The 144,179-nt window shown below is 43.2% G+C and overlaps 6 protein-coding genes across 6 annotated transcripts in view; all 6 read left to right on the forward strand.

The window, feature by feature from the left end:
* The first annotated feature begins 18,038 nt into the window (after positions 1–18,038).
* Positions 18,039–21,579, forward strand: LOC132887549 (extracellular calcium-sensing receptor-like). The gene is made up of 6 exons (XM_060923015.1): positions 18,039–18,250; positions 18,411–18,702; positions 18,868–19,659; positions 19,867–20,094; positions 20,333–20,456; positions 20,672–21,579. Exons 1-6 carry the CDS (start codon positions 18,039–18,041, stop codon positions 21,577–21,579), a joined length of 2,556 nt encoding a protein of 851 aa, XP_060778998.1.
* A 10,458-nt stretch (positions 21,580–32,037) lies between these two features.
* On the forward strand, positions 32,038–35,549 carry LOC132888373 (extracellular calcium-sensing receptor-like). The gene is made up of 6 exons (XM_060924428.1): positions 32,038–32,249; positions 32,372–32,663; positions 32,825–33,616; positions 33,843–34,070; positions 34,315–34,438; positions 34,642–35,549. The coding sequence occupies exons 1-6, from the start codon at positions 32,038–32,040 to the stop codon at positions 35,547–35,549; spliced, it is 2,556 nt and encodes an 851-aa protein (XP_060780411.1).
* Positions 35,550–59,805: 24,256 nt separating this feature from the next.
* On the forward strand, positions 59,806–63,320 carry LOC132888374 (extracellular calcium-sensing receptor-like). The gene is made up of 6 exons (XM_060924429.1): positions 59,806–60,017; positions 60,149–60,440; positions 60,603–61,394; positions 61,624–61,851; positions 62,091–62,214; positions 62,413–63,320. Exons 1-6 carry the CDS (start codon positions 59,806–59,808, stop codon positions 63,318–63,320), a joined length of 2,556 nt encoding a protein of 851 aa, XP_060780412.1.
* Positions 63,321–90,551: 27,231 nt separating this feature from the next.
* LOC132888375 (extracellular calcium-sensing receptor-like) lies at positions 90,552–94,065 on the forward strand. The gene is made up of 6 exons (XM_060924430.1): positions 90,552–90,763; positions 90,895–91,186; positions 91,349–92,140; positions 92,370–92,597; positions 92,837–92,960; positions 93,158–94,065. The coding sequence occupies exons 1-6, from the start codon at positions 90,552–90,554 to the stop codon at positions 94,063–94,065; spliced, it is 2,556 nt and encodes an 851-aa protein (XP_060780413.1).
* Positions 94,066–117,947: 23,882 nt separating this feature from the next.
* LOC132888376 (extracellular calcium-sensing receptor-like) lies at positions 117,948–121,463 on the forward strand. Its single transcript, XM_060924431.1, has 6 exons — positions 117,948–118,159; positions 118,291–118,582; positions 118,745–119,536; positions 119,766–119,993; positions 120,233–120,356; positions 120,556–121,463. The coding sequence occupies exons 1-6, from the start codon at positions 117,948–117,950 to the stop codon at positions 121,461–121,463; spliced, it is 2,556 nt and encodes an 851-aa protein (XP_060780414.1).
* A 19,283-nt stretch (positions 121,464–140,746) lies between these two features.
* Positions 140,747–144,179, forward strand: part of LOC132887550 (extracellular calcium-sensing receptor-like) — a 4,981-nt gene continuing 1,548 nt past the window's right edge. Inside the window, exons 1-4 of the mRNA XM_060923017.1 lie at positions 140,747–140,958; positions 141,077–141,368; positions 141,533–142,324; positions 142,555–142,782. Of these exons, the coding sequence (XP_060779000.1) occupies positions 140,747–140,958; positions 141,077–141,368; positions 141,533–142,324; positions 142,555–142,782 (1,524 nt within the window). The remainder of the gene's footprint in view (positions 140,959–141,076; positions 141,369–141,532; positions 142,325–142,554; positions 142,783–144,179) is intronic.

Here is a 144,179-nt window from a genome sequence, read left to right on the forward strand (position 1 = left end):
AGTATACACATCCCCAGGTAAACATGCCCATTACATGTTAAGTACACTTGGTAACAAAGTAAGAAAAGGCCCCAATGAAAAAAAAAAATACCAGAACCTGAGACAGAGAGAAAAAGAAAAAAAATGGTTTTGGCATGACCAAAATATCCCAGAGCACAAACCTAAATAATTCTAGACCCATACAGCTATCTTCTTAAACTCATCACCCCAGACTCTCTGTGTCTGCATTGTCTCAATGAGTCTCCTAACAGGCTTTATGTACCACCCAGCCCTTGATATGATGTGTGTACCAGTCTCTACTGTCTGACAGTCAGAAACAGGAGCCAGGGCAGCAGTTAGTCCCAAGCCGTGGTCAGAGTCAGAGTGTCGGGAGTGTGCCGGGTCACAAGTCAGAGTTGGAGGGTCAGCAGCATTTGACACACAGGAGTCAGAGTCCACATGTCTAGAATCAGAGTCTGTATGTCTGGAGTCAGAGTTGGGGGCCATCAGGTCACCATCCACAGCATCTCCCTCAAGTAACAGGTCAGATGCAGGCATCAACCCATCCTCCTTACTTGACATGCATTTTTCCCCCACAGAATCTGACCTCTCATCTTCTCACACATCACTAGTCAGCTCTGACACCCAGACACTTGTTCTCTCTTCAGCATTCATGTCATCTGCTGGTGAATTACTTGCTGCAGAACAGCTGACCCTCTCAATAGTCTCCTCTGGCATGTCACACAATGGCAGGAAGTTGACAGGCATAATAAGATTGCCGTGCACAGTTTTCTCTTGTCCAGTGGAGGGGTTGTGGATCTTGTACATGTGAATATCACTATTCTTTTCAGTGACAACATAAAGTGCACTCTCCCACTGCCAGCAAGTTTCCTTTTGCCATGCTCCCCCTTATTCGCCAGCAGTATGTGATCCCCAACCTCCACAGGGGCCGCTCTGACTTTTCTGTTATACAAGTCTGCATGCCTCCTCAACTGTCTATCTGCAGATGACTGCACAACCTTTATGGCCTCCTGCAGGTCCTGCCTGAGGCACTGGACATACTCATCATAATCCACCATATCTGGATCCTGCAAGACCTCCCCAAACAGCATATCTATGGGTAAGCAAGGTGTTCTCCCAAACATTAGATGGAATGGGGCATATCCAGTGGTCTCATTAATAGTGCAATTATAAGCAAAGGTCAGGGATTTGAGCATCTGAGGCAACCTGTGTTTTGCCCTAGATGGCAGTGCCCAGATCATATTCCCCAGGGTCCTATTAAATCTTTCAACTCCACCATTGCCCATTGGGTGGTAAGGTGTTGTATGGGACTTCTCCACCCCAGCCACACTGAGAAGCTCTGCAATGAGATTACTCTCAAAGTTGGCTCCTTGGTCTGAATGAATGCGGCATGGGAACCCATAGACACAGAAAATGTTCCACAGCTGATGGGCAACAGCTTTTGCAGGCTGATTGGGGCACAAAAAGGCATGGGCCAATTTGGTAAAATGGTCCATGACAACAAGGACATCAAGGGACTTGTTAGAAGTATCCTCAGTGCACCAAAAATCCACACAGATGAGGTCAAGTGGTTCTGTGCTGACAATGTTTCCCAGAGGAGCTCTGGCCTCAGGCTCCAGAGCTTTGCTGAAGATACATCTGCGGCAACACTTCACATACTCTTTAGCATCAGCCTCCAGTCCTTGCCAGAAGAACCTCTGCCGTGTCAACCACAGTGTCCGTTGTTGGCCTTGATGCCCATCATGGACACCTTTGAGGACTGTCTGCTTCAGTGAGGTAGGTACAATAAAGCAGTAGGACTTTCTCTTGGACACTGGATCCTTTGACACACAATACAGCACTCCCATTTGCAGAGACAGGTTCTCCCACCCCCTAAGCAGCTTAACAGCCTCCAGTGGCTCATGGCTACATTCTTGTCTTGAGGGTCTCCTACCCCGCTCCACATAGAACACCACCCTGGCCAGTATCCCATCCTGACATTGCTTTGACATAAGATCCTCCTTTGATAATGCTCCAATAGCAGTTACTTCAGCTGGCACTAAAGACTGAGGGAACTGTGGCAGCAAAAGTGCTCAGCATTGTAACTCTGCCTCTTCCCGAGTGTGAGAAGTTAAGATAACAGACACCTCATCACTAGACAAAGGTCGAGCAGAGGGAGGGGCTGTGGACTGACCATTCACAGCTAAGCCAGTCTTTCTGGTCTCAGTTCTGGGCACCGAAGTCAAAACGTGGCTTTCCAGATCTGCCTCATATGGATGGTTGGACCAGTGGAAAAAGTTCTGCACTCTCCAGGCTTGAACTCCAGCTGCCTCATCCAACAGCTCCCTGTAGGGTACTCGGGTGAGTCTGTGTAGTGCACTGGGCTTTGCAAAGGGTTGTCTGCTTAACGCATCAGCCACGATATTCTTAGGCCCTGGAATATATCTGATGTCAAATTCATATGGTGAATTTGACATGGCAACCCATGGCAACCTAGCTTGGCAACCCACCTTTGCTCACATGCATCCAGTTTAGGCTTGGACAGGATGTAAGTGAGGGCGGCATGGCGGTGTAGTGGTTAGCGCTGTTGCCTCATAGCAAGAAGGTCCAGGTTTGAGCCCCGTGGCCGGGGAGGGCCTTTTAGTGCAGAGTTTGCATGTTCTCCCTGTGTCCACGTGGGTTTCCTCCAGGTGCTCTGGTTTCCCCCGCAGTCCAAAGACATGTAGGTTAGGTTAACTGGTGACTCTAAATTGACCATAGGTGTGAATGTGAATGGTTGTCTGTGTCTATGTGTCAGCCCTGTGATGACCTGGTGACTTGTCCAGGGTGTATCCCACCTTTTGCCTATAGTCAGCTGGGATAGGCTCCAGCTTGCCTGCGACCCTGTAGAACAGGATAAAGTGGCTAGAGATAATGAGATGAGATGAGGATGCAAGTGAGTGGGTTATTATCTGTCCAAACTGTAAACAGGCGCCCTTTTAGCCAATGGCTAAACTTATCACAAACCACTCAACGCAGAGCAAAGAACTCAAGTCTGTGAGCAGGATGCTTTGACTGTGCATCGGTAAGTGATTTGCTTGCAAAAGCCACAGGTCTAGCTTTATCTGTAGTCTCAGGGACCTGGGAGAGAACGGCACCTAAGCCATCACTTGATGCATCCACAGACAACAGGAATGGCTTATTAAAGTCTGGGTGGGCCAGAAGGACCTGATCAAGGAGTGCTTGCTTTAACTGCATGAAGGCCTGCCTGCATTCATCAGTCCAATCTGATGCTGTTAGCTTCCTTGTGACTTTCCTCTTGGCTCTCCCTTTCCCATGATGTGGCACTTTAGATCCAGTAGTCAACCCAAACAAGGGCTTGGCAATGGCTGAGTAGCCCTCTATAAACTGTTGGTGATAGACAACCATGCACAGAAATGACCTGACCTTGGACTGCGAGGGAACAACTGAATTGTCCTCCATGAGGTCTTTTTCTGTCATCCCAGTAATAACTTGAACCTTCTCCAGGTCTGTGGCAATACCAGCTTCACTAACAAACAACATGGCCCAAAAATCTCACAGACTTCTCCATGAAATGACATTTCTTCTGTGCCAGTTTAAGATTGTGCTGCTGCAGGCAACCAAAAACCATCTCTAATTGCTGCAGCCCCACCTCTTCAGTGGGCGCAAAGATGAGCAAATCATCCAGGTAGCAGAGAAGACTTAAAAAGTTCTGGTCTCCAAAAATACTCAGCATCATTCTCATAAACGTGGCTGGGCTATTACACAGGCCCTGGGGAAGCCTATTGTACTCATAGACTCCAAATGGTGAGGTAAAAGCTGTAAACTTCCGATTGTCCTCATGGACTTCCACATTATAATAACCAGACATCAAGTCCATCATTGAGAAATAGGCATTCCTGCCCAAAAGCCGCAAGAGCATTGGCTTGGTGTGGCAAGGGGTGAGCATCTTTTATCGTGCGGGCATTGAGCCACCTGAAATCAGTGCACAGACGTAAATCACCTGACTTTTTCCAGACAAGCACAAGTGGGGAGGCACTGCTGCTCTTACATATTAGCTCACACTCCTCCATCTCATCCAAAGCCTGCTTAAGCTTGTCATACTGTTTAGGTGACAAACATCGATAAGGCAATAGAAAAGGTCTGTCATTGCTCAGCCTGATCCTGTGCACAAATCCCATAGCTTTCCCACAATCCAGCTTGTGCCTTGAGAAGATGGACTCATAGCGAGTTATAAGTTGTATCAGCTTGGCTCTACCCTCAGGTGTCAATTGGGGGGAGTCAATGTCTATGTCTGCAAGTCCCAGTTCCTGCAGCACATTGCTACCTGCTCCACTGCACTCTGGATCACTGTTTATGGTCAAGCTGTCAGTGCTATTCTTGCCATCCACTGAATCACCATCCACCTTTAGCACCTGAAGCTGTAGCATGGGAGTTGGCACAGCTGACACCATCTGCTCAGCATAATCAAAATCCTCCAATGCTGCACAAAGGAAAACATCCACCACCTTGACATTGCATCTCAGTGTTGCCGGTTGGGCCAGCGGGTTGATGATCTTCACTGGGACCCAGCCATCATTTCTTAAGATTGCCACAATTCTCCCTATGAGAATGTTCCTTGGTCTTGGGCGGGCACATGTGGGTTCGATGACCACAGCACTGCCAGCTGAAATGTTCTGACAGTCCTTGTGCAGTGCACAAACTAAATGCTCTTGCAAAGGCTGTAAAGTGATTGCCTGCTTCAGCCTCAGCGTTCCCACCTTATCTGGCACATTGCTCCCCTGCCACCTCTCCACATTAGCCAAGAGCAAGAAAAGCCATTCCTCTTTGTCAGTACACACTGCTGGTCATGTTTCAAAGACATCATTCTTCATAACATGTATGAGGTGTTTAATAAAGTTGCTACCAATGATCAGATCATCGACTTGGCCATCCACTACCAAAACAGGAACAGAATCTTTATGGCCAAACACTGTTAGAACCAAGTCACATGCCCCTGCTGCTCTGGTCTTCATACTGCCACATCCAACAAACACTACATCCACTGGGTGGAGTGAGTCACTCGACAGAACACCAGCTTCACACAGGCATGGCACAGCTGTCGAGGTCAGTGTACAAGCTATTGAACCACTGTCAATCATCGCCTGCAGTTCTATTATGTCATTCACACAAACAGAAGTATAAAATAAATCATTGTTTGGAGCCACCTTGTGTATATTTTGATAGATCACTTTTACATCAGATCCTTCAGAGGCACATGCACATGAATACACAGACACTACATCATCACAGTCATTCAGGGGGACATTATTAGGCCCATCACTCGTCCCCTCCCCACGTGGGCAATCTAGTTTCCCTGCAGGTTGGTTGGGCCCCGCTGTGCAATTCCTGCCATTGGGGGAACCTGCTCTTGGTCTGAGGCCTGTGGGCATAATGCCCGAGTATGACCAGGGGCGTGACAGAGGAAGCATAGATGGTCTTCACGACAGTGTTGTACTGTGCTGTGGTTTGCCTCCCCACACACTGAGCAAGGCAAAGATGGGTTCAACCTTCTCCTAAACCATTGTTGTGGATGAGAGCCAGGACTGCTCACCATCTGTTGTGGCCTCTGTTCAAGAACTCGCTCCAGCAACGCAATGACCTGGGCAAAAGGCTCAGACAGATTGTGAGAGGAAGCTGCCACTGGAGTGGGCTTTTGTTCAATGGCTGGCTCAGGTTGGGTCACTGGTACAGGCTTGACTTTAAGCGACACCACCGGAGATGACACTTCCTGCTCCAGTGTGGAGATGGTCACCAATGAACATGAAAGATGTTTGGCTCTGCTCTCCCTTTGATGCTCCTCTAGTCTCTCATGCACCTTACCAGCAGTCCATTGATGCAAGGGTTTGCACTTGAAAATCAGACACAATCCAGGATCAGGGCAATGTTGGATAAACATAGCAGTCACTTCACGAGCAGGATCTTCTAGCTTCTTGCCCTGTCCCCTGACACAGTCCTCTGCTACGTCAATTGCCCTGTTCAGTCTGATCCAATAGTCAAATGGTTTCTCGCCAGTCAGGGGTAAGTTTGTGTAAAAGTCTGCTAATGGAATGTCTGAGTAAACTGCATCACTGAAATGTTGTTTCAGAATGTCAAAAACCGGGCCTGGGCCTTGGCTTAGATCTATTTTAGAGTCACTGCATAACCCAACTCTGACAACATCCTGTGCCCATCCCATGATCTTACTCATCACTTCCTCAGACTGCTCTTGGGCACTAAAACCCTTCTTGTGCATATAACTCATCATAAGCTCCTCCCACTCTTGCACTGTATACTTCTCTGAACCATCTCCCTTGAAAAACCCAGGTGCCTTCACATCAGATTTCAGCACTAGGCCCATGCTTGAAACATCCCCAGCCCTACTATTATATTGAGGACCTGATGTGTCATCCATCACTTTGGTTGCTCCTAGACAGGCCACAATGATTTCACCAATAGACTGTCCCACCTGCTCAACAATATCTGCCAGTATGTCAACTGAAACCTCCCTGTTCCCCAAAGGCAAGACTGGCTCAGAACCAACAGGATGTACTTTCATTGGCGCTGCGTGTCTGTCATGAGATGGAGTTTTGAATTGGTGTAGAGGTAAAAGGCTGTGCTGCAGCAGCATAGTCTGCTAACCCAGGAAGCCTAGGCAGTAGGCCTAACCCCCTACCCCTACTGACACCCCCACCAATACCCCTACCAATATCACCCAATCCATTAGGACTATCCATTATGGGTCAGTGCACTAAGTGAAATGAAAAGAAAACAATATCTCATCTCATTATCTCTAGCTGCTTTATCCTGTTCTACAGGGTCACAGGCAAGCTGGAGCCCATCCCAGCTGACTATGGGCAAAAGGCGGGGTACACCCTGGACAAGCTGCCAGGTCATCACAGGGCTGACACATACAACCATTCACACCTACGGTGAATTTAGAGTCACCAGTTGACCTAACCTGCATGTCTTTGGGGGAAACCCATGTGGACAGGGGAAGAACATGCAAACTCCGCACAGAAAGGCTCTCGCCGGCCACGGGGCTCAAACCCGGACCTTCTTGCTGTGAGGCGACAGCTCTAACCACTACACCACCATGCTGCCAGAAAACAATATAAATAAAAAAATATTATGCAACAATCAGTGAACAAGGGAAATATTCTTTAAACTAAAAATAAACACTTCAGATGAAACATAAAAGTTGGCAAAGTATTGTACAGTTAGCTCAATCAACTTGATCTGCTAAATAACTGTTTCATTTGTTATTTGTCAGGACCAAAAAACAGCAATTGCAAGTCACACGACAATGTACAATAAACCACTTAGTGAGAAAATACCATAAAATAGTTCCATTCACAGTACAATGGATACGTTGTATTCACAGTACAACGTCTAAGATGGCAGATAAACAAATATCACGTGACCTCGTGACGTCACGTGCATGCTCTCTATACCATATGGAAGCAAGCAACCCCGGTGATTCTTGTCAGCTTCAACAACGTCAGTAGCCCTCCACATTGACTTCCAGCATGCACAAGAAGACCGTCAAGGCACCAGTGTAACAGATGTGATGTGTGTTGTGTTGTAAGTACCACACACGAACTTCCAGTTGAGGGTTTTATTATTCACTTGTATGGGCAAGACAAACTGGGGGCAATTACATGTATATTAATGAAAACAAACATGTACCTGACAATAGACACAGAAGTTGCATCACTCAACTGTCCAAACTGGCAATGCTGCCACTAAAAATATAGAAACACTTATTTTAGCATACACAGAATATAGGCTTTACAAGCTAACAGTCTATACTTACTGGACAGATGCAATAAACATGCAATTCTGTTCTCACGTAAAGGTCTATCAAAGTCTAGGTACATATACATTGAAATAAGGAAAGAGTATGCAAATAAAATAATCAAAATATCAAGATATTATTCAGTGTGCCAAACTCATGACCTACCACTTGTGCAGGCAAGACAAACTGGGAAGAGCAGAACGCATCATTCCCATAACTACTGGTTTCTTAAAGGTGCAGAACACAATTTCACCATACTCAACTTAACGGCAAGTGGAATCACCAGTCCTGTTACACTTTCAAGCTAGCAGAAGGCACAGCACCCCACCAGAGGTATTTTCACAGGTAAATACACATGCTTTAAACATTCATTTCAGTATCTATATTCTGATGGGTCACCAGCAATCCATCAGGATTGCAGGTGACCCCACCCACCCATCTCACAGCCTCTTCAGCCTGCTGCCATCGGGGAGGAGACTGCGGAGTCTCTGGGCCAAAACCAGCAGGCTCAAGGACAGTTTCTTTCACCAGGCGGTCAGGAGGCTTAACTCCCTCCCTGTTCTGCCCCTCCTTCCCCCTCTGCCCCTGCCGCAAATTCTGCCCATACATCCCCCTGCCCCCCCTTCAGCATCTGACATCATGTCACCCTCACAGTTTCCCTCTCCCCCAACACACACACACACACACACACACACACACACACATACTCTCAGCATTCATTTGCACACTGAACTCAGGGACTGCATATTTCATTTTACCTCGCTCATTTGCACTATTCTGCACTACCTCACCTTAACAGCTATTAGTTTATTGTTTATACTGCTTATTTCATGTTTACCTGCTATACCTCAAGTGCCCTTGACTGTTTATTTTATGTCCTTTTGCTCCAATTTATATGTATGTGTATATGTGTGTGTGTGTGTGTATAGATAGATAGATAGATAGATAGATAGATAGATAGATATGTGTGTATGTATATGTATGTGTGTGTGTGTGTATATATATACTGGGTGCGATTTGCTGGGGGGGGATGGTGGGGATCATCCCCCCCTCTGGTTTTTATCTCTGCTGAAAAAAATCCTCGGGGACAACCCCGTCAATAAAACAAACAAACCAAAAAAAAAGTTGACATGACAGGCATGTTCTGACATAGTTTTCTATGGTCTACATTGCACTCACTTTCAAAATGACCCGAAGTGGCAGCTTTGATGTTCACGAACGTCCCCAGCAAATAGATACATTATAGATAATAACAATATCTTTGCGTTCTATGCAGGGATGCAAACAGCGCGCCTTTTGGCGGATGCTGCCTTTTTCACGGCCGATTTTTTTTTTTAGGGGGGGTGTTGGAGTGTTTGATTATAATTTCAAAGTAAATTCTGTATTAAAATTACTAAATAAGCAAATCTGTTACAGTCCATGAAACAGGAAGTATAAGGATGAGAAAAAAAAACAGTTTAAATCGGAAAGCTGGGCACAATGTGAACTGCGCCATCAGAGCAAACTGTTCATTTAGTATTCATGTATTTTAGTGATTTTCGAGTCACTGTCCATTTAATACGGAGGGAGAGAAACATCACAGCAACGCGACAAGCAATGCGAACTTTGTTGTGTTAGTGTTCGTGTATTTAGTCAGAGAGATAGGAAGATGAATTTACTATCTCTGGTTTAGTGTTTGTTTTCATTTAGTGTTATTCATTTGATATCATCGGATGTTATTTGTTACCTTAATTTTGTGACGTTTCATGATTAAAAAAAAAAACATCCCCCCTTCTGGTTTTTTGACAAATCGCACCCTGTATATATATATATATATATATATATATATATATATGTGTGTACAACCCCGATTCCAAAAAAGTTAGGACAAAGTACAAATTGTAAATAAAAACAGGATGCAATGATGTGGAAGTTTGAAAATTCCATATTTTATTCAGAATAGAACATAGATGACATATCAAATGTGTAAACTGAGAAAATGTATCATTTAACCCTTTGGTGACTGACCCCTTGAAAATGGTTCCTCCAGGAACCATGACGTTTCAGTTGTCAAGACAACGGAAAAACTCATCTCATCTCATTATCTCTAGCCGCTTTATCCTTCTACGGGGTCGCAGGCAAGCTGGAGCCTATCCCAGCTGACTACGGGCGAAAGGCGGGGTACACCCTGGACAAGTCGCCAGATCATCACAGGGCTGACACATAGACACAGACAACCATTCACACTCACATTCACACCTACAGTCAATTTAGAGTCACCAGTTAACCTAACCTGCATGTCTTTGGACTGTGGGGGAAACCGGAGCACCCGGAGGAAACCCACGCGGACACGGGGAGAACATGCAAACTCCACACAGAAAGGCCCTCGCCGGACCCGGGGTTCGAACCCAGGACCTTCTTGCTGTGAGGCGACAGTGCTAACCACTACACCACCGTGCCGCCCCAACGGAAAAACTAAAATACAAATACAAGAGCATTTTGTTTTGTGCACAAGAGCATTGTGACGCATCTTTCTGTTTTTGTATTTTAGTTTTTCCGTTGTCTTGACAACTGAAATGTCATCGTTCATGGAGGAACCATTTTCAAGGGGTCAGTCACCAAAGGGTTAAAGAGAAAAATTAGGTGATTTTAAATTTCATGACAACAACACATCTCAAAAAAGTTGGGACAAGGCCATGTTTACCACTGTGAGACATCCCCTTTTCTCTTTACAACAGTCTGTAAACATCTGGGGACTGAGGAGACAAGTTGCTCAAGTTTAGGAATAGGAATGTTAACCCATTCTTGTCTAATGTAGGATTCTAGTTGCTCAACTGTCTTAGGTCTTTTTTGTCGTATCTTCCGTTTTATGATGCGCCAAATGTTTTCTATGGGTGAAAGATTTGGACTGCAGGCTGGCCAGTTCAGTACCCGGACCCTTCTTCTATGCAGCCATGATGCTGTAATTGATGCAGTATGTGGTTTGGCATTGTCATGTTGGGAAATGCAAGGTCTTCCCTGAAAGAGACGTCGTCTGGATGGGAGCATATGTTGCTCTAGAACCTGGATATACCTTTCAGCATTGATGGTGTCTTTCCAGATGTGTAAGCTGCCCATGCCACACGCACTAATGCAACCCCATACCATCAGAGATGTAGGCTTCTGAACTGAGCGCTGATAACAACTTGGGTCATCCTCTTTAGTCCGAATGACACGACCTCCCTGATTTCCATAAAGAACCTCAAATTTTGATTCGTCTGACCACAGAACAGTTTTCTACTTTGCCACAGTCCATTTTAAATGAGCCTTGGCCCAGAGAAAACGTCTGCGCTTCTGGATCATGTTTAGATACGGCTTCTTCTTTGAACTATAGAGTTTTAGCTGGCAACGACAGATGGCACGGTGAATTGGGTTCACAGATAATGTTCTCTGGAAATATTCCTGAGCCCATTTTATGATTTCCAATACAGAAGCATGCCTGTATGTGATGCAGTGCCGTCTAAGGGCCCGAAGATCACAGGCACCCAGTATGGTTTTCCGGCCTTGACCCTTATGCACAGAGATTCTTCCAGATTCTCTGAATCTTTTGATGATGATATGCACTGTAGATGATGATATGTTCAAACTCTTTGCAATTTTACTCCTTTCTGATATTGCTCCACTATTTGTCAGCACAGAATTAGGGGGATTGGTGATCCTCTTTCCATCTTTACTTCTGAGAGCCGCTGCCACTCCAAGATGCTCTTTTTATACCCAGTCATGTTAATGACCTATTGCCAATTGACCTAATGAGTTGCAATTTGGTCCTCCAGCTGTTCCTTTTTTGTATCTTTAACTTTTCCAGCCTCTTCTTGCCTCTGTCCCAACTTTTTTGAGATGTGTTGCTGTCATGAAATTTCACATGATCCAGTATTTGGTATGAAATTTCAAAATGTCTCACTTTCGACATTTAATATTGTTGTCTATGTTCTATTGTGAATACAATATCAGTTTTTGAGATTTGTAAATTACTGCATTCCATTTTTATTTACAATTTGTACTTTGTACCAACTTTTTTGGAATCGGGGTTGTGTGTGTATATATATATATATATATATATATATATATATATACACACCTGTGAGTGTTCGGTCTATGTCTATTTCTTATCTAGAGTATTTATACTGTTTATATTGTTTATTTCAGTAATTCTATTTTTATTTATTGCATTGCCTGTTTGCACCGTGGGTCAGAGAGGACTGAAATTTCATCTGTCCTGTATGTCGAGCATGTATAGCATATTTGACAATAAAGTTGACTTGACTTGACTTGACTTATGTTATTAATATTATATATGCTCATTTTCATGTATGTTTCAGCTAACGATGCCCAGAAGTGAGGACATTGCAATCCCATCATCGCTGTCAGGCCATTGTGCCATGCTCAGTGATGAGGACAAGGACATCCTGACACCCCGTCCCACCACTCAGCAGGAGTAGGAGCAGGACAATAGCTTGGAGTCAGAGTCAAAGTATGTTTCAGTGCTCAAACTGTTGGGCTATTTAGTTGGGATTTTTTACAATGTAATAAAATGCATTATTCCCTTATACTCATGTTTTATTATTTGACGTTTGCATGGTAAATTAACAAATACTCAAATAAAAACAGCAAATGAGGTGGTCTTCTTCCCTTCTACGGTGCTACATGATTGGTTCCTTGGTTCCTCCCCAATATATATACCCAGAGTCTTGCCCCTCGTGTTGCATGCAGGTCACGTGCGTTGCATGCACACCACACATAGGGGTAGAAAGTGAGATGTACTTCTGTCTTGCAGGCCGCATAAATAGCAAGTGTGGAATACTTGTGTAGTATTTCTGAGGCACATCAATCATGCAATGACCATGTGTCACTCATGCGTCTTACTGTCATCACAAAAAGCCCCTACTAGCCGCGCTGCTGACTTGGTTCAGGTGTACAAAAGGAGTACGGATCCCGTACATAGTGTATGCATTCTTGATTTGTTGCAAGACCCGTAGAATTTGCATGTGCAGGACCAAAAGTCTCCACGGGCAGTCTGCGACCTTCTATGGCACTGAACACATGCAAGTGTCGTGCAAGTCTCAAGCACGGGTTTGCCGATTTTTTTTTACTGTAGACCGCCCATAGCAGCACGTACGGCGGGTTGTGAGTGAGGCCTAACTTCAACACGTTAAAACTATAATGAATTTCCTAGTTTCACAGTTATACTTTGTGACTATATAGGACACAGTTATAAAAGCTAGTTATTTATAATCATGTTATCTGTTATCACCCAAATGAGGATAGGTTCCCTTTTGAGTCTGGTTCCTCTCAAAGTTTCTTCCTCATGTCGTCCAAAGGAGATTTTCCTTGCCACTGTTGGCACAGGCTTGTTCACTGGGGATAAATTAGGTGTCAGTCCTGTGTGCTGTGGCACATGCACCTAAAGATGCACACCAGGCTGTGCATGCGTCGAGTGGACTCCAGCACACGTGCTGTTAACGACACACACTTGAACTTAATTAGGGAGCTATATATGCACCTATTTAAGGACTGTGCTGATGCATGAACAGTACAAAGCATTACACTACGTCAGTACACATTACCGAGCCTTACTACCCATGTTTCTGATTTCCTGTTTCTCATTCTCATTCTTGCTTTACCTCTGATATCCTGTTTGCACCTTGCCCAACCCTTTGCTTGTTTAACTTTTTGGATTTAGCCTGCCAATTTGGAATGTTTGCCTTTATGTGTGTTAGCACTTTATTAAACCTATAGTTCTGCACTTACAGTGGTGCTTGAAAGTTTGTGAACCCTTTAGAATTTTTTATATTTCTGCATAAATATGATCTAAAACATCATCAGATTTTCACACAAGTCCTAAAAGTAGATAAAGAGAACCCAGTTAAACGAATGAGAGAAAAATATTATACTTGGTCATTTATTTATCGAGAAAAATGATCCAATATTACATATCTGAGAGTGGCAAAAGTATGTGAACCTTTGCTTTCAGTATCTGGTGTGACCCCCTTGTGCAGCAATAACTGCAACTAAACGTTTGCGGTAACTGTTGATCAGTCCTGCACACCGGCTTGGAGGAATTTTAGCCCATTCCTCCATACAGAACAGCTTCAACTCTGGGATGTTGGTGGGTTTCCTCACATGAACTGCTCGCTTCAGGTCCTTCCATAACATTTCCATTGGATTAAGGTCAGGACTTTGACTTGGCCATTCCAAAACATTAACTTTATTCTTCTTTAACCATTTTTTGGTAGAACGACTTGTGTGCTTAGGCTCGTTGTCTTGCTGCATGACCAACCTTCTCTTGAGATTCAGTTCATGGACAGATGTCCTGACATTTTCCTTTAGAATTCGCTGGTATAATTCAGAATTCATTGTTCCATCAATGATGGCAAGCCGTCCTGGCCCAGATGCAGCAAAACAGGCCCAAACCATGATACTACCACCACCATGTTTCACAGATGGGACAAAGTTCTTATGCTGGAATGCAGTGTTTTCCTTTCTTCAAACATAACACTTCTCATTGAAACCAAAAAGTTCTATTTTGGTCTCATCCGTCCACAAAACATTTTTCCAATAGCCTTCTGGCTTGTCCACGTGATCTTTAGCAAACTGCAGATGAGCAGCAATGTTCTTTTTGGAGAGCAGTGGCTTTCTCCTTGTAACCCTGCCATGCACACCATTGTTGTTCAGTGTTCTCCTGATGGTGGACTCATGAACACTAACATTAGCCAATGTGAGAGAGGCCTTCAGTTGCTTATAAGTTACCCTGGGGTCCTTTGTGACCGCGCCAACTATTACATCCCTTGCTCTTGGAGTGATCTTTGCTGGTCGACCACTCCTGGGGAGGGTAACAATGGTCTTGAATTTCCTCCATTTGTACACAATCTGTCTGACTGTGGATTGGTGGAGTCTAAACTCTTTAGAGATGGTTTTGTAACCTTTTCCAGCCTGATGAGCATCAACAATGCTTTTTCTGAGGTCCTCAGAAATCTCCTTCGTTCATGCCATGATACACTTCCGCAAACATGTGTTGTGAAGATCAGACTTTGATAGATCCCTGTTCTTTAAATAAAACAGGGTGCCCACTCACACCTGATTTTCATCCCATTGATTGAAAACACCTGACTCTAATTTCACCTTCAAATTAACTGCTAATCCTTGAGGTTCACATACTTTTGCCACTCACAGACATGTAATATTGGATCATTTTCCTCAATAAATAAATGACCAAGTATAATATTTTTGTCTCATTTGTTTAACTGGGTTCTCTTTATCTATGTTTAGGACTTGTGTGAAAATCTGATGATGTTTTGGGTCATATTTATGCAGAAATATAGAAAATTCTAAAGGGTTCACAAACTTTCAAGCACTACTGTACATCCACCTACCTCATACCTGACAGAATATTTTGCCATACAATGGACATAGCAGAAATTTTCCAGTATGCCATTCCATGCTGCTTCCAGGTTTCTCTGTCTAAGCCACTCGCCTCATACGAGTATTTCTGACTGAGTTCTGACTGGATTCCCCTGGCAACCTACCATAGAATATATCATCCTATGGGATTCATCATGCAGTGTGACTTTTTCTATAAGGACCTGCAAGAGCCCAAGCCACCAGAACCCATCTGGGTAAGCTTTATCCTAACATTTATTTCTGGATGAGCATGCCAATGGGTGGATTACCAGATCAGAGTAGAGCACCCATGCCTCCAGAGCTGTCATTCCAGAACTGGTTTCTCAGCCAGAGCCAGCACCTGAATCAATGCCTGAACCAGAGCCTGCATCACAGCCAGCACCTGAACCTAAGACAGTGCCAGCATCTATTCCAGTGCCAGAGCCAGCACCAGCATCTGTTCCAGTACCAGACCCAGCACCACCATCTGTTCCAGTGCCAGAGCCAATGGCAGTGTCAGAGCCACCGCCAGCATCTGTTCCTGTGCCAGAGCCTATGACAGCACCTGTGCCAGCATCAGAGCCAGTATCTGCTCCAGAACCAGTGCCAATGCCAGACTCAGAGTCAGCACCAGTATCAGCTCCAGAACCAGTGCTAGAGCCAGCATCAGAGCCTGTGCCAGTGTCTACTCCAGAATCCATGCCAGCACCAGTGTCTGAGTCAGCTCCAGTGCCAGAGCCAGTGTCAGAGCCTGCATCAGTGTCTACTCCAGAGCCAGTGCCCATGTCAGCTAGAGCATCAGAGCCAACACCAGAGTTAGTGTCCAGCCAGCTCCAGTGCCTATGCCAGAGTCAAGGCCAGTACCAGAACCTGAGCCTGTTCCAGAACCTGTGTTAGAGGATGAAGGAGTGACTTCTGCCTCAGCTGGCTATGAAGATGTCTGCGTCATCCCACTGCCGCCCAGCTATGAAGACATCTGCATCGTCCTGCCACCTCCCAGCTATGAAGATGTCTGCATCATCGTCCCGCCACCAGGTCCTAACCAGGACCGAAGTAATGCGCTGACAGAGCTCAAGCCCATGCCTGAGTCCAGCTCCGAGTCCAAGTCAAGTCCACAGTCCAAGTCAAGTCCAGGGTCCAAGTCATCTCCAGAGCTTGAATCCTCTACTGAGCCCAAGTACAGCCTGGAGCCCAAGTAAAAGCTTGCTTCCTGCCTTGAGCCCAAGTCATCTCCAGAGCTCAAGTCCAGTCCAAAGCCCAAGTTAAGTCCAGAGCTTGAGCATACTTCCAGCCCTGTGTCCAAGCCAGTTCCAGAACTCCAGCCTGAGTCATGCCCAGAGCTCGAGTCCAGCCCTGAGCTTGAGCACACTACCAGTCCTGAGTCCGAGCCCAATCCTTAGCTCAAGCCCGAGTCATCTCCTGAGCTGGAGCCAGAGTCCAGCCCTAAGCTCAAGTCCTGTCCAGAGCTCGAATCCAGCCCAGAGCTTGAGTCCACTTTAAGTCCTGGATCCAAGCCAAGTCCAGGATCCAAGTCAAGTCCAGAGTCTGAGCATGCTTCATGCATAGACCCAGAGCTATTTCCAGAGCCCATGTCCAATCCAGAGCCCGAATCATCTCCAGAGCCCGTGTCCAATCCAGAACCCAAGTCATCTCCAGAGCTCAAGCCTGGGTCATCTCCAGAGCCTGAAACCAGTGCAAGTCAGGAGTCCAAGTTTTGTCCTGAGCCTGAACCCGAGCCCCCACAGGAACCAAGTAGGATGGATTTTTGCTCCCAGAGGGAGCTCTTTTTTTTTGGGGGGGGGGGAGTTCTGTCAATCCTGTGCGCTGTGGCGCATGCACCTACTGTAAATGTGCCTTGGGCTTCGGGCACGTCAAGCGGATGCTGTTAATGACGTGCACCTGAATTTAATTAGAGAGATATATGTGCACCTATATAAGGACAGTGCTGATGCATGATCATTGCAAAGTATTATGCTACATCAGTATGCATTACCAAGCCTTACTACCCGTGTTTCTGATTTCCTGTTTCCTGATTCCTGCTCCTGTTTCTCATTCTTGCTTTGCCTCTGATATCCTGTTTGCACCTTGCCTGACCCTTTGCTTTTTTAACATTTTGGATTTTGCCTGCCAATTTGGACTGTTTGCCTTTGTGTGTGTTAACACTTTATTAAACTTATACTTCTGCACTTGCATCTGCCTACCTCGTGCCTGACCTTGCAGATAAAATTAGCTCATGTTTAAAGCCTTTAATTCTCTGTAAAACTGCTTTGTGACAATGTCTTTTGCTAAAAGCACTATAAAAATAAACTTGACTTGACCTCAGTCTCTGCCTTATCACCTGAGGTAAAAGTTAGTCATGGCATTTGATCAAAGACTCATTTCTTCATCTTATGGTCTTTCCAGCCTATTCTACTCAATAGAAATACTTTACCGACAACAATTAATTTAAAAACAGTTGTTTAATATTAACAAATATGTTTTGAGCAATACTTAAAAGAAAACAGAAGACACAAGAAACAACCAATATATGTACTCATTACCTGAGGTTAAAAGAAAAAATAGATAGATAGATAGATAGATAGATAGATAGATAGATAGATAGATAGATAGATAGATAGATAGATAGATAGATAGATAGATATGACAGCAAGGCACACTTCCTTCTGGTTAGAAACATGTCACACCTCTTTGGCTGTGACCCACATGAATAACTTTCCTATAGAGAATTTGCATTTCCTTCTGCATAAATACCATAGACTATTTCTGTACACTCAGCTGACACATCAGACCAAGGTCACATTCATTATTTCTTTCACTCTACATTTCTTCTAGAGACCTGCAGAGATAGATGGAGTCAATCTTTACTCTCTTGCATATAATAATAGCCATGATCAATTCCTGCAGTGCCCAAGAGAATACTTGCAGCTTGCGTGGAGAACCTGCATACCCACAACTATGGAAGGATGGTGATTTTATAGTTGGAGGAATTTTCCCCTTCCATAATAAATGGGAGTTCACTGACTCTTCCTATTCAGTCATACCTGCAATAAATTGCATGGGGTAAGCAAAGTAAACATTGACTGAAAAATTTAACCAAAAATTGCCAATCATCTAAGTAGTAATTTTGTCAGATACAGAATGTACATGTTGATATAGACATCTTCTGTCTGATTTTATTTTATTTATTTTTATTTGTTATTTTATTTTATTTTTTACCAAGCGTGGAGTTCAGAGCCTTCCAGTATTCACAGACATTGATCTTTGCAATTGAGGAGATCAACAACAGTTCTTCATTACTGCCTGGTGTCTCACTAGGTTACAAAATCTTTGACACTTGTAATTCAGCAGCAATGGGTGTGAAAGGAGCAATGATGCTTTTGAATGGAAATGATAACTTGAACTCAGATCAGATCTGCAGAAAACCAGCCCAGGTGCAAACCATAATAGGAGAGACATATTCATCAGTGTCCATGGCTATAGCAAAGAGTATTGGACCTTTCAGCATACCCTTAGTAAGAAACTATTTACTTAAGTATTTATATTTCAATAATAAAATAATATGTACAGAAATCTTATGAAGGGTATTTTGCAGCTCATTTATAGCTAACATTTGTGATGTAGCAGTAGAAAAAATACTGATTGTTATGTCTGATACAACTATGTGAATCTAATTTTAGATCAGTTACTATTCTACCTGTGAGTGTCTGAGTGATAAAAGGAAATATCCTTCATTTCTGCGCACTATTCCCAGTGATTATTACCAGACCTTAGCACTTGCAGAGATGGTCAGGCACTTTGGTTGGACCTGGGTGGGAGCAATAAGAAGAGACGATGATTATGGTAATACTGGGATGGCCACATTTTCAAAAATTGCAGCACAACTGGGCATATGTTTAGAATATTCACTTCCATTTTTTAGAACCTATTCACAAGAAAAAGTGTTGAGAATTATTGAGCAAATTAAAAGTTCCACTTCTCGAGTGATTGTGGGTTTTGTCACTCCCTGGGACCTGGAGATATTGCTTCATGTACTTTCTGAACACAATATCACTGGCTTCCAGTGGGTGGGAAGTGAGGCATGGATCGCTGATCTAAAAGCAGCTACATTGGACAAGGACAATATACTACAAGGAGCCATCGGGCTAGCGATTCCTAAAACAACAGTAACAGGTCTGAAGGACTTCATTCTAGATATAAAACCACTGAAAGTTGTCGGGAAAGCCATTTTTAGGAAATTCTGGGAAGCTCTGTTTACTTGTACACATACAGTGCACAATAATTCAGAGAACATACCAGTATGCACAGGAGAAGAGGAAGTCTCTGAGATAGCAAACACATTCACTGACATGTCCTTGATGCCTATTTTCAGTAATGTGTATAAAGGAGTCTATGCAGTTGCCCATGCACTACATGATTTCCTTGGCTGCAAACAAGCATGTTCTATCAAGAAGCAACCTGATCATTTCACAGTGAGTTAACAGTATTTTCAAGGCACATCTACACAAGCTGTAGTAATATAAACCCAGTCAAAATTTAGCATAGATGGAAATGCATTATTTTTCTGAAGTCAATTAAATATAATTTGTTTATCAGTGTGATAAAGCAGATTTGCAGACAGCTGTATGTATATTCATATTTAGGTAGCATGGAATACTGATTTCTAATTTTCCCATCAGTTTCTAGAACACCTCAAAAAAGTGCGTTTCACGACCAAGGAAGGTGAAGAGGTTTATTTTGATAAGAATGGTGATCCTCCAGCAAGATATGAAATAATAAATTGGCAAAAGAATACTGAGCATCAATATAAATTTGTCAAAGTTGGTCTGTATGACTCCACTCTGTCTGCTCAGGATCGATTAGCAGTAAATATGGCCTCCATTGTCTGGGCACAAAATATAAATCAGGTGCATATTTGGACAAATATGTGACTTGGTGTCAAATGTTGTGTATGTTGGGAGATTTTTATGTTGTTATGTGCATGACAGGGTGTTTTTATGCTGTTTGCTTCTAGTAGATAATTCAATTAAATTCATTTTAGTGCTTTTTATTGGACCTTGGTTTATGTATTGCAGTGATTAGTTTATGTATGCTGAATGAATTTTTGATAAAAGCAGCATCTTTTGACTTTTGCCTTGGTCATAGGTGCCAAAGTCTGTATGTAGTGAGAATTGCCCCCCTGGCACAAGAAAGGCTGTGCAGAAAGGAAAACCGATCTGCTGTTTTGACTGCATACCATGTGGTGATGGAGAGATCAGCAATATGACAGGTACAAAAATCCAAAAATTTCCTGAAGCAAACACAAACAAAAAACACAACACATATTCTTAAGATCATGTATAAATATATAGTAATAAAATAATGACAGAGTTAACAATTTTTGCAATGGTAAAAAATACATTACATGTAAATAAATTCAGTGTTATTTTCTTCTTTTCCCTCTCTCTCTCTCTCTCTCTCTCTCTCAATGTCTGTTTGGGACAGATTCTATTAAATGTAAACAATGCCAGCAAGATTACTGGTCAAATTCAGACAAAGATAAATGTGTAAAGAAGGAAACTGAATATTTGTCCTTTGAAGAAACTATGGGAATTTTATTAACAGCAGTGTCAATTGCTGGTGCATTTATGACAGTGGTAATTGCAAGCATATTCTTTAAACATAAAAACACACCAATAGTCAAAGCCAACAACTCCGAGCTCAGCTTCCTGCTGCTCTTTTCCCTGACTCTGTGTTTCCTTTGTTCATTGACTTTCATTGGACGACCCTCTGAGTGGTCTTGTATGCTGCGCCACACAATGTTTGGGATCACCTTCGTCCTTTGCATCTCTTGTGTACTGGGGAAAACAATTGTGGTGTTGGTGGCTTTCAGAGCTACACTTCCTGGCAGTAATGTCATGAAATGGTTTGGTCCTCCACAACAAAGACTCACTGTCCTTGCCTTCACTCTCATCCAGGTTCTTATTTGTGTGCTTTGGTTGACAATATCCCCTCCTTTCCCCTTCAAAAATCTAATGCACTATAAGGAAAAGATCATTCTTGAATGCAGTTTGGGCTCAAACATAGGTTTCTGGGCTGTTTTGGGTTACATAGGATTTTTAGCACTTTTGTGTTTCATTTTAGCTTTTCTGGCTAGGAAGCTTCCAGATAATTTTAATGAAGCCAAATTCATCACATTCAGCATGCTAATGTTTTGTGCAGTTTGGATTACTTTTATACCAGCTTATGTCAGCTCTCCTGGGAAATTCACTGTAGCTGTAGAGATATTTGCTATTTTAGCATCAAGCTTTGGTTTACTATTCTGTATATTTCTTCCAAAGTGTTACATAATCATCCTGAAATCAGAGAGGAACACTAAAAAGCAAATTATGGGAAAAGCGGCTGCTCATTAAGTTAATCGTCTAATATGCATGATAATTATGGACATACATTAAATGTGTCATCCAGTGAATACAAAACTTTACTCATGAAGTCATTTATTCATTCATATTTACATATTTTAATTGAAATGCAATAGAATAATATAACAATGACTGCCAATGTTAAGGCTTATATTATACATTTCTGTCTATTACTGTTAAACTTTCAATGGAAGTGACAATTATGATAGCATGCATACACTCAAAATTATCAACAAAGCAAGACATGCAAAGAACTTACCATGATAAAAAAAGGAGCGGAGATTTATCGCATGTAATTTTAATCAGTTTATTAAACAATTGCATGAGGCACATCTTGATTGCATTCAATACTACTTTATGTGTATAATTTTCTAATTTCGCACAACGTAGGAACATACTCTCTCTCTCTCTCTCTCTCTCTCTTTCTCAACTCTCTATTTTTCTCTTTTGTATACACCATACTGTTTTTTTAAACAACAGGCAACAAGACACATACACATTCACTAGGCTCTTTTGCTGTGTTGTCCTACTGCTTATATCTAGACTGCAGTCTCACTATAACAAACTCTTTGGAGGCATCCAAAGAATTCCTTAAGCAAAAAATTATGTAATAATGAAATGCTCCTACTTGTCACACTAAGCACTCCCTCTTTTCTAAAAGAAGGCCAACTGTGTTTAATTTAATTAAAGCTGCGCACATTTGCACAACGCTGTGCAAATGTGCACAGCTTTCCGATTTAAACTGTTTTTTTTTCTCATCCTTATACTTCCTGTTTCATGGACTGTAACAGATTTGCTTATTTAGTAATTTTAATACAGAATTTACTTTGAAATTATAATCAGACACTCCAACGCCCCCCCCCCCCCAAAAAAAAAAAATCGGATCTGCGCGATTCAGCCATGAAAAAGGCGGCATCCACCAAAAGGCGCGCTGTTTGCATCCCTGGTTGATTAAACACAAATCAAATCATACAGAATAGACCGAAAATATTTTTCAAAAATGACCCTCGCGGGAGTGAAGTGACAAGTGTCAAATAGAAACGTGACAAACAAGCAATATTAAGTGTACCTTACAATGTAAATGTACACTCAGCGGTTCCAGTTAGGCATTCTCAAGACATTGTTTACATGATGTTTTGGTTTCCAAAAACAAACTTAAACACAATTGATTGTTTATTTAAACAACTTACCACTTATAAAATGATCGGAGCAGACTTTCCTGTGTTTGGAAGACTGATAATCCTTGCGGTTGATTCTCGCAAGCCATAGATTTCTCCTTTGTATGCTGAGTTTCTTTGTTTGCTCACCCTCGTGCTCCCATACAGTGGGAATTCCATAAAAGCTCCGCTTGACGTCATCATCTGACCTATTACGACAGCCGTGAATACAACAGATGTGCACCATTGCTAGCTTTAAATAGCCTGCTTGGGTTCTTTTGAAGACTTTGTACTCGCGCATTACAATGTGTGCTCAGTGACCCATACAGTAAGCTTGACCCACAAGATGGCCGCCACTAGGGAATCCCCGACTCTGTGACGTCATGTGAAAACTATGTATTGTAAACTATCTGTATATGCGTCAGCATCAGCTGTGAATGGCAAGAAGTCAAGTTGAACCAGTGGGTAACATGTGATGAGTTACAACCGTGATGGCCTGTAATGAGAGAGAGTTGTGTTCCCCAAAGCTCATGTGTGTGTATACATGCAAGCCAAACCTAAAGTCATTGAAAAGTGAAAGTAAAGATAATTAATAAAACACACCTTGATCTGTCACACCTATCTCCCAGTTCCACATTGCCCTAGCATACAAGCTGTTACAGTATAATCATAGTGTCCTAACAATTTTACTTTCCCAAGAAACTTGGAATCCTGGACTGCTTTAATTTTAGGCACATTCTCCTTATCACTAATTTCTCCTTCTGAGTCACTATCACAGTTCATTGACTGAGATTAATGATCAAAAATGGAGGCAATGATTTCTTCATCTGTTATGGAAATGATGGAGGTTACTGGTCACGGGCGATTGCTCTAAGACAACGAGGGAGGCTCAGCCTCCTCTAAAAATAACGAACATCATGTAGGATGAATTGCGCTAGGCTTATGTTATAGCCGACCTTATAACATTGCTATTTCAGATCCAGAATCATAGAAATATATGTGCTCAACCCAACTACAGTGCGAAATCATTCCGTTATAACTTTCCCCAGTTCGCCTAATGTGTGCATGAGTTTTTCCCCCTCGTGACAGCGCGATGCAGCCCAGCCTCAGTGGATTGGGAGCTATGTGCTTGTCAATCTCAAAATGCAAGACGATTATTGGACAAATACTGCGAAAATGCCCGCCCACGGAGTCTCACGGACTCCCAGCCTCAATGGACTTCAACGGCATTTGGGAGCTATGCGCTTTTCAATCTCAAAATGCAAGATGGTTATTGGACAAATACTGTGAAAATGCCCGCCCATGGACTCCGAGCCTCACATGGGAAGGATATGGCAGTTTCCGCGAGGAGACTGATGATTGGTGAAAGCGGCCGGATATTTTCTTTGATTGACAGCTCATTTCAACTATAGACAGGCAGCGGACAGTGTTGCCAGATTGGGCAATTTCCCGCCCAATTGGGCAGTGTTAAGTGCATTTTGGCTGGTTTTGAACATATTTTGGGCTGGATAACATCAGCAGTATCTGGCAACATCAGTTCAGTCCCATGCGGATTCCTAAGTGCTGTGGTGTATTGTAAGAGATTGGCTTACATTTCGATTTCATTCATTACATATGGTTTCTACCAGCTTTTTTAGTTTGTATATATTTTCATTGTAAATAAAGTGTAAATATAGTGTTGTCAAGTTTGCTATCTAAGTTCCAGAAATTTTGTTTATTTTAGTGACTGAACTTGAGGGGGCTAGTCAGCTAGCAAGAAAGCTGCACACGGATGCCAAGCATTGCTGATTTAATTTTGGAGAAGCCATTTGCCAGTCTTCCTTTCGAGGATAAAATTAAAGAGCAGGGTAGACCAACGCCTCAAATTGACTTGGTGAAAAAGGTAGGGAATAATACTCGTTCCTTTCAGCTCTCCTGGTACGAGAAAGTGAATTGGCTAACAGCAAGTGACCCACATCAACAACAGTAAATAGGCTACTTTAGTAATATGTCATGGAGGGACCAAAAATATAGAAGCTATTTAAAATGTTTATGCTGAGTATATTATATTGGAATATATGTTTTTCTGGATATGAATTAAACACCACTACAATTTGGAAAACATTTTTAAACAAAAACACAGCCGAGGTCAATTTTTAAACAACATGCCACAATTTTAAAATATAAAATGTTAAAATATACCCCCCCCAACACCACCATCATGTATATTGGACAGTAGGCTAATGGGCCAAAAGAACCTGTTATTTCACAGTTTGTGACCCTGCCAACAATCACCCAGATCAGAGGCAAGAGTATGGGCAAAATTGATGTGTTTTTTCTTTTAAAATCTGGAAATATCGTAACCGACCAGCCTCCCCTGTTTGAAAGACTACCAGCCGCCACTGTTACTGGTGTATCGTTGTATGCCCACTCACAATGTATTCTAAATCTTCACCATTCAGTTCATTCAAGTGTTACAAATAACCAATGATGTTTGCAGTCATTTTGTTCTTTTTTCGATTCCTTGATCACCATTCTCAATAATGGTTAGTGATTTGAAACCTAAGGTAGTTGAGTTAAAACTTTGTTTTATTGCATTAACAGCTATTGTTAACTTGACTGCAGGCTTGATTACTTATTGTTTGTCCCTGGTGGGAATGGGGGCACATGGCTCAGTGACAGGTTTTTTTTTTTTCCCCCTGAAGACTCCAAATCATTGTCACTAAAGGTGTGGAACACAAAGTTTGTTAGTTTGTTGTCTGCAAAAGTTCAGAGTAAAAGAGTTTGTTATAGTGTGGTTGCAGTGTACTTATATTATTGCTAACTTTATTTGCAGAATTTTCTCTGGTAGATTTTACTGATTGACACAGTACATTTGAATGCTCTACCCTGTTAATATGTGAAGAGAAAGTAAAAGTAAAAAGGTAGTCAGTGAATCAATTTCATCAAAAGCATGGGTGGCAAGAACGCGTGAATGTGCCTGTTGTAGATATTTTTGCCAGTACCATTCAGCTCCAGCTATTGAGAAAATAGTCTATTCTTTTCCATGAAAATCAGCTTGATAGAGGGTTGGTCTCATATTGAATATAAAAATATAATTCCAACAATCTACTGTAAATAGGCATGAGTCTACATTTTTATTTGATAATTCAATTGATAATGGTAATAATACATAATGTATTCATTAGAGTTTTAACACTAAACACAAGACATGTTTTCCACAACTGGCAGAAAGTATGTCAGAAATGTTGTGAGAAGGGATCACAACATTACAAAGTTGTAAATGCTTTACTGTCCCAACTTTTTTTTGAAAAGTTTTTGATTTGCAAGAATAAAGCAAGCATGATGGATGTTGGGGCTCTGGCTCTCTTCAGTTTCCAGAGGAAATAGAGGCACTGCTGGGATTTCTTGGCCAGTGATGCAATCTTGGTCTTCCAGCAGAGGTCCTCTGTGATATGCACCCCCAGTAATTTGGTGCTGCTGACCTATTCCACAGCAGTTGCACTGATGGTCAGTGGGGAATGCTTGGTGTGGACCTTCCAGAAGTGAATAGCAATCTCTTTTATTATTATTATTATTATTAGATTTAGGGAGAGATTGATATTCATGCACCATGTAGTCAGTTAATTTAACTCAATTCTGTAATTTGCTTCATCCTTGTTGCTGATGAGATGCACCACAGTCGTGTCTTCGGCAAATTTGAAGAAATGGTTGGAGCTGTATGTTGGAACACAGCCATAGGTCAGCAAGGTGAACAGCAGGGGACTGAGCGCACACCCTTGGGGGACCTCCGTGCTGAGTGTGATGCTGCCCGATGCCTTGTTGTTGGTGCTTACTGATTGCAGTCTCTCAGAGAGAAAGTCCAGCAACGAGTTCCACAGTGAAGTGTTCGGGCCTAGCAGTCCAGTTTCCTGATCACCTGTTGAGGGATGATGGTAATAAATGCTGAACTAAAGTCTACAAACAGCATTCTCAAATGTGCATCTTTTCTGTCCAGATGGGAGAGGGCAAACTGGAATGCAGAGGAGATTGCATCATTAGTGGATCAGTTGGCCTGATATGCAAAATGAAAGGGGTCCAGGGTGGGATGAAGTATGAAACACCTGCGGTGTCTCCTCTCCCCATAGGAAATGGCACTTGAGATCAGCGATGTTGTGATCTGGCAGAGTTGGCTGAGACTCTGAAGTTTCTGCTCTTGTGCTTCCGTCAAGCTGTTTTCACTTCTTCTGTTCATATTCAACAGAAACTGGCGACTGTACTTGTGCCATAATACAGTGTCTTGCAAAAGTATTTATCCCCCTTTCTGTTTGTCCTGTTTTATTGCATTACACAATGGAATTTAAATGGATTTTTGGAGGGTCAGCAGCATTTGATTTGCACAACATGCCTACAACTTTAAAGATGAAAATTGTTGTTTTTTGTGACATAAACAATAATTAAGATGAAAAACAGAAATCTGCAGTGAGCATTGGTATTCACCCTCTTTTGTATGAAACCCCTAAATAAGAGCTGATTCAACCAATTCACTTCATAAGTCACATAATTAGTTGATTAAGATCCATCTGTGTGCAATCAAAGTGTCATATGATCTGTCATACAATGTCTGTATCAATCAACCTGTTCTGGAAGGACCCTAACTCTGCAACACGACTATGCAAGCAACATGAAAACCAAGGAGCACTCCAAACAGGTCTGAGACAAAGTTGTGAAGAAGTATGGATCAGGGTTGGTGTAGTATCTGACCAGGTGAGTGGAGCACAGAAGCATGGCAGGCCAGAACTGAGTTCTCAAAAACTCTTTTTACTTTTAGCTTTTCAGAACTGGAGCAGGACCCCGGGGCTGGTAACTCTAGCAGTATACCATGTAACCATCTGTTTGTTCCCTGTTCTGTGTGAACCCAGGTACTGCAGTGGGGTCATGGGTCCAAGTTGGCTTGTCACTTGGGAGCTGCTCGAACCCTGGCACTCGTTCAACAATGCTTCTGGTGGCCATCGATCAAGGGAGATGTCCAGGAATTTGTGGCAGCCTGCGACATGTGTGCCCAGAACAAGATAGCCAATCGACCCCCTGCTGGCCTGCTGAGACCCCTTCCAGCTCCTTGTCGACCCTGGTCACACATCGCCCTGGACTTCGTCACAGGACTCCCCAACTCAGGTGGCAACACATGCATTCTCACAGTCATTGACCATTTCTCTAAGTCAGTCCACTTCATCCCTCTGCCCATGCTTCCCACAGCTAAATAAACTGCCGAACTACTCATCCTCCACATCTTCCGCATACACAGCAGACTCCCCTCTGACATCATCTCTGACCGGGGTCCTCAATTCACTGCGCAGTTCTGGAGGGCCTTCTGCAAACTCACTGGGGCCTCCTGTAGTCTCTCATCAGGATTCCACCCTCAAACCAACGGCCATGCAGAATGGGCAAATCAAGACTTGGAAGTGGCACTCAGGTGCATGGCGTCCAGGGATGCCGGTTCTTGGAGTAAGTACATACCTTGGGTTGAATATGTTCACAATACTCTGCCTTCATCTGCCACAGGTCTCTCACCCTTCCAGTGCTCCCTAGGCTACCAACCACCACTCTTCCCCAACCAAGAGGAGGAGGTCACCATACCCTCAGCCCAGACCTTCATACACTGCTGCAGGAGGACATGGGTGTTGGCCCGGAGAAGACTCCTACGCTCCACTCTAGCATCAAAGAGGCAGGCTGACAAACGCTGCTCTAAGGTCCCCACCTACCAGGTGGGGCAGTGAGTCTTGCTCTCCATGCACCATTTGCCTCTCAGAACTGTCTCCCATAAGCTGGCTCCCAGATACGTAGGACCCTTCCTCATCGGTAAGGTGATCAATCCATGTTCTGTCAAACTGGCATTACCACTCACCATGCATAGCATTCACCCCACGTTCCATGTATCACCGTTGAAACCTCTTGTCTCCAGTTCTTTGTCCCCACCCTCCAAACCCCCTTCTCCTCCCAGGCTCATAGATGGCGGCGAAGCCTACACTATCAAAAAGCTGCTGAAGGTACAGCAGCGAGGCAGAGGACTTCAGTACCTGGTGGACTGGGAAGGTTACAGTCCCGAGAAGAGAAGTTGGGTCCCTGCCAGGTTTATCTTAGACCCAACCCTCATCACTGACTTTCACCAGCAACACCCTGACGCTCTTCCTAAAGCACCTGGAGGCACTTGTTGGGGGGGGGGGGGGGGGGGGGGTACTGTCATGCTCTGCCACAGACATCCGCTCCTGAGCTTGTGGATCTTCCATATCAGCTCCGATCTGGATCCAGGATGGGAATTTCATCCTGCCTGCTTCCCTGTTCAGCAAGTGCTCAACTGCATTCACTTCCTGATTACCACTGCTGCCTTTTTAAACGCCGTTCTCAGCTACAGACAGTGCCAGAACATATGTAGATTCTAGCCGTTTTTTGCCTCTAGAGTTTTTCATGTTTTTTTCCTCCAAGTGTTTTTTCCTGTCTTTGCCTGCCTCGTTTTTACAAGTCAAGTTTCACATTTTTTTTTATACCTGGACTATTTCCATTATTGTTTTCTAAATCAAGTTTGTTTATATTTTTGCCACACCTCTTTCTGGATGAAACCTACTACGCTTCTTGGATTACTGTGTGTGTGCATGTTCTGCTTTTGGGTCCTAATTCACCACACCTCCAGCAACCCTAACAATCATGGGAAATGCCATGTGTGGCACAAACAGACCCTGACAACACCATTCCTACAGTGAATCATGGTGGTGGCAGCATCATGCTGTGGGGATATTTTTCATCTGCAATGACAGGAAAGCTGGCTAGGACTGAAGGAAAGATGGATGGCACTAAATACAGAGCAATTCTGGAGGAAAACCTGCTTGAGTCAGCCAGGGGTTTGAAACTGGGATGAAGTTTCACCTTCCAGCAGGACAATGACCCTAAAATACTGCTAAACGTACACTGGAGTGCTTTAAAGGGAAACATTTAAATGTCTTGGAATGGTCTAATCAAAGCCCAGACCTCATTCCAATTGAGAGTCTGTGGCATAAATTGAAGATTGCTGTACACCAACACAACTCATCTAACTTGAAGGAACTAGAGCCTTGAGGAATGGACAAAAATCCCAGGAGAAAAATGTGCTAAGCTAATAGAGACTTACCCCAAGAGACTTGCAGCTGTAATTGCAGCAAAAGCTGGCTCTACAAAGTATAGACTTTGGGGGATGAATACCTACGCACACTCCAGATTTCTTTTTTTTCATCTTAATTATTGTTGGTGTCACAATAAACCAACAGTTTTCATCTTTAATGTTGTAGGCATGTTGTGTAAATTAAATGCTGCTAACCCTCCAAAAATCCATTTAAATTCCATCTTGTAATGTGACAAAACAGGACAAACACAAAGGGGGATGAATACTTTTGCAAGACACTGTATTGATGAACATGTAGACATAGACAAAGAAATATTTAAAAACACCATGCTATTGGGTCTGCAACAGGCTGCTGCATCCATGTGCGCCACCAACTTGAGTAACAACCCATTTCTGTCTACAAAATGATTGAGCATATTGGTTACCTTCTAAGTAAAAATGAATTTTGCTTAATTATTATTGTATCTGTCGCCCGAATCCACTGCATCTATAGATGAAGGAAAAGTTTATCCAAGCTGGCAGTGTAAGAGTTGCATCTACAAATGTGCAGACTTCACGCAGGCAAATAAGTAACAGACTGATATAGACATGAAGTATACTGAATGGCCTAAATCTCCTCAATGGAGTTGATTGTGAGAATGTGTGAGAAGAAATGTGAATTCAGATCAGAGTTGTCTGCTGTCTGCTTATCCAATGCTGTCCTGAAGTCACACCACAGGAGTGAAATTCCAGCAACTTTCATGCAGATTTTCTGTCTATGAGTCTGCATGAGTTTATATTCATTAACCTAATTTGCACTGGAGCCAGTCCACATCTCCTAAATGGAGGTGACTGTTACCTGAATCTGCCAGAAGAAATGCAGACACAGATTAGTCAGCAATTTGTGGTTTTTCTACTGACCCTCTTTTTACCAGAGAGTGAAAAAAATTAATTTACACCTGTCCTGGGGGTGCCTGTGTTCAGCACTGAATTTATTTGCTATGTCACACTGCACAGTCATGATTCATGGCTCATGTGAAAGGCACATTCCACACTACACTCAGTGGCAATTTTTTGGAGCACCTGCTCATTCATGCAATATACCAATCAAATTTCAGACTTTGACCATATGGTTGTTGGTGCCAGAAGGTTGGTTTGAGTATTTCAGAAACTGTTGATCTTCTGGGACTTTAATGTAGAATAGAGTTTACACAGAATGGTCATTACATGGTCAAACTTTTACATGTTCTACTTTATATAGTTCTGAATATGACACATTTTGCTTCATTGAAATTCTATCAGACATAAACTTATGCTCTTACTTCTATATTTATAACTGAAACCACTTATGGTAAATAGCATTACATCCAAATTGTCAAGAAAACTAAGTTTCAAATATGAAATGCTGATCACTTTGATTATCAGCACCATCCACCTCAATCTTTGCATTATCACCATAGGTAAAAGTCACTCATGGCATTTGACTGATCGAAGATTCAATTTTTCACCCTATGGTCTCTCCAGCCTATTGTACTTCATAGAACATTTTACCATTAACAATTAATTAAAAAGATATTTAATATTAATAAATATGTTTTGAACAGGGCGGCACGGTGGTGTAGTGGTTAGCACTGTTGCTTCACAGAAAGAAGTTCCTGGGTTCGAGCCCAGCAGCTGGCAAGTGTCTTTCTGTGTGGACTTTTCATGTTCTCGCCATGTCTGCGTGGGTTTCCTCCATGTGCTCCAGTTTCCCCACAGTCCAAAGACATGCAAGTTAGGCTAATTGGTAGCTCTAAAGTAAGTGTGAATGGTTGTCTCTGTGTCAGCCCTGTGATAACCAGGCAACTTGTCCAAGGTTTACCCCACCTCTTGCCCATAGTCAGCTGGGATAGGCTCCAGCTTGCCTGCGACCCTGTAGAACAGGATAAGCAGCTACAAATAATGGATGGATATTTTGAACAACAGTTGAAAGAAAAGAGGTGAAAAAAATGCAAGGCACAATTCTTTCATATTAGAAACATGTCACACCTCCTTTGGCTCTGAGCCACATGAATAACTTTCCTATAGAGAATTTGCATTTCCTACTGCATATATACCCAAGATTATTTTTGTTCACTGAGCTATCAAATAAGACCAAGGTCACATTCATTATCTCGTTTGCTCTACATTTCTTCTCGATAGCTTCCAGAGCTGCAGAAATAGATGGAGTCAATCTTTACTGTCTTGCATATAATAATAGCCATGATCAATTCCTCCAGTTCCCATGAGACTACTTGCAGCTTGCTTGGAGAACCTGCATACCCACAACTATGGAAGGATGGTGATTTGATAGTTGGAGGAATTTTCCCCTTCCATAATAAATGGGAGACCACTGACTCTTCCTATTCAGTCATACCTGCAATAAATTGCATGGGGTAAGCAAAATAAACATGAACTGAAAAAATGTAACTGACAATTGCCAATCAAGTCAATAGTAATTTTGTGACCTATAGTGTAACATAAATGTATATTATCTATATGATTTTTTTTTAACAAGTGTGGATTTCAGAGCCTTCCAGTATTCACAGACATTGATCTTTGCAATCGAGGAGATTAACAACAGTTCTTCATTACTGCCTGGTGTTTCACTGGGTTACAAAATCTTTGACACTTGTAATTCAGCGGCACTGGGTGTGAAAGGAGCCATGACACTATTGAATGGAAATGATAGCTCAGATTCAGATCAAGTCTGCACAAATCCAGACCAGGTTCAAGCCATAATAGGAGAGACATATTCATCAGTATCCACTGCGATATCAAATAGTATTGGACCTTTCAGCGTGCCCTTAGTAAGAAATTATTTTTCATATATTTATTTTTTAATTATAAAATATTTACAACAATCTTTTGAAAGGCATTTTAGAGCTCATTTATAGCTAATAAAAGTATGTGGCAGGAGGAAAAAATACTGATTGTCATGTTTGATACAACTATGTGAATCTAATTTTAGATCAGTTACTATTCTACCTGTGAGTGTCTAAGTGACAAAAGAAAATATCCGTCATTTCTGCGCACTATTCCCAGTGATTATTACCAGACCTTAGCACTTGCAGAGATGATCAAACACTTTGGTTGGACCTGGGTGGGAGCAATAAGAAGAGATGATGATTATGGTAATAATGGCATGGCTGCATTTACAAAAATTGCAGAGCAACTGGGCATATGCTTAGAATATTCACTTCCATTTTATAGAACTTATTCACAAGAAAAAGTGTTGAGAATTATTGAGCAAATTAAAAGTTCCACTTCCCGAGTGATCGTGGGTTTTGTCACTCCCTGGGACCTAGACATTTTGCTTCATATATTTTCTGAACACAACATCATTGGTTACCAGTGGGTGGGAAGTGAGGCATGGATTGCTGATCGAGAAGCAGCTACATGGGATAAGTATAACATACTGCAAGGAGCCATCGGGTTGGCTATACCCCAAACAACAGTAACGGGTCTGAAGGACTTTATACTCGATATAAAACCACTGAAATTTGTAGGCAGAGCCATTTTTACAAAATTCTGGGAAGCTCTGTTTACTTGTACACATACAGTGCACGATAAGTTAGAAAACATAACAGTATGCACAGGAGAAGAGGAAGTCTCTGAGGTAGTAAACACATTCACTGACATGTCTTTGATGCCTATTTTCAGTAATGTGTATAAAGGAGTATATGCAGTTGCCCATGCACTACATGATTTTCTTGGCTGCACACAAACATGTTCTATAAAGAAGCAGCCTGATCCTTTCACAGTGAGTTAACAGTATTTTCATGGCACATTTTTGTACTTTAAGCTTTTATACACACAAGCTTTAGTAATATCAACCCAGTCAAAATTTAGCATAGATGGAAATGCATTATTTTCTGAAGTCAATTAAATATTTTGTTGAGCAGTGTGATGAAGCAGATTTGTAGACAGCTGTATGTATATTCATATTTAGACAGAATGGAAGACTGATTTCTAATTTTCCCCATCAGTTTCTAGAACACCTCAAAAATGTGCGTTTCACAACCAAGGAAGGTGAAGAGGTTTATTTTGATAAGAATGGTGATCCCCCAGCAAGATATGAAATAATAAATTGGCAAAAGAATACTGAAAACCAATATAAATTTGTAACAGTTGGAATTTATGACTCCACTCTGCCTGCTCAGGACCGATTAGCAGTAAATATGCCCTCCATTGTCTGGGCACAAAATATAAATCAAGTGAGTATTTGGGCAAATATGTGACTTGGTCTCATATGTTGTGGATGTTGGGTGTTTTTATGTTGTTATGTGTATGATAGGGTGTTCTTATGCTGTGTACTTCAAGTGGTTGGTTCAAGTCAATACATTTTTATTGCTTTTTATTGGTTCTTTCTTTATGTAGTTTCCCTGATTAGTGTTTGTACTTTATGCTGAACTGATGTTTGATGAAAGTAGCATCTTTTGACTTTTGCCTTGGTCATAGGTGCCAAAGTCCATATGTAGTGAGAGTTGCCCCCCTGGCACAAGAAAGGCTGTGCAAAAAGGAAAGCCTATCTGCTGTTTTGACTGCATACCATGTGCTGATGGAGAGATCAGTAATATGACAGGTAAAAAGAAAAACAAAACTTTGGATGCAAACAAACAAAAACACAAAACATATCATTAATATCACATATATATAAATACTAATAAAATAATAATAGAGTCAACAATTTTTTCAATGGTAAAAAAAAATAGATATTGTATGTAAATTAATTCTACTCAGTGCTGTTTCTTTTCCTTTCTTATACTCTCTTTCTCTCTCGGACAGATTCTATTAAATGTGAACAATGCCACCAAGAATACTGGTCAAATCCAGATAAAGATAAATGTGTAAAGAAGGAAACTGAATATTTGTCCTTTGAAGAAACAATGGGAATTTTGTTAACAGCACTGTCAATTGCTGGTGCTTTTATGACAATAGTAATAGCAATCATATTCTTTAAATATAAAAACACACCAATTGTCAAAGCCAATAACTCTGAGCTGAGCTTCCTGCTGCTCTTTTCTCTGACTCTGTGCTTCCTTTGTTCACTGACTTTCATTGGTCGGCCCTCTGAGTGGTCTTGTATGCTGCGCCACACAGTGTTCGGGATCACCTTCGTCCTTTGCATCTCTTGTGTACTGGGCAAAACAATTGTGGTGTTAATGGCTTTCAGGGCTACACTTCCAGGCAGTGATGTCATGAAATGGTTTGGGCCTCCACAGCAAAGACTCAGTGTCCTTGCCTTCACTCTCATCCAGGTTCTTATTTGTGTGCTTTGGTTGACAATATCCCCTCCTTTCCCCTTCAAAAATCTAATGCACTATAAGGAAAAGATCATTCTTGAATGCAGTTTGGGCTCAAACATAGGTTTCTGGGCTGTTTTGGGTTACATAGGATTTTTAGCACTTTTGTGTTTCATTTTAGCTTTTCTGGCTAGGAAGCTTCCAGATAATTTTAATGAAGCCAAATTCATCACATTCAGCATGCTAATGTTTTGTGCAGTTTGGATTACTTTTATACCAGCTTATGTCAGCTCTCCTGGGAAATTCACTGTAGCTGTAGAGATATTTGCTATTTTAGCATCAAGTTTTGGTTTACTATTCTGTATATTTCTTCCAAAGTGTTACATAATCATCCTGAAATCAGAGAGGAACACTAAAAAGCAAATTATGGGAAAAGCGGCTGCTCAGTAAGTTAATGGTCTAATATGCATGATTATTATGGACATGCATGAAAAGTGCCATTCAGTGAATACAAAACTTTACTCATGAAGTCATTTATTCATTCATATTTATGTATTTTAATTGAAATGCAATAGAATAATATAACAATGACTGCCAATGTTAAGGCTTATATTATACATTTCTGTCTATTGCTGTTAAACTTTCAATGGAAGTGACAATTATGATATCATGCATATACTCAAGAAATGATCAACAAAGCAAGACATGCAAAGAACTTACCATGATAAAAAAGGAGTGGAGATTTTTCACATGTAATTTTAATCGCTTTATTAAACAGTTGCATGAGCCATATCTTGATTGCATTCAATACTACTTTGGTTATGTGTCTCATTTTCTAATTTCACACAACACAGGCACATGTACTCTCTCTCTCTCTTCTCTCAACTCTATATTTTTTCTCTTTTATATACACCATACTGTTTTTTTTAAACAATAGGCAACAAAACACATACACGTTCAATATGTTCTTTTGCTGTGTGTTCCTACTGCTTATATATGCACTGCAGTCTCGCGATAACAAACTCTTTGGAGGCATACAAAGAATTCCTTATACAAAAAAATATGTAATACTCAAATGCACCCACTTGTCACACTAAGCACTTACTCTTTTGTAAAAGCAGCCCAACTGCATTTAATTCATATCCAGACTTAATTCACTTGCATATGTAAGAAGTAATGGAAATAAGTCACTTTTTTCAAAGTCATAAAAATCATGCGAATATTATAAACTATCGGTACGTGTGGCAGCATCGGCTGTGAACGGCAAGAAGTCAGGTTGAACCAGTGGGTAACATGTGATGAGTTACACCCATGTCTTAAGATGGCCTGTAATGAGAGAGAGTTGTGTTCCCCAACGCTCATGTGTGCGTATACATGCAAGCCAAACCTAAAGTCATTGAAAAGTGAAAGTAAAGATAATTAATAAAACACACCTTGATCTGTCACACCTATCTCCCAGGTCCTCATTGCCCCAGCATACAAGCTGTTACAGTATGATCATAGTGTCCCAACAGTTTTACTTTCCCAAAAACTTGGAATCCTGGACTGCTTTAATTTTAGGCACATTCTCCTTATCACTAATTTCTCCTTCTGAGTCACTATCGCAGTTCACTGACTGAGATTAATGATCAAAAATGGAGGCAATGCTTTCTTCATCTGTTATAGAAATGATGGCAGTTACTGGTGTATCGTTGTATGCCCACTCAGTATGCTGTCTAAATTTTCACCATTTAGTTAATTCAAGTGTTGCAATTAACCAGTGATGTTCACAGTCAGTTTGTTCTTTTGTCATTCCCAATAATGGTTAGTGATCGAAACCTAAGGTAGTTGAGTTAAGCCTTTGTTTTATTGCATTAACAGCTATTGTTAACTTGACTGCAGGCTTGATTCCTTCTTGTTTGTCACTGGTGGGAATGGGCTCAGTGATTTTTTTTTTTATCATTTTTTTTTTCCCTGAAGACTCCAACTCATTGTTCAATCAACTCAGTCAATGGTATCAAATGCTTGGTTGGCCAGAAGGAGTGAATGTGCCTGTCATAGACATTTTTGCTAATACCATTCAGCTCCAGCAACTGAGAAAATAACCTGTTCTTTTCCATGAAAATCAGCTTGATGGAGGCCTGGTCTCATGTTGAATATAAAATTATAATTCCAACAAACTATTGTAAATAGGGATGAGTCTCCATTTTTGAAAATTTGATTATTCAGAAGAGGGGTGGCATGGTGGTGTAGTGGTTAGCACCGTCACCTCACAGCAAGAAGGTCCTGGGTTTGAGCCCAGCGGACGGCAAGGGCCTTTCTGTGTGGAGTTTGCATTTTCTCCCCGTGTCTGTGTGGGCTTCTCCGAGGGCTCTGTTTTCCCCCCAGTTCAAAGACATGCAGATTAGGCTAATTGGTGGCTCTAAATTGACCATTGGTGTGAATGTGAGTGTGATTGATTGTGTGTCTCTAAGGCCAAGTTTACATTAGACCGTATCAGCGGATCATCAGATTAACGTTTTTAAAACGATTAGTGTGCACACAGCAACACCAATACACGATTTGCCTGCACACAGCAACACCAATACACGGATACGCTCGGCTCCGCAGGCATCCTGCGCTCCAAATCACTCCGCCCTGAACAGCGAGTGCCCTCTGGAGGGTGCGCACTCCGGCCCTGCGCAGCTCACAGAGCGCGCGAGTGAAGTGCACAAGCAATGATTCGGGACTGAGCCGCTGTGTGTGTGATCCCAGCGCATATCACTTACCACTTGCAAGTGGAAGGATGGCAAGCCTAAAGACAATCATAACTACACAATGGGCAGTATTTGCATCAGTATTTGCAGTATTTTCATACTTTTATACTCTTTAATAAAAGGTGATACAAGGCGGAAGTCCGCGCCGTTTTTCAGCAGTCGCGTCACATGACCAACGCCAGCGAATCAGGAAGGTGGATGTCACAGTGACGTTGTCCAATGACGACGCCAGCTAGAGCTCAGCACAGCGTATCCGCGTATTCTCAATGTTTACACAGCACCGGACCAGACACGATCTAGATTGAATACGTGGACCCTGGCGGATTCCCATTTCCCGGCGTTTCCAGGCGGTTTAATGTAAACGGACAGTGCATCCGCGAAGAAAACGAGACAGATACGGTCTAATGTAAACTTGGCCTATGTGTCAGCCCTGCCATGACCTGGCAACTTTTCCAGGGTGTACCCCGCCTCTCGCCCATAATAATAATAAATAATAAGTCAGCAGGGATAGGCTCCAGCTTGCATGCGACCCTGTATAACAGGATAAGTGGTGTCAGATAATGGATGGATGGATGGATGGATAGATAGAGTTTTAACATAAGACACATGTTTTCCATAACTGGCAGAAATTATGTCAGAAGTGTTGTGAGAAGGGATCACAACATTACGAAGTTGTAAATGATTTACTGTCCCAAATTTTTTTGATTTTTTTTTTTATTAGCAAGAATAAAGCAAGCATGATGGATGATGGGGCTCTGGCTCTCTTCAGTTTCCAGAGGAAATAGAGGCACTCCTGGGCTTTCTTGGCCAGTGATGCAATATTAGTCTTCCAGCAGAGGTCCTCTGTGATATGCACCCCCAGTAATTTGGTGCTGCTGATCCATTCCACAGCAATTGCACTGATGGTCAGTGGGGAATGCTGGGTGTGGACCTTCCAGAAGTGAATAACAATCTCTTTTATTATTATTATTATAATCAGATTTAGGGAGAGATTGCTATTCATGCACCATGTGGCCAGTTAATTTAACTCACTTCTGTAATTTGCTTCATCCTTGTTGCTGATGAGATGCACCACAGTCGTGTCTTTGGCAAATTTGAAGAAGTGGTTGGAGCTGTATGTTGTAACACAGCCATAGGTCAGCAAGGTGAACAGCAGGGGACTGAGCACACACCCTTGGGGGGGCCCCATGCTGAGTGTGATGCTGTCCGATGCCTTGTTGTTGATGCTTACTGATTGTAGTCTCTCAGAGATAAAGTCCAGCAACCAGTTGCACAGTGAAGTGTTCGGGCATAGCAGTCCAGTTTCCTGATCACCTGTTGAGGGATGATGGTAAATGCTGAACTAAAGTCTATGAACAGTATTCTTAAATGTGAGTCTTTTCTGTCCAGATGGGAGAGGGCAAACTGGAATGCAGAGGAGATTGCATCATTAGTAGACCAGCTGGCCTGATATGCAAAATGAAAGGGGTCCAGGGTGGGAGGAAGGATGAAACACCTGCAGCGTCTCCTCTCCCCATAGGAAATGGCATTCGAGGTCAGCAATGTGATCTGGCGGAGTTGGCGGAGGCTCTGAAGTTTCTGCTCTTGTGCTTCCGTCAAGCTGTTTTCACTTGTTCTGTTCATATTCAACAGAAACTGAAGACTGCCATAATGCAGTGTCTTGCAAAAGTATTTATCCCCATTTGTGTTTGTCCTGTTTTGTCGCATAACAAGATGGAATTTAAATGGATTTTTGGAGGGTTAGCATCATTTGATTTACACAACATGCCTACAACTTTAAAGGTGAAAATTGTTGTTTCTTGTGACACAAACAATCATTAAAATTGTTATTTATTGAAATATTAAGATTTCTGTTTCAATAATTAGCAATAATTAGGATTGTTAATTATTGAAACAGAAATCTGCAGTGTACATAGGTATTTACCCTTTTTTTTAATGAAACCCCTGAATAAGAGCTGGTCCAACCAATTCACCTCATAAGTCACATAATTAATTGATTAAGATCCATCTGTGTGCAATCAAAGTGTCACATGATCTGTCACACGATGTCTGTATCAATCAACCTGCTCTGGAAGGACCCTAACTCTGCAACACTACTAAGCAAGCAACATGAAAACCAAGGAGCACTCCAAACAGGTCTAAGACAAAGTTGTGAAGAAGTATGGATCAGGGTTGGTGTAGTATCTGACCAGGTGGGTGGAGCACCTGAAGCACAGCAGGCCAGAACTGAGTTCTCAAAAACTCTTTTTACTTTTAGCTTTTCATCTTTTCACACTCTCCCAGCCCCACACGCGCACACACAAGTGTTCTGGTTGGGGAGAGAGCTCCCTTTCTCTGCTCTCTCTCTCCTTTTAAAGGGTGTGGTCACTGGGGAAGACACACAAACACAGGTTAATTCCCATCAGGTGCAATGATTCCACCACTTACATTCCCTGACTTCGCCCTCCATTCACAGACTGATGCTTGGCCACGCCCCCCCGCCACATACCCCCACCGCCCGACTCAGGCCGGGGAGCTGTCCGAACTGTAGCCGACTCCCCCCCCCCCCCCCGACAGGAGAGGAAATCCACCACGGCCATTTGCGCCACCAGCTTGTGGACCACCTCGAACTTAAACGGCTGGAGTGCCAGATACCAACGGATGATCCATGCATTGGCATCCTTCATGTGGTGGAGCCATTGCAGGGGTGCATGGTCTGAACAAAGGGTGAAAGGGCGCCCCAGCAGATAGTAGCAGAGGGCGAGGACCACCCACTTGATGGCGAGGCACTCCTTTTCTATTGTGCTGTACCTGCCCTCAAGCACCGACAGCTTCCAGCTGATGTGCAGCACTGGATGGTCTTCCCCCTCCACCTCCTGGGACAGAACAGCCCCCAGCCCTCTGTCCAATGCATCTGTCTGCAAAATAAAGGGGAGAGAAATGTCAGGGGAGTGTAACAGTGGCCCCCAACACAGTGCAGTCTTTACCTCCAAAAAAGCCTGCTGGTATTGCTCTATCCACTGGACTGGATCTGGTGCTCCCTTGTTAGTGAGATCAGTCAGCGGGCTGGTGACGTTTGAATAATTAGGTATAAACCTACGATAGTAGCCAGACAGCCCCAGGAACTGTCTCACCCCCTTTTTGGTCTTGGGCCTTGGGCAGGCCGCAATTGCTGTTGTCTTATTAATTTGGGGACGCACCTGCCCATTGCCCAAGTGGAAACCCAGATTCTGTACTTCCACTCACCCAATCGCACACTTCTTCGGGCTGGCTGTTAGACCCGCTCACCTCAGCGACTGAAGGACAGCCCTTAGGTGTTCCAAGTGCCGCTCCCAGTCATTACTGTAAATAATAATGTCATCCAAGTAGGCAGATGTGTAGGTGGCATGAGGGCGGAGGATCCTATCCATAAGCCGCTGGAACATAGCAGGTGTCCCAAGCAGCCCAAAAGGAAGTATGACGAACTGGTGTAAGCCAAATGATGTGGAAAAGGCCGTTTTCTCTCAGGATAGTGGAGTCAAGGGGATCTGCCAATATCTCTTTGTCAAATCCAGTGTCGAATAAAAACGAGCCGTGCCTCGTCAATCGAGCAACTTGTCAATACGAGGCATTGGGTACGCATCAAATTTAGACACTGCGTTGACTTTTCTATAGTCCACACAGAACCGGACCGACCCGTCGGCCTTGGGAAACAAGACCACCTGGCTGCTCCAGTAGCTGTGGGACTCCTTGACGATGCCCATTTCGAGCATGGCCTTGAGTTCTTTCCGAACCCCCTTTTTTTGTGTTTGGGCAGTCTGTAAGGGTGGCTGCGCACTACTACCCCCGGTGGCGTCGCAATGTGGTGTTCTATGAGGTGGGTGTGGCTGGGCAGTGGTGAGAACACGTCAGAAAACTCTGGTTGCAACTGGGCGACCTCCATGAGCTGGGTTGGGTAGTGGTGGTCTCCAAATGGGACCGGAGCAGTGGGCAATGTCAATTTTCTTTTTTGAACCTCCAGCCCCAGCTCCACCTTCTCCGGAACGACCGACACCAATGCCACGGGGACCTCCTCATTCAAAGTTTTAGTAGATCGAGGTGGTAAATCTGTAACGCCCCACCCCTGTCCATTCGCCTCACCTCATAGTCGACGTCCCCGACTCGCTGTGTGACATCAAAGGGTCCTTGCCACCTGGTGATCAATTTGGAGCTCGACGTGGGCAACAACATGAGTACTTTATCTCCCGGTGTGAATTCCCTAAGGCGCGTGACCCTGTCGTACAGACAGACTTGACGTTCTTGGGTCTGCTGCAAATTCTCCTGGGTTAAGTGCGTGAGTGTGTGGAGTTTGGTGCACAGGTCAATAACATATTGAATTTTGTTTTTACTGGTTGAAGGTCCCTCCTCCCAATTTTCCTGTAGCACACCCAGAATGCCACGCGGCTTGCGCCGGTAGAATAATTCAAATGGGGAGAACCCCATAGAGGCTTGCAGGACCTCTCACACTGCGAATAACAGGGGCTTGAGCCATTTATCCCAGGTGCGTGTGTCTTTGCTTACAAATTTTCCAATTACAACCCTAATTCCAAAAAAGTTGGGACAAAGTACAAATTGTAAATAAAAACGGAATGCAATGTTGTGGAAGTTTGAAAATTCCATATTTTATTCAGAATAGAACATAGATGACATATCAAATCTGAAAACTGACAAAATGTATCATTTAAAGAGAAAAATTAGGTGATTTTAAATTTAATGACAACAACACATCTCAACAAAGTTGGGACAAGGCCATGTTTACCACTGTGAGACATCCCCTTTTCTCTTTACAAGAGTCTGTAAACGTCTTGGGACTGAGGAGACAAGTTGCTCAAGTTTAGGGATAGGAATGTTAACCCATTCTTGTCTAATGTAGGATTCTAGTTGCTCAACTGTCTTAGGTCTTTTTTGTCGTATCTTCCGTTTTATGATGCGCCAAATGTTTTCTATGGGTGAAAGATCTGGACTGCAGGCTGGCCAGTTCAGTACCCGGACCCTTCTTCTACGCAGCCATGATGCTGTAATTGATGCAGTATGTGGTTTGGCATTGTCATGTTGGAAAATGCAAGGTCTTCCCTGAAAGAGACGTCATCTGGATGGGAGCATATGTTGCTCTAGAACCTGGATATACCTTTCAGCATTGATGGTGTCTTTCCAGATGTGTAAGCTGCCCATGCCACACGCACTAATGCAACCCCATACCATCAGAGATGCAGGCTTCTGAACTGAGCACTGATAACAACTTGGGCCGTCCTTCTCCTCTTTAGTCCGAATGACACAGCATCCCTGATTTCCATAAAGAAATTCAAATTTTGATTCGTCTGACCACAAAACAGTTTTCCACTTTGCCACAGTCCATTTTAAATGAGCCTTGGCCCAGAGAAGACCTCTGCGCTTCTGGATCATATTTATATATGGCTTCTTCTTTGAACTATAGAGTTTTAGCTGACAACAGCGGATGGCATGGTGAATTGTGTTCACAGATAATGTTCTCTGGAAATATTTCTGAGCCCATTTTGTGATTTCCAATACAGAAGCATGCCTGTATGTGATGCAGTGCAGTCTAAGGGCCCGAAGATCACGGGCACCCAGTATGGTTTTCCGGCCTTGACCCTTACACACAGAGATTCTTCCAGATTCTCTGAATCTTTTGATGATATTATGCACTGTATATGATGATATGTTCAAACTCTTTGCAATTTTAAACTGTCGAACTCCTTTCTGATATTGCTCCACTATTTGTGGGCGCAGAATTAGGGGGATTGGTGATCCTCTTCCCATCTTTCCTTCTGAGAGCTGCTGCCACTCCAAGATGCTCTTTTTATACCCAGTCATGTTAATGACCTATTGCCAATTGACCTCATGAGTTGCAATTTGGTCCTCCAGCTGTTCCTTTTTTGTACCTTTAACTTTTCCAGTCTCTGATTGCCCCTGTCCCAACTTTTTTGAGATGTGTTGCTTTCATCAAATTTCAGATGAGCCAATATTTGGCATGAAATTTCAAGATGTCTCACTTTCGACATTTGATATGTTGTCTATGTTCTATTGTGAATACAAAATCAGTTTTTGAGATTTGTAAATTTTTGCATTCTGTTTTTATTTACAATTTGTACTTTGTCCAACCTTTTTGGGAATTGGGGTTGTATGTTTTTGAGGGTGCAATTTAAACCGTTCGACTAAGCCATCTGTTTGTGGGTGATAAAGGCTGGTGCGGATAGGCTCAATTCCCAGTAACCCATACAGTTCACGCAGTGTTGGGTTCGCCCAGAAAGAGACCCTGGATTCCTTCGTGAATGCCTATCCCTCGGGCCCGAGGTGGACGAATCAACAGCTCGAACACAGACAAGGGAACACGTGAGAGTTGTTCACATGCCAGTTTATTCGCTCAGTCACTTCGTCCAAATGAAAACATTTTTGGAAGCATCTTATAGTGTTTCTGTGTTTATGTTTTGTCTTCATGTGTGTGTGTGTGTGTGTGTGTAATGGGTGTGTGTCTATGTGTAAGTGTGTAATGATCTTGAATCAATCATAATATAAAAACATATTTGCTGACAGTAAGGTACAGATAGATATCAGAGTTTTGGCTTATAATCAATATTATGTCTGATTCTTCGTGGAATAGTTTGGAATGTTAAACATAGATAATGTCTTGCCTATGAAGAAGGTCAAAAAACACTAGTTTGCACAGAAAGGATCTTACTAATTAACAGGAATAATTCTTAACATATGAATGTGTGTTAAGTCAGTAAATTACATCTTGATTCCATCATCATAAGTAAAATAACAAATAACAGTATGTCTTTCATAATGCTAAAACAAGGAATGTTATAAGAGAATAAACATAAAAGAAACATGAACAACTTAACCACAAGAACAATGAGAATATGTCTGAAAGAGAGAGAACAATTAAACAACTAACAGGATTAAACTCATAACTAAATTAGGTTAATGCTTTTAAACTAAAAATCCTTAGAATCATAAGATCTTAATTATAATTATAATGTCATTATGGAACTAATCTAGAACTATAAAACTAACATTAATCACAGAATGCATTCATTAATTACGGGACCTATAAAACTAACATTAATCATTACCATAGTATATTTCAATATATTTCAGTATATTTCATAGCTTTTATGAAGCTATGACCTAAGGTTCAACTGAATGAATTAACATGATCATGAACTTTAATTCTACCATTTCAGAGTGTGCATGGGTCGATCTGACACTGAAACAGACCTTCAGACACTTCTCTGTTCAAAATACACATTCATAAACAAAATGTTCCCAAACAATGTCCAGCCGGACCTAAGGTCATTTCAAACTAAATTTTGACACAGAATAAGCTAAGAATTACTATTTCACTAAACTTACATATACCTACATATATCCTGATTTAACCTACTGATTCTGATTCATATTCTGATCATAATCTACATATAATAAAATTTGACCCAACACGCAGTGTGCGTGACATAAACATAGTGCCTTGATCAGTCAGAATCTCTTTGGGGATTCCGACCCGGCAGATGACACAGAAGAGTGCTTCTGCAATATTACGTGCTGAGATATTGCGAAGAGGTACTGCTTCTGGATATCGCGTTGTATAGTCCACCAGAACTAAAATAAAGCAGTATCCTTATGTTGACCGATCTAATGGCCCAATGAGATCCATCCCTATTCTTTCGAACGGTGTCTCGATTAACGGCAGAGGGTGCAAAGACACTTTTGGAATGGCCACGGGATTTACTAACTCGCATTCGCGGCATGCCATACACCACCTACAGACATCGCCGTGAGTCCCTAGCCAATAGAACCGGGCCATTATTCGGGCTAGTGTCTTATCCTGCCCCAAGTGTCCGGCCATGGGATTAAAGTGAGCCACCTGGAATATAAATTCCCGGCAGCTCTTTGGGATTAAAAGCTGTGTTATTCCTTAGTCTGAGTGTCCTGCATCACTGGGTATCATCTATCCTTAATAATGGAAAATTAGGGGAAGGATGGGGTGGCGTTTGGCTGGAGAGTTTGACCATTGATTACTCTCACTTGGTCAAACGCATGCCACAGAGTCTCGTCTTGCGACTGCTCAAATGGGAAAACCGCGAGGGAATCCCCGAGAGAGGGAGGAGGAGCCTGCTGCTCCTCAGTCTGACGTGGTGATGACGCAGAAGGCTGTGTGACAGCTGCTCCCACCAATGCCATTCCGGGACCTCCCCCCGCTGAATTATGGCAGGCCCCACTCTTCACTAAATGTGTCATTAATTCCCGAAATCCCGGCCAATCAGTCCCCAAAATTATTGAGTGAGTTAGTCGAGGATTAACCGCAGCCTTTACTCTAAATTTTTCCCCTCGAAATAGAATGTGGACCGACACTAATGGGTAGTTGTGAACATCCCCGTGCACACACAACACCTTCACCAATTGTGCTCTTCCCAATGCCTCGTCTTGCACCAGGCTTTGGTGGATTGAGGTCTGATTACAGCCGGAGTCCACCAAAGCCTGATACAGATCCCCTTGGATTCTCACCAGTATGCGATACGCTCCGGACCAATCGAGGGCAGTCCCTGGCTTGTCGGGGATCTGGACCACCGCTCCCACCTCCATCGTCAAGCACTGATGCTGGAGGTGCCCCGGTTCCCCGCAGTGCCAGCATACCGGCCCAAGTTCTCTCCCTGCACCAGTGTTCTGGAGATCACTCACCTCAGGGGGGGAAGACACAGACAAGGAAGTAGGAAATGGTAGGGCACCGTGGGTGCAGTGAGACAGCTGGGGTGGAGCTGGCCCCCGCCTCCATGGAGGGGGAATGGGGCGAGGACAAGGAACAGAGGGAGAGAGAGAAGAGAGGGGAGAAGGGGAGACACGCTGTCCTGCTGAGGGGAGACACGCTGTCCTGCTGACAGAACAGCTGCAATATGGCCCTCCGCCAGCTTGATGGCCTGATCCAGTGATGCTGGGCAATGGCACTGGACCCACTCCACTGTTCCTTCCGGAAGTCGGGCAACAAATTGTTCCAGCACCGCCAGATCAATGATTCCCTCATCGTCACGGTTGTTGGCCCTCAGCCACCACTGGCTGGTGTCCCAGAGTTGCTGGCCAAACACGAACGGCTGGCCGACCTCCTCCAGGCACAGCACGCAGAAGCACTGCCGTTGCTGTTCCGGGGTGCGACCCACGCTTTGGAGGACGACCCTGCGGAGGTCTGCGTAGACCAGCCGGCTGTCGGTGGGGAGCTGTAGTGTTAGCAGGGGGAGGAGGCACACCGCGCGCTGTTCCACCGGCCAACCCCACGCCTCTGCTGCCTGCTCAAAAAGAGCGAGGAAGGCTTCGGGGTCATCATGCGGACCCATCTTCATTACGGTGAGGTGGGGAGGGTCCGCAGTGGTGGTGTTTGTGGACCCCGCTGACACGAGCAGGTGCCGGAACGCCTGGCGATCTTCCTGTTGCGCCAGCACCAGGGCTTCGAACTGTTGTTCCTGCTCCTTCCAGAGGGCGATCAGCACCTGGTGCTGGCTCTGTGGGGCCATGGTGAAGGCATAGACCAGGTCCTTGAAGGGGGAGGACTCCATGTGGCCATTCCCTTCTGCACTCCTTCCCGGGTTTCGGCACCACTGTAGCATCTGACCAGGTGGGTGGAGCACAGAAGCATGGCAGGCCAGAATTGTGTTCTCAAAAACTCTTTTTACTTTTAGCTTTTGAGCTTTTCACACTCTCCCAGCCACCCACACACACACACACACACACACACACACACACACACACACAAGTGTTCTGGTTGGGGAGAGAGCTCCCTTTCTCTGCTCTCTCTCTCTCCTTTTAAAGGGCGTGGTCACTGGGGAAGACACACAAACACAGGTTAATTCCCATCAGGTGCAATGATTCCACCACTTACCTTCCCTGACTCCACCCTCCATTCAAAGACCGATGCTTGGCCATGCCCCTGCTGCCACAGTTGGGTTATAAAAAATATCCCAAACTTTGAATATCCCTGGAAGCACCAATAAATCCATTATATCAAAATGGTAAGAATATGTCACCACTACAATCCTGAGAAGAGAAGGTCGCCCTCCAAAACTCACAGACCGGGCAAGGACGGCATTAATCAGAGATGTAACAAAGACACCAAAGATAACACTGAAGGAGCTGCAAAGAGCCAGAGCGGAGAAGGGAGTATCTGTCCATAGGACCACTTTAAGCTGTACACTCCACAGAGTGGGCAGGGCTTTATGGAAGAGTGGCCAGAAATAAAAGTAATTGCTGAAGAAAATACATTTGGAGTTTGCCCAACAGCTTGCAGCAGACTCCCCAAACAAATGGAAAAAGATTCCCTGGTCAAATGAGACTAAAATTCATCTTTTTTGCCATCATGGGAAATGCCGTGTGTGGCACAAACAACATTCTGAGACCACCATTCCTACACTGAATCATGGTGGTGGCAGCATCGTGCTGTGGGGATATTTTTCATCTGCATTGACAGGAAAGCTGGCTAGGAGTGAAGGAAAGAGGGATGGCACTAAATACAGGGCAATTCTGGAGGAAAATCTGTTTGGGTCAGCCAGAGGTTTGAGACTGGGATGAAGGTTCATGTTCCAGCAGGACAATGACACTAAACATGCTGCTAAAGCTGCACTGGAGTGGTTTAAAACGAAACATTTAAATGTCTTGGAATGGTCTAATCAAAGCCCAGACCTCAATCCAATTGACAGTCTGTGGCATAAATTGAAGATTGCTGTACACCAACACAACTCATCTATCTTGAAGGAGTTGGAGCAGTTTTGCCTTGAGGAATGGACAAAAATCCCAGTGGAAAGATGTGCTAAGCTAATAGAGACATACCCCAAGAGACTTGCAGCTGTAATTGCAGCAAAAGCTGGCTCTACAAAGTATTGACTTTGGGGGATGAATACCTATGCACACTCCAGATTTCTGTTTTTTCATCTTAATTATTTTTTGTATCACAATAAACCAACAGCTTTCACCTTTAATGTTGTAGGCATGTTGTGTAAATCAAATGGTGCTAACGCTCCAAAAATGCATTTAAATTCCAGCTTGTAATGTGACAAAAGAGGACAAACACAAATGGGGGATGAATACTTTTGCAAGACACTGTATCGATGAACATGTAGACAGAAATATTTAAAAACACCATGTTATTGGGTCTGCAATGGGCTGCTGCATCTGTGCGTGCCACCATCTTGAGTAACAACCCATTTCTATATACAAAATGATTGAGCATATTGGTTACCTCCTAAGTATAAATTAATTTTGCTAAATTATTATTATATCTATAACCTGAATCCACTGCATCTATAGATGCAGGAAAAGTTTATCCAAGCTGGCAGTATAAGAGTTGTATCCACAAATGTGCAGACTTCACGCAGGCAAATAAGTAACAGACTTATATAGACATGAAGTAAACACATACTGAATGGCCTAAATCTCCTCAGTGGAATTGATTGTGAGAATGTCTCAGAAGAAATGTGAATTCAGATCAGAGTTGTCTGCTGTCTGGGTATCCGATGCTGTCCTGAAGTCACACCACAGGAGTGAAATTCCAGCATCTTTCATGCAGAATTTCTGTCTATGAGTCTGCATGAGTTCATATTCATTAACCTAATTTGCACTGGAGCCAGTTCACATCTCCTAAATGGAGGTGACTGTTACCTGGATCTGCCAGAAGCAGAGACAGATTAGAGTGGTCTCCGAACTGTGAGTACCCAGGCACTTACGGATGTACGTGCGGCAGAAGACAGCTTTAGAATAGCAAACCAAGCCAAAATGAGAGACAGGAACTGTAGTCAAAGAACAAGCTAGGGTTCGGCAATCAGCGAACAGAGTAAGGTGGGCAAAACAGAAATCGAGGAAATGAGTAAACACTAGCAAAGGTCAAACAGGCAGAAAGGCAGTCAGAGAATAACAAGGATTGGTATGTACAGAAAAAAACAGAACGATACTTCGCAAAGTGTGCTTGTGTGTCTGGTGTTTAAATACTGAGACAGGTAAAGAGGAAATGAATGTCAGCTGAGAGTCAGAAGGCAGGAGATGGAGGGCGCTGTGTGTGCTGGGAGTTGTAGTCCAAGCTCTCCATATTTGTAGTCTGCTCTTCTCCAGTGGGTTTACTGACAGAGCCCCCCCCGAGACGCTACCTCCGGGAGCTATACTCTTACGGGGGCATCCTCTACCTATGGGTGCTGGCTTGCTGGGGTGTTGGGTGTGGAAGTCTTGCTTGAGCAGAGGGTTGAGGATGTCCTTTGACTTGACCCAACTTTTTTCTTCCAGCCCATACCCTTCCCATTCTACCAGGTACTTGATCTGGCCACCTCTTCGCCTGGAGTCCAGGATTTTGCTGACATGGTAGATGGGTTCCCCATCGAGATTCAGAGACGGGTGATCTTGAGCGGGTGTGTTGTCAGAGACTGGACCTGGGATGACAGGTTTGAGATTGGAGACATGGAAAGTAGGAGAGACTCTGCTGTGCGGTGGAAGTTCTCGATGATATAAGACATTGTTGATGCACTGTAACACCTTGAAGGGTCCGATGTAGCATGGTTGTAGTTTCTTACAGGCATGTGTCTCTTGTAGGTTCTTAGTCGCCACCCATACTCGATCAATGGGAAGATAGGTGGGAGTCTCTCCTCTGTGTTGATCGGCATATGTCTTGTACTTGGCACAGACAACCTGTAGCTGCTGATGTACCTCTTCCCAAATAGTTTGGCTGCACTGGAACCACTTGTCTACTGCCTGTACCTGATTGGGTGCATCGTCCCAGGGGAACAAGGGTGGTTGTTAGCCGAGTGTGCACTGGATAGGTGTTAGCTGAGTCGCAGAATGCTTTAGGGAGTTCTGAACATACTTGGCCCATGGCAGGAAATGGGTCTAGTCCCCCTGGTTGCACATGCAGTAGATTCGCAGGAAGCAGCCGATTTCCTGGTTGGCCCATTCTCCCTGCCCATTGGACTGTGGGTGGTAGCCGGATGTGAGACTAACATACACCCCAACCTCTCCATGAAGCAGGAACTGAACTTGGAGATGAATTGTGTGCCTTGGCCGCTGACGATGTCTTCAGGGATGCCATAGTATCGGAATACTTCTTGGAAAAGAAGCTCAGCCATTTGGGCAACTGTAGGGATACCCAGAAGAGGGATGAGCCTCAAAGCTTTCGAGAACCGGTCGATGGTGACCATGATTGTTGTATTGAAGGGAGGTCTGTGATGAAGTCGATCGCCAAGTGTGACCAGGGTTACTGTGGGACAGGTAGAGGCATGAGTTTGCTGGCTGGAGGAGCTCAAGGAACCTTGGCCTAGCACAATCGGAACAGGAAGAGATGAACTGGTTGATTTCTGTCAGCATGTTGTCCCACCAGTACCTATTCTTCAGCATCTGGCTGGTACATTGACTGTTGGGGTGACCAGCTGCAGGAGAGGCATGCGCACAGGTGATGATTTTGCTGCATAGATGTGCTTGCACAAAGAGAAGACCAGATGGAATGTGATTAGGTACAGATTGTGGTCGAGACTTATGGATTTCACTGTCCAGATCCCACGTGATGGATTGTACGACATGCTGTGTCACGATGATGGGTTGAGGTTCTGTGTCTTTGGGAGATGGTTCTACAGCCCAGGAGAGAGAATCCACCTTGGCGTTCTTTGACCCTGGTCAGAAGGAGATAGAGAAATTAAAATGGGTGAAGAACAGCGCCCACCTGGTCTGACGTGGATTCAGCCTCTTGGCCTACTTGAGATACTCTAGTTTCTTATGGTCAGCTAGGATGATGAATGGATGAGTTTCTCCCTCCAACCAGTGTCGCCATTCCTCCAAGGCTAGTTTCATGGCCAGCAGTTCGTGATTTCCCACATCGTAACTCCTCTCGGCAGGGGTTAGCTTCTTGGAGAAGAAAGCCACTGGATGTAATTTTGGCTTTTCCCCAAACCGCTGGGACAAGATGGCTCCTACTCCTTTGTCGGAGGGGTCTACTTCCATGATGAATGGTTTCGTGGGGTCTGGATGCTGGAGAATCGGAGCCAATGTGAAGGTGGTTTTCAGCTTGTTGAAAGCTGATTCTGCCTGAGGATTCCATCGTAGGCACTTGGGACCCTTTGTCAGGAGAGTGGTCAATGGAGCGGCCAAGGTGCTGAAGTTCCTGATGAAACAGCGGTAGAAGTTGGCAAAACCTAGAAATTTCTGGAGGTCCTTAACAGACTTAGCTTGGGGCCACGAGGGAACTGCCGAGACTTTGGTTGAGTCCATGCTGACCCCTTCCGAGCTAATGATGTAGCCCAGGAAGGAGATCTTTTCTTGGTGGAATTTGCATTTTTCGGCTTTGACATAGAGGTCGTTCTCCAGCACCTGTTTGAGGACAGTTCTGCCATGGCCCTGATGAGTGGGGAAATCTGAGGAATAGATCAAGATGTCATCTATGTAGGCAATGACTTATTTTCCCAGCATGTCCCACAGCACGTCACTGATGAAACTTTGGAACACGCTGGGAGCCGAAGATAGGCCACACAGCATAACCTGGTATTCGAAGTGACCAGTGGTTGTGCTGAAGCTGGTCTTCCACTCGGCACCTTGTTTAATCCGGATCAGGTTGTAGGCACTTCAAAGATCCAGCTTGGAAAACACCTTGGCCAATCTGAGTTGCTCCAGAGCTGCCGGAACCAGAAGGAGGGGATGCAGATATTTAATGGTGACCTCATTAAGCCCTCTATAGTCTATGCAGGGCTAAAGTCCACCTCCTTGTTCCTCCACAAAGAAGAAGCCGGCCGAGGCAGGAGATTTCGACGGCCGGATGTAACCTTGTTTGAGAGCCTCCTGGATGTACTCTTCCATGGCAGCATGTTCTTTCTGGGAAAGGGGATAGGTGTGACCTCGTGGTGGCGCCATGCCTGGCAACAGCTCAATGGCGCAGTCACAGGGCCTATGCGGTGGTAGTCCACAGGCCTTCCCCTTGCTGAAGAAAGATCCAGGTAGCATTCTGGAACATTGTCCATGGAGTCGGGGAGCGGGCTCTCAACTGAGGTGGAGGAGATGACGACTTGTGGATGAGAGAGGCAGCTTTGAAAGCACGTAGGTGACCACTGGTGTATCTCCTTGTTCTGCCAGGAGATGAGGGGATCATGCAGTTGTAACCAGGGTAGCCAAGGATGATATCATGATGATCAGTGGTCGTGATGTACAAAGAGATTAGTTCATGATGTACGGCCCCCACTTGTATCTGCAGCGGCTGTGTCCATGAGGTGACTAGGCCGTCACCTACGGGTCCGCCGTTGATAGTCTGGATGCTAAGTGCCCTTTGCAGAGAGGTGACTGGCAGGTTAAGCTTTTGCATGAGGGCTTCGTCGATGATGTTCCCTTCTGCTCCTGAATCTATGAAGGCTGACAGGACATGAGTGGAGGACGCCATCTTCCGTTACACTGGGAATTTGAAGGATTTAGAGTTACGTTTTCTCACTGGACTTTGGGCTGGAACAGGTCTCACAGTTGAGGTTCCCCAGGCAGGTCGAACTGGGCAGTGTTGGATGTCATGACTGGCGCTCCCACAGTAGATGTACTGTACAAACCATCCTTGCACCTTCTGGCATGCTCAGCATGGGACAACCGTGTGCGTGACAGCTCCATGGGCACGTGGTCCTCGGAAGGCGACGTTGGCTTCTTCTCCGTGAGGAGTGAAGGCCGGTGCTTCAACAGCTGGTCTAGATGTATGGCCAGTTCGATCAGGGAGTCCAGTGAGAGGTTCTCATCCCTACATGCCAGCTCACTGAGTATTTCAGGGTGCAGTCTCTGTCGAAAGATTGTTTTGATTGTTGAGTCGTTCCATCCACTGGAGGCTGCAAGGGTCCTGAAATCCAGGGCATACTCTGTGATGCTTGTGGTGCCCCATGAGTTAGTGAGAAGGCTTTCCCCAACTTCAATTCCCTCGGGCTCATGATCGAGCACCTTCTTGAATAGGGAGAGGAACTGTTCATATGACCCCATTGGCTTTCCACCCTTGTTCCAGATGGCTGTAGGCCAGCAGAGTGCTTTACCGGTGAGGAGAGACAGAAATTTTGCGAGTTAGCATTCTTCCGGAATATCCGGCATGGTGGCGAAATACAATGAGCATTGTAACAAGCCCTTACATGTGGTGGGTCGCCAGTGAACTTTTCAGGTACGGGGAGTTGCAATGCCAAGCAAGGAGGAGATTCAGTGTGCACTAGGAGGGCCTGTGACATGACAGTTGTTAGCTGCGTCATCCCGATGTTCAGATCGGTGAGCATCTGTTGATGTTCTCCTAGCAGTCACCGCTGTGCATTGAGAGCCATCTATTTGTGATCCTCCACTACATTCATGCTGGTGAGGTATGCTGTGAGTAGGCAGGCAGTTACGGATGTGCATGCGGCAGAAGACAGCTTTAGAATAGCAAACCAAGCCAAAACGAGAGACAGGAATCATAGTCAAAGAACAATCTCAGGTTGGGCGATCAGCAAACAGACTAACGTGGGCAAAACAGAAATCGAGGACACGAGAAAACACTTGCAAAGGTCAAACAGGTAGAAAGGCAGTCCGAGAATAACAAGGCTTGGTATGTCCAGAAAAACCAGAACGATACTTCGCGACGTGTGCTTGTGTGACTGGGGTTTAAATACTGAGACAGGTGATGAGGAAATGAATATCAGCTGAGAGTCAGAAGGCAGGAGATAGAGGGCGCTGGGTGTGCTGGGAGTTGTAGTCCGAGCTGTCCATGTTTGTAGTCTGCTCAACTCAAGTGGGTTTACTGACACGAACTGGGTCCAACTTATCAAACTGCATGGGGAAGTTCCCTGGTCTTCCACCTCTTTCTGAAACAAGAAGAATACGTAGGACTACCCAAAGAGGAAAGTGCGAACGGGACTCTAAGTCCCATGCTAGGCATTTCCTTTTGACTACCTTAAAATAAATAGAACAATTGACTTGAAAAATTAAATAAAATTCAGTTATGGTAAAAATTGATAACTAGTGAACTAAGATCTATGAATACCAATCAAAAATAATCACTAGAGTTCAGACAAATAAAATCAAATAAAGTCACTGAGATTCGGTTATTATCGAGTATGATGACAAGGACACTTGTGAACTAGTGACCAAGTACATGTCAGATCAACATCAAATGTGTCCTCAAGCAAAGATAAGTATTTATGCTTTAGAAACAATTTAAATTGAGAACGACTAGAAAAAATACTCGTTGGCGCCTCTTTAAAGATGGCATTCCAGAGGCAAACTATCCTATTTAAGTAAGATGCTTGAAATGTAGTGGTTTTACGAAGAGATGTTTCAAGAACGATACCGGGGTTCTGAGTAAGACGAGTACGTAAATGTTTGGTGAATTTGACAAAATCGTGAACATTAAGGTTTGTTTGTCCATCTAAAGATTTATAAAAGACCATCAAATCCTTAATCTCTCTATCATAGCAGAGAGGGAGTAAGTCCAAGTTCTTTAACCTTTCTTTGTAAGTGGTTTCCCCAATCTTGGTCCTGAGGATCCATCTGGTGGCACGTCGCTGGACTCTTTCGATCTGTTCTTTGAGTTTAAACAGGATGGGTGACCAAACCTCAGAAGCAGTCACTAGCTGAGATTTTATATGTGCTAGGTATAGTGTTCTTCTGCATCTTGCATTAGTCAGTTGAGGGCATGTCCTCTTGAGCATACCAAGAAGTTTGTTAGTATTGGCTGTGATGGTTCTAATATGCTCGTCCCAGTTAAGGTTGCTTGTGATGGTAACTCCGAGATCTTTTTCCTTTTGTATGCATTGGATTACGTCTGCGCCAAGGTGGTAATCATACAGGTTTGGACTTTTCTTGCATGTCACTGTCAGCAGCTTACACTTGGAGCCATTGAATTTGATGTTGTTGGTAAAGCTCCAAGCGTTAAGCCTTGACAGTGCATTCTGAAGGTCTTCGCAGTCGCCATGAGAAGTAACTTTATGGAATATCTTGGTGTTGTCAGCGTACATAGCAGCCGTGGTTTTCTTGAGAATGACATCAGGAAGATCGTTAATGAACATGACAAAAAGAAGAGGACCCAAGATGCTGCCTTGAGGTACTCTGGAGGTGACTGGAGCCCAGGAAGATGCAACACCATCAACAACAACTCTTTTGAGAATGACCATTTAAGTAGTTCTCAGACCAGTTCAGGAGCATCCCACCGATGTCGTACAATCTCAGCTTACTTAAGAGGATCTTATGGTTGACTTTGTCGAATGCTTTGGCAAAATCTAGGTAGATAATATCTACTTGAGTGTTCTTGTCAAGGGATTCTCCAATAGTGTGGAGTACGGAGAGTAGCTGAGTAACACAAGAGCGATGTCTGAGGAATCCATACTGTGCAGTGGTGATCAGGTTCAACATGTGGTCGTAGATTCTGTTGTAGACACAGCGTTCAAATACCTTGGTTATGATGGGCAGAAGCGAAATAGGTCTGTAGTTTTCAGCTAGTTCCTTGGAGTCTCTCTTGTGGATGGGTGTGACATCAGCAGATTTCCACTCAGGAGGCAGACGACCAGTGCTCAATGAATGGTTAAAAAGAGCACATATGCGAAAAAGAGTGTATGTAATGTAATGCAAAAGAGTGTATGCAGGGACGGACTGGGACCAAAAAAAGGCCCTGGACTTTTTCCCCAAATAGGCCCACCCACCGACCGGGGCGCGCCGGGGCCCGCCGGGGGGGGGGGGGGGGGGGGGGGGTTCTATATGGTTTTGAAATAATTGAAAACCCACACATACTATTTTTTTCAGTATTTAATTAAGAACTGTTTGAATGTATATTGAAGACAGTAGCACTGATCATTCTTTTTCAGAATTTTCAAATTAAAATCCCTCACACATTTAAATTTGAGGGTTTTGTTAATTTCTTTGAGTCATTATTCAAAAGCTTGCACTCAGTAGGCTATACAATTAACAGTATCAATTATCCATTATTTTTCATAATTTTCATAACTGACAATCCACACAACTATTTTTGAGTGTTTCTTCAAGAACATTTTTGAGTATTTATGCAAGAACTTTAGATCAGTAAATTGAGCTCAGTTATAAGAGTATTAACAGTTACACTGATCAATCATTCTGAATGTTAGCTATTCAAGGTAGCTAGTGCTGGGGGAGTAGGAGTTTCTTCAAAAGGTCACTGTTTTCTGCCACTCTGTCAATTACAGTGTCACTGTCCAGTGACATGAGAATGTCCTTCTCTGTGGCCATTAACATGAACGCTTCCAAGCGTTCCTGAGAACTTCTGCTCCTTAGGCGATTCTTGATGTATTTCAAGATGGAGAAACTTCACTCACATAATTTTTTTCGTGATACAAATTAGTTTTAAACTCTATAGAAGTTTGATTCCCCTGTCTTCCATTACAAGTTATCATTGCTGCAGTTTTATTAGGTTCCAGGCCAATGCATTAATTAACTTGCGGCGCATAAAGAAATTAATTTGCGGTCATTTACCGTGTTTCCTTATTTTTAATGTAGCCTATTTGTCAAATTCACTGCGTGTTTCTTTTGAGGGCAATAAGCCATTATTTATCATCATCACAACGCAAATCAAATAAGTAGAAGCTGATTATCAGAGTAGTCAATTGAGTAGCCTACATAACGTCACTTACCAGTACCTCCTCTTCTTCCTCCTCCGGCAAGTAGCCATGCCTACGTTCGTGCGGTGAAGATCCCCTTGCTGTCTCTCCCTCCACATCATGATCCGCATCATGTTGCTCAGAATCTGATTCGCTGTCTATCTCCACATCAACGTTACTGCTGCTGCTGGCGGCACTAGCCCCACCACCGCGGTCAAAAAGCTCTGTAAGCTTCCTACATTTTGAAGCTTCATTCTCCAACAACTTTGTTTTTTTCTCTTTTAATTTCTGCCATCCACCTTTTTCTTTGCGTTTTCTGCTCGCCATTTCCAGAGCGGTAGAGAGGAAAACACTCGTGTCTTCTTTGTTGGCTTTTTGACAGAATGTAGGCCTATGTTTGATTGACAAATTATCGTTACAGCGCCATCTGCTGGTAGGCCTAGGTGTTAGACTGTTAGACAGGGCCGGTTGACCGAAAAAAAAAAAAAGACCAATTATCGGCCGTAGACTGGACGGCCGTTCTGGACTTTTCCAGAACTCACAGATTACCAGTCCATCGCTGAGTGTATGTAATGATTTTCATTTGCCACACTCAAAGGTGTAAACACTCATTAGTTGCCTGTCAGTTTCCTGCCACTCTTCCCATTCTAAGACATGACAGTGCCCCAATACCACATTTTATTTTAATTATTTTTTAAAGCAACTTTGCTTGATAGAATTTCTTTCCACATTCCTTTTACATAGTGTTATATGTCCCATGAGCTAGACTGCCACATCTGCTTGACAATAACAGCAGAATATTAAACAAATAGTTTCCCCCAACAGTTATTTCATGAAGACTCAAAACTTCTCTTGTAATGTTAAACATTTTATCATAAACAAGGAGTGAATGAAGAATTTATGAGCATCAATGAAACATTCCAACAATTGAAAAGTATCCTAAATCTGCAGAAGAACTATAAATGTTTCACCAGCCACTGTGGCACAACCTCAGACTCACTGGTGCAAACGCAGCCCCAAGACTGGCTTGCCTAATCTTCTCTGCCAGGTGCCTTCCACCTGCGCAATTTTTTGGGCCAGCTGCATAAGAGGACCAGGAATTAACTGTCAATCAGAGTTCTCTTCTTTTTAAGAAAGTGCAGTCTGAACTTTCAGGGTGCCTGAATCATTCACTTTGATTGATTCTCAGAACACAACACTAAACCCTTAGTTCCTCCATTGAAAATCTCCTCCTTTTTACATCCATCTCTTATCAAAGGCCACCTGGTGCCCACTATGAGTCCGCTGTAGTTTAACTTCCAAACAGAGATACTGATGAGTTAGGTCTGAGAGTAAGCCACTTTACCAAATAAATAAATAAATAAATAAATAAATAAAAAAAACAAGCAAATTTTCAGAGATTACCAACAATTAATCAATGCCAGGTGGCTACCATCTCAACGGTCAGCAATTTGTGGTTTTTCTACTGACCCTCTTTTTACCAGAGAGTGAAAAAATTTAATTTACACCTGTTCTGGGGGTGCCTGTGTTCAGCACTGAATTTATTTGCTATGTCACACTGCACAGTTGTGGTTCATGGCTCATGTGAAAGGCACATTCCACACTATACACTCAGTGGCATTTTTTTGGAGCACCTGCTCATTCATGCAATATACCAATCAAATATCAGACTTTGACCATATGGTTGTTGGTGCCAGAAGGTTGGTTTGAGTATTTCAGAAACTGCTGATCTTCTGAGATTTTAATGTTCAATAGAGTTTACACAGAATGATTCATTACATGGTCAAACTTTTACATGTTCTTGATTATATAGTTATGAATACTACACATTTTACTTCACTGAAATTCTATCAGACGTAAACTTCTGCTCTTACTTCTATATTTATAACCGAACCCACTTATGGTGAATAGCGTTACTGCCAAATTGTCAAGAAAACTAAGTTTCAAATAGGAAATGCTGATCACTTTGATTATCAGCACCATCCACCTCAATCTCTGCATTATCACCATAGATAAAACTCTCTCATGGCATTTGACTGATCAAAGACTCATTTTTTCACGTTATGGTATCGCCAGCCTATTGTACTCAATAGAACTCTTTACCTTCAACAATTAATTTAAAAATATTTAATATTAATAAATATGTTTTGAACAATAGTTGAAAGAAAACAGGTGACAAAAAAAGACAGCAAGGCACAATTCTTTCAGATTAGAAACATGTCACACCTCCTTTGGCTGTGACCCACATGAATAACTTTCCTATCGAGAATTTGCATTTCCTTCTGCATAAATACCCGAGATTATTTTTGTTCAGTAAGCTAACAAATCAGACCAAGGTCACATTCATTATCTCATTTGCTCTACATTTATTCTTTATAGCTTCCAGAGCTGCAGAAATAGATGGAGTCAATCTTTACTGTCTTGCATATAATAATAGCCATGATCAATTCCTCCAGTTCACATGAGACTACTTGCAGCTTGCTTGGAGAACCTGCATACCCACAACTATGGAAGGATGGTGACTTGATAGTTGGAGGAATTTTCTCCTTCCATAATAAATGGGAGACAATTGACTCTTCCTATTCAGTCATACCTGCAATAAATTGCATGGGGTAAGCAAAATAAACATGAACTGAAAAATGTACCTGACAATTGCCAATCAAGTCAGTAGTAATTTTGTGACGTATAGAGGAATGTAAATGTATATAGTCTATATTATTTATTTTTAATTTTTTTAAACAAGTGTGGAGTTCAGAGCCTTCCAGTATTCACAGACATTGATCTTTGCAATCGAGGAGATTAACAACAGTTCTTCATTACTGCCTGGTGTTTCACTGGGTTACAAAATCTTTGACACTTGTAATTCAGCAGCACTGGGTGTGAAAGGAGCAATGACGCTTTTGAATGGAAATGATAACTCAGATTCAGATCAGATCTGCAGAAAACCAGCCCAGGTGCAAGCCATTATAGGAGAGACATTTTCATCAGTATCGGCTGCTATAGCAACTAGTATTGGACCTTTCAGCATGCCCTTAGTAAGAAATTGTTCTTCATGGATTTATTTTTTCATCATAAAATATTTACAACAATTTTTTGAAAGGCTTTTTAGAGCTCATTTATAGCTAATAATGTTATGTGCCAGGAGGAAAAAAATACTGATTGTCATGTTTGATGCAACTATGTGAATCTAATTTTAGATCAGTTACTATTCTACCTGTGAGTGTCTAAGTGACAAAAGAAAATATCCATCATTTCTGCGCACTATTCCCAGTGATTATTACCAGACCTTAGCACTTGCAGAGATGATCAAACACTTTGGTTGGACCTGGGTGGGAGCAATAAGAAGAGATGATGATTATGGTAATAATGGCATGGCTGCATTTACAAAAATTGCAGAGCAACTGGGCATATGCTTAGAATATTCACTTCCATTTTATAGAACTTATTCACAAGAAAAAGTGTTGAGAATTATTGAGCAAATTAAAAGTTCTACTGCTCGAGTGATAGTGGGTTTTATCACTCCCTGGGACCTAGACATTTTGCTTCATATATTTTCTGAACACAACATCACTGGTTACCAGTGGGTGGGAAGTGAGGCATGGATTGCTGATCGAGAAGCAGCTGCATGGGATAAGTATAACATACTACAAGGAGCTATCGGGTTGACTATAGCCCAAACAACAGTAACGGGTCTGAAGGACTTTATACTCGATATAAAACCATTGAAAGTTGTAGGCAGAGCCATTTTTACAAAATTCTGGGAAGCTCTGTTTACTTGTACACATACAGTGCACGATAAGTTAGAAAACATAACAGTATGCACAGGAGAAGAGGAAGTCTCTGAGGTAGTAAACACATTCACTGACATGTCTTTGATGCCTATTTTCAGTAATGTGTATAAAGGAGTATATGCAGTTGCCCATGCACTACATGATTTTCTTGGCTGCACAGAAACATGTTCTATACAGAAGCAGCCTGATTCTTTCACAGTGAGTTAACAGTATTTTCAAGGCACATTTTTGTACTTTAAGCTTTTATACACACAAGCTTTAGTAATATAAACCCAGTCAAAATTTAGCATAGATGGAAATGCATTGTTTTTCTGAAGTCAATTACATATTATTTGTTTAGCAGTGTGATGAAGCAGATTTGTAGACAGCTGTATGTATATTCATATTTAGACAGAATGGAAGGCTGATTTCTAATTTTCCCCATCAGTTTCTAGAACGCCTCAAAAAGGTGCATTTCACAACCAAGGAAGGTGAAGAGGTTTATTTTGATAAGAATGGTGATCCTCCAGCAAGATATGAAATAATAAATTGGCAAAAGAATACTGAAAACCAATATAAATTTGTAACAGTTGGACTTTATGACTCCACTCTGCCTGCTCAGGACCGATTAGCAGTAAATATGCCCTCCATTGTCTGGGCACAAAATATGAATCAAGTGAGTATTTGAGCAAATATGTGACTTGGTCTCATATGTTGTGGATGTTGGGTGTTTTTATGTTGTTATGTGTATGATAGGGTGTTCTTATGCTGTGTACTTCAAGTGGTTGGTTCAAGTCAATACATTCTTATTGCTTTTTATTGGTTCTTTCTTTATGTAGTTTCCCTGGTTGGTGTATGTATGCTGAACTGATGTTTGATGAAAGTAGCATCTTTTGACTTTTGCCTTGGTCATAGGTGCCAAAGTCCATATGTAGTGAGAGTTGCCCCCCTGGCACAAGAAAGGCTGTGCAAAAAGGAAAGCCTATCTGCTGTTTTGACTGCATACCATGTGCTGATGGAGAGATCAGTAATATGACAGGTAAAAAGAAAAACAAAACTTTGGATGCAAACAAACAAAAACACAAAACATATCATTAATATCACATATATATAAATACTAATAAAATAATAATTCAGTCAACAATTTTTGCAATGGTAAAAAAAATAGATATTATATGTAAATTAATTCTACTCAGTGCTGTTTCTTTTCCTTTCTTATACTCTCTCTCTCGGACAGATTCTATTAAATGTGAACAATGCGACCAAGAATACTGGTCAAATCCAGACAAAGATAAATGTGTAAAGAAGGAAACTGAATATTTGTCCTTTGAAGAAACAATGGGAATTTTGTTAACTGCAATGTCAATTGCTGGTGCTTTTATGACAATAGTAATAGCAATCATATTCTTTAAATATAAAAACACACCAATAGTCAAAGCCAATAACTCTGAGCTGAGCTTCCTGCTGCTCTTTTCTCTGACTCTGTGCTTCCTTTGTTCACTGACTTTCATTGGTCGGCCCTCTGAGTGGTCTTGTATGCTGCGCCACACAGTGTTTGGGATCACCTTCGTCCTTTGCATCTCTTGTGTACTGGGCAAAACAATTGTGGTGTTAATGGCTTTCAGGGCTACACTTCCAGGCAGTGATGTCATGAAATGGTTTGGGCCTCCACAGCAAAGACTCAGTGTCCTTGCCTTCACTCTCATCCAGGTTCTTATTTGTGTGCTTTGGTTGACAATATCCCCTCCTTTCCCCTTCAAAAATCTAATGCACTATAAGGAAAAGATCATTCTTGAATGCAGTTTGGGCTCAAACATAGGTTTCTGGGCTGTTTTGGGTTACATAGGATTTTTAGCACTTTTGTGTTTCATTTTAGCTTTTCTGGCTAGGAAACTTCCAGATAATTTTAATGAAGCCAAATTCATCACATTCAGCATGCTAATGTTTTGTGCAGTTTGGATTACTTTTATACCAGCTTATGTCAGCTCTCCTGGGAAATTCACTGTAGCTGTAGAGATATTTGCTATTTTAGCATCAAGCTTTGGTTTACTATTCTGTATATTTCTTCCAAAGTGTTACATAATCATCCTGAAATCAGAGAGGAACACTAAAAAGCAAATTATGGGAAAAGCGGCTGCTCAGTAAGTTAATGGTCTAATATGCATGATTATTATGGACATGCATGAAAAGTGCCATCCAGTGAATACATAACTTTACTCATGAAGTCATTTATTCATTCATATTTATGTATTTAATTGAAATGCAATAGAATAATATAACAATGACTGCCAATGTTAAGGCTTATATTATACATTTCTGTCTATTGCTGTTAAACTTTCAATGGAAGTGACAATTATGATATCATGCATATACTCAAGAAATTATAACAAAGCAAGACATGCAAAGAACTTACCATGATAAAAAAGGAGTGGAGATTTTTCACATGTAATTTTAATCGCTTTATTAAACAGTTGCATGAGCCATATCTTGATTGCATTCAATACTACTTTGGTTATGTGTCTCATTTTCTAATTTCACACAACACAGGCTCATGTACTCTCTCTCTCTTCTCTCAACTCTTTTTCTCTTTTACTGTATATACACCATACTGTTTTTTTTAAACGATAGGCAACAAAACACATACACGTTCAATATGTTCTTTTGCTGTGTGTTCCTACTGCTTATATATGCACTGCAGTCTCGCGATAACAAACTCTTTGGAGGCATACAAAGAATTCCTTATACAAAAAAATATGTAATACTCAAATGCACCCACTTGTCACACTAAGCACTTACTCTTTTGTAAAAGCAGCCCAACTGCATTTAATTCATATCCACACTTAATTCACTTGCATATGTAAGAAGTAATGGAAATAAGTCACTTTTTTCAAAGTCATAAAAATCATGCGAATATTATAAAATATCGGTACGTGTGGCAGCATCGGCTGTGATCAGTTGTGTTCCCCAACGCTCATGTGTGCGTATACATACAAGCCAAACCTAAAGTCATTGAAAAGTGAAAGTAAAGATAATTAATAAAACACACCTTGATCTGTCACACCTATCTCCCAGTTCCTCATTGCCCCAGCATACAAGCTGTTACAGTATGATCATAGTGTCCCAACAGTTTTACTTTCCCAAAAACTTGGAATCCTGGACTGCTTTAATTTTAGGCACATTCTCCTTATCACTAATTTCTCCTTCTGAGTCACTATCGCAGTTCACTGACTGAGATTAATGATCAAAAATGGAGGCAATGCTTTCTTCATCTGTTATGGAAATGATGGAGGTTACTGGTGTATCGTTGTATGCCCACTCAGTATGCTTTCTAAATTTTCACCATTTAGTTAATTCACGTGTTGCAATTAACCAGTGATGTTCACAGTCAGTTTGTTCTTTTGTCATTCTCAATAATGGTTAGTGATCAAAACCTAAGGTAGTTGAGTTAAGCCTTTTGTTTTATTGCATTAACAGCTATTGTTAACTTGACTGCAGGCTTGATTCCTTCTTGTTTGTCACTGGTGGGAATGGGCTCGGTGATTTTTTTTTATCATTATTTTTTTTCCCTGAAGACTCCAACTCATTGTTCAATCAACTCAATCAATGGTATCAAATGCTTGGTTGGCCAGAAGGAGTGAATGTGCCTGTCATAGACATTTTTGCCAATACCATTCAGCTCCAGCAACTGAGAAAATAACCTGTTCTTTTCCATGAAAATCAGCTTGATGGAGGCCTGGTCTCATGTTGAATATAAAATTATAATTCCAACAAACTATTGTAAATAGGGATGAGTCTCCATTTTTGAAAATTTGATTATTCAGAAGAGGGGCGGCATGGTGGTGTAGTGGTTAGCACTGTCACCTCACAGCAAGAAGGTCCTGGGTTTTAGCCCAGCGGACGGCAAGGGGCTTTCTGTGTGGAGTTTGCATTTTCTCCCCGTGTCTGTGTGGGCTTCTCCGAGGGCTCCGTTTTCCCCCCAGTTCAAAGACATGCAAATTAGGCTAATTGGTGGCTCTAAATTGACCATTGGTGTGAATGTGAGTGTGAATGATTGTGTGTCTCTATGGCCCTGTCCACACGGCAACGGATTCAAGTGACTCCGATACAATTGCTTTTCATTTAGGCCTGGCATTCACACCGCACCGGCATTTTGGGTGCCCAAAACGCAATCTTTTTGAGAACGGGTTCCAGAGTGGAAAGATCTGGCAATGGTGCCATTGTGAAGTCGTCTGGATGAGTAGAACGGATTTGTTTATGATGACGTCACAACCACATGACTGTGAGTGCTTCACGCCGGGTAGAAGTGTAACGAATATCACCAGGAAAAAGCCTTACAGAGCACTAGTGAGAGTGAAACATGAGCTTGGATATTATTATTATTATTATTATTATTATGTTCAGTGTTAGTTCACAGTAGTAATGCAAGAAGCAGAATAGTGACAGTAATAGTGAAGCAAAAACATGCAATTGTACAAACACTGCAGCTCTACAGCAAAATATTCATTCATGAAATGGTCTGATTCTTAACACCAGTAGTGCCAATGATCTTCTCATTGCGATGCGATGCGAGTTGTCAACAAATCCTATAACTTGGTTCATGAAACGCGCTTACAAAATATTTTCACTGTGAATATTTATAGTGTAATGGTGCAAAGTGAGAGAGAGAGAGAGAGAGAGAGAGAGAGAGAGAGACTCTGCCCTTAGGGCAGAGTCAATCCCGCCAGCAAAAATAGGGAAAAAAGGGAGCGATCTCACCTCTTCAGATGTTGATTTAAGTCCGACAATACGTTCCTCAAAAAGGGCGTAGAGGAGCAAATTAATCCATCAACGTGTAACATTCAATTTATTCCGGACTATTAAAGACGCCGCCTTCCGCGTAGAATCATACGTCATCCTCGCCGCCATATTGGAGAGGTCAAAACGGGGAATAAAGATTAGCTGCGTTTAACTGTACCAACAGTTTTGCCATCCAAACGAGATCACATGGGATTATCTTTCACAGGTGAGACTGGAAAAATACTTTTCATTGTATTTGGTCATTATAATGTAATTTTACGAACAGATTTTCCTGACTTTGTGGTTAATATGAAGTCTGGCGCATAATAGTTTATGCGCATGCGTCCTTACTTCTTCTATTGTTCTGGTGTCTCCGAAGGGACCGTCTTACAGCGCACCTAGAGGTGTGGCATGTGTATTGCATCGTTTTCAGCAAGCGTTGCGTTGCCATATGGACCTGCTATTTTACTGATCGTTGCCCATTTGGACCCGATATATTTTTAAATAACATCTCGTTGCTGTTATCGTGTGGATGTAGCCTATGTGTCAGCCCTGCCATGACCTGGCAACTTTTCCAGGGTGTACCCTGCCTCTCGCCCATAATAATAATAATAAATAATAAGTCAGCAGGGATCGGCTCCAGCTTGCATGCGACCCTGTATAACAGGATAAGTGGTGTCAGATAATGGATGGATGGATCGATAGATAGAGTTTTAACATAAGACACATGTAGAGGTCTGCGCGGGTTGGATTTTTCAGTCCCGCTCCCGCCCGCATTGTGCAGTCCCACTCCCACCCGCGCCCGCAAAGAATTATGATTTTCAGTCCCGCTCTCGCCCGCGCCCACAAAATTTATGATTTTCAGTCCCGCTCCCGCCCACGCCTGCCATATTTTGTCCCGCTCCCGCCCGCAAATCCCGCATGATGCAGACGTTCACGTTATTTCTCAGGAAAGTTCTTGTCTTGACACAGCATGAGAGTGCCACGCCCCCTACTTTGAGTGGATTTCAGCATAAATACCTACAGGTCACGTTGTTATTATTTACCTTGTTTCAGAATTCAGCATGTACTGTCTCTAATTATAATTATTGCTGTCAAATGATTCAAGTATTTAATCACGAATCACACATTTTTATCTCATGAGAAACCATTGAAATTCTCTGATCAGCATAAAAAAGTGAATGGGCTTGCTTTGTACCAATGGGGTGTGTGTGTGTGTGTGTGTGTGTTGTTGTTTTTTTTATTGCAAATCAGAGCTAGTAAGAGAAGTGATTTGATTTACTGCTTGAGTTAGTCTACAACTTTAGTCAGAGAGACATGTTACACAGTGACGGTAGGCTTGACTCAATGCTATCCCAGAAATCCTTCCTGTAATATGCAAATTTGGCCGCTTCTGATTGGAAGCCGTAAATCACTTCACTCATGGTACTCTTGCTGGCTGCGTGTGAACTGCGAGTCATTAGAGTGATCAATGGCAAATTTAAGATACTATTTCTCTGGCAATCTAACTCTCTCTGCAAATTTAGGCATCTTAAAATCTTTTTATTAATGCCACATAAAATATCCAGCACAAATTATATATGATAGACATAAATTAATAATTTATACATTTTATTTCAAACACATTTTTAGTTAGCGGGATTACAGCTCATCACCGCTCCCACCCGCGCCACATATGTGCACTCCCGCTCCCGCGCGCGCATATGTGCACTTCCGGTCGCGCCCGCAATGAGCTTTCAAAATTTGTCCCGCGCCGCACTGCTTTGCGGTGGGTCCCGCGAGTCCCGCGGGACTCCCGCGGGAGTGCAACGCTCTAGACACATGTTTTCCATAACTGGCAGAAATTATGTCAGAAGTGTTGTGAGAAGGGATCACAACATTACGAAGTTGTAAATGATTTACTGTCCAAAATTTTTTTGAAAAGTTTTTTTTTTATTAGCAAGAATAAAGCAAGCATGATGGATGATGGGGCTCTGGCTCTCTTCAGTTTCCAGAGGAAATAGAGGCACTGCTGGGCTTTCTTGGCCAGTGATGCAATATTAGTCTTCCAGCAGAGGTCCTCTGTGATATGCACCCCCAGTAATTTGGTGCTGCTGATCCATTCCACAGCAATTGCACTGATGGACAGTGGGGAATGCTGGGTGTGGACCTTCCAGAAGTGAATAACAATCTCTTTTATTATTATTATAATCAGATTTAGGGAGAGATTGCTATTCATGCACCATGTGGCCAGTTAATTTAACTCACTTCTGTAATTTGCTTCATCCTTGTTGCTGATGAGATGCACCACAGTCATGTCTTTGGCAAATTTGAAGAAGTTGTTGGAGCTGTATGTTGTAACACAGCCATAGGTCAGCAAGGTGAACAGCAGGGGACTGAGCACACACCCTTGGGGGGCCCCCATGCTGAGTGTGATGCTGTCCGATGCCTTGTTGTTGATGCTTACTGATTGCAGTCTCTCAGAGATAAAGTCCAGCAACCAGTTCCACAGTGAAGTGTTCGGGCATAACAGTCCAGTTTCCTGATCACCTGTTGAGGGATGATGGTAAATGCTGAACTAAAGTCTACGAACAGTATTCTTAAATGTGAGGCTTTTCTGTCCAGATGGGAGAGGGCAAACTGGAATGCAGAGGAGATTGCATCATTAGTAGACCAGCTGGCCTGATATGCAAACTGAAAGGGGTCCAGGGTGGGAGGAAGGATGAAACACTTGCAGCGTCTCCTCTCCCCATAGGAAATGGCATTTGAGGTCAGCGATGTGATCTGGTGGAGTTGGCCGAGGCTCTGAAGTTTCTGCTCTTGTGCTTCCGTCAAGCTGTTTTCACTTGTTCTGTTCATATTCAACAGAAACTGAAGATTGCCATAATACAGTGTCTTGCAAAAGTATTTATCCCCTTTTGTGTTTGTCCTGTTTTGTCGCATAACAAGATGGAATTTAAATGGATTTTTGGAGGGTTAGCATCATTTGATTTACACAACATGCCTACAACTTTAAAGGTGAAAATTGTTGTTTCTTGTGACACAAACAATCATTAAAATTGTTATTTATTGCAATATTAAGATTTCTGTTTCAATAATTAGCACTAATTAAGATTGTTAATTATTGAAACAGAAATCTGCAGTGTACATAGGTATTTACCCTTTTTTTAATGAAACCCCTGAATAAGAGCTGGTCCAACCAATTCACCTCATAAGTCACATAATTAATTGATTAAGATCCATCTGTGTGCAATCAAAGTGTCACATGATCTGTCACACGATGTCTGTATCAATCAACCTGCTCTGGAAGGACCCTAACTCTGCAACACAACTAAGCAAGCAGCATGAAAACCAAGGAGCACTCCAAACAGGTCTAAGACAAAGTTGTGAAGAAGTATGGATCAGGGTTGGTGTAGTATCTGACCAGGTGGGTGGAGCACCTGAAGCATGGCAGGCCAGAACTGAGTTCTCAAAAACTCTTTTTACTTTTAGCTTTTCATCTTTTCACACTCTCCCAGCCCCGCACGCACACACACAAGTGTTCTGATTGGGGAGAGAGCTCCCTTTCACTGCTCTCTCTCCTTTTAAAGGGTGTGGTCACTGGGGAAGACACACAAACACAGGTTAATTCCCATCATGTGCAATGATTCCACCACTTACCTTCCCTGACTTTGCCCTCCATTCACAGACTGATGCTTGGCCATGCCCCCCCGCCACATACCCCCACCGCCCGACTCAGGCCGGGGAGCTGTCCGACCTATAGCCGACTCCCCCCCCGACAGGAGATGAAATCCACCATGGCCATCTGCACCCCCAGCCTGTGGACCACCTCGAACTTAAACGGCTGGAGTGCCAGATACCAACGGGTGATCCATGCATTGGCATCCTTCATGCGGTGGAGCCATTGCAGGGGTGCATGGTCTGAACAAAGGGTGAAAGGGCGCCCCAGCAGATAGTAGCAGAGGGCGAGGACCGCCCACTTGATGGCGAGGCACTCCGTTTGTATTGTGCTGTACCTGCCCTCACGCACCGACAGCTTCCAGCTGATGTGGATGGTCTTCCCCCTCCACCTCCTGGGACAGAACAGCCCCCAGCCCTCTGTCCAGTGCATCTGTCTGCAAAATAAAGGGGAGAGAAAAGTCAGGGGAGTGTAACAGTGGCCCCCAACACAGTGCAGTCTTTACCTCCAAAAAAGCCTGCTGGCATTGCTGTATCCACTGGACTGGATCTGGTGCTCCCTTGTTAGTGAGATCAGTCAGCAGGCTGGTGACATTCGAATAATTAGGTATAAACCTACGATAGTAGCCAGACAGCCCCAGGAACTGTCTCACCCCCTTTTTGGTCTTGTGCCTTGGGCAGGCCGCAATCGCTGTTGTCTTATTAATTTGGGGACGCACCTGCCCATTGCCCAAGTGGAAACCCAGAGTCTGTACTTCCACTCACCCAATCGCACACTTCTTCAGGCTGGCTGTTAGACACGCTCGCCTGAGCGACCGAAGGACGGCCCTTAGGTGTTCCAAGTGCCGCGGCCAGTCATTACTGTAAATAATAATGTCATCCAAGTAGGCAGATGTGTAGGTGGCATGGGGGCGGAGGATCCTATCCATAAGCCGCTGGAACATAGCGGGCGCCCCAACCAGCCCAAAAGGAAGTATGACGAACTGGTGTAAGCCAAACGATGTGGAAAAGGCCGTTTTCTCTCGGGATAGTGGAGTCAAGGGGATCTGCCAATATCTCTTTGTCAAATCCAGTGTCGAATAAAAACGAGCCGTGCCTAGTCGATCGAGCAACTTGTCAATACGAGGCATTGGGTACGCATCAAATTTAGACAGTGCGTTGACTTTTCTATAGTCCACACAAAACCGGACCGACCCGTCGGCCTTGGGAAACAAGACCACCTGGCTACTCCAGTAGCTGTGGGACTCCTTGACGATGCCCATTTCGAGCATGGCCTTGAGTTCTTCCCGAACCACCTTTTTTTTGTGTTTGGGCAGTCTGTAAGGGTGGCTGCGCACTACTACCCCTGGGGGCGTCTCAATGTGGTGTTCTATGAGGTGGGTGTGCCTGGGCAGCGGTGAGAACATGTCAGAAAACTCTGTTTGCAACTGGGCGACCTCCGTGAGCTGGGTCGGGGAGTGGTGGTCTCCAAATGGGACCGGAGCAGTGGGCGATGTCAATTTTCTTTTTTGAACCTCCAGCCCCAGCTCTGCCTTCTCCGGAACGACCGACACCAATGCCAAGGGGACCTCCTCATTCCAAAGTTTTAGTAGATCGAGGTGGTAAATCTGTAATGCCCCACCCCTGTCCATTCGCCTCACCTCATAGTCGACGTCCCCAACTCGCTGTGTGACATCAAAGGGTCCTTGCCACCTGGTGATCAATTTGGAGCTCGACGTGGGCAAAAACATGAGTACTTTATCTCCCGGTGTGAATTCCCTAAGGCGTGTGACCCTGTCGTACAGACAGAATTGACGTTCTTGGGCCTGCTGCAAATTCTCCTGGGTTAAGTGCGTGAGTGTGTGGAGTTTGGTGCACAGGTCAATAACATATTGAATTTTGTTTTTACTGGTTGAAGGTCCCTCCTCCCAATTTTCCTGTAGCACATCCAGAATGCCACGCGGCTTGCGCCCGTAGAATAATTCAAATGGGGAGAACCCCATGGAGACTTGCAGGACCTCTCACACTGCGAATAACAGGGGCTTGAGCCATTTATCCCAGGTGCGTGTGTCTTTGCTTACAAATTTTCCAATTACAACCCTAATTCCAAAAAAGTTGGGACAAAGTACAAATTGTAAATAAAAACGGAATGCAATGATGTGGAAGTTTGAAAATTCCATATTTTATTCAGAATAGAACATAGATGGCATATCAAATCTGTAAACTGACAAAATGTATCATTTAAAGAGAAAAATTAGGTGATTTTAAATTTCATGACAACAACACATCTCAAAAAAGTTGGGACAAGGCCATGTTTCCCACTGTGAGACATCCCCTTTTCTCTTTACAAGAGTCTGTAAACGTCTTGGGACTGAGGAGACAAGTTGCTCAAGTTTAGGGATAGGAATGTTAACCCATTCTTGTCTAATGTAGGATTCTAGTTGCTCAACTGTCTTAGGTCTTTTTTGTCGTATCTTCCGTTTTATGGTGCGCCAAATGTTTTCTATGGGTGAAAGATCTGGACTGCAGGATGGCCAGTTCAGTACCCGGACCCTTCTTCTACGCAGCCATGATGCTGTAATTGATGCAGTATTTGGTTTGGCATTGTCATGTTGGAAAATGCAAGGTCTTCCCTGAAAGAGACGTCATCTGGATGGGAGCATATGTTGCTCTAGAACCTGGATATACCTTTCAGCATTGATGGTGTCTTTCCAGATGTGTAAGCTGCCCATGCCACACACACTAATGCAACCCCATACCATCAGAGATGCAGGCTTCTGAACTGAGCGCTGATAACAACTTGGGTCGTCCTTCTCCTCTTTAGTCCGAATGACACAGCGTCCCTGATTTCCATAAAGAACTTCAAATTTTGATTTGTCTGACCACAAAACAGTTTTCCACTTTGCCACAGTCCATTTTAAATGAGCCTTGGCCCAGAGAAGACCTCTGCGCTTCTGGATCATATTTCGATACGGCTTCTTCTTTGAACTATAGAGTTTTAGCTGGCAACGGCGGATGGCATGGTGAATTGTGTTCACAGATAATGTTCTCTGGAAATATTCCTGAGCCCATTTTGTGATTTCCAATACAGAAGCATGCCTGTATGTGATGCAGTGCAGTCTAAGGGCCCGAAGATCACAGGCACCCAGTATGGTTTTCCGGCCTTGACCCTTACACACAGAGATTCTTCCAGATTCTCTGAATCTTTTGATGATATTATGCACTGTAGATGATGATATGTTCAAACTCTTTGCAATTTTACACTGTCGAACTCCTTCCTGATATTGCTCCACTATTTGTGGGGGCAGAATTAGGGGGATTGGTGAACATCTTTCCTTCTGAGAGCTGCTGCCACTCCAAGATGCTATTTTTATACCCAGTCATGTTAATGACCTATTGCAAATTGACCTCATGAGTTGCAATTTGGTCCTCCAGCTGTTCCTTTTTTGTACCTTTAACTTTTCCAGTCTCTGATTGCCCCTGTCCCAACTTTTTTGAGATGTGTTGCTTTCATCAAATTTCAGATGAGCCAATATTTGGCATGAAATTTCAAAATGTCTCACTTTCGACATTTGATATGTTGTCTATGTTCTATTGTGAATACAATATCAGTTTTTGAGATTTGTAAATTATTGCATTCTGTTTTTATTTACAATTTGTACTTTGTCCAAACTTTTTTGGAATCGGGGTTGTATGTTTTTGAGGGTGCAATTTAAACCGTTCGACTAAGCCATCTGTTTGTGGGTGATAAAGGCTGGTGCGGATAGGCTCAATTCCCAGTAACCCATACAGTTCACGCAGTGTGCGTGACATAAACATAGTGCCTTGATCAGTCAGAATCTCTTTGGGGATTCCGACCCGGCAGTTGACACAGAAGAGTGCTTCTGCAATATTACGTGCTGAGATATTGCGAAGAGGTACTGCTTCTGGATATCGCATTGTATAGTCCACCAGAACTAAATTAAAGCAGTATCCTTATGTTGACCGATCTAATGGCCCAATGAGATCCATCCCTATTCTTTCGAACGGTGTCTCGATTAACGGCAGAGGGTGCAAAGACACTTTTGGAATGGCCGTGGGATTTACTAACTCGCATTCGCGGCATGCCATACACCACCTACAGACATTGCCGTGAGTCCCTAGCCAATAGAACCGGGCCATTATTCGGGCTAGTGTCTTATCCTGCCCCAAGTGTCCGGCCATGGGATTAAAGTGAGCCACCTGGAATATCAATTCCCGGCAGCTCTTTGGGATTAAAAGCTGTGTTATTTATTCCTTAGTCTGAGTGTCCTGCATCACTGGGTGTCATCTATCCTTAATAATGGAAAAATAGGGGAAGGATGGGGTGGCATTTGGCTGGAGAGTTTGACCATCGATTACTCTCACTTGGTCAAACGCATGCCACAGAGTCTCGTCTCGCGACTGCTCAAATGGGAAAACCGCGAGGGAAAACCATGAGGGAATCCCCGAGAGAGGGATGAGGAGCCTGCTGCTCCTCATTCTGACGTGGTGATGACGCAGACGGCTGTGTGACAGCTGCTCCCACCAATGCCATTCCGGGACCTCCCCCCACTGAATTATGGCAGGCCCCACTCTTCAATAAATGTGTCATTAATTCCCGAAATCCCGGCCAATCAGTCCCCAAAATTATTGAGTGAGTTAGTCGAGGATTAACCGCAGCCTTTACTCTAAATTTTTCCCCTTGAAATAGAATGTGGACCGACACTAAAGGGTAGTTGTGAACATCCCCGTGCACATACAACCCTTCACCAATTGTGCTCTTCCCACTGCCTCGTCTTGCACCAGGCTTTGGTGGATTGAGGTCTAATTACAGCCGGAGTCCACCAAAGCCTGATACGGATCCCCTTGGATACTCACCGGTATGCGATACGCTCAAGCCTAATCGAGGGCGGTCCCTGGCTTGTCGGGGATCTGGACCACTGCTCCCACCTCCATTGTCGAGCACTGATGCTGGAGGTGCCCCAGTTCCCGGCAGTGCCAGCATACCGGCCCAAGCTCTCTCCCTGCACCAGTGTTCTGGAGATCACTCACCTCAGGGGGGAAGACACGGACAAGGAAGTAGGAAATGGTAGGGCACCATGGGTGCAGTGAGACAGCTGGGGTGGAGCTGGCCCCTGCCTCCACGGTGGGGGAATGGGGCGAGGACAAGGAACAGAGGGAGAGAGAGAAGAGAGGGGAGAAGGGGAGACACGCTGTCCTGCTGACAGAACAGCTGCAATATGGCCCTCCGCCAGCTTGATGGCCTGATCCAGCGATGCTGGGTGATGGCACTGGACCCACTCCACTGTTCCTTCCGGAAGTCGGGCAACAAATTGTTCCAGCACCGCCAGATCAATGATTCCCTCGTCATCACAGTTGTTGGCCCTCAGCCACCACTGGCTGGTGTCCCAGAGTTGATGGCCAAACGCAAACGGCTGGCCGACCTCCTCCAGGCACAGCGCGCGGAAGCACTGCCGTTGCTGTTCCGGGGTGCGACCCACGCTTTGGAGGACGACCCTGCGGAGGTCCGCATAGACCAGCCGGCTGTCGGCGGGGAGCTGTAGCGCGGCCATCTGCACCCTGCCTGTTCGCAGGGGGAGGAGGCACACCGCGCGCTGTTCCACCGGCCAACCCCACGCCTCTGCTGCCTGCTCAAAAAGAGTGAGGAAGGCTTCGGGGTCATCATGTGGACCCATCTTCATTACGGTGAGGTGGGGAGGGTCCGCAGTGGTGGTGTTTGTGGACCCCGCTGACACGAGCAGGTGCCGGAACGCCTGGCGATCTTCCTGTTGCGCCAGCACCAGGGCTTCGAACTGTTGTTCCTGCTCCTTCCAGAGGGCGATCAGCACCTGGTGCTGGCTCTGTTGGGCCATGGTGAGGGCATAGACCAGGTCCTTGAAGGGGGAGGACTCCATGTGGCCATTCCCTTCTGCACTCCTTCCCAGGTTTCGGCACCACTGTAGCATCTGACCAGGTGGGTGGAGCACAGAAGCACGGCAGGCCAGAATTGTGTTCTCAAAAACTCTTTTTACTTTTAGCTTTTGAGCTTTTCACACTCTCCCAGCCACACACACACACACACACACACACACACACACACACACACACAAGTGTTCTGGTTGGGGAGAGAGCTCCCTTTCTCTGCTCTCTCTCTCCTTTTAAAGGGCGCGGTCACTGGGGAAGACACACAAACACAGGTTAATTCCCATCAGGTGCAATGATTCCACCACTTACCTTCCCTGACTCCACCCTCCATTCACAGACCGATGCTTGGCCATGCCCCCGCTGCCACAATTGGGTTATAAAAAATATCCCAAACTTTGAATATCCCTGGAAGCACCAATAAATCGATTATATCAGAATGGTAAGAATATGTCACCACTACAATCCTGAGAAGAGAAGGTCGCCCTCCAAAACTCACAGACCGGGCAAGGACGGCATTAATCAGAGATGTAACAAAGACACCAAAGATAACACTGAAGGAGCTGCAAAGAGCCAGAGCGGAGATGGGAGTATCTGTCCATAGGACCACTTTAAGCTGTACACTCCACAGAGTGGGCAGGGCTTTATGGAAGAGTGGCCAGAAAAAAAAGTAATTGCTGAAGAAAATACATTTGGAGTTTGCCCAGCAGCTTGCAGCAGACTCCCCAAACACATGGAAAAAGATTCCCTGGTCAAATGAGACTAAAATTCATCTTTTTTGCCATCATGGGAAATGCCGTGTGTGGCACAAACACAACATTCTGAGAACACCATTCCTACACTGAATCATGGTGGTGGCAGCATCGTGCTGTGGGGATATTTTTCATCTGCATTGACAGGAAAGCTGGCTAGGAGTGAAGGAAAGAGGGATGGCACTAAATACAGGGCAATTCTGGAGGAAAACCTGTTTGGGTCAGCCAGAGGTTTGAGACTGGGATGAAGGTTCATGTTCCAGCAGGACAATGACACTAAACATGCTGCTAAAGCTACACTGGAGTGGTTTAAAGCGAAACATTTAAATGTCTTGGAATGGTCTAATCAAAGCCCAGACCTCAATCCAATTGACAGTCTGTAGCATAAATTGAAGATTGCTGTACAGCAACACAACTCATCTATCTTGAAGGAGTTGGAGCAGTTTTGCCTTGAGGAATGGACAAAAATCCCAGTGGAAATGTGTGCTAAGCTAATAGACACATACCCCAAGAGACTTGCAGCTGTAATTGCAGCAAAAGCTGGCTCTACAAAGTATTGACTTTGGGGGATGAATACCTATGCACACTCCAGATTTCTGTTTTTTCATCTTAATTATTTTTTGTATCACAATAAAACAACAGCTTTCACCTTTAATGTTGTAGGCATGTTGTGTAAATCAAATGGTGCTAACGCTCCAAAAATGCATTTAAATTCCAGCTTGTAATGTGACAAAAGAGGACAAACACAAATGGGGGATGAATACTTTTGCAAGACACTGTATCGATGAACATGTAGACATAGAAATATTTAAAAACACCATGTTATTGGGTCTGCAATGGGCTGCTGCATCTGTGCGTGCCACCATCTTGAGTAACAACCCATTTCTATATACAAAATGATTGAGCATATAGGTTACCTCCTAAGTATAAATTAATTTTGCTAAATTATTATTATATCTATAACCTGAATCCACTGCATCTATAGATGCAGGAAAAGTTTATCCAAGCTGGCAGTGTAAGAGTTGTATCCACAAATGTGCAGACTTCACGCAGGCAAATAAGTAACAGACTTATATAGACATGAAGTAAACACATACTGAATGGCCTAAATCTCCTCAGTGGAATTGATTGTGAGAATGTGTCAGAAGAAATGTGAATTCAGATCAGAGTTGTCTGCTGTCTGGGTATCCGATGCTGTCCTGAAGTCACACCACAGGAGTGAAATTCCAGCAACTTTCATGCAGAATTTCTGTCTATGAGTCTGCATGAGTTCATATTCATTAACCTAATTTGCACTGGAGCCAGTTCACATCTCCTAAATGGAGGTGACTGTTACCTGGATCTGCCAGATGCAGAGACAGATTAGAGTGGTCTCCGAACTGTGAGTACCCAGGCACTTACGGATGTACGTGCGGCAGAAGACAGCTTTAGAATAGCAAACCAAGCCAAAATGAGAGACAGGAACTGTAGTCAAAGAACAAGCTAGGGTTCGGCGATCAGCGAACAGAGTAAGGTGGGCAAAACAGAAATTGAGGAAATGAGTAAACACTAGCAAAGGTCAAACAGGCAGAAAGGCAGTCAGAGAATAACAAGGATTGGTATGTACAGAAAAAACAGAACGATACTTCGCAATGTGTGCTTGTGTGACTGGGGTTTAAATACTGAGACAGGTAAAGAGGAAATGAATGTCAGCTGAGAGTCAGAAGGCAGGAGATAGAGGGCATTGTGTGTGCTGGGAGTTGTAGTCCAAGCTCTCCATGTTTGTAGTCTGCTCTTCTCCAGCGGGTTTACTGACAGAGCCCCCCCACCGAGAAGCTACCTCTGGGAGCTATACTCTTACGCGGGCGTCCTCTACCTATGGGTGCTGGCTTGCTGGGGTGTTGGGTGTGGAAGTCCTGCTTGAGCAGAGGGTTGAGGATGTCCTTTGACTTGACCCAACTTTTTTCTTCCAGCCCATACCCTTCCCAATCTACCAGGTACTTGATCTGGCCACCTCTTTGCCTGGAGTCCAGGATTTTGTTGACGTGGTAGATGGGTTCCCCCTCAAGATTCAGAGACGGGTGATCTTGCGTGGGTGTGTTGTCAGAGACTGGACCTGGGATGACAGGTTTGAGATTGGAGGCATGGAAAGTGGGAGAGACTCTGCTGTGCGGTGGAAGTTCTCGATGATATAAGACATCGTCGATGCACTGTAACACCTTGAAGGGTCCGATGTAGAATGGTTGTAGTTTCTTACAGGCATGTGTCTCTTGTAGGTTCTTAGTCGCCACCCATACTCAATCAATGGGAAGATAGGTGGGAGTCTCTCCTCTGTGTTGATCGGCATATGTCTTGTACTTGGCACAGACAACCTGTAGCTGCTGATGGACCTCTTCCCAAATAGTTTGGCTGCACTGGAACCACTTGTCTACTGCCTGTACCTGATTGGGTGCATCATCCCAGGGGAACAAGGGTGGTTGTTAGCCGAGCGTGCACTGGAAAGGTGTTAGCTGAGTCGCAGAATGCTTTAGGGAGTTCTGAACATACTTGGCCCATGGCAGGAAATGTGCCCAGTCCCCCTGGTTGCACATGCAGTAGATTTGCAGGAAGCAGCCGATTTCCTGGTTGGCCCATTCTCCCTGCCCATTGGACTGTGGGTGGTAGCCGGATGTGAGACTAACAGACACCCCATCCTCTCCATGAAGCAGGAACTGAACTTGGAGATGAATTGTGTGCCTCGGCGGCTGACGATGTCTTCAGGGATGCCATAGTATCGGAATACTTCTTGGAAAAGAAGCTCAGCCATTTGGGCGACTGTAGGGATACCCAGAAGAGGGATGAGCCTCAAAGCTTTCGAGAACCGGTTGATGGTGACCATGATTGTGGTATTGAAGGGAGGTCTGTGATGAAGTCGATCGCCAAGTGTGACCAGGGTTACTGTGGGACAGGTAGAGGCATGAGTTTGCTGGCTGGAGGAGCTCAAGGAACCTTGGCCTGGGCACAATCGGAACAGGAAGAGATGAACTGGTTGATTTCGGTCAGCATGTTGTCCCACCAGTATCTATTCTTCAGCATCTGGCTGGTATGTTGACTGTTGGGGTGACCAGCTGCAGGAGAGGCATTCGCACAGGTGATGATTTTGCTGCATAGATGTGCTTGCACAAAGAGAAGACCAGATGGAATGTGATTAGGTACAGATTGTGGTCGAGACTTATGGATTTCACTGTCCAGATCCCATGTGATGGATTGTACGACATGCTGTGTCACGATGATGGGTTGAGGTTCTGTGTCTTTGGGAGATGGTTCTACAGCCCAGGAGAGAGAATCCACCTTGGCGTGCTTTGACCCTGGTCAGAAGGAGATAGAGAAATTAAAATGGGTGAAGAACAGCGCCCACCTGGTCTGATGAGGATTCAGCCTCTTGGCCTACTTGAGATACTCTAGTTTCTTATGGTCAGCTAGGATGATGAATGGATGAGTTTCTCCCTCCAACCAGTGTCGCCATTCCTCCAAGGCTAGTTTCATGGCCAGCAGCTCGTGATTTCCCACATCGTAACTCCTCTCGGCAGGGGTTAGCTTATTGGAGAAGAAAGCCACTGGATGTAATTTTGGCTTTTCCCCAAACCGCTGGGACAAGATGGCTCCTATTCCTTTGTCGGAGGGGTCTACTTCCATGATGAATGGTTTCGTGGGGTCTGGATGCTGGAGAATCGGAGCCAATGTGAAGGCGGTTTTCAGCTTGTTGAAAGCTGCTTCTGCCTGAGGATTCCATCGTAGGCACTTGGGACCCTTTTTCAGGAGAGTGTTCAATGGAGCGGCCAAGGTGTGAAGTTCCTGATGAAACAGCGGTAGAAGTTGGCAAAACCTAGAAATTTCTGGAGGTCCTTAACAGACTTAGCTTGGGGCCACGAGGGAACTGCCGAGACTTTGGTTGAGTCCATGCTGACCCCTTCCGAGCTAATGATGTAGCCCAGGAAGGAGATCTTTTCTTGGTGGAATTTGCATTTTTCGGCTTTGACATAGAGGTCGTTCTCCAGCACCTGTTTGAGGACAGTTCTGCCATGGCCCTGATGAGTGGGGAAATCTGAGGAATAGATCAAGATGTCATCTATGTAGGCAATGACTTATTTTCCCAGCATGTCCCACAGCACGTCACTTATGAAACTTTGGAAAACGCTGGGAGCCGAAGATAGGCCACATAGCATAACCCGGTATTCGAAGTGACCAGTGGTTGTGCTGAAGCTGGTCTTCCACTCGGCACCTTGTTTAATCCGGATCAGATTGTAGGCACTTCAAAGATCCAGCTTGGAAAACACCTTGGCCAATCTGAGTTGCTCCAGAGCTGCCGGAACCAGAAGGAGGGGATGCAGATATTTAATGGTGACCTCATTAAGCCCTCTATAGTCTATGCAGGGCTAAAGTCCACCTCCTCGTTCCTCCACAAAGAAGAAGCCGGCCGAGACAGGAGATTTCGACGGCCGGATGTAACCTTGTTTGAGAGCCTCCTGGATGTACTCTTCCATGGCAGCATGTTCTTTCTGGGAAAGGGGATAGGTGTGATCTCGTGGTGGCGCCATGCCTGGCAACAGCTCAATGGCGCAGTCACAGGGCCTATGCGGTGGTAGTCCACAGGCCTTCCCCTTGCTGAAGAAAGATCCTGGTAGCATTCTGGAACATTGTCCATGGAGTCGGGGAGCAGGCTCTCAACTGAGGTGGAGGAGATAACGACTTGGGGATGAGAGAGGCAGCTCTGAAAGCACGTAGGTGACCACTGGTGTATCTCCTTGTTCTGCCAGGAGATGAGGGAATCATGCAGTTGTAACTGGGTTAGCTGAGGATGATATCATGATGATCAGTGGTCATGATGTACAAAGAGATTAGTTCATGATGTACGGCCCCCACTTGTATCTGCAGCGGCTGTGTCCATGAGGTGACTAGGCGGTCACCTATGGGTCCGCCATTGATAGTTTGGATGCTAAGTGCCCTTTGCAGAGAGGTGACTGGCAGGTTAAGCTTTTGCATGAGGGCTTCGGCGATGATGTTCCCTTCTGCTCCTGAATCTCTGAAGGCTGACAGGACATGAGTGGAGGACGCCATCTTCCCTTACACTGGGAATTTGAAGGATTTAGAGTTACGTTTTCTCACTGGAATTTGGGCTGGAACACGTCTCTCGGTTGAGGTTCCCCGGGCAGGTCGAACTGGGCAGTGTTGGATGTCATGACTGGCGCTCCCACAGTAGATGTACAAACCATCCTTGCACCTTCTGGCATGCTCAGCGTGGGACAACCGTGTGCGTGACAGCTCCATGGGCACGTGGTCCTCGGGAGGTGACGTTGGCTTCTTCTCCGTGAGGAGTGAAGGCCGGTGCTTCAACAGCTGGTCTAGATGTATGGCCAGTTCGATCAGGGAGTCCAGTGAGAGGTTCTCATCCCTACATGCCAGCTCACTGAGTATTTCAGGGTGCAATCTCTGTCGAAAGATCGTTTTGATTGTTGGGTCGTTCCATCCACTGGAGGCTGCAAGGGTCCTGAAATCCAGGGCATACTCTGTGATGCTTCTGGTGCCCCATGAGTTAGTGAGAAGGCTTTCCCCAACTTCAGTTCCCTCGGGCTCATGATCGAGCACCTTCTTGAATAGGGAGAGGAACTGTTCATATGACCCCGTTGGCTTTCCACCCTTGTTCCAGATGGCTGTAGGCCAGCAGAGTGCTTTACCGGTGAGGAGAGACAGAAATTTCGCGAGTTAGTGTTCTTCCGGAATATCCGGCATGGTGGCGAAATACAATGAGCATTGTAACAAGCCCTTACATGTGGCAGGTCGCCAGTGAACTTTTCAGGTTCGGGGAGTTGCAATGCCGAGCGAGGAGGAGATTCAGTGTGCATTAGGAGGGCCTGCGACATGACAGTTGTTAGCTGCATCATCCCGGTGTTCAGATCGGTGAGCATCTGTTGATGTTCTCCTAGCAGTCACCACTGTGCATTGAGAGCCATCTATTTGTGATCCTCCACTACATTAATGCTGGTGAGGTATGCTGTGTGTAGGCAGGCAGCTACGGATGTGCATGCGGCAGAAGACAGCTTTAGAATAGCAAACCAAGCCAAAACGAGAGACAGGAATCATAGTCAAAGAACAATCTCGGGTTGGGCGATCGGCAAACAGACTAACGTGGGCAAAACAGAAATCAAGGAAACGAGAAAACACTTGCAAAGGTCAAACAGGTAGAAAGGCAGTCAGAGAATAACAAGCCTTGGTATGTCAAGAAAAACCAGAACGATACTTCGCGACGTGTGCTTGTGTGACTGGGGTTTAAATACTGAGACAGGTGATGAGGAAATGAATATCAGCTGAGAGTCAGAAGGCAGGAGATAGAGGGCGCTGGGTGTGCTGGGAGTTGTAGTCCGAGCTGTCCATGTTTGTAGTCTGCTCAACTCAAGTGGGTTTACTGACACGAACTGGGTCCAACTTATCAAACTGCATGGGGAAGTTCCCTGGTCTTCCACCTCTTTCTGAAACAAGAAGAATACGTAGGACTACCCAAAGAGGAAAGTGCGAACGGGACTCTAAGTCCCATGCTAGGCATTTCCTTTTGACTACCTTAAAATAAATAGAACAATTGACTTGAAAAATTAAATTAAATTCAGTTATGGTAAAAAATTGATAATTAGTGAACTAAGATCTATGAATACCAATCAAAAATAATCACTAGAGTCCAGACAAATAAAATCAAATAAAGTCACTGAGATTCGGTTATTATCGAGTATGATGACAAGGACACTTGTGAACTACTGACCAAGTACATGTCAGATCAACATCAAATGTGTCCTCAAGCAAAGAGAAGTATTTATGCTTTAGAAACAATTTAAATTGAGAACGACTAGAAAAAATACTCATTGGCGCCTCTTTAAAGATGGCATTCCAGAGGCAAATTATCCTATTTAAGTAAGATGCTTGAAATGTAGTGGTTTTACGAAGAGATGTTTCAAGAACGATACCGGGGTTCTGAGTAAGACAAGTACGTAAATGTTTGGTGAATTTGAGAAAATCATGAACATTAAGGTTTGTTTGTCCATCTAAAGATTTATAAAAGACCATCACTCCTTAATCTCTCTATCATAGCAGAGAGGGAGTAAGTCCAAGTTCTTTAACCTTTCTTTGTAAGTGGTTTCCCCAATCTTGGTCCTGAGGATCCATCTGGTGGCACGTCGCTGGACTCTTTCGATCTGTTCTTTGAGTTTAAACAGGATGGGTGACCAAACCTCAGAAGCAGTCACTAGCTGAGATTTTATATGTGCTAGGTATAGTGTTCTTCTGCATCTTGCATTGGTCAGTTGAGGGCATGTCCTCTTGAGCATACCAAGAAGTTTGTTAGCATTGGCTGTGATGGTTCTAATATGCTCGTCCCAGTTAAGGTTGCTTGTGATGGTAACTCCGAAATCTTTTTCCTTTTGTACGCATTGGATTACGTCTGCGCCAAGGTGGTAATCATACAGGTTTGGACTTTTCTTTCATGTCACTGTCAGCAGCTTACACTTGGAGCCATTGAATTTGATGTTGTTGGTAAAGCTCCAAGCGTTAAGCCTTGACAGTGCATTCTGAAGGTCTTCGCAGTCGCCATGAGAAGTAACTTTATGGAATATCTTGGTGTTGTCAGCGTACATAGCAGCCGTGGTTTTCTTGGGAATGACATCAGGAAGATCGTTAATGAACATGACAAAAAGAAGAGGACCCAAGATGCTGCCTTGAGGTACTCTGGAGGTGACTGGAGCCCAGGAAGATCCAACACCATCAACAACAACTCTTTTGAGAATGACCATTTAAGTAGTCCTCAAACCAGTTCAGGAGCATCCCACAGATGTCGTACTATCTTAGCTTACTTAAGAGGATCTTATGGTCGACTTTGTCGAATGCTTTGGCAAAATCTAGGTAGATAATATCTACTTGAGTGTTCTTGTCAAGGGATTCTCCAATAGTGTGGAGTACGGAGAGTAGCTGAGTAACACAAGAGCGATGTCTGAGGAATCCATACTGTGCAGTGGTGATCAGGTTCAACATGTGATCGTAGATTCTGTTGTAGACACAGCGTTCAAATACCTTGGTTATGATGGGCAGAAGCGAAATAGGTCTGTAGTTTTCAGCTAGTTCCTTGGAGTCTCTCTTGTGGATGGGTGTGTGTTACGTGGATTTGTTATGTTTTTGTCAATGCCTTGTAATGCTTTTGCCATTGGCTTGTGCTGCGCTCTCATTGTTTCCAGGTAGCCTATCCTGACTTTCCATGATCGGCTTTCCTATTGGTCTGCTGCAGCCAAGCCCCTATTTAAGGCCGCCCTTGTCAAGATGGCGGGGGCTCTCTCTGGTCGTTCGTTTGGGCAGACGCCGGCACACACGCTTCGCACCTTTTTCTAATATTGTTTATTGTGTTAATTATTGCTTTAGTGTTGTTAGTTCTATTTTTTTTAGTCTTGTTACTTTGTATTCTTTGTTCCGTCCCAGGTGACTACTTTCCTCATGTTATTAGATCAGTTACTGAGAGCAGGTAAGGTAGTGGACCGGAAGACCACATTTTTCTTTGCATCACGGTGCCTGTGCGGTGATCACTCGCGAGCGAGGGTATACTCTAAAATCTAGTCAGATAAGTTGAGGTTTTCTTTTACTTTTTCCTGTATGCTCTGTCGTTAGTCACCTGGTCCTTTTTCTTTAGGGGTTTTTGCTTCTTGTTAATGTGTAACCATCTTTGAAGTAAAACAAAAGCTTTTTCCCCCTAAAGCGTGTCTTTGGTATTTGTTGTAGTGTCCATATTATTTCTTTCAAGTTGGACATTGTAACAAAATGGGGGCTCGTCCGGGAGCGTTCCACTAGGTTTTTTTGGGGGGGGGGGGGTTGAATAGTCAAAATCTTATTCATAATTAATTTCAATATTCGTTTGGTGCGTTATTTTTTTTGTGTGTGCCGAGGTCTGCTCTGGCATTATTATTATTTTTTTTTGTCGCTTGTGCGCTTAGACAAATTTTTTTGTCTGCTGCCTCCCTTTCTCTTTTTCGTCGTGATGTTTAGTTTGGAGGATTTTGTTGTCTCTCCAAATTTAGACGCCTTATTTGGCGCCACACGCGACCAGCTTATTTTGGTTGCGGGGCATTATAAAATTGATGTCAGTGGTCGTTTGTTGAAAGCAGATTTGCTTCAATTGGTGAGTGAGTCGTTGCTCGCTTGTGGTGTTTTGGAGGATGATTCAGGGGCCGCTAAGCCTCCTTTTTCTGAATCCCCTGTAAAACCTGCTTTGTCCACTACTCCGTCTAAAGCTGAACTTGAGCTCCGTTGTTTGGAGTTAAGAGAGAAGGAGCTAGAGTGGGAACGTGAGAGGTCCCAGCTCGAAGCAGACCGCCTTCTTGTTCGAGAACGGGAGAAGAGAGAGCATGAACTTAAAATGAAGGAAATAGAATTTAATCAGTCCCTCCGTGTAAAAGAGCTAGAAATGAGAGCTCTCGAATCGGGTATGAATGTTCCTTCCGACCGCTTTGATGTTACTCGAAACATCAGACTTGTTCCCCCCTTCAATGAAGAAGAGGTGGACAAGTTTTTTGCGCACTTTGAACGAGTGGCGACGGTGATGAAGTGGCCACGTATGGTATGGCCTATTACTTTGCAGAGTATCTTTAAAGGAAAGGCTCAACAGGCGTATTCTGTGCTTTCGCTTGAAGATGCTGCTGATTATGATAAGGTGAAATCAGCAGTGTTGCGTGTATATTCACTTGTGCCTGAGGCATATCGACACAAATTTCGCTCTTATCAAAAACTAGATGCGCTTTCTTATGTTGAGTTCCTTAGAGAAAAAGAAATTCTGTTTGATCGTTGGCTTAGCTCGCAGGATATTAAAACTTTTGAAGGTCTCCGTGACTTAATCCTTATCGAGGATTTCAAAAACTGTCTACCTAAGTGTGTCGCAACTCACTTGGGTGAACAGAAAGTTTTGAAGCCCGCCGATGCTGCTGTTAAAGCAGATGAGTATACGTTGGCCCATAAAGATGCGAGCGCCTTTTCTGCTAATCCACCGTACGTGTCCACTAAAAACAAACTAGAAGATGCCGTAGCCGATACTGTTCAACCTGTTGCTGGTAGTACTGATGGTCGTAGAGTGACTCGTGTGAGAAATCACTTTTGTGGATATTGTAAAAAGCCAGGGCACATAGTTGCTAACTGCTTTAAATTGAAGCGCGTCAATAATCCTCCAACTTCTAAAGCTGGGGTTAATTGCATCTCTTTGCTTCCTCCGACGTCTCGGAAAGACGAGAGTAGTAGTCAGGTTTTCGCTCCGTTTATTACGGAGGCGGTTGTCTCTTTGCCGGGTGCGCAGGGGCTGCACGTACCTGTGAAAGTTTTACGAGATACCGCTGCCTCTCAGAGTTTTGTTTTGGAGAGCGTTTTGAATTTTGATAACAGGTCTTACACTGGTGAAAATGTCCTTGTACAAGGTTTTGAAATGGGTTTTTCTTCTGTTCCCCTTCATAGGGTTTCGTTCGTTTCCAATTTAATTTCCGGTGAGTTTAAAATGGGTGTGCGCCCTTCTCTCCCTGTCAATGATGTGCATGTTTTGCTTGGTAATGACATTATGGGAGGAATTGTCTTTCCTAGACCTGTTGTAACAAACTTTGTTGAAGCTGAAAGTCCTGACCAGTTATGCATGGATTACCCTGAGGTTTTCCATGCCAATGTTGTTACGTGTGCTTTGGCTAAAAAGGCTGAGACCTCTGTGAAAGCAGGTAGGGACGAAATAATTGAGCTCTCTGACACATTTATTGCTCGTCCTTTGTCTGGTGGTAGGGATGAATTGAAAAAGACGCCTCCACTTTCGATGCTTCCTAGTCTTTCGCATTCCTCTCTGAGCCGTGAACAACTTATTCTTCATCAGAAGAATGATCACTCCCTCTCGCCTTTATTTTTTGAAGCCGTGTCCGAGAAAGACATTGAGTTTATGCCCCAGGGCTATTTTTTGCGAGATGGAGTTTTGATGCGTAAATGGAGACCACTAATGGCTTCAGCTAAAGATGACTGGCGTGTTTTGATGCAGATAGTTGTGCCTATACCATTTCGTAACGAAGTGTTACGTTTAGCCCATGATAACCATTTTTCAGGCCATTTAGGCATTAACAAGACTGCTGATAGAATTTTGCGCCATTTTTTCTGGCCTGGTCTTAAGCGTGATGTGGCAGCTTTTTGTAAAACATGTCACGCCTGTCAAGTTACGGGTAAGCCTAATCAAATAATACCACCTGCTCCGTTACAGCCTATTCCTGTCATGTCTGAGCCATGTGAACATGTCGTGGTGGATTGTGTGGGAGAGTTGCCTCGAACAAAGACCGGCAAAGTTTATCTCCTGACAATCATGTGCACCCTAACTCGTTTTCCTGAGGCCATACCATTGGGGAAAATATCTGCGTCCACCATCATTAAAGCGCTAGTGATGTTTTTCTCCCTTTTTGGTCTACCTAAGATCGTACAGACCGACCAGGGTTCCAATTTTATGTCACGCATGTTTAGACAGGCCATGACACAACTCGGCATTCAGCACATTACATCCAGTGCGTATCACCCTCAGACTCAAGGGTCACTTGAACGTTTCCATCAAACGTTAAAATCTATGTTGAGGGCATTCTGCCTAGAGTTCGCACGTGATTGGGATGAGGGGGTTCCGTTTGTTCTATTTGCAGTGCGTGAGGTGGTGCAAGAGTCTTTAGGTTTCAGTCCATCTGAGCTGGTATTCGGACACAATGTCCGTGGGCCTTTGAAGCTCCTAAAAGACTCGTGGTTAGAGGAGAAACCTACCTTTAGCAGTTTGCCTGAATATGTTTCCAAAATCCGCCACAGGTTACACCGTGCCTGTGAGTTGGCAAAAGAAAATCTGGGGGTTACTCAAAAACGCATGAAGCAGCGTTATGATCAGAAAGCTGTTGTGCGTGAGTTTCAACCTGGTGACAAAGTGATGCTTCTCCTTCCACTTCTCCATTCTGCTCTTCAACCTCGTTATTCTGGTCCGTACAGTATTGAGAGGCGTGTTAACAATGTTAACTATGTTATTGCTACTCCTGACAGGCAGCGAAAATCTCGTCTGTGTCACGTTAACATGTTGAAACGGTATTGCGAACGACAGAGTTCTGATAGCACCGAGGCGTGTGACAGCGTGACTACGAAAGTGGCGCTGTCCATTACCTCCAGTTTTGAACCTATTGATGCGCTACCCTTAACTTGTAAATTAGGTGTTTTGGCACCTCTGAGTGGGTCTCCTCCTGCCTCTCTGTGTGAGGGGGAGGAAGTTCGCTCTCCTTCGGCGGAGTTGATTGTGGGTCGTTTAAAGAATTCTGAAATTCTCACTGACCTTAGTGGCACCGATCATCAGCAGATTTCCACTCAGGAGGCAGACGACCAGTGCTCAATGAATGGTTAAAAAGAGCACATATGCGAAAAAGAGTGTATGTAATGTAATGCAAAAGAGTGTATGTAATGATTTTCATTTGCCACACTCAAAGGTGTAAACACTCATTAGTTGCCTGTCAGTTTCCTGCCACTCTTCCCATTCTAAGACATGACAGTGCCCCAATACCACATTTTATTTTAATTATTTTTTAAAGCAACTTTGCTTGATAGAATTTCTTTCCACATTCCTTTTACATAGTGTTATATGTCCCATGAGCTAGACTGCCACATCTGCTTGACAATAACAGCAGAATATTAAACAAATAGTTTCCCCCAACAGTTATTTCATGAAGGCTCAAAAATTCTCTTGTAATGTTAAACATTTTATCATAAACAAGGAGTGAATGAAGAATTTATGAGCATCAATGAAACATTCCAACAATTGAAAAGTATCCTAAATCTGCAGAAGAACTATAAATGTTTCACCAGCCACTGTGGCACAACCTCAGACTCACTGGTGCAAACCCAGCCCCAAGACTGGCTTGCCTAATCTTCTCTGCCAGGTGCCTTCCACTAGTACCTGCGCAATTTTTTGGGCCAGCTGCATAAGAGGACCAGGAATTAACTGTCAATCAGAGTTCTCTTCTTTTTAAGAAAGTGCAGTCTGAACTTTCAGGGTGCCTGCATCATTCACTTTGATTGATTCTCAGAACACAACACTAAACCCTTAGTTCCTCCATTGAAAATCTCCTCCTTTTTACATCCATCTCTTATCAAAGACCACCTGGTGCCCACTATGAGTCCACTGTAGTTTAACTTCCAAACAGAGATACTGATGAGTTAGGTCTGAGAGTAAGCCACTTTACCAAATAAATAAATAAATAAAAACAAGCAAATTTTCAGAGATTACCAACAATTAATCAATGCCAGGTGGCTACCATCTCAACGGTCAGCAATTTGTGGTTTTTCTACTGACCCTCTTTTTACCAGAGAGTGAAAAAATTTAATTTACACCTGTTCTGGGGGTGCCTGTGTTCAGCACTGAATTTATTTGCTATGTCACACTGCACAGTTGTGGTTCATGGCTCATGTGAAAGGCACATTCCACACTATACACTCAGTGGCATTTTTTTGGAGCACCTGCTCATTCATGCAATATACCAATCAAATATCAGACTTTGACCATATGGTTGTTGGTGCCAGAAGGTTGGTTTGAGTATTTCAGAAACTGTTGATCTTCTGAGATTTTAATGTTCAATAGAGTTTACACAGAATGATTCATTACATGGTCAAACTTTTACATGTTCTTGATTATATAGTTCTGAATACTACACATTTTACTTCACTGAAATTCTATCAGACGTAAACTTCTGCTCTTACTTCTATATTTATAACCGAACCCACTTATGGTGAATAGCGTTACTGCCAAATTGTCAAGAAAACTAAGTTTCAAATAGGAAATGCTGATCACTTTGATTATCAGCACCATCCACCTCAATCTCTGCATTATCACCATAGATAAAACTCTCTCATGGCATTTGACTGATCAAAGACTCATTTTTTCACGTTATGGTATCGCCAGCCTATTGTACTCAATAGAACTCTTTACCTTCAACAATTAATTTAAAAATATTTAATATTAATAAATATGTTTTGAACAATAGTTGAAAGAAAACAGGTGACAAAAAAAGACAGCAAGGCACAATTCTTTCAGATTAGAAACATGTCACACCTCCTTTGGCTGTGACCCACATGAATAACTTTCCTATCGAGAATTTGCATTTCCTTCTGCATAAATACCCGAGATTATTTTTGTTCAGTAAGCTAACAAATCAGACCAAGGTCACATTCATTATCTCATTTGCTCTACATTTATTCTTTATAGCTTCCAGAGCTGCAGAAATAGATGGAGTCAATCTTTACTGTCTTGCATATAATAATAGCCATGATCAATTCCTCCAGTTCACATGAGACTACTTGCAGCTTGCTTGGAGAACCTGCATACCCACAACTATGGAAGGATGGTGACTTGATAGTTGGAGGAATTTTCTCCTTCCATAATAAATGGGAGACAATTGACTCTTCCTATTCAGTCATACCTGCAATAAATTGCATGGGGTAAGCAAAATAAACATGAACTGAAAAATGTACCTGACAATTGCCAATCAAGTCAGTAGTAATTTTGTGACGTATAGAGGAATGTAAATGTATATAGTCTATATTATTTATTTTTAATTTTTTTAAACAAGTGTGGAGTTCAGAGCCTTCCAGTATTCACAGACATTGATATTTGCAATCGAGGAGATTAACAACAGTTCTTCATTACTGCCTGGTGTTTCACTGGGTTACAAAATCTTTGACACTTGTAATTCAGCAGCACTGGGTGTGAAAGGAGCAATGACGCTTTTGAATGGAAATGATGACTCAGATTCAGATCAGATCTGCAGAAAACGAGCCCAGGTGCAAGCCATTATAGGAGAGACATTTTCATCAGTATCGGCTGCTATAGCAACTAGTATTGGACCTTTCAGCATGCCCTTAGTAAGAAATTGTTCTTCATGGATTTATTTTTTCATCATAAAATATTTACAACAATTTTTTGAAAGGCTTTTTATAGCTCATTTATAGCTAATAATGTTATGTGGCAGGAGGAAAAAAATACTGATTGTCATGTTTGATGCAACTATGTGAATCTAATTTTAGATCAGTTACTATTCTACCTGTGAGTGTCTAAGTGACAAAAGAAAATATCCATCATTTCTGCGCACTATTCCCAGTGATTATTACCAGACCTTAGCACTTGCAGAGATGATCAAACACTTTGGTTGGACCTGGGTGGGAGCAATAAGAAGAGATGATGATTATGGTAATAATGGCATGGCTGCATTTACAAAAATTGCAGAGCAACTGGGCATATGCTTAGAATATTCACTTCCATTTTATAGAACTTATTCAGAAGAAAAAGTGTTGAGAATTATTGAGCAAATTAAAAGTTCTACTGCTCGAGTGATAGTGGGTTTTATCACTCCCTGGGACCTAGACATTTTGCTTCATATATTTTCTGAACACAACATCACTGGTTACCAGTGGGTGGGAAGTGAGGCATGGATTGCTGATCGAGAAGCAGCTGCATGGGATAAGTATAACATACTACAAGGAGCTATCGGGTTGACTATAGCCCAAACAACAGTAACGGGTCTGAAGGACTTTATGCTCGATATAAAACCATTGAAAGTTGTAGGCAGAGCCATTTTTACAAAATTCTGGGAAGCTCTGTTTACTTGTACACATACAGTGCACGATAAGTTAGAAAACATAACAGTATGCACAGGAGAAGAGGAAGTCTCTGAGGTAGTAAACACATTCACTGACATGTCTTTGATGCCTATTTTCAGTAATGTGTATAAAGGAGTATATGCAGTTGCCCATGCACTACATGATTTTCTTGGCTGCACAGAAACATGTTCTATACAGAAGCAGCCTGATCCTTTCACAGTGAGTTAACAGTATTTTCAAGGCACATTTTTGTACTTTAAGCTTTTATACACACAAGCTTTAGTAATATAAACCCAGTCAAAATTTAGCATAGATGGAAATGCATTGTTTTTCTGAAGTCAATTACATATTATTTGTTTAGCAGTGTGATGAAGCAGATTTGTAGACAGCTGTATGTATATTCATATTTAGACAGAATGGAAGGCTGATTTCTAATTTTCCCCATCAGTTTCTAGAACGCCTCAAAAAGGTGCATTTCACAACCAAGGAAGGTGAAGAGGTTTATTTTGATAAGAATGGTGATCCTCCAGCAAGATATGAAATAATAAATTGGCAAAAGAATACTGAAAACCAATATAAATTTGTAACAGTTGGACTTTATGACTCCACTCTGCCTGCTCAGGACCGATTAGCAGTAAATATGCCCTCCATTGTCTGGGCACAAAATATGAATCAAGTGAGTATTTGAGCAAATATGTGACTTGGTCTCATATGTTGTGGATGTTGGGTGTTTTTATGTTGTTATGTGTATGATAGGGTGTTCTTATGCTGTGTACTTCAAGTGGTTGGTTCAAGTCAATACATTCTTATTGCTTTTTATTGGTTCTTTCTTTATGTAGTTTCCCTGGTTGGTGTATGTATGCTGAACTGATGTTTGATGAAAGTAGCATCTTCTGACTTTTGCCTTGGTCATAGGTGCCAAAGTCCATATGTAGTGAGAGTTGCCCCCCTGGCACAAGAAAGGCTGTGCAAAAAGGAAAGCCTATCTGCTGTTTTGACTGCATACCATGTGCTGATGGAGAGATCAGTAATATGACAGGTAAAAAGAAAAACAAAACTTTGGATGCAAACAAACAAAAACACAAAACATATCATTAATATCACATATATATAAATACTAATAAAATAATAATTCAGTCAACAATTTTTGCAATGGTAAAAAAATAGATATTATATGTAAATTAATTCTACTCAGTGCTGTTTCTTTTCCTTTCTTATACTCTCTCTCTCGGACAGATTCTATTAAATGTGAACAATGCGACCAAGAATACTGGTCAAATCCAGATAAAGATAAATGTGTAAAGAAGGAAACTGAATATTTGTCCTTTGAAGAAACAATGGGAATTTTGTTAACTGCACTGTCAATTGCTGGTGCTTTTATGACAATAGTAATAGCAATCATATTCTTTAAATATAAAAACACACCAATAGTCAAAGCCAATAACTCTGAGCTGAGCTTCCTGCTGCTCTTTTCTCTGACTCTGTGCTTCCTTTGTTCACTGACTTTCATTGGTCGGCCCTCTGAGTGGTCTTGTATGCTGCGCCACACAGTGTTTGGGATCACCTTCGTCCTTTGCATCTCTTGTGTACTGGGCAAAACAATCGTGGTGTTAATGGCTTTCAGGGCTACACTTCCAGGCAGTGATGTCATGAAATGGTTTGGGCCTCCACAGCAAAGACTCAGTGTCCTTGCCTTCACTCTCATCCAGGTTCTTATTTGTGTGCTTTGGTTGACAATATCCCCTCCTTTCCCCTTCAAAAATCTAATGCACTATAAGGAAAAGATCATTCTTGAATGCAATTTGGGCTCAAACATAGGTTTCTGGGCTGTTTTGGGTTACATAGGATTTTTAGCACTTTTGTGTTTCATTTTAGCTTTTCTGGCTAGGAAGCTTCCAGATAATTTTAATGAAGCCAAATTCATCACATTCAGCATGCTAATGTTTTGTGCAGTTTGGATTACTTTTATACCAGCTTATGTCAGCTCTCCTGGGAAATTCACTGTAGCTGTAGAGATATTTGCTATTTTAGCATCAAGTTTTGGTTTACTATTCTGTATATTTCTTCCAAAGTGTTACATAATCATCCTGAAATCAGAGAGGAACACTAAAAAGCAAATTATGGGAAAAGCGGCTGCTCGGTAAGTTAATGGTCTAATATGCATGATTATTATGGACATGCATGAAAAGTGCCATCCAGTGAATATAAAACTTTACTCATGAAGTCATTTATTCATTCATATTTATGTATTTTAATTGAAATGCAATAGAATTATATAACAATGACTGCCAATGTTAAGGCTTATATTATACATTTCTGTCTATTGCTGTTAAACTTTCAATGGAAGTGACAATTATTATATCATGCATATACTCAAGAAATTATCAACAAAGCAAGACATGCAAAGAACTTACCATGATAAAAAAGGAGTGGAGATTTTTCACATGTAATTTTAATCGCTTTATTAAACAGTTGCATGAGCCATATCTTGATTGCATTCAATACTACTTTGGTTATGTGTCTCATTTTCTAATTTCACACAACACAGGCACATGTACTCTCTCTCTCTTCTCTCAACTCTTTTTCTCTTTTACTGTATATACACCATACTGTTTTTTTAAACGATAGGCAACAAAACACATACACGTTCAATATGTTCTTTTGCTGTGTGTTCCTACTGCTTATATATGCACTGCAGTCTCGCGATAACAAACTCTTTGGAGGCATACAAAGAATTCCTTATACAAAAAAATATGCAATACTCAAATGCACCCACTTGTCACACTAAGCACTTACTCTTTTGTAAAAGCAGCCCAACTGCATTTAATTCATATCCACACTTAATTCACTTGCATATGTAAGAAGTAATGGAAATAAGTCACTTTTTTCAAAGTCATAAAAATCATGCGAATATTATAAAATATCGGTACGTGTGGCAGCATCGGCTGTGAACGGCAAGAAGTCAGGTTGAACCAGTGGGTAACGTGATGAGTTACACCCATGTCTGAAGATGGCCTGTAATGAGAGAGAGTTGTGTTCCCCAACGCTCATGTGTGCGTATACATACAAGCCAAACCTAAAGTCATTGAAAAGTGAAAGTAAAGATAATTAATAAAACACACCTTGATCTGTCACACCTATCTCCCAGTTCCTCATTGCCCCAGCATACAAGCTGTTACAGTATGATCATAGTGTCCCAACAGTTTTACTTTCCCAAAAACTTGGAATCCTGGACTGCTTTAATTTTAGGCACATTCTCCTTATCACTAATTTCTCCTTCTGAGTCACTATCGCAGTTCACTGACTGAGATTAATGATCAAAAATGGAGGCAATGCTTTCTTCATCTGTTATGGAAATAATGGAGGTTACTGGTGTATCGTTGTATGCCCACTCAGTATGCTTTCTAAATTTTCACCATTTAGTTAATTCACGTGTTGCAATTAACCAGTGATGTTCACAGTCAGTTTGTTCTTTTGTCATTCTCAATAATGGTTAGTGATCAAAACCTAAGGTAGTTGAGTTAAGCCTTTTGTTTTATTGCATTAACAGCTATTGTTAACTTGACTGCAGGCTTGATTCCTTCTTGTTTGTCACTGGTGGGAATGGGCTCAGTGATTTTTTTTTTATCATTATTTTTTTTCCCTGAAGACTCCAACTCATTGTTCAATCAACTCAATCAATGGTATCAAATGCTTGGTTGGCCAGAAGGAGTGAATGTGCCTGTCATAGACATTTTTGCCAATACCATTCAGCTCCAGCAACTGAGAAAATAACCTGTTCTTTTCCATGAAAATCAGCTTGATGGAGGCCTGGTCTCATGTTGAATATAAAATTATAATTCCAACAAACTATTGTAAATAGGGATGAGTCTCCATTTTTGAAAATTTGATTATTCAGAAGAGGGGCGGCATGGTGGTGTAGTGGTTAGCACTGTCACCTCACAGCAAGAAGGTCCTGGGTTTGAGCCCAGCGGACAGCAAGGGGCTTTCTGTGTGGAGTTTGCATTTTCTCCCCGTGTCTGTGTGGGCTTCTCCGAGGGCTCCGTTTTCCCCCCAGTTCAAAGACATGCAAATTAGGCTAATTGGTGGCTCTAAATTGACCATTGGTGTGAATGTGAGTGTGAATGATTGTGTGTCTCTATGGCCCTGTCCACACGGCAACGGATTCAAGTGACTCCGATACAATTGCTTTTCATTTAGGCCTGGCATTCACACCGCACCGGCATTTTGGGTGCCCAAAACGCAATCTTTTTGAGAACGGGTTCCAGAGTGGAAAGATCTGGCAATGGTGCCATTGTGAAGTCGTCTGGATGAGTAGAACGGATTTGTTTATGATGACGTCACAACCACATGACTGTGAGTGCTTCACGCCGGGTAGAAGTGTAACGAATATCACCAGGAAAAAGCCTTACAGAGCACTAGTGAGAGTGAAACATGAGCTTGGATATTATTATTATTATTATTATTATTATTATGTTCAGTGTTAGTTCACAGTAGTAATGCAAGAAGCAGAATAGTGACAGTAATCTCATCTCATCTCATTATCTCTAGCCGCTTTATCCTTCTACAGGGTCGCAGGCAAACTGGAGCCTATCCCAGCTGACTATGGGCGAAAGGCGGGGTACACCCTGGACAAGTCGCCAGGTCATCGCAGGGCTGACACATAGACACAGACAACCATTCACACTCACATTCACACCTACGGTCAATTTAGAGTAGCAAGTTAACCTAACCTGCATGTCTTTGGACTGTGGGGGGAAACCGGAGCACCCGGAGGAAACCCACGCGGACACGGGGAGAACATGCAAACTCCGCACAGAAAGGCCCTCGCCGGCCCCGGGGCTCGAACCCAGGACCTTCTTGCTGTGAGGCGACAGCGCTAACCACTACACCACCGTGCCGCCCCAGTGACAGTAATAGTGAAGCAAAAACATGCAATTGTACAAACACTGCAGCTCTACAGCAAAATATTCATTTATGAAATGGTCTGATTCTTAACACCAGTAGTGCCAATGATCTTCTCATTGCGATGCGATGCGAGTTGTCAACAAATCCTATAACTTGGTTCATGAAACGCGCTTACAAAATATTTTCACTGTGAATATTTATAGTGTAATGGTGCAAAGTGAGAGAGAGAGAGAGAGAGAGAGACTCTGCCCTTAGGGCAGAGTCAATCCCGCCAGCAAAAATAGGGAAAAAAGGGAGCGATCTCACCTCTTCAGATGTTGATTTAAGTCCGACAATACATTCCTCAAAAAGGGCGTAGAGGAGCAAATTAATCCATCAACGTGTAACATTCAATTTATTCCGGACCATTAAAGACGCCGCCTTCCGCGTAGAATCATACGTCATCCTCGCCGCCATATTGGAGAGGTCAAAGCGGGGAATAAAGATTAGCTGCGTTTAACTGTACCAACAGTTTTGCCGTCCAAACGAGATCACATGGGATTACCTTTCACAGGTGAGACTGGAAAAATACTTTTCATTGTATTTGGTCATTATAATGTAATTTTACGAACAGATTTTCCTGACTTTGTGGTTAATATGAAGTCTCGCGCATAATAGTTTATGCGCATGCGTCCTTACTTCTTCTATTGTTCTGGTGTCTCCGAAGGGACCGTCTTACAGCGCACCTAGAGGTGTGGCATGTGTATTGCATCGTTTTCAGCAAGCGTTGCGTTGCCATATGGACCTGCTATTTTACTGATCGTTGCCCATTTGGACCCGATATATTTTTAAATGACATCTCGTTGCTGTTGTCGTGTGGATGTAGCCTATGTGTCAGCCCTGCCATGACCTGGCAACTTTTCCAGGGTGTACCCTGCCTCTCGCCCATAATAATAATAATAAATAATAAGTCAGCAGGGATCGGCTCCAGCTTGCATGCGACCCTGTATAACAGGATAAGTGGTGTCAGATAATGGATGGATGGATGGATGGATGGATGGATAGATAGAGTTTTAACATAAGACACATGTAGAGGTCTGCGCGGGTCGGATTTTTCAGTCCCGCTCCTGCCCGCGCCCGCATTGTGCAGTCCCACTCCCACCCGCGCCCGCAAAGAATTATGATTTTCAGTCACGCTCTCGCCCGCGCCCACAAAATTTATGATTTTCAGTCCCACTCCCGCCCGTGCCTGCCATATTTTGTCCCGCTCCCGCCTGCAAATCCCGCATGATGCAGACGTTCATGTTATTTCTCAGGAAAGTTCTTGTCTTGACACAGCATGAGGGTGCCCCGCCCCCTACTTTGAGTGGATTTCAGCATAAATACCTATAGGTCACGTTGTTATTATTTACCTTGTTTCGGAATTCAGCATGTACTGTCTCTAATAATAATTAGTGCTGTCAAATGATTAAAGTATTTAATCACGAATCACACATTTTTATCACATGAGAAACCATTGAAATTCTCTGATCAGCATAAAAAAGTGAATGGGCTTGCTTTGTACCAATGGTGTGTGTGTGTGTGTGTTTTTTATTGCAAAGCAGAGCTAGTAAGAGAAGTGAATTGATTTACTGTTTGAGTTAGTCTACAACTTTAGTCAGAGAGACATGTTACACAGTGACGGTAGGCTTGACTCAATGCTATCCCAGAAATCCTTCCTGTAATATGCAAATTTGGCCGCTTCTGATTGGAAGCCGTAAATCACTTCACTCATGGTACTCTTGCTGGCTGCGTGTGAACTGCGAGTCATTAGAGTGATCAATGGCAAATTTAAGATACTATTTCTCTGGCAATCTAACTCTCTCTGCAAATTTAGGCATCTTAAAATCTTTTTATTAATGCCACATAAAATATCCAGCACAAATTATATATGATAGACATAAATTAATAATTTATACATTTTATTTCAAACACATTTTTAGTTAGCGGGATTACAGCTCATCACCGCTCCCACCCGCGCCACATATGTGCACTCCCGCTCCCGCGCGCGCGCGCATATGTGCACTTCCGGTCGCGCCCGCAATGAGCTTTCAAAATTTGTCCTGCGCCGCACTGCTTTGCGGTGGGTCCCGCGAGTCCCGCGGGACTCCCGCGGGAGTGCAAGGCTCTAGACACATGTTTTCCATAACTGGCAGAAATTATGTCAGAAGTGTTGTGAGAAGGGATCACAACATTACGAAGTTGTAAATGATTTACTGTCCAAAATTTTTTTGAAAAGTTTTTTTTTTTATTAGCAAGAATAAAGCAAGCATGATGGATGATGGGGCTCTGGCTCTCTTCAGTTTCCAGAGGAAATAGAGGCACTGCTGGGCTTTCTTGGCCAGTGATGCAATATTAGTCTTCCAGCAGAGGTCCTCTGTGATATGCACCCCCAGTAATTTGGTGCTGCTGATCCATTCCACAGCAATTGCACTGATGGACAATGGGGAATGCTGGGTGTGGACCGTCCAGAAGTGAATAACAATCCCTTTTATTATTATTATTATAATCAGATTTAGGGAGAGATTGCTATTCATGCACCATGTGGCCAGTTAATTTAACTCACTTCTGTAATTTGCTTCATCCTTGTTGCTGATGAGATGCACCACAGTCGTGTCTTTGGCAAATTTGAAGAAGTTGTTGGAGCTGTATGTTGTAACACAGCCATAGGTCAGCAAGGTGAACAGCAGGGGACTGAGCACACACCCTTGGGGGGCCCCCATGCTGAGTGTGATGCTGTCCGATGCCTTGTTGTTGATGCTTACTGATTGCAGTCTCTCAGAGATAAAGTCCAGCAACCAGTTCCACAGTGAAGTGTTCGGGCATAACAGTCCAGTTTCCTGATCACCTGTTGAGGGATGATGGTAAATGCTGAACTAAAGTCTACGAACAGTATTCTTAAATGTGAGGCTTTTCTGTCCAGATGGGAGAGGGCAAACTGGAATGCAGAGGAGATTGCATCATTAGTAGACCAGCTGGCCTGATATGCAAACTGAAAGGGGTCCAGGGTGGGAGGAAGGATGAAACACCTGCAGCGTCTCCTCTCCCCATAGGAAATGGCATTTGAGGTCAGCGATGTGATCTGGCGGAGTTGGCCGAGGCTCTGAAGTTTCTGCTCTTGTGCTTCCGTCAAGCTGTTTTCACTTGTTCTGTTCATATTCAACAGAAACTGAAGATTGCCATAATACAGTGTCTTGCAAAAGTATTTATCCCCTTTTGTGTTTGTCCTGTTTTGTCGCATAACAAGATGGAATTTAAATGGATTTTTGGAGGGTTAGCATCATTTGATTTACACAACATGCCTACAACTTTAAAGGTGAAAATTGTTGTTTCTTGTGACACAAACAATCATTAAAATTGTTATTTATTGCAATATTAAGATTTCTGTTTCAATAATTAGCACTAATTAAGATTGTTAATTATTGAAACAGAAATCTGCAGTGTACATAGGTATTTACCCTTTTTTTAATGAAACCCCTGAATAAGAGCTGGTCCAACCAATTCACCTCATAAGTCACATAATTAATTGATTAAGATCCATCTGTGTGCAATCAAAGTGTCACATGATCTGTCACACGATGTCTGTATCAATCAACCTGCTCTGGAAGGACCCTAACTCTGCAACACAACTAAGCAAGCAGCATGAAAACCAAGGAGCACTCCAAACAGGTCTGAGACAAAGTTGTGAAGAAGTATGGATCAGGGTTGGTGTAGTATCTGACCAGGTGGGTGGAGCACCTGAAGCATGGCAGGCCAGAACTGAGTTCTCAAAAACTCTTTTTACTTTTAGCTTTTCATCTTTTCACACTCTCTCAGCCCCGCACGCACACACACAAGTGTTCTGATTGGGGAGAGAGCTCCCTTTCACTGCTCTCTCTCCTTTTAAAGGGTGTGGTCACTGGGGAAGACACACAAACACAGGTTAATTCCCATCATGTGCAATGATTCCACCACTTACCTTCCCTGACTTCGCCCTCCATTCACAGACTGATGCTTGGCCATGCCCCCCCGCCACATACCCCCACCGCCCGACTCAGGCCGGGGAGCTGTCCGACCTATAGCCGACTCCCCCCCCGACAGGAGATGAAATCCACCATGGCCATCTGCACCCCCAGCCTGTGGACCACCTCGAACTTAAACGGCTGGAGTGCCAGATACCAACGGGTGATCCATGCATTGGCATCCTTCATGCGGTGGAGCCATTGCAGGGGTGCATGGTCTGAACAAAGGGTGAAAGGGCGCCCCAGCAGATAGTAGCAGAGGGCGAGGACCGCCCACTTGATGGCGAGGCACTCCATTTGTATTGTGCTGTACCTGCCCTCACGCACCGACAGCTTCCAGCTGATGTGGATGGTCTTCCCCCTCCACCTCCTGGGACAGAACAGCCCCCAGCCCTCTGTCCAGTGCATCTGTCTGCAAAATAAAGGGGAGAGAAAAGTCAGGGGAGTGTAACAGTGGCCCCCAACACAGTGCAGTCTTTACCTCCAAAAAAGCCTGCTGGCATTGCTGTATCCACTGGACTGGATCTGGTGCTCCCTTGTTAGTGAGATCAGTCAGCAGGCTGGTGACATTCGAATAATTAGGTATAAACCTACGATAGTAGCCAGACAGCCCCAGGAACTGTCTCACCCCCTTTTTGGTCTTGTGCCTTGGGCAGGCCGCAATCGCTGTTGTCTTATTAATTTGGGGACGCACCTGCCCATTGCCCAAGTGGAAACCCAGAGTCTGTACTTCCACTCACCCAATCGCACACTTCTTCAGGCTGGCTGTTAGACCCGCTCGCCTGAGCGACCGAAGGACGGCCCTTAGGTGTTCCAAGTGCCGCGGCCGGTCATTACTGTAAATAATAATGTCATCCAAGTAGGCAGATGTGTAGGTGGCATGGGGGCGGAGGATCCTATCCATAAGCCGCTGGAACATAGCGGGCGCCCCAACCAGCCCAAAAGGAAGTATGACGAACTGGTGTAAGCCAAACGATGTGGAAAAGGCCGTTTTCTCTCGGGATAGTGGAGTCAAGGGGATCTGCCAATATCTCTTTGTCAAATCCAGTGTCGAATAAAAATGAGCCGTGCCTAGTCAATCGAGCAACTTGTCAATACGAGGCATTGGGTATGCATCAAATTTAGACAGTGCGTTGACTTTTCTATAGTCCACACAGAACCGGACCGACCCGTCGGCCTTGGGAAACAAGACCACCTGGCTGCTCCAGTAGCTGTGGGACTCCTTGACGATGCCCATTTCGAGCATGGCCTTGAGTTCTTCCCGAACCACCTTTTTTTTGTGTTTGGGCAGTCTGTAAGGGTGGCTGCGCACTACTACCCCTGGGGTCATCTCAATGTGGTGTTCTATGAGGTGGGTGTGGCTGGGCAGCGGTGAGAACATGTCAGAAAACTCTGTTTGCAACTGGGCGACCTCCGTGAGCTGGGTCGGGGAGTGGTGGTCTCCAAATGGGACCGGAGCAGTGGGCGATGTCAATTTTCTTTTTTGAACCTCCAGCCCCAGCTCTGCCTTCTCCAGAACGACCGACACCAATGCCAAGGGGACCTCCTCATTCCAAAGTTTTAGTAGATCGAGGTGGTAAATCTGTAATGCCCCACCCCTGTCCATTCGCCTCACCTCATAGTCGACGTCCCCAACTCGCTGTGTGACATCAAAGGGTCCTTGCCACCTGGTGATCAATTTGGAGCTCGACGTGGGCAACAAAATGAGTACTTTATCTCCCGGTGTGAATTCCCTAAGGCGCGTGACCCTGTCGTACAGACAGAATTGACGTTCTTGGGCCTGCTGCAAATTCTCCTGGGTTAAGTGCGTGAGTGTGTGGAGTTTGGTGCACAGGTCAATAACATATTGAATTTTGTTTTTACTGGTTGAAGGTCCCTCCTCCCAATTTTCCTGTAGCACATCCAGAATGCCACGCGGCTTGCGCCCGTAGAATAATTCAAATGGGGAGAACCCCATGGAGGCTTGCAGGACCTCTCACACTGCGAATAACAGGGGCTTGAGCCATTTATCCCAGGTGCGTGTGTCTTTGCTTACAAATTTTCCAATTACAACCCTAATTCCAAAAAAGTTGGGACAAAGTACAAATTGTAAATAAAAACGGAATGCAATGATGTGGAAGTTTGAAAATTCCATATTTTATTCAGAATAGAACATAGATGGCATATCAAATCTGTAAACTGACAAAATGTATCATTTAAAGAGAAAAATTAGGTGATTTTAAATTTCATGACAACAACACATCTCAAGAAAGTTGGGACAAGGCCATGTTTCCCACTGTGAGACATCCCCTTTTCTCTTTACAAGAGTCTGTAAACGTCTTGGGACTGAGGAGACAAGTTGCTCAAGTTTAGGGATAGGAATGTTAACCCATTCTTGTCTAATGTAGGATTCTAGTTGCTCAACTGTCTTAGGTCTTTTTTGTCGTATCTTCCGTTTTATGATGCGCCAAATGTTTTCTATGGGTGAAAGATCTGGACTGCAGGATGGCCAGTTCAGTACCCGGACCCTTCTTCTACGCAGCCATGATGCTGTAATTGATGCAGTATTTGGTTTGGCATTGTCATGTTGGAAAATGCAAGGTCTTCCCTGAAAGAGACGTCATCTGGATGGGAGCATATGTTGCTCTAGAACCTGGATATACCTTTCAGCATTGATGGTGTCTTTCCAGATGTGTAAGCTGCCCATGCCACACGCACTAATGCAACCCCATACCATCAGAGATGCAGGCTTCTGAACTGAGCACTGATAACAACTTGGGTTGTCCTTCTCCTCTTTAGTCCGAATGACACAGCTTCCCTGATTTCCATAAAGAACTTCAAATTTTGATTCGTCTGACCACAAAACAGTTTTCCACTTTGCCACAGTCGATTTTAAATGAGCCTTGGCCCAGAGAAGACCTCTGCGCTTCTGGATCATATTTAGATACGGCTTCTTCTTTGAACTATAGAGTTTTAGCTGGCAACGGCGGATGGCATGGTGAATTGTGTTCAGAGATAATGTTCTCTGGAAATATTTCTGAGCTCATTTTGTGATTTCCAATACAGAAGAATGCCTGTATGTGATGCAGTGCAGTCTAAGGGCCCGAAGATCACGGGCACCCAGTATGGTTTTCTGGCCTTGACCCTTACACACAGAGATTCTTCCAGATTCTCTGAATCTTTTGATGATATTATGCACTGTAGATGATATGTTCAAACTCTTTGCAATTTTACACTGTCGAACTCCTTTCTGATATTGCTCCACTATTTGTGGGGGCAGAATTAGGGGGATTGGTGAACATCTTTCCTTCTGAGAGCTGCTGCCACTCCAAGATGCTATTTTTATACCCAGTCATGTTAATGACCTATTGCCAATTGACCTCATGAGTTGCAATTTGGTCCTCCAGCTGTTCCTTTTTTGTACCTTTAACTTTTCCAGTCTCTGATTGCCCCTGTCCCAACTTTTTTGAGATGTGTTGCTTTCATCAAATTTCAGATGAGCCAATATTTGGCATGAAATTTCAAAATGTCTCACTTTCGACATTTGATATGTTGTCTATGTTCTATTGTGAATACAATATCAGTTTTTGAGATGTGTAAATTATTGCATTCTGTTTTTATTTACAATTTGTACTTTGTCCAAACTTTTTTGGAATCGGGGTTGTATGTTTTTGAGGGTGCAATTTAAACCGTTCGACTAAGCCATCTGTTTGTGGGTGATAAAGGCTGGTGCGGATAGGCTCAATTCCCAGTAACCCATACAGTTCGTGCAGTGTGCGTGACATAAACATAGTGCCTTGATCAGTCAGAATCTCTTTGGGGATTCCGACCCGGCAGATGACACAGAAGAGTGCTTCTGCAATATTACGTGCTGAGATATTGCGAAGAGGTACTGCTTCTGGATATCGCATTGTATAGTCCACCAGAACTAAATTAAAGCAGTATCCTTATGTTGACCAATCTAATGGCCCAATGAGATCCATCCCTATTCTTTCGAACGGTGTCTCGATTAACGGCAGAGGGTGCAAAGACACTTTTGGAGTGGCTGCGGGATTTACTAACTCGCATTCGCGGCATGCCATACACCACCTACAGACATTGCCGTGAGTCCCTAGCCAATAGAACCGGGCCATTTTTCGGGCTAGTGTCTTATCCTGCCCCAAGTGTCCGGCCATGGGATTAAAGTGAGCCACCTGGAATATCAATTCCCGGCAGCTCTTTGGGATTAAAAGCTGTGTTATTTATTCCTTAGTCTGAGTGTCCTGCATCACTGGGTATCATCTATCCTTAATAATGGAAAAATAGGGGAAGGATGGGGTGGCATTTGGCTGGAGAGTTTGACCATCGATTACTCTCACTTGGTCAAACGCATGCCACAGAGTCTCGTCTCGCGACTGCTCAAATGGGAAAACCGTGAGGGAAAACCGCGAGGGAATCCCCGAGAGAGGGAGGAGGAGCCTGCTGCTCCTCATTCTGACGTGGCGATGACGCAGACGGCTGTGTGACAGCTGCTCCCACCAATGCCATTCCGGGACCTCCCCCCGCTGAATTATGGCAGGCCCCACTCTTCAATAAATGTGTCATTAATTCCCGAAATCCCGGCCAATCAGTCCCCAAAATTATTGAGTGAGTTAGTCGAGGATTAACCGCAGCCTTTACTCTAAATTTTTCCCCTTGAAATAGAATGTGGACCGACACTAAAGGGTAGTTGTGAACATCCCCGTGCACATACAACACCTTCACCAATTGTGCTCTTCCCACTGCCTTGTCTTGCACCAGGCTTTGGTGGAGTGAGGTCTAATTACAGCCGGAGTCCACCAAAGCCTGATACGGATCCCCTTGGATACTCACCGGTATGCGATACGCTCAAGCCTAATCGAGGGCAGTCCCTGGCTTGTCGGGGATCTGGACCACCGCTCCCACCTCCATCGTCGAGCACTGATGCTGGAGGTGCCCCGGTTCCCCGCAGTGCCAGCATACCGGCCCAAGCTCTCTCCCTGCACCAGTGTTCTGGAGATCACTCACCTCAGGGGGGGAAGACACAGACAAGGAAGTAGGAAATGGTAGGGCACCATGGGTGCAGTGAGACAGCTGGGGTGGAGCTGGCCCCCGCCTCCACGGTGGGGGAATGGGGCGAGGACAAGGAACAGAGGGAGAGAGAGAAGAGAGGGGAGAAGGGGAGACACGCTGTCCTGCTGACGGAACAGCTGCAATATGGCCCTCCGCCAGCTTGATGGCCTGATCCAGCGACGCTGGGCGATGGCACTGGACCCACTCCACTGTTCCTTCCGGAAGTCGGGCAACAAATTGTTCCAGCACCGCCAGATCAATGATTCCCTCGTCGTCACAGTTGTTGGCCCTCAGCGACCACTGGCTGGTGTCCCAGAGTTGCTGGCCAAACGCGAACGGCTGGCCGACCTCCTCCAGGCACAGCGCACGGAAGCACTGCCATTGCTGTTCCGGGGTGCGACCCACGCTTTGGAGGACGACCCTGCGGAGGTCCGCGTAGACCAGCCGGCTGTCGGCGGGGAGCTGTAGCGCGGCCATCTGCACCCTGCCTGTTAGCAGGAGGAGGAGGCACACCGCGCGCTGTTCCACCGGCCAACCCCTCGCCTCTGCTGCCTGCTCAAAAAGAGCGAGGAAGGCTTCGGGGTCATCATGTGGACCCATCTTCATTACGGTGAGGTGGGGAGGGTCCGCAGTGGTGGTGTTTGTGGACCCCGCTGACACGAGCAGGTGCCGGAACGCCTGGCGATCTTCCTGTTGCGCCAGCACCAGGGCTTCGAACTGTTGTTCCTGCTCCTTCCAGAGGGCGATCAGCGCCTGGTGCTGGCTCTGTTGGGCCATGGTGAGGGCATAGACCAGGTCCTTGAAGGGGGAGGGCTCCATGTGGCCATTCCCTTCTGCACTCCTTCCCGGGTTTCGGCACCACTGTAGCATCTGACCAGGTGGGTGGAGCACAGAAGCACGGCAGGCCAGAATTGTGTTCTCAAAAACTCTTTTTACTTTTAGCTTTTGAGCTTTTCACACTCTCCCAGCCACACACACACACACACACACACACACACACACACACACACAAGTGTTCTGGTTGGGGAGAGAGCTCCCTTTCTCTGCTCTCTCTCTCCTTTTAAAGGGCGCGGTCACTGGGGAAGACACACAAACACAGGTTAATTCCCATCAGGTGCAATGATTCCACCACTTACCTTCCCTGACTCCACCCTCCATTCACAGACCGATGCTTGGCCATGCCCCCGCTGCCACAGTTGGGTTATAAAAAATATCCCAAACTTTGAATATCCCCGGAAGCACCAATAAATCCATTATATCAAAATGGTAAGAATATGTCACCACTACAATCCTGAGAAGAGAAGGTCACCCTCCAAAACTCACAGACCGGGCAAGGACGTCATTAATCATAGATGTAACAAAGACACCAAAGATAACACTGAAGGAGCTGCAAAGAGCCAGAGCGGAGATGGGAGTTTCTGTCCATAGGACCACTTTAAGCTGTACACTCCACAGAGTGGGCAGGGCTTTATGGAAGAGTGGCCAGAAAAAAAAGTAATTGCTGAAGAAAATACATTTGGAGTTTGCCCAACAGCTTGCAGCAGACTCCGCAAACACATGGAAAAAGATTCCCTGGTCAAATGAGACTAAAATTCATCTTTTTTGCCATCATGGGAAATGCCGTGTGTGGCACAAACACAACATTCTGAGAACACCATTCCTACACTGAATCATGGTGGTGGCAGCATCGTGCTGTGGGGATATTTTTCATCTGCATTGACAGGAAAGCTGGCTAGGATTGAAGGAAAGAGGGATGGCACTAAATACAGGGCAATTCTGGAGGAAAACCTGTTTGGGTCAGCCAGAGGTTTGAGACTGGGATGAAGGTTCATGTTCCAGCAGGACAATGACACTAAACATGCTGCTAAAGCTACACTGGAGTGGTTTAAAGCGAAACATTTAAATGTCTTAGAATGGTCTAATCAAAGCCCAGACCTCAATCCAATTGACAGTCTGTGGCATAAATTGAAGATTGCTGTACACCAACACAACTCATCTATCTTGAAGGAGTTGGAGCAGTTTTGCCTTGAGGAATGGACAAAAATCCCAGTGGAAAGATGTGCTAAGCTAATAGAGACATACCCCAAGAGACTTGCAGCTGTAATTGCAGCAAAAGCTGGCTCTACAAAGTATTGACTTTGGGGGATGAATACCTATGCACACTCCAGATTTCTGTTTCTCATCTCATCTCATTATCTCTAGCCGCTTTATCCTGTTCTACAGGGTCGCAGGCAAGCTGGAGCCTATCCCAGCTGACTACAGGCGAAAGGCGGGGTACACCCTGGACAAGTCGCCAGGTCATCACAGGGCTGACACATAGACACAGACAACCATTCACACTCACATTCACACCTACGGTCAATTTAGAGTCACCAGTTAACCTAACCTGCATGTCTTTGGACTGTGGGGGAAACCGGAGCACCCGGAGGAAACCCACGCAGACACGGGGAGAACATGCAAACTCCACACAGAAAGGCCCTCGCCGGCCACGGGGCTCGAACCCAGGACCTTCTTGCTGTGAGGCGACAGCGCTAACCACTACACCACCGTGCCGCCCAGATTTCTGTTTTTTCATCTTAATTATTTTTTGTATCACAATAAACCAACAGCTTTCACCTTTAATGTTGTAGGCATGTTGTGTAAATCAAATGGTGCTAATGCTCCAAAAATGCATTTAAATTCCAGCATGGAATGTGACAAAAGAGGACAAACACAAATGGGGGATGAATACTTTTGCAAGACACTGTATCGATGAACATGTAGACATAGAAATATTTAAAAACACCATGTTATTGGGTCTGCAATGGGCTGCTGCATCTGTGCGTGCCACCATCTTGAGTAACAACCCATTTCTATATACAAAATGATTGAGCATATTGGTTACCTCCTAAGTATAAATGAATTTTGCTAAATTATTATTATATCTATAACCTGAATCCACTGCATCTATAGATGCAGGAAAAGTTTATCCAAGCTGGCAGTGTAAGAGTTGTATCCACAAATGTGCAGACTTCACGCAGGCAAATAAGTAACAGACTTATATAGACATGAAGTAAACACATACTGAATGGCCTAAATCTCCTCAGTGGAATTGATTGTGAGAATGTGTCAGAAGAAATGTGAATTCAGATCAGAGTTGTCTGCTGTCTGGGTATCCGATGCTGTCCTGAAGTCACACCACAGGAGTGAAATTCCAGCAACTTTCATGCAGAATTTCTGTCTATGAGTCTGCATGAGTTCATATTCATTAACCTAATTTGCACTGGAGCCAGTTCACATCTCCTAAATGGAGGTGACTGTTACCTGGATCTGCCAGAAGCAGAGACAGATTAGAGTGGTCTCCGAACTGTGAGTACCCAGGCACTTACGGATGTACATGCGGCAGAAGACAGCTTTTGAATAGCAAACCAAGCCAAAATGAGAGACAGGAACTGTAGTCAAAGAACAAGCTAGGGTTCGGCGATCAGCGAACAGAGTAAGGTGGGCAAAACAGAAATTGAGGAAATGAGTAAACACTAGCAAAGGTCAAACAGGCAGAAAGGCAGTCAGAGAATAACAAGGATTGGTATGTACAGAAAAAACAGAATGATACTTCGCAATGTGTGCTTGTGTGACTGGTGTTTAAATACTGAGACAGGTAAAGAGGAAATGAATGTCAGCTGAGAGTCAGAAGGCAGGAGATAGAGGGCACTGTGTGTGCTGGGAGTTGTAGTCCAAGCTCTCCATGTTTGTAGTCTGCTCTTCTCCAGCGGGTTTACTGACAGAGCCCCCCCCCACCGAGAAGCTACCTCTGGGAGCTATACTCTTACGCGGGCGTCGTCTACCTATGGGTGCTGGCTTGCTGGGGTGTTGGGTGTGGAAGTCTTGCTTGAGCAGAGGGTTGAGGATGTCCTTTGACTTGACCCAACTTTTTTCTTCCAGCCCATACCCTTCCCAATCTACCAGGTACTTGATCTGGCCACCTCTTCGCCTGGAGTCCAGGATTTTGTTGACGTGGTAGATGGGTTCCCCATCGAGATTCAGAGATGGGTGCTCTTGAGTGGGTGTGTTGTCAGAGACTGGACCTGGGATGACAGGTTTGAGATTGGAGACATGGAAAGTGGGAGAGACTCTGCTGTGTGGTGGAAGTTCTCGATGATATAAGACATCGTCGATGCACTGTTACACCTTGAAGGGTTCGATGTAGAATGGTTGTAGTTTCTTACAGGCATGTGTCTCTTGTAGGTTCTTAGTCGCCACCCATACTCGATCAATGGGAAGATAGGTGGGAGTCTCTCCTCTGTGTTGATCGGCATATGTCTTGTACTTGGCACAGACAACCTGTAGCTGCTGATGGACCTCTTCCCAAATAGTTTGGCTGCACTGGAACCACTTGTCTACTGCCTGTACCTGATTGGGTGCATCATCCCAGGGGAACAAGGGTGGTTGTTAGCTGAGCGTGCACTGGAAAGGTGTTAGCTGAGTCGCAGAATGCTTTAGGGAGTTCTGAACATACTTGGCCCATGGCAGGAAATGTGCCCAGTCCCCCTGGTTGCACATGCAGTAGATTCGCAGGAAGCAGCCGATTTCCTGGTTGGCCCATTCTCCCTGCCCATTGGACTGTGGGTGGTAGCCGGATGTGAGACTAACAGACACCCCAACCTCTCCATGAAGCAGGAATTGAATTTGGAGATGAATTGTGTGCCTCGGCGGCTGACGATGTCTTCAGGGATGCCATAGTATCGGAATACTTCTTGGAAAAGAAGCTCAGCCATTTGGGCGACTGTAGGGATACCCAGAAGAGGGATGAGCCTCAAAGCTTTCGAGAACCGGTTGATGGTGACCATGATTGTGGAATTGAAGGGAGGTCTGTGATGAAGTCGATCGCCAAGTGTGACCAGGGTTACTGTGGGACAGGTAGAGGCATGAGTTTGCTGGCTGGAGGAGCTCAAGGAACCTTGGCCTGGGCACAATCGGAACAGGAAGAGATGAACTGGTTGATTTCGGTCAGCATGTTGTCCCACCAGTATCTATTCTTCAGCATCTGGCTGGTATGTTGACTGTTGGGGTAACCAGCTGCAGGAGAGGCATGCGCACAGGTGATGATTTTGCTGCATAGATGTGCTTGCACAAAGAGAAGACCAGATGGAATGTGATTAGGTACAGATTGTGGTCGAGACTTATGGATTTCACTGTCCAGATCCCATGTGATGGATTGTACGACATGCTGTGTCGCGATGATGGGTTGAGGTTCTGTGTCTTTGGGAGATGGTTCTACAGCCCAGGAGAGAGAATCCACCTTGGCGTTCTTTGACCCTGGTCAGAAGGAGATAGAGAAATTAAAATGGGTGAAGAACAGCGCCCACCTGGTCTGATGTGGATTCAGCCTCTTGGCCTACTTGAGATACTCTAGTTTCTTATGGTCAGCTAGGATGATGAATGGATGAGTTTCTCCCTCCAACCAGTGTCACCATTCCTCCAAGGCTAGTTTCATGGCCAGCAGCTCGTGATTTCCCACATCGTAACTGCTCTCGGCAGGGGTTAGCTTATTGGAGAAGAAAGCCACTGGATGTAATTTTGGCTTTTCCCCAAACCGCTGGGACAAGATGGCTCCTATTCCTTTGTCGGAGGGGTCTACTTCCATGATGAATGGTTTCGTGGGGTCTGGATGCTGGAGAATCGGAGCCAATGTGAAGGCGGTTTTCAGCTTGTTGAAAGCTGCTTCTGCCTGAGGATTCCATCGTAGGCACTTGGGACCCTTTTTCAGGAGAGTGGTCAATGGAGCGGCCAAGGTGCTGAAGTTCCTGATGAAACGGCGGTAGAAGTTGGCAAAACCTAGAAATTTCTGGAGGTCCTTAACAGACTTAGCTTGGGGCCACGAGGGAACTGCTGAGACTTTGGTTGAGTCCATGCTGACCCCTTCCGAGCTAATGATGTAGCCCAGGAAGGAGATCTTTTCTTGGTGGAATTTGCATTTTTCGGCTTTGACATAGAGGTCGTTCTCCAGCACCTGTTTGAGGACAGCTCTGACATGGCCCTGATGAGTGGGGAAATCTGAGGAATAGATCAAGATGTCATCTATGTAGGCAATAACTTATTTTCCCAGCATGTCCTGCAGCACGTCACTGATGAAACTTTGGAACATGCTGGGAGCCGAAGATAGGCCACATAGCATAACCCGGTATTCGAAGTGACCAGTGGTTGTGCTGAAGCTGGTCTTCCACTCGGCACCTTGTTTAATCCGGATCAGGTTGTAGGCACTTCAAAGATCCAGCTTGGAAAACACCTTGGCCAATCTGAGTTGCTCCAGAGCTGCCGGAACCAGAAGGAGGGGATGCAGATATTTAATGGTGACCTCATTAAGCCCTCTATAGTCTATGCAGGGCTAAAGTCCACCTCCTCGTTCCTCCACAAAGAAGAAGCCGGCCGAGGAAGGAGATTTCGACGGCCGGATGTAACCTTGTTTGAGAGCCTCCTGGATGTACTCTTCCACGGCAGCATGTTCTTTCTGGGAAAGGGGATAGGTGTGACCTCGTGGTGGCGCCATGCCTGGCAACAGCTCAATGGTGCAGTCACAGGGCCTATGCGGTGGTAGTCCACAGGCCTTCCCCTTGCTGAAGAAAGATCCTGGTAGCATTCTGGAACATTGTCCATGGAGTCGGGGAGCGGGCTCTCAACTGAGGTGGAGGAGATAACGACTTGGGGATGAGAGAGGCAGCTCTGAAAGCATGTAGGTGACCACTGGTGTATCTCCTTGTTCTGCCAGGAGATGAGGGAATCATGCAGTTGTAACCGGGGTAGCCGAGGATGATATCATGATGATCAGTGGTCATGATGTACAAAGAGATTAGTTCATGATGTACGGCCCCCACTTGTATCTGCAGCGGCTGTGTCCATGAGGTGACTAGGCCGTCACCTATGGGTCCGCCATTGATAGTCTGGATGCTAAGTGCCCTTTGCAGAGAGGTGACTGGCAGGTTAAGCTTTTGCATGAGGGCTTCGGCGATGATGTTCTCTTCTCCTCCTGAATCTATGAAGGCTGACAGGACATGAGTGGAGGATGCCATCTTCCGTTACACTGGGAATTTGAAGGATTTAGAGTTACGTTTTCTCACTGGAATTTGGGCTGGAACACGTCTCTCGGTTGAGGTTCCCTGGGCAGGTCGAACTGGGCAGTGTTGGATGTCATGACTGGCGCTCCAACAGTAGATGTACAAACCATCCTTGCACCTTCTGGCATGCTCAGCGTGGGACAACCGTGTGCATGACAGCTCCATGGGCACGTGGTCCTCGGGAGGTGACGTTGGCTTCTTCTCCGTGAGGAGTGAAGGCCGGTGCTTCAACAGCTGGTCTAGATGTATGGCCAGTTCGATCAGGGAGTCCAGTGAGAGGTTCTCATCCCTACATGCCAGCTCACTGAGTATTTCAGGGTGCAGTCTCTGTCAAAAGATCGTTTTGATTGTTGGGTCGTTCCATCCACTGGAGGCTGCAAGGGTCCTGAAATCCAGGGCATACTCTGTGATGCTTCTGGTGCCCCAAGAGTTAGTGAGAAGGCTTTCCCCAACTTCAATTCCCTCGGGCTCATGATCGAGCACCTTCTTGAATAGGGAGAGGAACTGTTCATATGACCCTGTTGGCTTTCCACCCTTGTTCCAGATGGCTGTAGGCCAGCAGAGTGCTTTACCGGTGAGGAGAGACAGAAATTTCGCGAGTTAGTGTTCTTCCGGAATATCCGGCATGGTGGCGAAATACAATGAGCATTGTAACAAGCCCTTACATGTGGCGGGTCGCCAGTGAACTTTTCAGGTTCGGGGATTTGCAATGCCGAGCGAGGAGGAGATTCAGTGTGCATTAGGAGGGCCTGCGACATGACAGTTGTTAGCTGCATCATCCCGGTGTTCAGATCGGTGAGCATCTGTTGATGTTCTCCTAGCAGTCACCACTGTGCATTGAGAGCCATCTATTTGTGATACTCCACTACATTCATGCTGGTGAGGTATGCTGTGTGTAGGCAGGCAGCTACGGATGTGCATGCGGCAGAAGACAGCTTTAGAATAGCAAACCAAGCCAAAATGAGAGACAGGAATCATAGTCAAAGAACAATCTCGGGTTGGGCGATCGGCAAACAGACTAATGTGGGCAAAACAGAAATCAAGGAAACGAGAAAACACTTGCAAAGGTCAAACAGGTAGAAAGGCAGTCAGAGAATAACAAGGCTTGGTATGTCAAGAAAAACCAGAACGATACTTCGCGACGTGTGCTTGTGTGACTGGGGTTTAAATACTGAGACAGGTGATGAGGAAATGAATATCAGCTGAGAGTCAGAAGGCAGGAGATAGAGGGCGCTGGGTGTGCTGGGAGTTGTAGTCCGAGCTGTCCATGTTTGTAGTCTGCTCAACTCAAGTGGGTTTACTGACACGAACTGGGTCCAACTTATCAAACTGCATGGGGAAGTTCCCTGGTCTTCCACCTCTTTCTGAAACAAGAAGAAAACGTAGGACTACCCAAAGAGGAAAGTGCGAACGGGACTCTAAGTCCCATGCTAGGCATTTCCTTTTGACTACCTTAAAATAAATAGAACAATTGACTTGAAAAATTAAATTAAATTCAGTTATGGTAAAAAATTGATAACTAGTGAACTAAGATCTATGAATACCAATCAAAAATAATCACTAGAGTTCAGACAAATAAAATCAAATAAAGTCACTGAGATTCGGTTATTATCGAGTATGATGACAAGGACACTTGTGAACTAGTGACCAAGTACATGTCAGATCAACATCAAATGTGTCCTCAAGCAAAGATAAGTATTTATGCTTTAGAAACAATTTAAATTGAGAACGACTAGAAAAAATACTCATTGGCACCTCTTTAAAGATGGCATTCCAGAGGCAAATTATCCTATTTAAGTAAGATGCTTGAAATGTAGTGGTTTTACGAAGAGATGTTTCAAGAACGATACCGGGGTTCTGAGTAAGACAAGTACGTAAATGTTTGGTGAATTTGACCAAATCATGAACATTAAGGTTTGTTTGTCCATCTAAAGATTTATAAAAGACCATCAAATCCTTAATCTCTCTATCATAGCAGAGAGGGAGTAAGTCCAAGTTCTTTAACCTTTCTTTGTAAGTGGTTTCCCCAATCTTGGTCCTGAGGATCCATCTGGTGGCACGTCGCTGGACTTTTTCGATCTGTTCTTTGAGTTTAAACAGGATGGGTGACCAAACCTCAGAAGCAGTCACTATCTGAGATTTTATATGTGCTAGGTATAGTGTTCTTCTGCATCTTGCATTGGTCAGTTGAGGGCATGTCCTCTTGAGCATACCAAGAAGTTTGTTAGCATTGGCTGTGATGGTTCTAATATGCTCGTCCCAGTTAAGGTTGCTTGTGATGGTAACTCCGAGATCTTTTTCCTTTTGTACGCATTGGATTACGTCTGCGCCAAGGTGGTAATCATACAGGTTTGGACTTTTCTTGCATGTCACTGTCAGCAGCTTACACTTTGAGCCATTGAATTTGATGTTGTTGGTAAAGCTCCAAGCGTTAAGCCTTGACAGTGCATTCTGAAGGTCTTCGCAGTCGCCATGAGAAGTAACTTTATGGAATATCTTGGTGTTGTCAGCGTACATAGCAGCTGTGGTTTTCTTGGGAATGACATCAGGAAGATCGTTAATGAACATGACAAAAAGAAGAGGACCCAAGATGCTGCCTTGAGGTACTCTGGAGGTGACTGGAGCCCAGGAAGATGCAACACCATCAACAACAACTCTTTTGAGAATGACCATTTAAGTAGTCCTCAAACCAGTTCAGGAGCATCCCACCGATGTCGTACAATCTCAGCTTACTTAAGAGGATCTTATGGTCGACTTTGTCGAATGCTTTGGCAAAATCTAGGTAGATAATATCTACTTGAGTGTTCTTGTCAAGGGATTCTCCAATAGTGTGGAGTATGGAGAGTAGCTCAGTAACACAAGAGCGATGTCTGAGGAATCCATACTGTGCAGTGGTGATCAGGTTCAACATGTGATTGTAGATTCTGTTGTAGACACAGCGTTCAAATACCTTGGTTATGATGGGCAGAAGCGAAATAGGTCTGTAGTTTTCAGCTAGTTCCTTGGAGTCTCTCTTGTGGATGGGTGTGACATCAGCAGATTTCCACTCAGGAGGCAGACGACCAGTGCTCAATGAATGGTTAAAAAGAGCACATATGCGAAAAAGAGTGCATGTAATGTAATGCAAAAGAGTGTATGTAATGATTTTCATTTGCCACACTCAAAGGTGTAAACACTCATTAGTTGCCTGTCAGTTTCCTGCCACTCTTCCCATTCTAAGACATGACAGTGCCCCAATACCACATTTTATTTTAATTATTTTTTAAAGCAACTTTGCTTGATAGAATTTCTTTCCACATTCCTTTTACATAGTGTTATATGTCCCATGAGCTAGACTGCCACATCTGCTTGACAATAACAGCAGAATATTAAACAAATAGTTTCCCCCAACAGTTGTTTCATGAAGGCTCAAAAATTCTCTTGTAATGTTAAACATTTTATCATAAACAAGGAGTGAATGAAGAATTTATGAGCATCAATGAAACATTCCAACAATTGAAAAGTATCCTAAATCTGCAGAAGAACTATAAATGTTTCACCAGCCACTGTGGCACAACCTCAGACTCACTGGTGCAAACCCAGCCCCAAGACTGGCTTGCCTAATCTTCTCTGCCAGGTGCCTTCCACTAGTACCTGCGCAATTTTTTGGGCCAGCTGCATAAGAGGACCAGGAATTAACTGTCAATCAGAGTTCTCTTCTTTTTAAGAAAGTGCAGTCTGAACTTTCAGGGTGCCTGCATCATTCACTTTGATTGATTCTCAGAACACAACACTAAACCCTTAGTTCCTCCATTGAAAATCTCCTCCTTTTTACATCCATCTCTTATCAAAGACCACCTGGTGCCCACTATGAGTCCGCTGTAGTTTAACTTCCAAACAGAGATACTGATGAGTTAGGTCTGAGAGTAAGCCACTTTACCAAATAAATAAATAAATAAAAACAAGCAAATTTTCAGAGATTACCAACAATTAATCAATGCCAGGTGGCTACCATCTCAACGGTCAGCAATTTGTGGTTTTTCTACTGACCCTCTTTTTACCAGAGAGTGAAAAAATTTAATTTACACCTGTTCTGGGGGTGCCTGTGTTCAGCACTGAATTTATTTGCTATGTCACACTGCACAGTTGTGGTTCATGGCTCATGTGAAAGGCACATTCCACACTATACACTCAGTGGCATTTTTTTGGAGCACCTGCTCATTCATGCAATATACCAATCAAATATCAGTTTTTGACCATATGGTTGTTGGTGCCAGAAGGTTGGTTTGAGTATTTCAGAAACTGTTGATCTTCTGAGATTTTAATGTTCAATAGAGTTTACACAGAATGATTCATTACATGGTCAAACTTTTACATGTTCTTGATTATATAGTTCTGAATACTACACTTTTTACTTCACTGAAATTCTATCAGATGTAAACTTCTGCTCTTACTTCTATATTTATAACCGAACCCACTTATGGTGAATAGCGTTACTGCCAAATTGTCAAGAAAACTAAGTTTCAAATAGGAAATGCTGATCACTTTGATTATCAGCACCATCCACCTCAATCTCTGCATTATCACCATAGATAAAACTCTCTCATGGCATTTGACTGATCAAAGACTCATTTTTTCACGTTATGGTATCGCCAGCCTATTGTACTCAATAGAACTCTTTACCTTCAACAATTAATTTAAAAATATTTAATATTAATAAATATGTTTTGAACAATAGTTGAAAGAAAACAGGTGACAAAAAAAGACAGCAAGGCACAATTCTTTCAGATTAGAAACATGTCACACCTCCTTTGGCTGTGACCCACATGAATAACTTTCCTATCGAGAATTTGCATTTCCTTCTGCATAAATACCCGAGATTATTTTTGTTCAGTAAGCTAACAAATCAGACCAAGGTCACATTCATTATCTCATTTGCTCTATATTTATTCTTTATAGCTTCCAGAGCTGCAGAAATAGATGGAGTCAATCTTTACTGTCTTGCATATAATAATATCCATGATCAATTCCTCCAGTTCACATGAGACTACTTGCAGCTTGCTCGGAGAACCTGCATACCCACAACTATGGAAGGATGGTGACTTGATAGTTGGAGGAATTTTCTCCTTCCATAATAAATGGGAGACAATTGACTCTTCCTATTCAGTCATACCTGCAATAAATTGCATGGGGTAAGCAAAATAAACATGAACTGAAAAATGTACCTGACAATTGCCAATCAAGTCAGTAGTAATTTTGTGACGTATAGAGGAATGTAAATGTATATAGTCTATATTATTTATTTTTAATTTTTTTAAACAAGTGTGGAGTTCAGAGCCTTCCAGTATTCACAGACATTGATCTTTGCAATCGAGGAGATTAACAACAGTTCTTCATTACTGCCTGGTGTTTCACTGGGTTACAAAATCTTTGACACTTGTAATTCAGCAGCACTGGGTGTGAAAGGAGCAATGACGCTTTTGAATGGAAATGATAACTCAGATTCAGATCAGATCTGCAGAAAACGAGCCCAGGTGCAAGCCATTATAGGAGAGACATTTTCATCAGTATCGGCTGCTATAGCAACTAGTATTGGACCTTTCAGCATGCCCTTAGTAAGAAATTGTTCTTCATGGATTTATTTTTTCATCATAAAATATTTACAACAATTTTTTGAAAGGCTTTTTAGAGCTCATTTATAGCTAATAATGTTATGTGGCAGGAGGAAAAAAATACTGATTGTCATGTTTGATGCAACTATGTGAATCTAATTTTAGATCAGTTACTATTCTACCTGTGAGTGTCTAAGTGACAAAAGAAAATATCCATCATTTCTGCGCACTATTCCCAGTGATTATTACCAGACCTTAGCACTTGCAGAGATGATCAAACACTTTGGTTGGACCTGGGTGGGAGCAATAAGAAGAGATGATGATTATGGTAATAATGGCATGGCTGCATTTACAAAAATTGCAGAGCAACTGGGCATATGCTTAGAATATTCACTTCCATTTTATAGAACTTATTCAGAAGAAAAAGTGTTGAGAATTATTGAGCAAATTAAAAGTTCTACTGCTCGAGTGATAGTGGGTTTTATCACTCCCTGGGACCTAGACATTTTGCTTCATATATTTTCTGAACACAACATCACTGGTTACCAGTGGGTGGGAAGTGAGGCATGGATTGCTGATCGAGAAGCAGCTGCATGGGATAAGTATAACATACTACAAGGAGCTATCGGGTTGACTATAGCCCAAACAACAGTAACGGGTCTGAAGGACTTTATACTCGATATAAAACCATTGAAAGTTGTAGGCAGAGCCATTTTTACAAAATTCTGGGAAGCTCTGTTTACTTGTACACATACAGTGCACGATAAGTTAGAAAACATAACAGTATGCACAGGAGAAGAGGAAGTCTCTGAGGTAGTAAACACATTCACTGACATGTCTTTGATGCCTATTTTCAGTAATGTGTATAAAGGAGTATATGCAGTTGCCCATGCACTACATGATTTTCTTGGCTGCACAGAAACATGTTCTATACAGAATCAGCCTGATCCTTTCACAGTGAGTTAACAGTATTTTCAAGGCACATTTTTGTACTTTAAGCTTTTATACACACAAGCTTTAGTAATATAAACCCAGTCAAAATTTAGCATAGATGGAAATGCATTGTTTTTCTGAAGTCAATTACATATTATTTGTTTAGCAGTGTGATGAAGCAGATTTGTAGACAGCTGTATGTATATTCATATTTAGACAGAATGGAAGGCTGATTTCTAATTTTCCCCATCAGTTTCTAGAACGCCTCAAAAGGGTGCATTTCACAACCAAGGAAGGTGAAGAGGTTTATTTTGATAAGAATGGTGATCCTCCAGCAAGATATGAAATAATAAATTGGCAAAAGAATACTGAAAACCAATATAAATTTGTAACAGTTGGACTTTATGACTCCACTCTGCCTGCTCAGGACCGATTAGCAGTAAATATGCCCTCCATTGTCTGGGCACAAAATATGAATCAAGTGAGTATTTGAGCAAATATGTGACTTGGTCTCATATGTTGTGGATGTTGGGTGTTTTTATGTTGTTATGTGTATGATAGGGTGTTCTTATGCTGTGTACTTCAAGTGGTTGGTTCAAGTCAATACATTCTTAGTGCTTTTTATTGGTTCTTTCTTTATGTAGTTTCCCTGGTTGGTGTATGTATGCTGAACTGATGTTTGATGAAAGTAGCATCTTCTGACTTTTGCCTTGGTCATAGGTGCCAAAGTCCATATGTAGTGAGAGTTGCCCCCCTGGCACAAGAAAGGCTGTGCAAAAAGGAAAGCCTATCTGCTGTTTTGACTGCATACCATGTGCTGATGGAGAGATCAGTAATATGACAGGTAAAAAGAAAAACAAAACTTTGGATGCAAACAAACAAAAACACAAAACATATCATTAATATCACATATATATAAATACTAATAAAATAATAATTCAGTCAACAATTTTTGCAATGGTAAAAGAAAATAGATATTATATGTAAATTAATTCTACTCAGTGCTGTTTCTTTTCCTTTCTTTTACTCTCTCTCTCGGACAGATTCTATTAAATGTGAACAATGCGACCAAGAATACTGGTCAAATCCAGATAAAGATAAATGTGTAAAGAAGGAAACTGAATATTTGTCCTTTGAAGAAACAATGGGAATTTTGTTAACAGCACTGTCAATTGCTGGTGCTTTTATGACAATAGTAATAGCAATCATATTCTTTAAATATAAAAACACACCAATAGTCAAAGCAAATAACTCTGAGCTGAGCTTCCTGCTGCTCTTTTCTCTGACTCTGTGCTTCCTTTGTTCACTGACTTTCATTGGTCGGCCCTCTGAGTGGTCTTGTATGCTGCGCCACACAGTGTTTGGGATCACCTTCGTCCTTTGCATCTCTTGTGTACTGGGCAAAACAATCGTGGTGTTAATGGCTTTCAGGGCTACACTTCCAGGCAGTGATGTCATGAAATGGTTTGGGCCTCCACAGCAAAGACTCAGTGTCCTTGCCTTCACTCTCATCCAGGTTCTTATTTGTGTGCTTTGGTTGACAATATCCCCTCCTTTCCCCTTCAAAAATCTAATGCACTATAAGGAAAAGATCATTCTTGAATGCAGTTTGGGCTCAAACATAGGTTTCTGGGCTGTTTTGGGTTACATAGGATTTTTAGCACTTTTGTGTTTCATTTTAGCTTTTCTGGCTAGGAAGCTTCCAGATAATTTTAATGAAGCCAAATTCATCACATTCAGCATGCTAATGTTTTGTGCAGTTTGGATTACTTTTATACCAGCTTATGTCAGCTCTCCTGGGAAATTCACTGTAGCTGTAGAGATATTTGCTATTTTAGCATCAAGCTTTGGTTTACTATTCTGTATATTTCTTCCAAAGTGTTACATAATCATCCTGAAATCAGAGAGGAACACTAAAAAGCAAATTATGGGAAAAGCGACTGCTCAGTAAGTTAATGGTCTAATATGCATGATTATTATGGACATGCATGAAAAGTGCCATCCAGTGAATACAAAACTTTACTCATGAAGTCATTTATTCATTCATATTTATGTATTTTAATTGAAATGCGATAGGATAATATAACAAAGACTGCCAATGTGAAGGCTTATATTATACATTTCTGTCTATTACTGTTAAACTTTCAATGGAAGTGACAATTATGATAGCATGCATACACTCAAGAAATTATCAACAAAGCAAGGCATGCAAAGAATTTACCATGATAAAAAAGGAGTGGAGATTTTTCACATGTAATTTTAATCGCTTTATTAAACAGTTGCATGAGCCATATCTTGATTGCATTCTGTACTACTTTGGTTATGTCTCATTTTCTAATTTCACACAACATAGGAACATGTACTCTCTCTCTCTCAACTCTATATATTTTCTCTTTTATATATACCATACTGTTTTTTTTTTAAACAACAGGCAACAAGACACATACATGTTCAATATGTTCTTTTGCTGTGTGGTCCTACTGCTTATATATGCACTGCAGTCTCACTATAACAAAGTCTTTGGAGGCATCCAAAGAATTCCTTATACAAAAAATTATTTAATACTCAAATACACCCACTTGTCACACTAATCACTTACTCTTTTGTAAAAGCAGCCCAACTGTGTTTAATTCATATCCACACTTAATTCACTTGCATATGTAAGAAGTAAAGGAAATAAGTCACTTTTTTCAAAGTCATAAAATTATGCGAATAATATAAACTGTCGGTACGTGTGGCAGCATCGGCTGTGAACGGTGAGAAGTCAGGTTGAACCAGTGGGTAATATGTGATGAGTTACACCCGTGTCTTACAGATGGCCTGTAATGAGAGAGAGCTGTTTTTCCCAATGCTCGTGTGTGTGTGTGTGTGTGTACAAGCAAAACAAATGTTAATTAATCGAAAAGTGAAAGTAAAGATAATTAATATAACACACCTTGACCTGTCACACCTATCTCCCAGTTCCTCATTGCCCCAGCATACAAGCTGTTACAGTATGATCATAGTGTCCCAACAGTTTTACTTTCCCAAGAAACTTGGAATCCTGGACTGCTTTAATTTTAGGCACATTTTCCTTATCACTAATTTCTCCTTCTGAGTCAGTATCGCAGTTCATTGACTGAGATTAATGATCAAAAATGGAGGCAATGATTTCTTCATCTGGTTTGGAAATGATGGAGGTTCCTGGTGTATCGTTGCACGCCCACTCAATATGTTTTCTAAATCTTCACCATTCAATTCATTCAAGTGTTGCAAGTAACCAGTGATGATCACAGTCATTTTTTTTCTTTGACCCATTGATGAACCATTGGGTAACGTGATGAGTCACACCCGTGTCTTACAGATGGCCTGTAATGAGAGAGAGCTGTCCCCCCCAATGCTCGTGTGTGTGTGTGTGTGTGTGTGTGTGTGTGTATACATGCAAGCCAAACCTAAAGTCATTGAAAAGTGAAAGTAAAGATCTCATCTCTAGCCACTTTATCCTGTTCTATAGGGTCGCAGGCAAGAAAGTAAAGATAATTAATAAAACACACCTTGACCTGCCACACCTATCTCCCAGATATCTGTCTATTACTGTTAAACTTTCAATGGAAGTGACCATTTTGATAGCATTCATACACTCAAGAAATTAACAACACGACATGCAAAGCACTTACCATGATAAAAAAGGAGTGGAGATTCGTGTTGTGTAATTTCAATAGCTTTATTCAACAATTGCATGAGACACATCTTGATTGCATTCAATACTACTTTGGCTATTCATCCAATTTCCAATGTTCACACAATCTAGGAACATGTATTCTCTCAACTGACAATTTTTCTCTTTTATATATGTCATACTGCATTTATTATTATTATTATTATTATTATTTATTTATTTATTTATTTATTTATTTTTTTAACAACAGGCAACAAGACACATACACCTTCACTATGTTCTTTGTTCTTTTGCTGTGTGGTCCTACTACTTATATATACACCACAATGGCACTTTCACAAACTAAAATATATATATATTCTTCTTTTGGCTGCTCCCGATTAGGGGTCACCACAGTGGATCTTTCGTCTCCATTGCTTCCTCGTTTTCAAAGATATATATATATATATATATATATATATATATATATATATATATATATATATACACACAGTTTTAAAATACAGTTAAAGAAGGCACGCAACATACAAAAACTAAAGCAGAAATAGTGCAAATTAAAAATAATGAAGATGAAGTAAAAAAAAATGCAAATGGCTTAACAGAAATTTGAGTATCTACAATGTGCAAATAATGTTGAGTAATGAGCAGAAAAAAAGGTAAAAAGACAAGTGCCTGACTTATTTAGCAAGACTGCAGATGAACTGGAGTAACAGTCTGAGTTATTTGGAGGTGGAGGGAGAGTTCAGCATTCTGACATCCTGGTGTATAAAGCTGTTTGCCAGTCTAATGGAGCTAGCTTGGAGGCTCCGGTACCTTTTACCAGAAGCAGGGCACTGACGAAGGGGTGCGAAGGGTAGATGGGGTTGCTCACAATGTTGGTGACTTTGCAGGCTTGGCGGGTGTTGTAGATATCCGTGATGTGTGTGTGTGTATTGGGGGGAGGGGTATTGAGCAGTTCATATGAGGAAACCCACCAACATCCCAGAGTTGAAGCTGTTCTGTACAGAGGAATGGGCTAAAATTCCTCCAAGCCGGTGTGCAGGACTGATCAACAGTTATTGGAAACATTTAGTTACAGTTATTGCTGCACAAGGGGGTTACACCAGATACTGAAAGCAAAGGTTCACATACTTTTGCCACTCACAGATATGTAATTTTGGATCATTTTCCTCAATAAATAAATGATCAAGTATAATATTTTTGCCTCATTTGTTTAACTGTGTTATCTTTATCTACTTTTAGGACTTGTGTGAAAATCTGATGATGTTTTGGGTCATATTTATGCAGAAATATATTAAATTCTAAAGTGTTCACAAACTTTCAAGCACCACTGTACTTGCATGTTTCATGAATGCACAAAACTTTATTTATATAATTTAGACATCTTCATGAACTCATTTGTAGATGTATTGAAGAAGCAATCCTTGGTGAGTGTGAATAGGACCCACACCCCATGATATACAGTATATTTGACCCATCACAGTAACTGACACTCCTCTTCAGTCAACTGCATAAATCCAAGAAAGTAACATCTGTCATTGAGTTATTCATTGAACATCCATCCACTTAGAGCTCTGATCATCAGATTTATTAATATTTTATAGAATTTAATTTGGGCGGCACGGTGGTGTAGTGGTTAGCGCTGTTGCCTCACAGCAAGAAGGTCTGGGTTCGAGCCCTGTGGCTGACGAGGGCCTTTCTGTGTGGAGTTTGCATGTTCTCCTTGTGTCCACATGGGTTTCCTCCGGGTGCTCCGGTTTCCCCCACAGTCCAAAGACATGCAGGTTAGGTTAACTGGTGGCTCTAAATTGACCGTAGGTGTGAGTGTGAATGGTTGTCTGTGTCTATGTGTCAGCCCTGTGATGACCTGGTGACTTGTCCAGCTTGCCTGCGACCCTGTAGAACAGGATAAAGCAGCTAGAGATAATGAGATGAGATGAGATGAGATGAGATGAGATGAGATGAGAATTTAATTCTGGCTGATCTGATGTCAGTAACAGTTGGTCTCTATACCATTGCAAGACAAAAACATGTGAAGACTACTGGAACCCCGTAACAATCTGACCAAACTGAGCCATAAGGCCTTCTCAAGGAGAAGCTGACATTTGTTGTGATTCCCACTGAAACCTGTCCACACAGTATAATAAGATGTTCTCAACAATCTCTTCCAGACACACACAGCAATATGGCTTTCCTTTTGCAAGCTCCACTGATTCCATTTACTCAAATGAAGCCACACAACTGATCACAATTAACTGTCATCATCAAGGAGGGTTTTTTTTGGTTTGTCTCTTTGTTTGTTTGTTTGTTTTTAATTATCAGAGTAACCACTGCTTTTTGACCACATAATATCTTGTCATATAATACATCGTTGCTTCTACTTTTAATTATATGCTTACCATCCAGCTTCATTTTGCCAGGTTTTCAACTGTTATTGTCAAATTCTAATCAAATCTGCATATATTTCCACCTCTACATATTTTATGTATATTGTCCCACTGTCAGTAATATCACTGAAAACCTGAGTTACGGAGAAGGGAAGTTGAAATACAAGTGGCTTTCTGTGACTTTGACCCCTTTGTGAGTTTACTTTGACTTTGAATCCTCACCTAATCTCTGACACAACATTTGTTCCTCGACCGCCCCTTGCCCACCCCAACTACATCTTCAGATTGATGTTTTGTATTTAATTACCAGTTTACGACACACCTGCTCTTCCCTGCATTTGCATCCATAAGTGCCTGCACCCTGATAGGATACTTCACCAGCGATGGATGCAGCAGAGGAAGCAAAGCAAACTGCTTTCAGTGCTCATGGGCGATTGTTAGGAGAGCACCAGCAAATGCTAAGTGAAATTAACACCAGAATGTCACAATTAACAGCTGTTGTCTCAGAGGCTATCCTGACATGCTGCTCATCCTCCGCCAGTACAGCCATGATGGTTCCTCAACCCGAGAAATACTCTGGAGAAGTTTCAGATTGTAAGGGGTTTCTTCTTCAATGTTTGTTATATTTCACGATCCTCACAGGAGCTATAGAGGAGCAGAAGATTGTTCAATTCTTCAGTCTCCTCACAGGCAAGGGCATAAAGTGGGCTAGTGCTGTTTTGGAGCATGGAGGTAAACACACCTCTTCTTATGACCAATTTATCCAACTGTTCAAGCAAGTCTTCGATCATCAGCCTGAGGGTGTCAAAGTAGGGAGAAACTACTCACCATCAGGCAGGGAGATAGGAGAGTGGCTGAATATGCTCTGGGATTTCACACACTGACAGCAGGAAGTGGGTGGAATGAACCAGCACTAAAGGCCACCTTTCACTAGGGACTGCACCCCAAGGTTCTCACTGAACTGCCATGCCGCAATGAGCAACTCACTCTCAACTCCCTCATCAACCTGGCCATCCGCCTAGATCACCTGCTTTGAAACAGACCCTTGTTACAACCATCGCCGGCCTTTCCACCTACTCCACAATCCCAGACTCCTATGGAGGTCTCCCATACTCACTTGCAATGCTCTGAGAGGGACAGAAGGCATCATGAGGGGTTGTGTTTTTACTGCAGTGAACCTCAAAGCAATTGATGGAGGTCCCATCGGTAACAAGCTCATTACAACATGCACGTCACCTCTCAAAATCCAGGTTGGGGCTCTGCATGTTGAGCATATTACCTTGCTAGTCACTCACACAGCACAGCATGCTATAGTTCTGGGTTTCCCATGGGTCTAGCTTCATGACCCCCTTCTCTCCTGACCACAGAGAAATTCTATAATGGTCGCCATCCTGCTTCCAGAGCTGCTTGAAATTTCCACAAGTCACCCTTTCATCCACTTCTGTAGAAAGCCCATTGCCTGGAAACATTGACACTTTTCCCTCCTGTTATCATGACCTCAGAGAAGTTTTCAGCAAGGGTCAGGCAAGCAGCCTACTTCCTCATAGAACCTATGACTGTGCCATAGACCTTCTCCCAGGTATGACTCCACCTTGCAACCACATATATCCTCTGTCCATCACTGAACAAGCTGTCATGGAGGAGTATGTATAGGAGGCACTACAATAGGGGTACATTAAACCATCTATGTCTCCAGCCTCAGCTAGCTGCTTCTTCATCAAAAAGAAAGGGGGGCTTTGCCCATGCATTGATTACTGAGATCTTAACCAGATTATAGTCACATACCCTTATCTGCATCCCCTAGTGTTCTCAGCCTTGGAATAGTTAAGGTCAGCTAGAATTTTTACCAAGTTGGACCTTCAAAGCACCTATAACCTGGTCAGAATTCAGGAGGGTGATGAGTGGACGACCGCCTTTAGTATGACATCTAGGCACTTTGAATATTAGGAAATGCTGAATGGACTTTCTTGCACTCCCAGCATCTTCCAATGTCTAATCAATGACATCCTCAGAGACATGCTGGAGCACTGTGTTTTTGCCTACATAGACGATATTCTGATCTACTCCCCCAATGAAGACTCACACCACGTACATGTAAGGTTGGTGCTCACTCGGTTACTAGAAAATTACCTCGATGTGAAAGCTGAGAAGTGTGAGTTTCACGTTCACCAGATCTCATTCCTTGGGTACATCATCAGCATGGAGGGAGTAAGCATGGACCACAGTAAAGTCTCTGTGGTCAAATCCTGGCCAATGCCAACTACAGTAAAGGAGCTGCAACACTTCCTGGGGTTTGCCAAGTTCTATCATCTCTTCATATGTGGTTTCAGCCAGTGTTGTAGTTGAGTCACTAAACCTCGAGTCTGAGTCCAGTCTCAAGTTCCCATTGTTCAAGCCTGAGTCAAGTCCAAGTCATTAAAAAAATTTTAGAGTCGAGTTCAAGTCGAGCCCACTATTGCTCTGAGTTAAGTCCGAGTCGAGTCCAACACTCCAACTGTATCAATTGATGGTGGCTGTTTTAGCACCATTAACATTAGTTTATTCCTGACCATGACATACCGGTATGAACAGGTAAATGTGCATGCTCTTTGTCAGGGAGTGTGAAGTATCAGAGATGGTTGGGAGACAGATGTAAGTGCAGAAGGTGTGTTTATTAATACAAGTGAAGACAGGTAAACAATCCAGAATGGCAGGCAAAATAGTAAAATGGTAAAACAGGCAATAAGTCGAGCAAGGCACAAATAGGCTATCGTAGACTAGGCAGAATCAAAGACGAGAAACAGGAAATCAGGGCTCAGGAAACCAAACAAGAAAATAAGGCTCAGTAATGTGTCAGCAACGCAACTCAATACTTTGCAAAGATAGTGTGTTTTCACAGTTTTTATATCAGCACGCTGATTGCGGCTTAATCCTGTGCAGGTGCTAGTCATTTATGGCGCATGTGAGAGAGTCCGTTTGGTGTGTGCGTTATCCAGGGGGTGCCCGAGAGTCTATCTGACTCTCAAGGCACGCAGGTATGACACTCTTGCATGAAATTAGTACACAATAAATGTAGATATAAATATCAATCCATTATCTGTAGCCACTTATCCTGTACAGGGTCGCAGACAAGCTGGAGCCTATCCCAGCTGACTATGGGCAAGAGGCAGGGTACACCCTGGACAAGTCACCTGGTCATCGCAGGGCTAACACATAGAGACAAACAACCATTCACACCTATGGTCAATTTAGAGCCACCAATTAGCCTAACCTGCATGCCTTTGTACTGTAGGGGAAACCAGAGCACCCAGAGGAAACCCACACAGACAACATGCAAACTCCACACAAAAAGGCCCTCATCGGCCACTGGGCTCGAACCCAGGACCTTCTTGCTGTGAGGTTACAGTGCTAACCATTACACCACCATATATATATATATATATATATATATATATATATATATATATATAAATATCTTCTGCCAAATTATTATGGCATGTTACAAAAAATAAAGAAAAAATCTAAGTCCTTAGCTCCAATTTATGAGTCTTAATGCAGTTAATGCATGAGTCCAAGTCCGAGTCATCAGTGCTCAAGTCCAAGTCAAGTCATGAGTCCTTAAAATTAGGGCATGAGTCAGACTCGAGTCCAAGTTCTGGACTTGAGTCCTACAAGCCTGGTTTCAGCATGATCACTGCACATCTCACTGCCCTGCTGAAAAAGGGTGTTAGGACTTGGAATTTGTTGGCCTCTAGAGGCTGCTATCATTCCTTTTTTGTTGTCATGTTTGTTTTGACTGCTAGAGGCCGCTATTGTTTCTGTGTGTTGTGTTTTGTTTTTCCATGTGCCTTGTGCCCCGCCTAGTCCTCATTATTGTCACCTGTGTTCTATTTAGTTTGTGTATTTATACTCCCTCAGTTTGGCCTCTAGTCATGGAGTCTTTTTGCTATGCTGTTTAGTGCTAGTTACTTCTGTCCCGTGTGCCTTGCCTATGTCCTTGTGTTCTTTGTATTTTTGCTTTCTTTTGGACTTTGTGGATTTTGTTTTTGACTTTTTGGATCTTCTGAGCGTTGGGATTTTTACCCCTTCTTTTCTGGTTATTGGCTTTTGTATTGACTTTGAACTTTTGGATTTTTTTATTTTTTCCCTTATATCTTCTGAGCGTTTTGGATTATACTTTTTGGATTTTTTGCATTGTAAATAAACTGGTTTTTGCTACTCTACTTTCGCCTCACGCCTCTGCACTTGAGTCATTCCCCTGGTGGCCTAGTGGGGGTTTGCTGGATCACTACACCAGTGACCCGGGTTCGATTCCCAGCAAAACCCCAACAAAGGGTCCATCATGTCTCTAGTAGAACCCAGCTGCTGAAGAAGCCTTTATGCAGCTTGAGGCCACCTTCACATTAGCCCCCATTCTCAAGCACCCGGGCCCTACTAAGCCATTCACTATGGAGGTAGACACCTCTTAGACAGGAGTTGGAGGGGTGCTATCTCAGTGCTTTGGAGATAAGCCAAAGTTACATTCCATGGCCTTTTTCTCGAAGAAACTCAACCCTGTTGAGCTGAATTATGACTTTGGTAATTGGGAACTTCTAGCAATCAAACTAGCTCCTGAAGATTCTATTGTTCAAAATCTTTGGACATTACTTGTGGTGTCCTCCAGGGGTGAGTGCTGGGACCTAAATTGTTTATTTTTTATATTAATGATTTATGCCAGGTATTACAATTATTAAAAGCTGTTTTATTTGCTGATGACAAATCTATTTTGCTCTGGTACTGATTTACAAAAACTAATACAGGACATAATGACAGAATTGAATAAATTAAAATTATGGTTTAATGCAAACAAATTATCCTTAAATTTAACAAAAACAAAAATAATGCGGGCGGCATGGTGGTGTAGTGGTTAGCGCTGTCGCCTCAAAGTAAGAAGGTCCTGGGTTCGAGCCCCGGGGCCGGCGAGGGCCCTTCTGTGTGGAGTTTGCATGTTCTCCCCGTGTCCGCGTGGGTTTCCTCCGGGTGCTCCGGTTTCCCCCACAATCCAAAGACATGCAGGTTAGGTTAACTGGTGACTCTAAATTGACCGTAGGTGTGAATGTGAGTGTGAATGGTTGTCTGTGTCTATGTGTCAGCCCTGTGATGACCTGGCGACTTGTCCAGGGTGTACCCCGCCTTTCGCCTGTAGTCAGCTGGGATAGGCTCCAGCTTGCCTGCGACCCTGTAGAAGGATAAAGCGGTTAGAGATAATGAGATGAGACAAAAATAATGCATGTTGGAAACTGGAGAAGGAATATACAGACAAAAGTTTCACTGGATGGCATTGACATTGAAAAAGTAAATGAAACCAGATTTCTTGAGGTGACAGTAGATGATCAAATTAGCTGGAATTCACACATTAAACATGTACAAAAAAGTTTCAAGGGCCATTGCAGTGTTAAGCAGAGCAAAACAGGTTTTGGATCATGAAGCACTCCACATTCTTCCATATCTCACTTACTGTGTGAAGTTTTGGGGCAATAACTATAAAAATAGATTACACTGACTACTCATACTTCAAATGAGAGCAATACAATACATTCATAAGGCTGGATATTGGGATCATACTAATTCACTATTCTTACAGTCAAAACTACTACAATTCACAGACCTGGTGGCATTTCAAACTGCACAGATAATATTTAAAGCAGGACATAATTTGTTACCAGGCAATATTCAGAAATTATTCACTGAAAGGGAAGGGGGTTATCATTTCAGAGGGAAGTTAAACTTTAAAATCTTGAGAGTGCGCACAACAAAAATAAATTTTTGTGTTTCTGTATATGGAGTAAAACTTTGGAACAGTCTGAATTTGAAGGAAAAGAATGTCAAAACATGAAACAATTTAAGAAGTAATACAAAGAAATGGTTTTTATAAGGTATAAGACTGAAGAGGGTGTTTAATAGTGTTGCCACCTGTCCTGGTTTTTCCTGATTGTCCCGGATTTTCATGGTCTGTTCTGGAAAAAAAAATAAAAATCCAGGACACTGAATGTCCCGTTTTTTTGTACATTATGGGCAAAATGTGTATTTCAACTTGCGAGCCAGCTGAGAACCAGGTTGCTTTTCCATAGCTTGCCGTGCTAAGCGGAGGCACATCATTACGTCGCTGTATACGTCACTTACTTCGCTGTATACGTCAGTTACGGCGTTACGTTTGCATAAACCTTGGCGCGAATATCGAAGCAAAAACAACACGGAAGAAGCAGCAGCAGCAACAACAACAATAATAATGGATGACTTCGCATTTGTACAGCTGCTGCTTCTCATTGCTTAAAAATGGCGATCTTTCGCGGTCTTGTTATTGTTGTTGGTCTTAACAACTCCCCCCCCCCCCCCGCTGATGTAAGCGGTTCTTTCCTCTGGCCCAGCAGAGAGTTGGTGTTAGCCTGGAACCAGTTTTTCTGGCCCCAGAGCCAGTTCTTTGTCAGTGGAAACAGAAAACCTGGTTCCAAACTAAGCACTGGCCTCGAACCAGCCCTGGAACTGCTTTGGTGGAAAAGGGGCAATGGAGGATGCTTGGACTGATAAAAGAAACAGACTCTCTGTTGCAATGGTGAAGGCTGAGCTTCAAGTCAGGCTAAACTTTCAGTTGTCCTCAAGACATTCATTGAAAATCAGCCAGGACTCATAGCAGCAGCAAAGAAAAACACCAAATATAAATGGAAGATTAGGTAAGGTTTTGGTGAATTAAATGAAATCCAAATAGTCTTATCTGCCTACTCCTGTATGTGCCCAGTTATATCAGTTACGTCCTCCTATGTATTTGTTTAGCCAAGAGCAGCAAGCAGCAGAGGCACAGGCAAGCACAAGCAAAGCAGACACCACACTCTAAGCAATCAGCTAAGCTGTTGGACACTACACCTTACATTGTTACATTCAGGTATTCTTAGATACAATGAAAAATTAGATTATTTATTTTTATTCCACATAAGCAAATAAACAGAACTTAATTATGTATTCCCCGTTTACCTGTGCCCACTACTGCCCCCAGGTGTACACAACCAAAAACTGTTGGAAATAAACCAAAATAATGAAGACCTGCTATATTATGTAAAGCAATTAACTAAACAAATAACTAGCAAAAGCGTCATTTTTACTAATTAGAGCAATGCAATTTCAGTGTAGAAGGGCGATTTTTGTCTTGGGTTAGATGTGCGAAGGGCGCCGTTGCTTACAAGCAAAAAGGTCGATTGGATGGTCGAAATGTCCAGGATTTTTGTCAGACACAGGTGGCAACCCTAGTGTTTAAGTATCACAGGTGTTCACTGTTTGTTTATTTACATCATTGTTACTAATCTTTATGTTTGCCTTCTGTTATATATTTGTATGTATGTATATTCATATACAACCCCGATTCCAAAAAAGTTGGGACAAAGTACAAATTGTAAATAAAAATGGAATGCAATGATGTGGAAGGTTCAAAATTCAATATTTTATTCAGAATAGAACATAGATGACATATGAAATGTTTAAACTGAGAAAATGTATCATTTAAAGAGAAAAATTAGGTGATTTTAAATATCATGATAACAACACATCTCAAAAAAGTTGGGACAAGGCCATGTTTACCACTGTGAGACATCCCCTTTTCTCTTTACAACAGTCTGTAAATGTCTGGGGACTGAAGGCCTCTGCATGCTCTTGCGACAAGGCTTTCGCAGATAGCTTTTCGCAGACAGTTGTAATTTATCGTTGAGCGGGGAGTAATAGGCGTGCGCGATGTTATTCACCGCCACAACGCAAGGGGGCGCGAAGTCGCGAAATCTCTAGGAGTAGTTGGTGGGTGTGGTTAGTGGAGTGTTTATCCTCTGGTTACTTATAATGACTAGAACTGGAGTCGTATAGATGTCCATACTTCCTCACTTCCTTGATCAACCGCTCTTCGTGCTGCTCCATCTTCGCTCGTGTTTTTAAAAATGGCGGTCGTGAAAACAAACCAAACCAGGAAAGTAGGGAAGCGGAAGTGCGTGTACAGCGGATGTAGAGTGGACCAATCAGAGCCCTCTTGTCTGCAATGCTGTCTGCGAGGCTTCTGCAGTGGTCACAATTTTTGGGAGGTGCGCGCAGAGTGTCTGCGAAGGTGGGGGGGCTACGCAGACACTGTCTGCGATGCTATCTGCGAGGACTGGGTTGTCAGCATAAATTTGCCTTGAGGAGACAAGTTGCTCAAGTTTAGGGATAGGAATGTTAACCCATTCTTGTTTAATGAGGAATTCTAGTTGCTTAACTGTCTTAGGTCTTTTTTGTCGTATCTTCCGTTTAATGATGCGCCAAATGTTTTCTATGGGTGAAAGATCTGGACTGCAGGCTGGCCAGTTCAGTACCTGGACCCTTCTTCTACACAGCCATGATGCTGTAATTGATGCAGTACTGGTATGTGGTTTGGCATTGTCATGTTGGAAAATGCAAGGTCTTCCCTGAAAGAGACATTGTCTGGATGGGAGCATATGTTGCTCTAGAACCTGGATATACCTTTCAGCACTGATGGTGTCTTTCCAGACGTGTAAGCTGCCCATGCACTAATGCAACCCCATACCATCAGAGATGTAGGCTTCTGAACTGAGCGCTGATAACAACTTGGGTCGTCTTTCTCCTCTTTAGTCCGAATGACACGGCGTCCCTGATTTCCATAAAGAACTTCAAATTTTGATTCGTCTGACCACAGAACAGTTTTCCACTTTGCCACAGTCCATTTTAAATGAGCCTTGACCCAGAGAAGACGTCTGCGCTTCTGGATCATGTTTAGATACGGCTTCTTCTTTGCACTATCGAGTTTTAGCTGGCAACGGCGGATGGCACGGTGAATTGTATTCACAGATAATGTTCTCTGGAAATATTCCTGAGCCCATTTTGTGATTTCCAATACAGAAGCATGCCTGTATGTGATGCAGTGCCGTCTAAGGGCCCAAAGATCACGGGCACCCAGTATGGTTTTCCAGCCTTGACCCTTACACACAGAGATTCTTCCAGATTCTCTGAGTCTTTTAATGATATTATGCACTATAGATGATGATATTCAAACTCTTTGCAATTTTACACTGTCGAGCTCCTTTCTGATATTGCTCCACTGTTGTGCTCTTCCCAATGCCTCGTCTTGCACCAGGCTTTGATGGATTGAGGTCTGATTACAGCCGGAGTCCACCAAAGCCTGATATGTATCCCCTTGGATACTCACCGGTATGCGATATGCTCCGCCCTGATCGAGGGCAGTCCCTGGTGCATCGGGGATCCGGACCACCACGCCCATCTCCATCACTGAGCACTGATGCTGGAGGTGCCTCGGCTCCCCGCAGTGCCAGCAAACCGGCCCAGGCTCTCTCTCTGCACCAGTGTTTCGAAGCAGGAAATGGTAGGGCACCACGGGTGTGGCAGGCCAGCTGGGGTGGAGCCGGCCCCCGCCTCCGCGGTGGGGGAATGGGGTGAGGACGAGAAAGAGAAGGGGGGAGAGAGAGAGAAGAGAGGGGAGAAGAGGAGACACGCTGTCCTGCCGTTGGAACAGCCACCATATGGTCCTCCACCAGCTCGATGGCATGATCCAGCGATGCCGGGCGATGGCACTAGACCCACTCCGCTGCTCCTTCTGGAAGTTGGGCAATGAACTGTTCCAGCGCCACCAGGTCGAGGATTCCCTCGGAGTCACTGTTGTCGGCCCTCAGCCACCGCCGGCAGGCATCCCAGAGTTGCTAGCCAAACGCAAACGGCCGGCCGACCTCCTCCAGGCGCAGCGCATGGAACCACTGCTGTTGCTGCTCCGGGGTGCACCCCACACGTTGGAGGACAGCCCTGCAGAGGTCTGCGTAGGCCAGCCGGCTGTCGGCGGGGAGCTGTAGCGCGGCCAGCTGCGCCTCGCCCATTAGCAGGGGAAGGAGGCGCGCTGCGCGCTGTTCCACCAGCCAACCCCACGCCTCTGCTGCCTGCTCAAACAGAGCGAGGAAGGCTTCGGGGTCATCGTGCGGACCCATCTTCATTAGGGTGAGGTGGGGAGGGTCCGCAGTGGTGGTGATGGTGTTAAGTAAAAGTATTTGTAGATTTCAACAGTCAAACATTTATTTTCAGAGATCAAATAGTGTTCTAGAAAAATTAATTTTTATTAAAATACCATATGGGCCTCCCACAGAAGTGACATATGCAATGACTTGGCATAGTAGAAGCTTGGAGCAATTCGGTGGTTTATATCATCTGCTTAAATCATGGTTTTGCTAGTAGAGTTTGAACAAATCATCAAATGAGATGCTTTCATCTCCCAACAAAAAACACTGGATAATCTTGTCTTCAAAGACAACTGTCTCTGTCTGGATTTCAACACTGACTGCTTTGTCTGTTTGCACATCAATATCCCTCTTTCTTGTCAATTCACGTTCCAAGCACATAAATGAAAATGAAACTACCATGAAATAAAACTTCAGAAATTTCAAAGGAGTGAGTTTCATGCAAAATTTTCTCTTATCTGGAGTATAGTCGACTGTACCTGAAGCTCAATCGAATGCTCTGCCTCTTGATCAATTGGTGATTGTTCTTTAACATTGGTGTTTTCTTTGTTACATGTATTTTCTTCCAATAGACATTGAAGAACCTACAATGCATTGGAATATCAATTACAATTCACCAGGTAAAACACCGATAATATACTCGGGACAGATCCAGACCAATGCAACCAATGCATGTGCATTGGTCAGGAATATGTGTACCACATGGCATCAGTCATGGGGCATTTGTTTACTGCTATTCAGCTACATGGGCAAAAGCCACGCTCAACCAACAGACCAGTGGTTCAGGATCCAATCACCTGTGGTAAGTGGTGATGCTTACCTGACCTAATTACCTGTATTCTCATGATGCTTTGTATAGCATGACCTGAGACAAAGAATCTAGGTCAAACCAACAAAATGCTCCAGAAAGAGGTCAAAATTTGAAATTGTGAATAAGGTGCCAAGCCACAGACATAGCAGGCCATGCCTGGGCTGTTTTGAAGGGCTTGGGGAGAGGGAGGTGCCAATAAAGTTTGGCGGGGCAACGACTTTCAGTGATCGAGTTCTGAATTTTTAAATCCCCATGTGTGTGTGTGGCTAAAGCCAGGACTCATATTAAAGTTTTCAGTGAGTCACACTCAGGTGGAGCTTTGGGGTCAAATAGTGGGCCAATCCGTGGTTGTAGCAGGCTATGGCTGCCATCTTCAGAAAGGGTTTGGCATGCTCTACATCCATGTGAAAATCTATAGCGATCTGGTAAAATTAGTGAAAGTATGTCTGCAAAAGTGCATCTGTCAGATACTTGGGCTGGATTTGTCCCTGTATGCTACAAAGAATCATGGTAGAACAAAGTCGAAACTAACCTCCTGGTGTTACTGTCTCTGTTACTGCTCAACACTGCATTGGTGGACTTTTGGAGCTGAACAATGGGCAAATATTGTTGCCAAGGCATCATCTTTTATTTTTATTCTGGAAGCCCCCATTAATCTTGCTTTTAATTCTGTTTATTCATCAAAAAAGGATGATTCAAAATGTTTGGAGCATAAGCAGGGCACCTCAGGCAGATTGCTTTGAGGTCTTCTGTGAGTACGCAGGCACTTACGGATGTACGTGCGGCAAAAGACAGCTTTTAGAATAGCAAACCAAGCCAAAACGAGAGACAGGACTCATAGTCAAAGAACAAGCTAGGGTCGGGTGATCGGCAAACAGAGTAACATGGGCAAAACAGAAATCGAGGAAACGAGAAAACACTAGCAAAGGTCAAACAGGCAGAAAGGCAGTCAGAGAATAACAAGGCTTGGTATGTACAGAAAAAACAGAATGATACTTCGCAATGTGGGGCGGCACAGTGGTGTAGTGGTTAGTGCCGTCGCCTCACAGCAGTAAGGTCCGAGTTCGAGCCCCGTGGCTGGCAAAGGCCTTTCTGTGCGGAGTTTGCATGTTCTCCCCGTGTCCGCATGGGTTTCCTCCAGGTGCTCCGGTTTCCCCCACAGTCCAAAGACATGCAGGTTAGGTTAACTGGTGACTCTAAATTGACCGTAGGTGTGAGTGTGAATGGTTGTCTGTGTCTATGTGTCAGCCCTGTGATGACCTGGCGACTTGTCCAGGGTGTACCCCGCCTTTCGCTTGTAGTCAGCTGGGATAGCCTTCAGCTTGCCTGCGACCCTGTAGAACAGGATAAAGCAGCTAGAGATGAGATGAGATGAGACTTCACAATGTGTGCTTGTGTGACTGGGGTTTAAATACTGATACAGATGATGAGGAAATGAATATCAGCTGAGAGTCAGAAGGCAGGAGATAGAGGGTGCTGTGTGTGCTGGGAGTTGTAGTCCAAGCTGTCCATGTTTGTAGTCTGCTTATTTCCAGCGGGTTTACTGACATCTTCTAACGGCATGAATCCATTTCTTATGAACAGCTGGACAATTCTGGCCAGGTAAACAGTGAAAAGATATCTTCTTGTCCTTCTTTTTAGCATCATTTTGGCATTTATATGCTGCACAATGAGGCATACTTTACTTATTGAAAAAAACTATAAATTTGGTAAAAATACTTTAAAACTAGCAAAACCACAATGTAAGCAGAGGATATAAACAGCTCAGTTGCTCGAAGCATCCAATATGTCATTGCATACATCACTTGTGTGGGAGGCCCATCTGGTATTTTAATAAAAGTTAATTTTTCTAGAACATTATTTGGTCTCTGAAAATGAGTGTTTGAATGTTGAAATCTATGAATACTTTTACTTAACATAAGTTTAAGAGTAGTGTCAGCCCTGCGATGACCTGATGACTTGTTCAGGGTGTACCCTGCCTCTCACCCATAGTCAGCTGGGATAGGCTTCAGCTTGCCTATGACCCTGTAGGGCAGGATAAGCAGCTACAGATAATGGATGACTGGATGGATGGATGGATGGATGGATGGAAGTTTAAGAGTAAATCCGCTGGAGGATCTCTTCCACTTTTAATTTTGTTGTACTTATGAAGTACTTGGACTTTCATCCATCTACTTATATCTTCTCACATTCTGAGCTCAGACAATCAGGCTTGAATAAAATGAATTATGAGAGTGTCTGGTACATAGTAACTGAAAGCATTATTGATGGCTGTGTTAACCAGGTTACAATTTGTAATTACAAATTTGGCCCAATGTGGACTGGGAATGTCACTAAGATTCCTTTGAGGATATTGTAATTAAGGCTACCTAAGACTACATCTAAAGCTAAAACTACATTTGTATACTGTATTTCTGGAAATCTTCTTTGCAACAATGTCTATTGTTAAAAGTGTAAGACAAATTGACGACTTGACTACCTTCACTGTGGGGGAGAAACTCATCAGAACACTGATGTCTTTTTTTAGTGTGTCACTGACAATGAAGTGTAGAGATAGATAGATAGATAGATAGATAGATAGATAGATAGATAGATAGATAGATCATTTTGTGGCAGTCAGGGCATGCTCAATTGTCAGCTGTGGACAAAGAGTCTGTGTCTTATTATCATCAGCCAGTGTGTGTGTTTCTTTGTGCTTTCAGTGTCCATCATAACCAGAGAGAGAGAGAGAGAGAAGATAGATGTGTGGACTAGGGACCACCACCAGGTGATTCTCTGCCAGCTGAATGGCTTTATCCAGGCATGCAGGTTATTGGCACTGGACCTGCTCCATTGTTTCTCTTGGGACCTGAGCAATGAACTGCTCCAATACCACCAGATCAATGATCAGTTCCCTGGAAGCAAAGGGAGGAGTTGCAGAGTCCAGTCATCCTCTGGTCATTGCCATGTAACTGGCACACACCTAAAAGCTCAATGAAGGCCTTTCACTGAATTCAAATAATGCAAATGCCACAAACTAGTGATCACCCTTTTAGGTTGCTCCCAATGTTCATATAACAGAGTTGGCTTACCTCACATGTCAATTAAATATAATTACAGAAAACAAAGAATCCTTTTTGGAAGAACTCAGGACGATGCTCAATTTGGAGAAAAATGAAGAATTCAATTGTAGCAGCTCTATAGCTATACCAATTAGATATCGAGTTATGTGTCAAGCATGACTGCAGAAAGAGGGAGGAGGGGTCAAATACAGTGACCATGTCACACACAAAAAAAGTTTATATCTGTGAATTCCTTCTCAGAAAGCTGTTAGAAACAAAGGCCCTATGGTGCAACATAAAGGTGCACTGCACAATAATACACACTATACACTCACTGGCAAGTTTTTTTGGAACACCTGCTCATTTATGCAATTACCCAATTAAACTTCAGACTTTGACTGTATGGTTGTTGGTGCCAGAAGGTTGGTTTGAGTATTTCAGATACTGATGCTCTTCTGGGACCTTAATGTACAACTGAGTTTACACAGAATGGTCAATACATGGTCAAATTTTTAGATTTTTCTATTTCATATAGTTCTGAAAATGACACATTTTCCTTAACTTCTGCTCCTACACTCAAAAAATAATAATAACTTGCTCGGTGAACGTAATAAAATTATGGAAAGTATTTCCACCCAAGTAAAATGTGTTAACTTAGCCAGAAACAATTTTGTTGAGTGACCTAAATGTCAACCGTTACGTTAGACTTAGGTTCATGTAACAGACACCCATGTTGTTGTTTTTTTAGTGTATCTCTACATTTATAATGTCAACCACTAATGGTAAAATAGCAGTACTGACACATTGTAAATAAATATAAGTTTAATACACTAGAGCAATTAAGTTTTATAAATATATGTCATCCACCTCTGCCTTATCACCTGAGCTAAAAGTCACTCATGGCATTTTACTGATCAAAGACCATTTTCTACAACTATCCATCTCTCCACACTAATCAATTGAAAATCTTGACCTATATTGATTAATTTATCAACAGTTATTTAATATTAATAAATATTTTAAACAATACTTGAAAGAAAACACAAGAGACAAAAATAGCCAAGAAATAGAACAAGAATTACCCTGAGGTTAAAAAGGGAAAAAAAAAGGAAAAAAAAACTACATTTGACATGAAGTCCCAGTTCTTTCAAATTAGAAACATGTCACACCTTCTTTGGCTGTGACCCAGATGAATAAATTTACTATGGAGAATTTCCTTCTGTATAAATGCCAGAGATTATTTTTGTTCACTGAGCTGACAAATCAGACCAAAGTCACATTATTTCTTTCGCTCTACATTTCTCCTATAGATGCTTCCAGAGCTACATAGATGGAGTCAATCTATACTCTCTTGCATATAGTAATAGCTATAATCAGTTCCTCCAGTGCCCAAGAAACTACTTGCAGCTTGCTTGGAGAACCTGCATACCCACAACTATGGAAGAATGGAGATTTTATAGTTGGAGGAATTTTCCCCTTCCATAATAAATGGGAGACCATTGACTCTTCCTTTGCAGTCATACCTGCAATAAATTGCATGGGGTAAGCAAAATAAACATTAACTGAAAAATGCAACCGACAATTGCCAATCATGTAAGGAGTAGTTCTGTGACATATAAAATAATGTATATGTATATATTTATATGATTTTTTAATCAAGTGTGGAATTCAGAGGCTTCCAGTATTCACAGACATTGATCTTTGCAATCGAGGAGATCAACAACAGTTCTTCATTACTGCCTGGTGTCTCACTGGGTTACAAAATCTTTGACACTTGTAATTTAGAAGCACTGGGTGTGAAAGGAGCAATGACGCTTTTGAATGGAAATGATAATTCGGACTCAGATCGAATCTGCCCAAAACCATCCCAGGTGCAAGCCATAATAGGAGAGTCATATTCATCAGTATCAACTGCTGTAGCAAAGAGTATTGGACCTTTCAGCATGCCCTTAGTAAGAAATTATTATTCCTGTATTTATTTTTTTATAATAAAATGATATTTACTACAATCCTATGCAAGGCATTTTAGAGCTCATTTATAGTGAATAACATTATGTTGCTGTAGAAAAAAATACTGATTGTCATGTGTGATACAACTATGTGAATCTAATTTTAGATCAGTTACTATTCTACCTGTGAGTGTCTAAGTGATAAAAGAAAATATCCCTCATTTCTGCGCACTATCCCCAGTGATTATTACCAGACCTTAGCACTTGCAGATATGGTCAAATACTTTGGTTGGACCTGGGTGGGAGCAATAAGAAGAGATGATGACTATGGTAACAGTGGGATGGCCACATTTACTAAAATTGCAGAACAACTGGGTATATGTTTTGAATATTCCCTTCCATTTTTTAGAACCTATTCACAAGAAAAAGTTTTAAGAATCGTTGACCAAATTAAAATCTCCACTTCTCGAGTGATAGTGGGTTTTGTCACTCCCTTGGACCTAGACATTTTGCTTCATATATTTTCTGAACACAACATCTCTGGCTACCAGTGGGTGGGAACTGAGGGATGGATCGCTGATCTAGAAGCAGCTACATTGGATAAGTATAACATACTGCAAGGAGCCATCGGGTTAGCTATTCCTAAAACAACCGTAACAGGCCTGAAGGACTTCATTCTCGATATAAAACCATTGAAAGTTGTAGGCAGAGCCATTTTTACAAAATTCTGGGAAGCTCTGTTTACTTGTACACATTCAGTGCATAATAATTCAGAGAACATTTCAGTATGCACAGGAGAAGAGGAAGTCTCTGAGGTAGTAAACACATTCACTGACATGTCCTTGATGCCTATTTTCAGTAATGTGTATAAAGGAGTATATGCAGTTGCCCATGCATTACATGATTTTCTTGGCTGCAAACAAACATGTTCTATAAAGAAGCAGCTTGATCCTTTCACAGTGAGTTAACAGTATTTTCAAGGCACAATTTTGTACTTTAAAGCTTTGCTATACACAAGCTGTTGGAATATGAACCGAGTCAAAATTTAGCATAGATTGAAATGCATTTTTTCTTAACTCAATTAAATATTATTTGTTTAGCAATGTCATGAAGCAGAATTGTAGACAGCTGTATGTATATTCGTATTTACATAGAATGGAACACTGATTTTTTTTATTTTTCTCATCAGTTTCTAGAACACCTCAAAAAGGTGCATTTTCAAACCAAGGAAGGTGAAGAGGTCTATTTTGATAAAAATGGTGATCCTCCAGCAAGATATGAAATAATAAATTGGCAAAAGAATACTGAACAAAAATATAAATTTGTAACAGTTGGACTTTATGACTCCACTCTGCCTGCTCAGGACCGATTAGCAGTTAATATGGCCTCCATTGTTTGGGCACAAAATATAAATAAAGTGAGTATTTGGATAAATATGTGACAGTCTTATGTGTTGGATGTTTTTATGTTGTTATATGTATGATAGAGTGTTCGTATACTGTGTACTCAAGTTAATTCAGTTCAAAACATTTTTATTGGTTCTTGGTTTATGTACAACCCCAATTCCAAAAAAGTTGGGACAAAGTACAAATTGTAAATAAAAACGGAATGCAATGATGTGGAAGTTTCAAAATACCTTATTTTATTCGGAATAGAACATAGATGACATATCAAATGTTTAAACTGAGAAAATGTATCATTTAAAGAGAAAAATTAGGTGATTTTAAATTTCATGACAACAGCACATCTCAAAGAAGTTGGGACAAGGCCATGTTTACCACTGTGAGACATCCCCTTTTCTCTTTACAACAGTCTGTAAACATCTGGGGACTGAGGAGACAAGTTGCTCAAGTTTAGGGATAGGAATGTTAACCCATTCTTGTCTAATGTAGGATTCTAGTTGCTCAACTGTCTTAGGCCTTTTTTGTCATATCTTCCGTTTTATGATGCGCCAAATGTTTTCTATGGGTGAAAGATCTGGACTGTAGGCTGGCCAATTCAGTACCCGGACCCTTCTTCTACGCAGCCGTGATGCTGTAATTGATGCAGTATGTGGTTTGGCATTGTCATGTTTGAAAATGCAAGGTCTTCCCGAAAGAGACATCATCGGGATGGGAGCATATGTTGCTCTAGAACCTGGATATACCTTTCAGCATTGATGGTGTCTTTCCAGATGTGTAAGCTGCCCATGCCACACGCACTAATGCAACCCCATACCATCAGAGATGCAGGCTTCTGAACTGAGCGCTGATAACAACTTGGGTCGTCCTTCTCCTCAAAGTTTTCCACTTTGCCACAGACCATTTTAAATGAGCCTTGGCCCAGAGAAGACGTCTGCGCTTCTGGATCATATTTAGATACGGCTTCTTCTTTGAACTATAGAGTTTTAGATGGCAATGGCGGATGGCACGGTGAATTGTGTTCACAGATAATGTTCTCTGGAAATATTCCTGAGCCCATTTTGTGATTTCCAATACAGAAGCATGCCTGTATGTGATGCAGTGCCGTCTAAGGACCCGAAGATCACGGGCACCCGGTATAGTTTTCCGGCCTTGACCCTTACACACAGAGATTCTTCCAGATTCTCTGAATCTTTTGATGATATTATGCACTGTAGATGATGATATATTCAAACTCTTTGCAATTTTACACTGTCAAACTCCTTTCTGATATTGCTCCACTATTTGTCAGCGCAGAATTAGGGGGATTGATGATCCTCTTTCCATCTTTACTTCTGAGAGCTGCTGGCACTCCAAGATGCTCTATTTATACCCAGTCATCTTAATGACCTATTGCCAATTGAGCTAATGAGTT

Source organism: Neoarius graeffei, chromosome 6 (assembly GCF_027579695.1).
Source record: "Neoarius graeffei isolate fNeoGra1 chromosome 6, fNeoGra1.pri, whole genome shotgun sequence".
NCBI classification, from domain to species: Eukaryota; Metazoa; Chordata; class Actinopteri; order Siluriformes; family Ariidae; genus Neoarius; species Neoarius graeffei.

What these genes read in the sequence shown, in the direction of transcription:
- LOC132887549 (XM_060923015.1), top strand. Translation starts at nt 18,039, where the DNA reads ATGGAGTCAATCTTTACTCTCTTGCATATAATAATAGCCATGATCAAT. An exon ending in AGCAACCTGATCATTTCACA is followed by an intron (nt 19,660 to 19,866) that starts GTGAGTTAACAG and finishes TTTTCCCATCAG; the next exon opens with TTTCTAGAACACCTCAAAAA. An exon ending in AGAGATCAGCAATATGACAG is followed by an intron (nt 20,457 to 20,671) that starts GTACAAAAATCC and finishes TGTTTGGGACAG; the next exon opens with ATTCTATTAAATGTAAACAA.
- LOC132888373 (XM_060924428.1), top strand. Translation starts at nt 32,038, where the DNA reads ATGGAGTCAATCTTTACTGTCTTGCATATAATAATAGCCATGATCAAT. An exon ending in CCTGCAATAAATTGCATGGG is followed by an intron (nt 32,250 to 32,371) that starts GTAAGCAAAATA and finishes TTTTTTAACAAG; the next exon opens with TGTGGATTTCAGAGCCTTCC. An exon ending in GACCTTTCAGCGTGCCCTTA is followed by an intron (nt 32,664 to 32,824) that starts GTAAGAAATTAT and finishes ATCTAATTTTAG; the next exon opens with ATCAGTTACTATTCTACCTG.
- LOC132888374 (XM_060924429.1), top strand. Translation starts at nt 59,806, where the DNA reads ATGGAGTCAATCTTTACTGTCTTGCATATAATAATAGCCATGATCAAT. An exon ending in GGGCACAAAATATGAATCAA is followed by an intron (nt 61,852 to 62,090) that starts GTGAGTATTTGA and finishes CCTTGGTCATAG; the next exon opens with GTGCCAAAGTCCATATGTAG. An exon ending in AGAGATCAGTAATATGACAG is followed by an intron (nt 62,215 to 62,412) that starts GTAAAAAGAAAA and finishes TCTCTCGGACAG; the next exon opens with ATTCTATTAAATGTGAACAA.
- LOC132888375 (XM_060924430.1), top strand. Translation starts at nt 90,552, where the DNA reads ATGGAGTCAATCTTTACTGTCTTGCATATAATAATAGCCATGATCAAT. An exon ending in CCTGCAATAAATTGCATGGG is followed by an intron (nt 90,764 to 90,894) that starts GTAAGCAAAATA and finishes TTTTTAAACAAG; the next exon opens with TGTGGAGTTCAGAGCCTTCC. An exon ending in AGCAGCCTGATCCTTTCACA is followed by an intron (nt 92,141 to 92,369) that starts GTGAGTTAACAG and finishes TTTCCCCATCAG; the next exon opens with TTTCTAGAACGCCTCAAAAA.
- LOC132888376 (XM_060924431.1), top strand. Translation starts at nt 117,948, where the DNA reads ATGGAGTCAATCTTTACTGTCTTGCATATAATAATATCCATGATCAAT. An exon ending in CCTGCAATAAATTGCATGGG is followed by an intron (nt 118,160 to 118,290) that starts GTAAGCAAAATA and finishes TTTTTAAACAAG; the next exon opens with TGTGGAGTTCAGAGCCTTCC. An exon ending in GGGCACAAAATATGAATCAA is followed by an intron (nt 119,994 to 120,232) that starts GTGAGTATTTGA and finishes CCTTGGTCATAG; the next exon opens with GTGCCAAAGTCCATATGTAG.